Source organism: Falco punctatus, assembly GCF_963210335.1.
Source record: "Falco punctatus genome assembly, chromosome: 15".
NCBI lineage: Eukaryota > Metazoa > Chordata > Aves > Falconiformes > Falconidae > Falco > Falco punctatus.
This window is the reverse complement of record NC_137595.1, coordinates 200,476-343,143: the sequence shown is the minus strand read 5'-3', so window position 1 is coordinate 343,143 and position 142,668 is coordinate 200,476. Positions and strand designations below refer to the sequence as shown.

General features: G+C 44.6%; 5 protein-coding genes across 26 annotated transcripts; 2 read left to right on the top strand and 3 right to left on the bottom strand.

Annotated features, from left to right (window-relative positions):
* Positions 1–7,137: 7,137 nt before the first annotated feature.
* LOC308054064 (voltage-gated potassium channel KCNC1-like) lies at positions 7,138–17,904 on the bottom strand. Of its 7 annotated transcripts, none has more exons than XM_080366258.1 (5): positions 17,295–17,904; positions 14,838–14,884; positions 13,162–13,386; positions 12,511–13,048; positions 7,138–11,906 (listed from the first exon to the last, which is right to left on the bottom strand). In XM_080366258.1, exons 4-5 carry the CDS (start codon positions 13,000–13,002, stop codon positions 11,103–11,105), a joined length of 1,296 nt encoding a protein of 431 aa, XP_080222384.1. In that variant the 5' UTR covers positions 13,003–13,048; positions 13,162–13,386; positions 14,838–14,884; positions 17,295–17,904; the 3' UTR covers positions 7,138–11,102. The 7 variants fall into 7 exon arrangements, with proteins under 7 accessions (XP_080222384.1, XP_080222386.1, XP_080222387.1 ...); XM_080366260.1 differs by having other exon boundaries at positions 17,639–17,904; XM_080366261.1 differs by lacking the exon at positions 13,162–13,386.
* A 10-nt stretch (positions 17,905–17,914) lies between these two features.
* LAS1L (LAS1 like ribosome biogenesis factor) lies at positions 17,915–46,479 on the top strand. Its single transcript, XM_080366255.1, has 13 exons — positions 17,915–18,143; positions 18,752–18,877; positions 19,067–19,136; positions 20,269–20,350; positions 21,314–21,499; positions 23,410–23,456; positions 26,607–26,716; positions 35,304–35,389; positions 36,318–36,533; positions 37,751–37,889; positions 38,479–38,861; positions 41,367–41,508; positions 46,074–46,479. Exons 1-13 carry the CDS (start codon positions 17,947–17,949, stop codon positions 46,162–46,164), a joined length of 1,875 nt encoding a protein of 624 aa, XP_080222381.1. The 5' UTR covers positions 17,915–17,946; the 3' UTR covers positions 46,165–46,479.
* A 3,144-nt stretch (positions 46,480–49,623) lies between these two features.
* ZC3H12B (zinc finger CCCH-type containing 12B) lies at positions 49,624–84,820 on the bottom strand. Of its 8 annotated transcripts, none has more exons than XM_080366232.1 (7): positions 84,721–84,820; positions 81,846–82,915; positions 60,751–61,525; positions 57,374–57,513; positions 56,386–56,620; positions 56,187–56,293; positions 49,624–55,620 (listed from the first exon to the last, which is right to left on the bottom strand). In XM_080366232.1, the coding sequence occupies exons 3-7, from the start codon at positions 61,359–61,361 to the stop codon at positions 54,200–54,202; spliced, it is 2,514 nt and encodes an 837-aa protein (XP_080222358.1). In that variant the 5' UTR covers positions 61,362–61,525; positions 81,846–82,915; positions 84,721–84,820; the 3' UTR covers positions 49,624–54,199. The 8 variants fall into 8 exon arrangements, with proteins under 8 accessions (XP_080222358.1, XP_080222360.1, XP_080222362.1 ...); XM_080366238.1 differs by lacking the exon at positions 84,721–84,820 and having other exon boundaries at positions 54,659–54,894; positions 55,554–55,620; positions 81,846–82,804; XM_080366239.1 differs by lacking the exon at positions 84,721–84,820 and having other exon boundaries at positions 54,659–54,891; positions 55,554–55,620; positions 81,846–82,804.
* Positions 82,945–120,641, bottom strand: LOC308054072 (uncharacterized protein). 9 transcript variants are annotated; one of them, XR_013923936.1, is made up of 7 exons: positions 120,403–120,641; positions 112,140–112,187; positions 111,191–111,387; positions 106,887–106,959; positions 97,308–97,531; positions 96,288–96,399; positions 95,233–95,370 (listed from the first exon to the last, which is right to left on the bottom strand). XR_013923936.1 is itself a non-coding variant. In XM_080366283.1 (6 exons), exons 1-5 carry the CDS (start codon positions 120,613–120,615, stop codon positions 96,289–96,291), a joined length of 642 nt encoding a protein of 213 aa, XP_080222409.1. In that variant the 5' UTR covers positions 120,616–120,641; the 3' UTR covers positions 95,233–95,370; position 96,288. The 9 variants fall into 9 exon arrangements, 5 of the variants coding, with proteins under 5 accessions (XP_080222410.1, XP_080222409.1, XP_080222408.1 ...); XM_080366283.1 differs by lacking the exon at positions 97,308–97,531; XM_080366282.1 differs by lacking the exons at positions 95,233–95,370; positions 96,288–96,399; positions 97,308–97,531 and adding exons at positions 100,269–104,915; positions 105,560–105,639.
* Positions 88,289–102,237, top strand: ZC4H2 (zinc finger C4H2-type containing). Its single transcript, XM_080366281.1, has 5 exons — positions 88,289–88,454; positions 93,794–93,965; positions 95,230–95,402; positions 96,525–96,687; positions 97,837–102,237. The coding sequence occupies exons 1-5, from the start codon at positions 88,402–88,404 to the stop codon at positions 97,948–97,950; spliced, it is 675 nt and encodes a 224-aa protein (XP_080222407.1). The 5' UTR covers positions 88,289–88,401; the 3' UTR covers positions 97,951–102,237.
* Positions 120,642–142,668: the final 22,027 nt, after the last annotated feature.

Below are 142,668 nucleotides of genomic sequence, written 5' to 3'. Positions count from 1 at the left end.
TACCTTGCTAGACTGTATGCAAACTTATCCTGCTGCAAGGAAATGGTAGAGACCCACAGGAGCCCTGTCTCTGTTCCTTGAGCTCTCCTGACCCTTGGTTTTCCATGACACAGGAATTTCATGGCTTGCAACCATATAAAGATCCTGGTGTGTGTTTAGCCATCCTTGTGGAGAAAGGTCTTTTCTGACACCTTTGGCAACTGTGATAGATTTGCAAGGAGTGGGCTTTCTGCTCTAAAATCCTTATTTTCTGTGTATGTTTTTTCAGTGTGTTGGCCATGAGGTCCTCTGACTACAGCCGCAAAATAGTGGAAAGGGCATCTCCTGAAACCATACGAGCATCCTCTCCCTGCAACCCTCTGGTAGGGCGTAACTGAGTGCCTCCCAGAAACAGGCCCTGGTAAGCTCACTCAGTGGGGCATTTGCTTTCTCTTGCAGATAGGAAAGACATTGCATTCTGACTGAGGAACACATGACTCCAACACAGGAGACATCCACCTGCCTTCCCCTGTCCAGTGAGAGGGTTCACCATCTTGACCTGGGCCATGAACCATCCTCAGCCCAAATGATACTTCTTTGGAGCTGAAAAAATGCTGGATAACAAAGTGGTATATTTGTTTAGCCTTGTTGAAACTCTAAGTTGTCAACCAAGTCTCAGGCAGAAGTGACAGAAACCAAGGCAGAGAATGAGGTCACGCTTGTCCCAGCGGATGGAGGTAAATGGAGGCTTGTCTGATGCAACTGTGCACTTCCCTTTTCTGCTGCATCTCCCTGCTCCTTTCTTATCTTATCCTGCTAAGTCTAGACATGAATAGGGTAGGAAGGGAGACAGGAGCAAAAAAAATGATTTTATTTCTATTGCCTATTTCTCTCCATTCATGCAACACCAGCCACACTGACAGCTTTGAATCATGCCAAGAAATCTCCCAAATGGCAAGCAAAAAGCCCGAGACAGTCACTCTGCAAAACTCCTAGATGCAGGAAGCCTTTCTCAGAGCACAATGGCTCTGTTCAGCGCATGTAGAAACTGCGGATCTCCACTTCATAAAGTTCAAGAGCGGAAAGGCAGGAAAAAATTTTAGCAGAAAATACAGAGACACTTATACCTTGCATCTGTGCTGCAAGTGTAAAGTGCAAGCTGCAGCAGTTAGCGGAAGGAACAGGAACCACGAAGATGTGAGTTCACCTATTTAAGTTACTCAAATACTTCCCAGTAGTCAGTGACAAGCTGACACAAACTGCGTTAAAGCCGCTGGTACTATGTCCTCAATGTTATTACCAAAGATGTTATTACCTGAGGCAGCTAATCAGGGCTGTGAGGGAAAGACCATCCCAGCTATGCTCACACATTCGTTATCCTCCAGCATGGGTCTATCCTAGTCCAGAATCAATTGGAAGCTTTTCCCCCAAACAGGTAGCTGGGCTCTTAAGCCCACTTAAACAGGTACTTCACTCCCAGACATGCTTAAAATCAAGCACAATGTCAAATGTGTTGCTGAATGATGCGCATAGGCTTTCCACTCTTTAATAATCTCAAAGAAAAATTGTAGGGGTTTACCCACTGGTAAGTTGTGTGGACTAATTAGCTCATCTTTAGGAAGCCCTTTAAGGATGAAGAGTCCTGCGCACTCTAATTACTATTATTAAATATACCTCTGAGGCAGCAATGTGAAAGAGAGAACTGTGCACTCTGTCACAAGGGTTTTAACAGACAGAAAGCCATAGCCTAAAACCACAACCTGATCTACACCATGAAACCACGCTGGCTGCCAGGAACCATGTGAATAGATACGTATATGATTCTTAACACTGCTAACACAGAGGGCACAGAGGGTCAGCTTTCTGTGAGGCTGGAATGAAGGAAGGATATTTGCTTCATATTTCATTCCCTAATAAACGGTGGGATGGAGATTTGTTTCAGAGAAACCCTAGCAAGCAGTAGATTAAAGTCGACCTCACTAGATGATCCGTGCCTCCTTCTTAAATAGTCACAAATGTGGCCTCACTGGAGAATGACTTCTGCAGTTTGGCAGCCAGGAGACAGGGTGGCTGCAATTAATGCCTTTGGTGGGGAATTGTGAGAGAGAGTCCACTCCTCACCAGTTTTTCTCCAATGCTCCTCTGAAGGTAGGACTAGGCTGAAAGAAGGATACTCAAAGTGTTAGGTAGGAAGAATTTAGCTTTACCACCAGCAGTTGTTTTTCCAGGCACAACCTTTAGGCTGAAAACAGGTTCCTTCAACATGTGGTAGCATCAGAGTGGTTACAAGCTGCCTGGCCACAGTGAGTGGAGAGGCCCCCATACACACTCGCACACATACACACACACACACACACACACTCTCCCATCGTTCAGTCACCAAGGATTTTCCACCACTTCTTTGCAAACTTTGTGGATCTGAATTAAAAGCATTTCAGACAAGCACAACGACATCAAATCAAAATATGTCCAGGAGAACAGTGCTACAACTGCACAGAAACAAAGGCAGAAATACCTGGAAAGAGCACTACTTGCACTTCAGTGAGCAAAAGTTTAATAGTATGGCCATCTGAGAGTCAGGGTATCTCTTGAAGGTACTTTTCTTGCATCCTGAGAAACATCCAGATTTGGGCACTTTCATTCACTTCCCACACACGTCCAATGCATTTTGCTTTCTGTGAGTCAGAGCCTGGGGCTTCACCAGGCTCTGACTTCACCATCCGCAATTGAATTTCCCTCTGCTCCTGAGTCATTTTGCCCACAGACCAGCTGCACAGATGCCCTGTGCAGATGCAGGCTGAATGACTGTGGGAGTGTGCTGCACCAGACCCTAAAGTTTCCACATCCCAAGGGCCCAGGAAAGTCACTGCCCTCACTGGCAAACAAGCTCTCACCATGCTACCGGTGCTGGCAGCATTCAGGGTACCTGAGAACATGGCGTGTTCCTCTCTGTAAAGTGTCCTGAGCTGCATCAGTGGCCCCTCTCATCCATCTCATGGTGTCATGGTTTAACCCCAACTGGTAACCAAGTACCATGCAGCCACTCACTCACTCCTCCCTCACCCAGAGAAATGGGGAGGAGAGCTGGAAAGAAATGTAAAACTCATGGGTTGCGATAAAACAATTTAATAATTGAAATAAAATAAAACCAAAAGTACAATAACAATAATAATAATAATAACAATAACATTTTAGTGAAAAGGAGGGAGAGGAGAGAGGAATGAAATCCAAAGGGAAAGGAGGAAAGAAAACAAGTGATGGACAGTACAACAAGCCTCACCCCCTGCTCAGCAATGCCCAGCCAGTCCCCGAACAACAATTGGCAGCCCCCAGCAAACCACTCTGGTTTATATACTGAGCATGACACCCCATGGTATGGAATACCTCCCTCACCAGTTCAGATCAGCTGTCCTGGCTGGGTCCCCTCTCAATTTCTTGTACTCCCTGGCCTGCTCGCTGGCAGGGCCTTGAGAAACTGAAAAGACCTTGACTTAGTATAAACATTACCCAGCAACAACCAAAACGCCAGTGTGTTATTCAACACTGTTCTCACACCAGAGCTAAAACACAGCACTGCATCATCTACTGAGAAGAAAACTAACAATATCCCAGCTGAAACCAGGACACATGGGTGCAGTAAGCCTGACAGCCTGTCCCTTCTACAACCAGTATCCGCCTCTGTAGTAGGGGAAGAGAGAAGCAGTGGACAGGGTTTGGCCGTTCCCGTAATGAAACACTTAACAAAGAGATTTCTTGCATGGGGCTTACGGCTTGTTCATCCCAGCCTTGGGCAGGTTGGGTCCAATAACCACACAAGGTCCAAAGCACAGGGAGCACAGAGCTGTCACAAGCCCAAGGAGCACAGCAGCAAGCACATGCTTTGGAGTATTTGGAGACTCTATGGAGTTAGCATGGCTAAAATCACTGGAAATTCAGTGCATCGAGTGCAGACAATATTAATAGAACAGACTCAGAAGAGAAGGACTGGAGTACTGAATTTTTAACTGCTTCCAGGCTATCACCAGCTGGGAAGCAAGTAGGAGTTAGTATCATCTAGCAGTGACCAATGGCCACTGTGAGCAGTCCTCCACCTCAGTTTGAGTCCTGCTCACCTCACAAGCTCTGCAACTGTGTCAGAAGACACAAGATCAAACTGCACCTGTTAATTTGCTGCCATTCTGTGGCAAAAGGAGTAGGGAGATGGAGCACGAAGCCGGCTGCAAATCATCGCAAGAAAAGGGTGTGGGGGACAGCACACTTGGCTACTTTGGTCAGGCTCCCACTTGCAGTGGCAGCAAAGAACATCGCTTTGTGCAGTTATGCCTCAAAATCTCATTCAAGCAAGAAAACGGATAACCTGGATGGCTCGTTTTGTCTTGCTGCAGAAGGCTTTATTCTTCCTCTCTCTGCTGCTCCTGATGAGTGGACTACACTAGTCTGAAACTGCTTGGCTGGGATGGGGAGCAGCCACAAAACACATTTCTTCAGAAACCTAACTTGGAAACCAAGCTCATGTGGAAGTGGCAAAGGGTGTGGGGGTCTAGCAGAGCCCTCATGGCCATGAATTTATTTATCATGCAGGGCATCAGAAACAGCTTGGTCCTTAACCCATTGTGAGAAAATTTGTGTTAAACATTTAATTTTTATGTGAAAGAAGAAAGTTTTGGAATACTGTAAGAAAACAAGCATTGCAGGTGAATACGGCGACCTAGGGAGACAGTGGCTTCTAAGCACAAAGTGCACGGCATGGCTGGTTAAGAAAACCACCTACCTAAAAATCATGCCTGGGAGTCCAGTACAATCCATCTCCATGCCGTTGCTCTTATCGGCTCCTAGATCACCTGTGGCCTGAGACCTGACTCCCTGCTCGCATCCAAGCACTGCAAAAGAGATTGAAAGCTGATCAGGGCTGCAGTTTCCAACTCCTAGGCAGGGCCAAAGGAGCTGGCCACAGGCACGGATAAGCCTTTGTTGGTCTGTGCTGGAGCCATCAGGGAACTGTCCCACAAGCTGCTCTTATGGCGGGTAAAGCCAGCAGGCAGCTATGTTTCCCCCTTGCCACCCACTAAAGCACAACTCCCTGCGGTGCTCCTTTTGCTTGGGAAATCTGCAGGTAAGAGGCTCCACAAGAGGGAGAGAAGCATGGTCTAGCGAGGGGAAGGAACTCTCATATGCTTTGGCAAAGCCGCATTGCCAGGAACAGGCCCCTTTTCCCCATCACTTTTGTACTGTGTGAAGCAGTGCCGGCATTTCCCAGTGACAAGCAACTCCTCATCCTTCCACACTGGGGAGCACTGGGAACATGAAAGGAGGGGAAGCTGTACCTCTTCGGTCCTGATTCAGAGGTCTGCACAAGTCAGCAGCAATGGTCAGCATGTGCAAGGAAATTTTCTGCTGAGAAATCCTAAGCTGTTTTGCAGGACTGTGTTCTTTCTGCTGATATTTTCATGAAAGAAGTCAAAAGTGCTCTTTGTCATATGACTTAGTTTAAGGAAGTCCTCTGAGGAGCAGGGAGTTGGACTCAATGGTGCTTGTGGGTCCCTTCCAATTGGAGATATTCTATGGTTCTGTGAAAAGTGGGGTTTTTTTTCCTTTCTGATCAATAAAGGTAGAAGGATTTTGATGAGCTAGAAATGCCTCACGACACTTCCTTATTTTGGACATCTGTATTAATACCTTATTATTGTGTTTGCATGTTAAACACACAGACATTTTCTCTTGTTTTGCCTTTATTGCAATCAAGTGGTTTTACTGAATCAAAATGAGGCAGTTTGGTATTCTCAAAGAGTCTGTTTCACTCTGGATCTACCTGGTGATCACCGGACTGCGTGGTCCTGGTAACTGTCACTGGACATGGTCCTGATTTGCAGACTCACTTCTTATCACCACGGACTTGCAAGGTGCTGACCTCACTTGGTACTATGTAGCTGGGTCCTGGCTGACAAAGACCCTGCTCTGGCTGTTGTGGTTTTGTGCTTGGCTTCTGCCTCCCTGATAGCCATTTTTGACTTTTTATTCTGATTCAAAATAAAAGCACATTACCAACTGCTGAGACCCCTCTGGGGTGGGAATCCTCACAAATTCCACTTTCGCTGTACATGAAAGACTCTTACCTGAATCCCACAGAGTAGGTGATGCCATAGCAAAGAACGCCTTGCAACGCCCCGCACTCTGGTGACCAGGAAGCTGAAGGTTTTTGGGTCAGGGCAATGCACTGATGTAAAATGCCAGCCATTTCTCTGGCTTTCTGCCATGAATCCCAGCCTTCTCAGTGCTGAAATCTGCTGCAGGCTTTTTCATAGTCTGTTGCCAAAGCTCATATCCTCTCCCCTTTTTTCACAAAGAGCCTACCATGCCCTCTCCAAGGGCCGCGTGTCCATGGTCCAGCTATGAAAACAGCAATGGCACAGCAGTTGGGCTGACAGGAACAGCCTGTACTGGCAACACACCCCCACCCTGGTTTCTAGCTCCAGGACTCATCACCGGAGGCAAAGTTTGCTGAGGTGAGCTGGTGGCAGATGAGCTTGTGCATTAGGGATTGTTTCATCCCTGTGCTTACCTTCACCTGGGAGCGTGACCTTTTCCCCCTGTCTCACCGGGCTGCCACAGCACAGCGGGGCTCCGGTGCCACACTGCAGCCCGGTGCTCTTGGGACAGGATGCACGTCGTGCCAGCAGCTCTGGGTGCAGGTGGCTGCAGGGGACCAGGGCACCCTGGGCTAGGCACAGCTGGCCCGGGCAGGCCCCAGCAGGGCAGCTGGGCCGTCAGCTGGGTGGGTGGTGTGATAGGCAGAAGAGTCAGGAGTGAAGGGGTGGCGTTAAGCCCAGAAAAAATGGGGAGGGGAAAGCATAAGGGCTCTTTCTGAAATCTGTGCAGGCTTTTCCTGCTCGCTCCTGAGCCCCGGATGTGCAGATAAAGAAAGGGCTTTGTGCATTGTCTGGGTGCCAGGTTGCAGAGTGATTGTGTCTTAAAATGTAGTGAGGAAATCACTAACACTAAATCTGGCTCTCTGAGCTCATCTGCAAATCAGTTCTGTGCACACCTGCCTGCAATAAGGAACGTGCCCAAAGTCTCCCACAGTTTAAGTATGGGGGAACAAGAGATCTGTTAAGGGGGCAGTGTAGCGTAGCGTAGCGTAGCGTAGCGTAGCGTAAGCAGCTTGGTGGGGTGTGAACTGGCTGCAAAGGTGCTTTGCTGCACTTAGGCACATTCCAGGGTCAGAACTTGGGTTGATAAGTGACTGTATATAACCAGCACTTATGTATGTAATGAAGGATCTCACATGGAGTCTGTGCCTTCATATGCCACAGGAAAGTGCTGGTGATGCAATACTTGATTGCAATAAAGGGCAAAGCAAGAGAAAACACCTATATGTGTTTAACATGCAAACACAATAATAAGGTGTTAATACAGATGTAATGTCGAAAAAGTAAGAAAGATGTAATAAGGCATTATAAAGGCTCATCAAAATCCTTCCACCTTTATTGATTTATTGGCTTAATTTTGGGTTTTATTTCTCACTATCTGAATCTATTTTAATTGGCAGTAATTTCTTTCCCCAGGTTGAATCTGTTTTGCCAGTAACAGTAATAGGTAAGTGATCTCCCTGTCTTTATCTCTACCAATAAGCTTCTCCATCTTATTTTCTCTCCCCATCCCACTGAGGAGAGTAAGGAACCAGCTGTGTGGGCACTGGCTACTGGTCAGGGTTCAGTCACCGCAGTAATGTGCATCATGCACCAGTCTCACACGGGCTATGCAGCACGTGGTGAAATTGCCTGCAGTGTGCTTAGCTGTGTGCTGTTAGCAATTAGTAACATGGAAGAAATGTGTCCTGCCTGCCTGCTCTACACAAGCAGAAGAACTTGGCCAGGATCATGTGACTTCTCAGGCTGTCCCTGTTTATGCCACTCTAGGGCATGGGGTGAGGTGGCTTTTCATGCACAAACCATAAAATGGTCTTGAGAGTAAGCTGGATCCTTGATTCACTGACCACATAGATCTGGATACCCCCAGGGTCCCAGACTGAGGATGCCTGAAGGCCCAAAGGAGCCTCGATTCAAGAGCAGTTGCCCTAGTTTTGACTACCAGTTTCACACAGATGACAGCAAAACCAGGGTAGTGCAGCCACTCCTCACTGCTGGAATGGAATTAGTCCTGCATCTGTACATATGCTCATGAATGCCACAGCTTGGACATGTGTCTAGTTTGGGATGAAAGCAGACAATAGGAGGTGCTGAACTTTGAAAACAGTAATGTAAGAAACCACTTTCTGATCATGTTGAAGTGATCCAGCTGGCCTTGTGGCAGTGGGCTGGGCAAATGACAGGAGCATCTATCTTGGCAACACCTCTGTCTTGAGGCACCTTCTCTTTGCTTTTAGGCGTATGTGAAACACACCCTAAGGATTAGGGAAGTCGCAGGTACTTCAGAGTCTCGTGTAGGTCCTTCTGTCACCTACATCCTTCCATTTCAACAGTTACCTTCTGTTTTTTTTAACAAATGACAGCTAGAACTTAAATGGGGTTTTGAATACCACTGTTTTTATTTTCAGCCCCAAGACATCAGTTCTCCAAGCTTTCAAATCCCTAACCCTAGTGTGGAGATAGTTTTATGATTTTTATGTTATTACTATACAGAAAGCTATTTTTCCACAGTATCTTCTGGTGACTGGACAAACCTCAGAGGCAATTCCGGCATGTAGCCAGGATAATAGATTTCTGTCTTTGGCACTTTGAAACTCAGCTGGATGATTATTCTCTGGAGTGAATTATATCATTCATTGCACTGTTCTCTAAGTTAAGTGTATTTTTTAAGTCATTGTTTTCCTAATATATATATAGCAATTTGACTCTCAGAAAATGAGACTCCCCAAGGACACCGTAACATCTACATTACTATGTTTAAGGAATTGAAATTCAGCTAAAGCCTGGCAACACTTCACAGATGATGATTTTCCATATACTGCTCTTTCACTGAACAACAGCTATTGATCTAACCAATTCTGGTTGCCACAAACTCCATGCAGGTTTTTTGAGCTTGGAGTATGTATTCTTCCTCTGATAAATCCAGTGCTGAGTTCTCAGCAGGGTTAGATCCTTTGATCCAGAGGAACTACTGTTCCTCCATCATATCAATGTCAACTTAATGTTGCTGCTGTAACTGCTGGTTTTATGACAAACGGGAGTGGACACTAACGGATGTGACAGGAATGTACATTTGGATCTGAATGGAGCCATGTTACAGAGAGCAGTGCAACACCCTGTTCTGATGTTCACATCATACTTCCTGTGCAGAAACAGGGCTGCCACATGCCGTTAGAGAGCATCCTCTTCTGGGGGCAGCAGCGAAGGCTGTTCTCCTCAACTGCAGAAAATCTGTCTCCTGTGAAGCATCTGCTGAAAAAAAGGATGTACACCAGCAGAGCTGGCTGAACACAAAAATAACCATTGCAGCATTCTGAACCACCTCCTAACTTCACAGCCAGTAAGATGTAACTGTTCCAGTGGATTTGGCTTGGATTCTTAAATGGGGTCATGGCCTATGATTATACCATGGACCCTTTCCCAGACTGCCGAAAACTTGAGAACAGGCCTGATAAATCTCTGTTAAACTGCTGCAATTACTTTCCAAGAATTTCCAAGAATTTCCAAGAAGACTATACAGATCCACAGAAAACATATCACTACTTTGATCTAATTAAGACAAATCACTATGCACCAGCACGCATGGCTTTATCCTGCGCACTCCTCCACTCTGTGGATAGCAAAAGTGGGTGCAGGAGAACACCCACACCTTCCTTCCACTGCCAGGGTGTCTTCAACCTCTTGTGTGCTTTGTGCCTGAAATGTCTGCAGTGCTTTTCTCTCTCTCTCTTTACAAAAACTAATTCATTGTAATTGCACTAGAACAGAGTAAAATTACCTGTTGTTCCAATAAAACTAAAGCAGCCTCAAAATGCTATCCTGAACAGCAAAATTATAGTGACAGGCAAAACTTAATCAAAATCACAATTAAAATGCAGCCTTAATGAAATTTAAATACATAAATGTTATTGTATACAGAACTTTTTTACTTAGTAAACAAAATAATTTTAGCACATCGTCTTGCTATGTAAAAAATGGGATGTGGGGTTTTTTCATACCTCAACAATACTTGTTATTTCAAAATTCAACATAGGTAACAATTAAGACTACCCAGTTAAGAGATAAATACTCCTAGTTTATATCTCTGCCTTAAGGAAGTAAATGACATTAAAATTATATTGAGTACTGTAGATTATGTTCTTCCTTTTGAACAGCAAAACCCACACAGGTATTTTAGCTAACAGCTCAGTGACTTCATTACAGAAAAATCCAGAACTGTTGAAATATGTTGATCCACTGGAAGTGTCCAATGCAATGCTGATCTCCCTGAGGTCAAGGAAGAATTGCCATTAACTTCAGCAGAACCAAAAAGGGTTTGCCGTCAGAGGGCTTCCTTGCTGCTACCCGAATGCCAAAGCAATTCCTGTGAGCCTGCAAAGCAGGTTATCAAACAGTGCTGGCTCTCAGGACTGCAGATACCCAGTTCAGCCTGCTGCCTTCCTTACATCTGTGTGAGGGCAGGCAAATCAGATGCAGTGGCTTGTTAAGGTAAAATGAGGAAACAGAACACTGTTAAAAAAAAAAAAAACAAACCACCCACGCTTCCTCCCCACTGTCCGAGCAGGACCGTGCACAAATCTTCTTTCCCAGCATGCAAAGTGTTATTATGGTCTGTCAGGTGATGGAATGCATAGCTAGCATCATGGGTTGTATGCCAGCTGAGGGAATATGCTGCGGCCCCAGGTCATGGAACTGAGCTATGTGGTGCACGTTCAGGCTATAATGCAGCATCACAGCCTGTCTCCGAAGAGCTAGATGAGAGAAACTGTGGCATGTAAAAGAGCATGGAACGAAGTACAATATGAGAAAGACCCACGGGATTTGACAGGTCTGATCAAGTACTGCAACCTGAGGCCTCACCAATGGTTTGAAATGTGCTAAGGCAGCAAGTAAATGGAGTAAGAACTACTTGCACTCCCTTCCCACAAAAGGGAAGGTTTATTGCTAAAAGCAAAGGGGAACGCAGGTTCTGAAGTGTTAAAGTTTCTTGCTCCTTTTCAGCTTCTGTTTGAAGATAGCAATGTCATAATAGCTTTTAAATTTCACCAGGAAAATGGGTATTGGGATGATAATAGTTAACATGCCGAACACCGCAGCTAAGGCTGCTGTCACTTGGCCAGCTGTGGTGAGAGGGATAATATCTCCGTAGCCCACTGTAGTGAGCGTGATCAAAGCCCACCAGAAGCAAACAAGAATGTCAGTGAAGTGCAGCTCCCCTGTGTAGGAGGGGTGGCTACCCAGCAACTCCCCATAGAAAAAGAGAGAGCCAAAGAAGAGGGTCTCAAAGGTCAGAATCATCAGCAGGATAAATATCTCTCTGAGGATAGACTTGAGGGTGTAGCACAGAACCCTGAGGATCAATGGCGTTTCTATCAGCTTGGATATCTTCAGGAGCTTGAGGAGATAGACAACGCGAACAAAGCCCAACCAAAGTCCCAGGCTTGGCATTCTCTGAATCTGCCCAGCCACAAAGAGTTCAATATAAACCGGGAAGAGAGAGAGGAAGTCAACCATGTTCAGCGGATTTTGGAAGAACAATTTCTTGTCTGGGCAGAAACAAAATCGCACAGAGAGCTCAAAAGTAAACCAGAGGACACAGAAAAGCTCCAGATGAAGCAAGTAGGCAGGCTGGTGGTAATAGGGTTCACGGTCATTGTGGGAGACCTCAGAATAGCCAATAGAGGTGAAGTTAGCAGTAAAAAACTCAAATTGTGCCTTGGTCTCCTCACAGAATATGATGACAATTCCAACGATGAACAGCAGGGAAACTAAAGCCAAGCACTGCAGAGGGAGGAAAGGGCACAAATGCAATTAGTTCAACAAACATGTATCACATAACCTCATTGCCCCAAAACAAGCCCAGGATCACCTCCACAGGCACGGTACAGTCCCAGACTAATTTTCTCAAATCACCATCATTTTGTTTACATGGGGTGCATTTTCTCCTTCCAGGTTTGCAAAATAATAGAGAAGATTGGAATAAAATAAACAACGCCTGAACTCCCATATTGGAGTTTGTAAGGAAGGGGAAATGTCTGACAGCTGGAGTAACACAGACAGACTCACACTGAGAGCCACTTTGGCACCAAATGTTGGCTCCAGAAATACCAGCAGCACAGAAAACGTCCTCTGCTGTCTCTAACTTGTTTGTTGCTCTGCACACCTGACATTTTAAAGAGGCACAGAGCATGCATTTTGTACATAGAACAAGAGCAGGAGAGAAGGAGGAGATATTTGTTAATGAGAAGACAGCATTTAATTTTCTTTTTTAATCTGGGATTCAAAGTGTACTTATCAAAGCTATGAACCCATTATCATTTTTCATGGATTCATTCCAGTAATCCCAAAGGACACAGGCTGTGTCCATCTCCACACATAGTATTACCTTAGCACTGAAAGAGGAAAAGGGTTTTTCAAAAACAGACCAAATCTTTGGCTGCCACCTGGTTCGCCAGCTGAAATCCCTTCTTTCTGTCTGGACTATGAGGCACTGATCATCAGTCTGTTCATTTTCATCCCAAATGTTAAACTCCTCTGGCTGCACCTCTTTGTTATTCAGCTTCAACCAGCAGCAGGATGCTAGCTGTGTCTCATTTATTTCCCAGAAAGCCAGCTCTTCTTCTAAGACTGACCTACAGATATCAATGGGACAGTGGAAATGTTTGGTCCTATAATAGTTCAACACGTAGCTGAAGATTTCAGCACTCCTATCAAAAAAGAACTCTTTGGTGGCGGGATCATAGTCGTAGATGCTTGGGGCATGGGGCTCTGTTAGGCTGCACAGCTTGGTTCCTGGGAAGGTCTGGAGGGTGCTGCTGTATGTCTCATATCTCACTCCCCCAATATTCAGGATGATTTTTTCCTTGGAGCCTTCCATCTGTGAGGGAGAAGGGAGGTGCAAGTTCTCATAGGCTCTTGTTTATCTTCAGTAAAAAAGAGAAGAACACAAATTAAAGGAAGTAAAGCAAAGCAAGTTTCAGAGCAGGAAGGTTTTCCAGGGTACCTCATTCCAGTGCTTTTAAAGCACATTTTATACCTGAAACCTGCATTTCCTGTAAGCAGGAAGGCACTTCTGCCATTCCCCATCATGTCCAGCGCCTGTTCCTAGACTCTGCTCCACAGCCATATTGTCTCAGCACTTTTCAGGAGATGCATCAAACAAAATGACAAACATCTGGTTTGCACTGCGGTCCCTCTCAGCTTCTCCCCATGGAGACAGTGAACACAGTTCAGCATCTGTTCCACCACATTTGTTCATACACTGTAGATAATCATTGCAATAAACTCATTTGAGGTAAAGTTCTCATTCCCAAGACATTTCTTCCACTATCCCTCCCCTTGTCTATTTCTTTCATCTCCACCCCCAATTTCTTTCTCCACAGTTTCTTGCAGAGACCTTCAAGTGCCAAAGAGGTCATCAACAGCTTATCCTCCAAGCAAGTTTTTGAACATAATCTCCCATGTCTAGCCTAGCATAACAAGTTTCACGAGAGACCCTGCTGCCTGGTGGGAACATTTAGGCTGTCTGAATTATGCTTCTTCCTTGAGTCTTCCCTGTACAGAGTCCCACTGAGCCAAAGCACCTTTCCCTCTGCAGGAAGCTGCTCCTTACCTGGAATCCATAGGCAGGATTCCTGGGCTAGATAGAAACATAGAACATTCCTGCATTTCCTTTAGGGCTGGCTGACATCTCAGGATAGCACCAGAACCTGCTGCCAAGGTCTCTGGCATGCTCAGTTGCTTATTTCCTGTAATACATCCTCTGGTTTGCTCCTCAAAATCCAACATACCTGGGAGAAACTGGAGCCCTGCTTTATGAACCTCATTCTAAGGAGGGAAACCAATGATCTCTGTAGCCTCAGGAGCACGCAGGAGAGGTGCAGAATAGGGGTAGGATGTTCTTGAGACAGTGACTAGGGCTGTCTTTCACCCACATATCCACTTCTGTCTGTATCCTTCTGTTTCTCCTCCTCCTTTCCTACACATTTCCATCCAACTGTCTCTTATGCCCTGCATTTCTAGTTCTGGCTTTTCTCTTCTTGTAACAGAGCAAGACTGTCTACTTTTCCTGTTTGGACTCTCTTACCCAGGGATGGCTGCTCAGTGTGCCAGGACCATGCACACAGAAACTCCAGCTGTCCCTCCGCTCTTTTTTGCAGAAAGTTCTGAGCATGGGTCACAGGTCACACTTCTGCAACAAACCTTGCTATCCAGGACCAGCAGGGAAACAAGCCCTGCGCAAGAGGAGACTCCCAGAAGTAAAGAACTACATAGAACACCTCATTCAGCTTTATCAGGAGAGGCTGGAAGCTGCAGCTTGGTCACACAACCGTGGCACAAGAGAATTACTGCCCGTCTGCTGTTCTTGCCAATCCCAGCATAAGTGAGGCTTGATGCAGCTTCGCCCTAAAACTTCCACTGACCAAAGAGAACAGGATTGAGCATAAGGACTTAAAGTGTGCAGGCATTGCTCAGTACTTGCTGCACTGGAATCCACACAGCACAATTCTAAGCAGGTTAGATTAATTCAGCACTTAGTAAATCTGGAGTTACATTACTGGCCTCTTTTGCCAAGCTCTCTGGAGAGCACACTGATTTTTGAGATCCCAGCTAAACTTGCCTTTATCTGCTTAGAACGCCAGATACCTCTTACTCAAAGATAACAATCACCATGTGAGAAATGAGCCGAGAAGTGTCGTTTCATATTCTTACCTTGGTGCTATTGCAGCAACTCTGCAACCAGAAGAAAGGAGAAGAGACTGGGAAGAACAGGGGAAAATTCAGTGAAAACAGGATGTTCGATGGCTGGTCTCCAAAGCTTAAGCCTCAGAGATGCCAGAAAACAAAACCAGCAAACAGCACTGAAAAGACGCAGAGGCCCCTCTGCCTTGTTCTCTGCCCTGTCAGCAGTCCCTCTCCCTACTCCAGGGGATAACAGTCAAACAAGAAGGCAACAACGTTTTGGCTACTCCGCCACCCACTGCTCTGCTAACAACCTCAAAGGGACATGGTGTTTGGGAAATGAGTGGAGCTCAAATGTCTTGGGACCAATTACAGATTAAACTATCAAGCCACAGAAAGGCACACAAAGCATCGTTCTTTCTTGGCTGTGCCTTATTCAAGTTTGAGTTAGAAAATAATATATAAAAAACAGGAGCAAACAAACAAAAAAACCCACGTGACCTCCCATCTTCTTGTCATGCTCTCTCCCTTTTCAGTTTAAAGGGCTTTTTCTTAATTTCTGAATGACCCAAAACTTAACCCTTCGCACCCACTGATTTTAAATGCTTTTTTTGTCATTGATTACTCCAGGAAGAAGGTTGGCACATAGACGCTAATCCCAGTCAAGAAGGGAATGCTGCCTGTGAAATTCCCTTTCAGCTGACGTTCCGAGGCTGTTCCTAGGTATCACCTCTGCTTACTTCAAACTCTCTGGAAAGAAAGCAGGAAAAGGAATTTCCTTATTCCCAGCAAGAGCAAGACTGTTCAGGAAGGCTCTGGGGGCTCCCTTTTCAGTTATACAAATAAAAAGCAGATTCACATTTCTTTAGAGGAAGTATCATCACAGTTCACTTGCTGGATTTTCCATTTTAATCCACTACCTACATTACCCTGACACACTGAAATTTCTTTTCTTTCATATAATAGGTTTTCCATTTAGACCTTTTACCTAGCTAACAGTCTGTTTCTTTGCTCCTCATTGGCACTTAACCTGCAGGTGCAAGTAACCCCACTCACCCTAACCATCCAGATTCCCAAGTATTACAGGGACACCACAGACAATCCTGGCAAATCACTGCCAATCTTGTGCGGGACATTCTGGGCAACAGGCCATCTTTGCCTATCACCTCCTGATTCTGTACTGAGCAACCTCGTAGCCAGACATCACAAGCAGAGCAACAGCGCAAGCATAATTCCCCTTACACCCAGACTCGAAAAGGACAAGAAACATGTGAAATCTCTGCTGTTTCAGTCCTTGCGCCTTTCCATCTCCGTAACAGACATCAAATGGTTCACATCTTTCTCCCTCAGAGAGTACAAATGAAAAATACTTTTAATTTCTGATGTCTCTGAGGTTCTGGAAGCAGGTGATCTGATCAAGCTTGATGTATCCTATCTGTTCCATAGCACTGCAGTATTGGTCTTTTACAACCTTTGCACTGCAGTTGATTTCTGAAACCCAGAAATAATCTGGCAAGCAAAATGACACATGGTGTTCCTATGCTCTGAATGAGACCTTTTGATTGCAGTAAACAGCTTGTCCTTTCAGAACATTTTTTAAGCAGATGAAAAGTGCAACTCAATTTCCAGAGAACAGGGCTCTATTCCAAGTTTTCTCCCTGCCTCATATCTTCTGAGAATTCACTTTCACAGCTTGAGGCACTGCAGGAGTTTGGCAAGGAATGTCAAATCTGTTCCCTCAACCTCACACTTCTTTTGAGTAACGAAACTCTTGTTTCGATTTGGCCTACATTTATTCACACCAAAGAACAAAAGTGGACTTTTCGGGGGGGGGGGGGGGGGGGGGGGGGAGTGGGGAGGAGATTGGAGCTGTAATAAACTGAGGCATTTTTCGAAGATAGTATTTTAACAGACCTCATTCGGTGTTTCTTTCCCATAGTATTTGGTATTTCATAAATGTTCTGTACAGGGCAGAAGTTCTATAATTTTCTCCTGTTTGCGCATACTCAGGTACACATGCGTATGTACTCAGGCATACTCACGTTAGTCTACATTGGGGTGTGTGTGCGTGTGTGTGCTTCGTTAACTGCATTTGTGCTAGAATACACTAGTAGGAGTTTAAACTTCCCAGTGTAAGCATTTCTTTAGAGAACACTCATAAAAAAACTGGTGAGGATTATTAACAGTTTTGCAAACAAAATCTTGCTTCAGAACATTGGACATACTGAACAAAAAAGCATGAGCTATCCTTGGGGAAAGAAGCTACTCTTTCAGTGCTGGAGATAGCACCAGAACCGACAGGCTTGGCTACTAGCAAAACCGGTGCAAGCAGCTTCTGTGGACTTCCACCTCCAGTGCTTTTTTCCCATCCCATATTTCAGTTCTACCTCTGCTGATGTCTAACACAAGTGTATTCCTGGGATTATGCAAACAGATCAGTGAAAAAATGTCTAAAAAAAACACTTCAAAAGATAAGCAGTTTATCACCTGGATCAGTCCTTGATTCAGCCTGCTGCAAAAACCTGTAAAATGATGCAACTGTACAAAAGGGCAGGTAAAGTCTCCTGCAAGCACGGGTACGTGCAACCAGGCTGGAAGCTCGGGGACCCTGAAAGCTCCGCGCTGCTTTAGCCGGGCCAGCTGCCGCCTCCCTTCAGGCCGCGGCGGCCCCCACCCCAGTCAGCTCCGGCAGACACTGCGCGAAGCCCGGCGCTGTCCGCTACCACCGGGACCGTGTTCCACGTCCCACCGAGCGCAGCGCTGCCTGCCCCGAAATCCTCCGGCCGCCCCTCCTCACACCGCTCCCCTGAGGCCAGCCCGACACCCCTCACCGTCCCTCCGCTCCCCACAGCCACGCAGGGGAAGAACGCGCCCGTTCGGCGCCGGCCTCAGCAGCCCACGGGCCGCAGGCCCTGCAGGGAGCCGCTGCAGGAGGCCCCCCTACACTTGGGAGCGAGTCCTACATCGCTCGGACGAGCCTAGCGTCCCCGCGGGCCCCAAGCCCCCTGCGGACCCCATCGCCAAGTGCCGCCCTCCCCACCCCTCCCTCCGCCCCGGAAGCGATCGCGGCGCGGGGCGGGGGAGCGGAATCGGGGAGCGGAAGCGGAAGCTGGGTGCGAGCGGGCGCAGCCGCGGCGGCATGGCGGGCCGCGCAGGGCTGGCCTGCCGCCCCGGGCGGCCGGGCTCGTCCCCGGCCCGCAAGCGGCTCAAGCCGTTGCGCACGGTGGTGGCGTGGAGGGGCAGGGCGGAGTGGGACCAGGTGATGGTGGGGCTGTACTGCGGGGACAGCCGGCTGCAGCAGGAAGCGTTGGACCGGGTCTCGGCCTGGAAGAGTCGGTACGGGCCGCGCACCGCGGCGGGGGGGCCGCCGCCTCTCCGTCCCACGCTGCTCCCGGCGCTCCGTGGCTTGGGCCCGCTGGGCGCCCGGGACGCAGCCGCAGCCCCCTGGGTGCTGTGCGAGCAGACGGCCGGGGCCGGGCTCCCTCTGGCTGGCGCCTTGGCGCAGCAGCTTTGGGGCGCGCAGCTCAGGCCCGAAGCAGGCAGGACCGAGGGTAGTGGGGCAGGCAGAAGCCCTGTGTGGCCACAGCTTCGCAGGGTGGTTTTTGAAGGCAGGGTGCTGCAGTGAGCATATCCAGGGCCCCCAAATCACTTTACTCTGTGTTGCCACTGCTGCAGCAGCACACAAGACCAGTCTAGGTATGGCATCTTGTATTGCGTATGTGCTTGCCATGTCGGTAAGTATTCGTTTAACATGTGCTAAGGAGCTGCTGTGTAATCACTGTTCCAAATAAAACTCTGGTAAGAGGCTTTGACGCCGTCTTTCTACATACCATTTTTCAGGCTGTTATGTACCACAGAGCAGAAAAAGTAGCCAGAAAGTTACTCTTTTTGCGGGGGGAGTGTATTCTTGCGAGACTGCTCGCTTTTTTGTCCTTTATCTCTAGGTATGGTCCCAAAATGCCTCTTGCAGTGGATTGCACTGCTGAACTGATTCGTTGCAAGGTCCTGGATTCATCTGGCAGATTGAAGTCTCATGAGCTCATCCTCTCATACGGGCTGGCTCTTGTAAGGTAGGGCTCTGAAGGCCTGTGTGCTGTGAGACAGAGAGACCCAGACAGATGGCGTTATTCAGCTGTCTAATTTCACTTTGCATCTCTGGGACCACAGTCTTGTACAGTGTGTGGGGAATTTGTCTCTGGGGTCCCAAGTTGCTCAGCAGCTCTTGATAGTCATTTATCTTTTCTGTAACCTGCATGCAGGTTTGTCAACTTGATCACAGAAAGGAAACAGAAAATGGTCAGCATTCCTCTGAGACAATTAGCTAAAGAGGTAAATACTTAATAATAGTTACTTGATAACTTATTTCTATACAGAGAGCATGTGCGTTGTCTGTTAGCAACACTGGGCAGAGGGAGTTGGGATCGCTCTTTTGTAACCAAAACAATGGCTATAAATGCCAGTTCTTTCCAGCTGCAGAGTTTTAAAGAGGCTTGATGTAACTATGCCTAAAACTTTCTTCTTTGAAGTCAGATTAAGAGTAATAAAGGGTGATGATCATTAAAGTGTTCTGAATCGTGTGTGATCAGAAGTCTTGATTTACATGTAGATAGTCTTACTTGACATACACCACGCATTTTTGCTTCTAAGCTACTGAGGTATGGGGGGGGAAAAAGCTTAATCTGTGGTTTTTAAATTCTAGTCTCTGACAAGCAAGGTTATACATAAAAAGCACTTGATCACATTTGCAGGCATTTTCATCTTGTATCTCTTGCTTGAGGTACGTTTGCCCACTTCTGTGTGGAGGAGGGGAGGTTCAAGGTGTAGTTGTAGTAGCAGGATCAACTTGAGTCCTTTTATTGCGAGCTGCACTGAACATTGTATCTGGCTCTGAACAGCAAGTTTTGAAAGGGAAGAAGAGACAGTATTTGAGACTCACCTGTATATGCAGCCTTGTCTGGGGCCCCAGTGGGACACTGATGAATTGATTTTTTTTTTTCTGTGTTTCTAAGAAAGGTGGCGCTGCTTCTCACCTTTTAAAACTGATCAAGCTTAAAAATAGAGGTCTTGCATAGTTAAAGTTAACTGTCTGTAGGAAAGTGGCAGAAAACTGCATGCAACTTAGAGTGTGTGTGCTTTGAGTATTATTTATCATATGATTTGTCAGTTTAATCTAACTGCTTTTCAGTATCTTGTCTAAAAAGGCATCTGTTTTGCAAGTAACGTTGAAGAGCGTAAATTGTAAAATCCCAAGTTTGTACGGATACTAGGCCACCAGAGAAGTGAGATCAGAGAGGAGGAGATCTCAGCCCACCCTTGGAGGGTGGGGGACTGGGGTGCAGGAGTGGCCTGGAAGAGGCTGTTCCCACTCAGGTAGAGGTTCTCTGCAGCCTTGCAGGGCTGCATAGAGTTGTGGCATGATGCAGCAGGAGATGTGGTGTAACACCTGTACCTGTTCTTCCAGGTGGATATCCCCATCTGGGTTGTGGATCTCCGTCATGAGCTGACCCACGGAAAGTTGCCACAGCTGGCCCTGTGCCGCAAGGGTGAGTGCTGCTGGCGGGCGCCATTATGAGGGCCTAGCCTGAGGTGGGCTTGGGGTGGCAGTGCCAGTGCCGCAGGCCCTGAGCGAGCACCCCTCCCTCCATTTTGGGACACTACAGGGCAGGCAGTGGGCAGGAAGAGCTGTGGTGTGAGATATCGGGAGGGTTTGCCACTGCTCGCTGTGGATAGCTGAACTGTGTCCAGTGGCTCCAAATTGTGATGCATCACAGGGTAGGTGTTTACAGACTTTCTCCCTCCCCTGAAAAAAATAATGGAAACAATATTCGGCCCTCTTGCTTCTTTACGGCACAGGAAGGTCTTCTCAGGGAAAGAGGTAAGTGCTGTTCCTGGTGGCTCTGAGATACCTGAGACCTTTAAAAATCCCATTCAGGGAGAAATGCAGTAGGTACTGCAAGCCTGAGTGAATGACCAGCCCGTGGCATCTGAAGGGATTCCTGGGAATTTTGGGTTAAGCACTGAGGAACCAGTTAAATAACCTTCAGCAGGACCCTTAGGTTGAATTGGGTAGTGAAATAGTGATGGGAGAAAAGGGGTTTTCTTTTCATTCTATAGAATGTAGTCTCTGAACAAAAAAATATGTTATTGTTATAGACACTGTGTTGATCGTGGTGATATGAAAGAATTGACTCATTTTCTCATTAAGGGACCACTGCTGGGACTTAGTTTCTGCTTAAATTTGGTGTGGCTTGAGCAAGGTGCAGTGCTATAGCAGTGTCCAGTCCTTTCTGTGGCCAAAAAGACAGTGGGTGGGTATTACCAGTCCTGTGATACTGGGTTGTGGGTTTCTGTTGTTTTTTCGTTAACGGACTTGTATGTGATTTCAAGGTTCCTAACTTGTTAACAGCATTTCTTTTCAGAATGCAACTTAGCAATGTGCCACCTATATTACTTTTTTTCAATAACAAAATGTCACTGAGATGATAATGTTTTCTGCTCTCCCTTAGGTTGTGATGTTGTGCTGGACTGGCTGCGAAAGACATATTGGAGCCGTCAGCTAGGCAATAACTTGTGTGAAGAAAGTGAGGACGAGGAGCAGCAAGGGGTGGAAGCAAGTGCAGAGTTAGACAATGACGCATGGGAGATTCAAACCCCACAGCATGAGGCCTGTCAGAAACACAAGGAATTCCATGGTAGGTGTCCCTAGAATAATGGCACATACAGGGATTAGGTATGTCCCATGCTAGAGAGAACACTTTAAAAGTGTCATCTTCTAGCCCTGACAATGCGTAAAGATATATCTTCAGCTCAAGTTTTGGGATTCCTCTTTGGACCTGAGTGGATTCTTGGGGTGTCTGACTTTTTTGGTATTAGCTGACTGAATTTGTATCGTAAAATCTTTTACTTCTGTTGAATATGCAGTATACTAATCAGCAGCAACAGTTATACTGGGATGGTTTAGGACCAAGTGTTGTAAAAATTAGTTGTAGTGTCTTGACAGCCACAGTTTTGGTATTGAGGCCATTACTGGCAAAGAATGCTGTGGTCCTTTTATAGCCCTCAAAACTCTGCAGATTCATAACTTGAGCAAGAACAGGATAAGGGCAGTTCAGCCAGTTTCAAAATACTTCACATGTGGACAGAAAAATTACTAGCTGCCAGTAGTATATAAAATAAAAAGTAATCACAGGTAACTCAACATGGGCATAATCTAAGATACAAAGTGCAAAACAATGGGAAAACTTTGGTAAACTGTGTTGGTGGTTGCTTTTCCATCACCGGGAGTTTTTGAACCCAAAATAGAGAACTTTACTCAAAGTCAATTTGTAGTTTGAATGACTTACTGGAGGAAGCAGGAGTTCAGATTAGGTGGCTGGTCTGTGAGTTTGAGGTATCAAACAGTACCTCCAACAGTAAAATGAGTTAGTCATAACTTTTTCAGACAAAACATGGCATGCTTATGGGGAGTAACTCACCCAGCAGATTAGAGCAGCCCAATCCAAGGTCCAGAGAGTGTTTCAGCAGAAATGCTGAAGTGACCCTTACTGCTCCCTGGAAGGTTACACTGGGTGACTATGATGATCTTTCTGGCTTTACGATCTATGAATTTGTTGCAAGTCTTCTAGATTCCTTTGTAACAGACGCATACATAGATACAGTAGCTGCAGTCCAGAAGCGTTAGCTAATTTGTTGTGCACTTTGATTTTAATACATAATTTATCAGAACAATCCAAACCTAGAGGCAGTACTGAAGTTTGGAACACAGCAGCACTTATCACTTTTCTTGTCAGAGTGTATGTGAGGGCTCCTGTCTGACTTCATGTTGGATGAGATACAGGCATGTGCTATTCCTCCTTCTCCCTGGTTAGCCCCTCACACAAAAATAAAAAAAAAAAAGAAAAAAGAACACCACCCCGCCCCCAGCTACCAAAAGAGAGAACCACAGATCGATGCAATAGATTCTGTGATTTATACATCTAGAGTGATGGAATGGCAATGATGTATCAGTGCTACAGTTCAAATGCCTGTGAAGTTTAATCTAGCTGATACTGGGTGGTGGGCATTCTGATAGCAGGTGACAATCACACCTGAATGGTGAAGTATTTTGAAAGATGGTGCTATTTCAGGTACAGTAGAAGTGGTCCACAGATGAGAGAAAGGACATCTCATGTGGATGGTCAATTCAACTTTAATGAAGTCCAGTAAGGATGTGAGTAGCCTCAGTGCTGTTGAAATGGATTTGAAATGCAAGTATGAGGATTGCAAATATGCAGCAGAACATGAACTGTCTGTGGGAACAATTTCTTCCTAAACTGATCTATTTAGGGGTTTTTTTGGAGCTGTCTGGATTTATCCAGCTTGCCTGTGATAAAATACTGAACTCATGGTTCAACCCCACTTCATAAATTTTATGTTACTGGAAAAGTCTGGGAGCTGTAGGAGTCTTCCACAGTGTTGGCTGAGTTGGAATTTATGATTTCATTTGACTGCAGTCTTCCTTGAGTGTGTACTCAGCAGAACTAAGCAGCTTGCCCAGATGCAAAATTCCCTTACATAGTTGATCCATTCCCTGCTTAAACTATATATTTATGTTTATTTCTAGAAAAAGTCAGAGATGTGCTGATATCCTACAAGAATGAGCAATTTAGGGTAAGTACGGTCTGATCATCAGCACTTCTGGTTCTTCTCATTTCCTGCTTGGGGTGGTAAGTCTTCATTCTTGCCCAAACTGAAGAACTAATGCTCTTGGCCAGGCTTCATTTGAAATACCTGAATGCTAGCACAACTAAGTTGCTGTGCCAGGCGTTTGTTTCATGTAACAGCAGGGATCTAGGTTTTTTTCCCCTGTAGCACCCTCCCACAATTATAATCTGTCCAGAAGTGTCAGTGATACAGAAGTGGTATTTGTATCAGTGCTGTAGAGGTGACAGTACGCCAGTGGCCACAGGCTGCTAACGCTTGCTAGTTTATGTACTCTTGCCTAAAGTAGAGCTGCCATCTAGTGCATAGACCACAGTAGACCCATGACTGCTGCATGTGTGGAGAGAGGTTTTTTTAATTCCTTCTTCAGATACCTCTTCTGCTGTTGTCAATCATGGCTGCCAAAGAGAAGCTTCACTGCAGAGAACAAGCAGTTTGAGCTGTGATGGATGAGAACACTTTGTTCATGTTTATAAATGAGATACGTACTTGTTGGAGATCCCAAGTCTTCCTTGTGGATGTGGATAGTGCTTGGTTTGTTTTCATCCTAGCATGTCTGGAAATTGAGACCTGTCATTCAGAAGTCATTAGCTTGTGTGTTCTATCATCCATCATATACTTTTGCAGGGGACCAGCGGCTAAGGTGCTGCAGTTAAGATTTGTGAATAATTTGCCCCAGAAATCTCTCCCTGATCAGTTTCCCCTTCTTAATAATGGGATGGTTCTTAAAATGTGTTGAGAGCTGGGTTACAAACCTTGTAAAATATCTTTGGATATGACCTCACCAACATACTGTTGTTACTGGGGAGCTGTTCTCACTTTTGTTTCAATTAATATCACTAGGGCCTAAAGGAGAAAGTGTGCTAACGTTCCAGTGAAGTGCAGACTTAATCAGCAATGAGAACTAGGGTCAAGAATTTTATTGAAAATGAACATCCCACTTCCTTCATTGTCTTGGTTTTGGAGTATATAACATGATTCTCCTTTGTTTGTCCTTCCCTTTCTGTAGCTGGTACTGGCTTATTTTGTACTTTTTGTGTTGCATCATAAAGGAGACAAGTTGATTATGTGTGGTGAGTGAACTCTTAACATATTAACAGAACAGAGGGAAGTATTTCAAACCAAGTAGGAAAATGCAACTTCAAAATTTAAACTGGCCAGGGTTTAATGGGGAAGGAAGTAGGCAGGCAGTTGCTAAAGAGTAATTTCAAAGCCTTTGTTTCAAAGCACATGTGAAGCTGTTCTTATCCCATCAAAATGGTGTAAATACATGCTGAAGAGTACTCTATATTACATGCCTCAATTTAATTGAATTCTGCATACTGTGCTTTTGAAATTTCTCCGTTCACTCTGTAAAGCTGCCTTTCTTGACTGATTTCAAGTGGTGCACTTCCAAGTCTGTCAACTGACAAAGTACAGCTGAACTGTGAAAAATGAATGCTCTGTATATACCTGTGTTGTGGATATAGCTTCTTTTAATGTATCATTTTTGCCACTTTAAGGTACACTGCGTAAGAGTGAGCAGAGGCCTTGCCAAGATTGGTCAGCGCAAGGAATGTTCTTCCTTGTGGCTGATACCTGCAGATTCTTACTGAGTTTGTCTTTAATGAAAAACATAATACTAATTTTATGCATTAATTACTGTTGCCAGTAATTTGAAGGGGTGCAAGCGTATTGGCCCTTTGTTGGCCTCTGAAACTCTGTTCTGTAGAACAGTAGACCTGTAATCTAAAACTGATTATAGCTGATAAAATCTCTGAAACTTAGAAACGGATTGAAAAAAATGACGTGGGTTTGTTCTTGCGCCCTTTAAGGGCAGATGGTTTGGTGCATGCAAATAATTTCTTAACCATGACAGCAACTGAATGTTCCAAATATCAAATAAATACTACTTGAAGCTTTTTTTAGGCTGATATTCAAATGCTTTCCCTGGTTTGGCATAGAAAGAGTAGTACGTGTCTTTGCTAGTCTCCCTGCGTAAATGTATAGTCTGTCTCTAATCTTTTTCATGAAGTAGGAGAATCACCTATACCTAAGTCACCATTATAACAGTATAACTGTACAGTCTCTGATCCAGATACTTCTCTGGCTATTTTGTTAACTACTTATTATAGTTAGAAGTTTATATAAATCTCTGAAGTTGTAAACTAGGCCAGAATAAGCTCTGTCATAGGGGCTGTGTACTTTGTTGTCTAATTGTTCACGTGCATAGGGTAGAGGTACTTAGTCACTTTAAGTCACGTCTTTACACTTGATTTTTCATCTAAAGTATCTTTTGCAGTGGTAGCTTTGCATATATGGGTTAAGAGAGCTAATCAGAGTCCTGAAAATGACACCTTGGTGTTCCAGTCTCATTTTGCATTACATTCCTACCTGGCAGGAAAAATAATTCTTTCTTTTCTCTCAGTAGTTACTGTCTTCCAAAAAGAATCTGCTAGATACTTGTCAGTGATGTAACATGCTTCATACCAATGTTTTATAGGAAGTGGTGATGGTAAATTGCTACTTGGGTAGCTCAAGGAGCATATGTAGAAGGCAGGTCTTAGCTTGCTGCACAGGCTCAGATAAGGTGTATATCAAACCAAGAAAACTCTTAACTTTCAGTATTCTCTCTTCCATTCTTGGTACAGCCTAATAGTCTCGTGTATTGCTCCTACTCATCAGATGCTCTCAGCTGGTTACAGGTTGCCTAGATGACTGCGTTGATTCAACATTTTGATCTACTGTATGTATAATATGACTGGCAAAACCTTGTCCTGAGTAGGCAACCTCATTCCCACCCCAGATGTTGAGTTAATGATTCAAAATGAGTCTGTCCTGGTTTGTGCTGAAGTCAGGGAGAGCAAGGTTTAGAACCAGAATGAGGATGCCAGGACTGACTTCTTGGTGCTGCTGCCTTTTTAATTGAGGCCTTTTCCAAGGATGATGTGGCTTATGTTAATTTTTAATGTACCCCTAGGAAGGGAAACTTTTGTGAGTTTTTTGAAGCACTGATAATGAAGTGCATATGGCCATGTGCATCTTCTCTTAGTAGCAATGCCTTTCTGTTCACCATTGAGGAATATTTTCTGTTAATGTTTGGATTTTTCCTTCACTCAGGTTATGCAGACAGTGCAGTCTGTTTCAAAATCTCGAGAGCTGTGGTCTGATTCCTCTTCAGAAGTGGACTGGATTTTGGCTCAGATCAAAGACCTGATGCAAGAGAACAGGTATGTCTCTGATAAGGAACTGAGGTGAAAGGTACCGTGTGGAGCTATTGCACTGCCTTTTCACTGTGTCATTGAGAGAACACCTGGTTGATTTCCTCAACATCTTTGAGGACTGAGTTGTTGATCTGTGTTAATGAGTAATGTTTCCTGTGCCAGATGGTCTCCAGGGTGTTGTCCCTGACTTAGCTGTGCTGACCCCAAGGCATGTCAGGATCTTCAGTGTCTTCAAAAGCTCTCCTAGCAACCTTGTGTAGACTTTGGTTTCACAGTAGCCTTTAGAATTCTTCATAATTGCAGAGCAGTACTTGGCTTTTTCCATACTTTCTGTCCTTCTATTACTGCAGGGTCTCTAGAACCCAGTTGAGACTTTATCATTACTGTATAAATTTGCATTAAGATCTTGTCCCATTGAGAAATGTGATCAGTGTAACTCTGTAGAGGGGAGAGAGTAGCATGTTACAGGGATGAGCTATAACTCCTGATGTACATGGTAGGCTTGGCAGTGTTGGGTTAATGGTTGGACTCAATGATCTTAAAGATCTTCTCCAACTTAGATGATCCTATGTTTTGAATATAAATATATATGCCATACAAGCTGCTGATTAAGAGGTTATCAGATCCTGTGCCAAAGAAAACCCTGAGGAAGAGACTTGCACCTTATTGGTGTTGCCCATTGGTTACTGAGCATGGAGTAATGAGCAAGAAGGCATGAATATTCAGTGATGAGAAGCATAACTTACTAAACATGGGACTTCAATATCACTTAAACTGTCTATTGCTAGATGCTTGGAAGGTACCTGTGTACCAAAGGCAAGCCATTACACCTACCTGTGATTCTGATTCTCACTGAGCATCCTGTTAGCCACACCTTGTTCGCATGCTCTCCTATTAGCTTACGTTTGTGCAAAAGTTGCTTTTCATAACAGTACTGTCCTATAAGTACATGATCAAAACAAGTTGTTTTTGAAAATACTGTGCTTTTGGTTCACTTGCTGTGCAGTGATTCTGCAAAACATTTTTATGATGTTCCATGAAGGTGTGTTAAATCATGTTCTAGCAGTTGTCTGTCATCACCTTTATACGGACTGCCTGTTGTGTCAGCTCTTGCTATTTGTCCCATACATAAAGCTGCATAAAGTACATTCAACCCCACTTATGCACATTTCCAAAAGAACAAATAATCTACTTCATCAATCAAACTAGGTCTTCTGACAGAATACTCAGAATTTAGATGCTAGTGACTATATTTGTGGCCTTTGAGGCACCAGTGTTTCAAAGTTGTGGTCCTCATTAAGCTGTGAAATACCACGTGCTGGAGGGTGAAGAGAGGAGTTGGGGCAGCTTCATTTTTGAAAGCCTTGGAACTGATGGTGTATTTGAGGATACAACACTTGGAATACCCAGCCAGTTCCCAGGGCTCAGCAATGCTTGTTCTTTACTACTAGCACAACAAAACCATGCTAATGTTTTTCCCTTTAAACAGTCTCAAGTTCCTATCTTAAGTGCTTCACGCTATATATTTATGTCATGGGCAATTCTCAGAGGAGCTCTTTAGGCTGAATTCACAGTTTCGGCAGTGCCTAAACTGTTAGACAGCAAGTGAGTGGGATGGATTCTGAGGCAGGGCTGTCAATTAAACCTTTGCTACTGTGCTTGTTTGTGTTCTGGCTGGAGAGCAGGTGTGTGGGGAAGGGAAGTCTCTTTGGAGTTCTGTTCAGTGAAAAGACCACAGCATGTGATGAGTTTTCTAACATAGAATCCTAATATGGACCCATTGCTGTCCCAGGAGTGTGCAGTAAAATGGGGAATCTCTAGTCTCTCTCTGGAATTAGTAACCTTAAAACTAACAAACAAACCCCCAGACCCCCTAATGTCAATAGCCAGTTTTCTGCTTTGCAGAGGACTGATTGTCTCCAGAGCACTTCCCGACCCCAGGATACTGGTAGCAGTCTGGCTTGAAGTGGTGCTTGCTCACAGCATCAACGGTTATCAACAGTTATCACAGCTTGCCATAACTAGCTTTTCTGCTGACAAGCTTGGTTACGTTTTTTTCCCCTTGCTTCTGAAGGGTGCTCCTGAGCAAATAGCAGATATTCTGAGGACAACATAGTGGAAGGAGCCTGCGTAGGCCTGCTTTTAGTGTGTGATCAGTGGGCAAATAAGCAGGAGTTTGCTTTCCTGCAGTCAGCCTGACACCTCTGAAACAGTTTAACAGAATTGAATTTAAGTGCAGCTTTAAGCTGCTTGAATCCACTGCTTGGTTTGGTGGAAAGCTGTTTTGTACAGGGTGCTGTCGTCAGAATGTGACAGCTTTTTTTGCATTACTGTTTTTACGGGAAACTGGTCTGGCAGATGTAGAGAAGACTTGAAAAGTAACCATCCCGCCCCCAATACCACCTCCTGCTTGGAAGGAGTCTGTGTTGTTTTCATGTTCTGTTAAACAGTTTCTCTTAGTCCAAAAATGCCCATGTGTGAATCTTTTGTTCCGGAAAGCTGTTATTGTGGATGAGCAGTTAGGGTGCTTCACTGTTGTAACTGCAATGCGTAGGCTTGTGTGCTTGCTTATGTGTTGGTCAGTCAAATGGAAGGGTTAGGCTTTTCCTGTCTTTCAAAAAGACCCACTTGTGGAAATATTTTAGGATAGCTGTAGATTATAAATGAAACAATTCCTGCACAACATGTTGGGAATTTCACTGCTTTGCTTAGAAGGTAAACTGGCAGTAGAATAGAATTGGTTTTACATCCTGCCTTCTTCAAGTGTATGTGATAGCATGGATTACAGGGCACCAGCGTGCTTAGGAGATGCTGCTTCCAAAGTTAAAGCAGTTTAAAAAGATTGATGTCTATCTGGGAAAGTCCTAGAACTAGGTGGCACACCTCAGGAGCCTGATCTCATTTCCAGCTTTCTGAGAGCTTTGTTTGGAATTCCAGCCCAATAACATAGATAAGGGTATGAAACTCAGATGCTAGGTGTAACCTAAAGAAACTTCAAAGGTGAGACAAGAATCTGTGAGAAACAGCATCACTGGATCCTTTGTTCCAACAAAAAAGTCTGATGGTATAGTATCTCTAGAGTATCTGTCATTTCTTAAGTAGTCAAATCTGGCAGTAATGTTTTCATAAGAACTTGGTCTTCCCTGCATTGTGCTACACTGAATAAGGCTTTTTTGATGTTTCCCTTAAGCACCGGCTTCAAATAAGGCAAAGAAAACAGATGGGAGGAAGCAGGGGTTTGTGGCTATAAAGATGTATTCTTTTCGGTCTTGTGGGTTTTGTTTCTGTTAGCTGTTTTATGGTTTCCTGAGCGACTCCTAATGATGAGGCAACTTCATTAAAATAACTACTCTGATATGTGGGGAAATCTCCCACTTCCAGCAGCCAAGAACGGGGGGCTGTTTCACAGCTCACAGGTTGCAAAACTTGCAAAGAGCCAAACCCTTCGGTGGTGACGCTACTGCAGAGAGATTTTGCAGTTGCCTTTAACTGCCTGTGTTCAGGGAGAAGTTTTGGCAAGAATGTTTTTCTTGATATATATGTGTGGGTATTATTTCCAGTAAATACTGGTTCCACAATTCCAGACTTTGAGCCAAACTTGTGGAAAGGGAACATACATGTTACTGGATCAGAACAGCTTCGGCAGTGAGTTTCCAACCCTTATTCCTTTTACTTTACAAGCTCTCTCTGACTCCTTTTGCTTCTTTAAGCGGTATTAGCTCCAGAAAGCCCCAGGAACTGCATAACATACAGGTTACAAACGCCTAGTTTTGGTACTTTTGTGTATTTTTCTGCTCTTCTCAGCAGTAGATGTCAAATAGGCCAGCTGCTTTAATAAAGCATTTGTCTTGATTTTTGCATAGTGGATTGACTGTGTTCACACACGTGTTTATTCCTGGGAGCTGGCAAAGCCAAAGCAGGGAGGGGGCATTGTGTTGCAGGAGAATGTGGAAGTCTGGTCACTCAGCTTATTATTTCTCCTGGTGAGTTTCTCACTTCTGTATTAGGAGATAGAGAAGTGGGTCAAGGGACTTCACTGACACCTTTCTTCAAAGCTGAATAGATGACCCTTAACCTTTGCCGCCTTCATTCTTGCTAGGACAACTGGAAACCAAGTGCTGAGCGTGGCTCTGGTGCTGGGTGATGTTAGTTTCCAAGCCCCTGTGTAAGATGCAGTCATGCATCATGTGGTAGCTCTGCATGGGTTTTGTGGCACTTCTGCAGTGCTCTCTGTGAAGTACCTGAAATAATAGTGATGTAATGGAAATGTTTCACCACAGTGACAGTATAGGCTCAGTTCCACAGTCACTGGAGCAATCATTGGAACCAGGTTTTAGCAGGGTGTTGAGATGTACTCATTTTCCACTGACTGTTTTTATATCAAAGAGCTACTTTATTGATTCTCAAACTCCGTTTTTGGTTCAAGCAATGTAGGCCAGATGCTGCCGTGCTTCCCCTTATTTAAGCCTTCTTTATGCCTACTTTCCCTGTTTTAATCCTGCAGGGTGAAAATTATTTACTTGAAAAATCAATTTAAGACCTTATCAAAATTCACATCTTGAATCTTGCTGGAGTGTCCTTTCTGCAGACCAGCTATTTCAAGCAGACTAATCAACCTACAGGCCCACAGTTGGTTTTTTTCCCCTGCAGCCAGAACCATAGAATCACAGAATCATTTTGGTTGGAAAAGACCTTTGAGATCATCAAGCCCAACTGTTAACCCAGCACTGCAGAGTTCATCACTAAACCATGTCCCTAAGCATCACATCGACGTGTTCTTTAAAACACCTCCAGGGACAGTGATTCCACCACCTCCCTGGGCAGCTTGTTCCAGTGCTTGACCATTCTTTCTGTGAAGAATTTTTTCCTCATATCCAATCTAGCCCTCCCCTGGCACAGCTTGGGGCCGCTTCCTCTTGTCCTGTCACTTGTTATCTGGGAGAGGAGACCAACCACACCTGCCTACAGCCCCTTCAGGCAGCTGCAGAGAGCAGTCAGGTCCACCCTGAGCCCCTTTTCTCCAGGCTAAACCCCCGCAACTGCTCCCCATAGGACTTGTGCTCCAGCCCCTTCCCCAGCTCGGTGCCCATCCCTGGACACACTTCAGCCCTTCAATGTCTGTCCTGTAGCGAGGAGCCCAAAACTGAACCCAGCATTTGAGGTGTGTCCTCACCAGCACCAAGTATAGGGGGACAGTCAATGTCCTTGTCATGATGGCCACACTGTTTCTGATACAAGCCAGGATGCTGTTGGCCTCCTCGGCCAGCTGGGCACACCACTGGCTCATGTTCAGCTGGCCATCAACTAGCACCACCAGGTCCTTTTCTTCCAGAACAGCAAAGGCTGGAACTAGCACTGCAGTGAGATTGCTGCCTTCACTACACTTTTAAAAACACCTGACTGTGTCAAAGTTGAGCTGGGGGTGAAGGGAGAAGCAAGAAGATCCCACTAACCACTTGCCTCTTGCCATCTCCTTGGCAGCCTGCTGACAGAACCATGATGTCTTTCTTATTCAGGAAGTTTTGGAGTGTGCTTCATGCAGCCAGGTCCTTGTCTCAAAACCCAACTTGCCCTGTTCTCCTGTCTGGATCCTTAAGGGAGAATCTTAGTATCGTACAGTTATTTGTATTGCAGTATGGCAGGTGGCTTAATGAAGAATCCTATTAGAGTCTGTATGTTGCTTAACATTGGAAAGTTGCTTGAATAATACGGTTTTGCTTGAGAGAAAATGATTTCAATTAATCTGCATTTTCTACTGAAGCTCTCCTCTGTTGGAACACTTATACTGTGTTGCTCATTTCAGAGTAATAACAGGACAAAGGCCACACTGCATCTGAATAAACGCTACATGAGCTGACATCAAACAAGTGGCCTTATGGACAAATGCTAAATCCCACTAAGAACCAAGTTTAGCTGGCTGAGCGTGATGAACAGTCAGGCAAATCAAAAGCAAATTCTTCCTGTAGAGGGGAGACAGAGGTGGGTTGGAAGCCTCTGAATGGTAGAGCAAACTCTAGGATTAGGCACTTGGTCCCATATTTCATGCTTGAGCGCCTACTTCATCTCATGCTATTTTTTATTCCAGCATCCAGATGCATTTTTTAAATAACACAAGTTGTTGTATTCACAGTTAATGGAAGGCTGTGCTTTTATCCAGCTTTTTAGAACCACCTATGCACTTTATTTGAGAGCCCAAAATGATTAAAGACAGTTCCCAGAAAGGATTCATCCATGTATATTCTGCTTCTGTTTATCAATAATAGCATGTTAACGGTATTGAAAATGAGACCCTATCACACTCTGGTTTCCATTGGTTTTTAAATAGCAACATAAATACAGTGACATGGCATGGGGTTTCTTTTAAGTGCAGATTTATCTTTCTTTAGAGGGAATTCTCCATTAAGCGATCTTGTGTGAATGGTCATAGATTCTCTTCTTCAGAAACTCAATAAAAGCTCTACTTTCTCTAGCCCTTGCTATCAGTCTGTTCTCCACCATGACATTTGTTTGAGAAGATGAATAGTAGTATGCTACCAAGGCAGCAATGAGTGTGCAAGTGCTTATAATCAAGTAAGTTTTTTACTTAAAAAACAAACTCTGCAAGCTTTACACATAAGTTGTGCTTTTATGTTTATGTTAGTGAACACAGAGATTCCTAGAAGTTGTTTTTGAATGCCGTTGTGGTAATCGCTTCTGCTTTGCTTCATATCTCTCCTGAAATGGTGCAACTGTTTCCTCTCTCATTCACATGGAGTCTGTCATGTATCGCTAGTGCTTCCCCAGTGGCCTCTGTGAGACTGGAATTTTCTGAAGGACTGACTAATGGTACTGTCCTTCTCAGCTGAAGATAGGGTTGTTCCTGCAGTCTCCTGTGTATTTCTGAAGGTGCTTAATTTAAAAGAATTTTTTTTATTATTCACTCATGGAAAATAGAGCACATGAAGGGGAGGAAGGCGCAGAATGCATTGGCAAGGCTGTGACTTCATTAGGTTTGGCAGCTTGGATTGTGCACTCAGAGGTATGAGAGTTTGAGTTCCCTTGAATATGTCAAGTGACCTATGAAAGTACATTTGTAATTTAGAATGCCAATGTAATTCTGAGTAAAGCCTTTCATTTCCCCTGCCAACATACCCTGTAATTTGGGTTATGCAGAGGGCAGAAGATTCCTACAGACCTAAAGCAGAATGAGCTAACTGCAAAGGATCCTCTGTTGTCTGCTTCAGAGAATTGACCCAGTGGACCTTTTTTAGTCAGATGTTTTTCTGCTTAAAAAGTTCTCAACTGAAGCTGCCATCTGCATGGAGCTGTCCTTAATGGTTGGTGATGATCAGTCATTGCATGTAGGACTCATGGTAGTTATGCTGGAGCAGTTTCCAGAGAAGAGGGGGATTGAAAGTGGGCTTGTATTTTAGAAACAAATTACATTCTACCACTGCCCTTCTGATTTCCCACCACATCATCTGCTTATGACAAAGTGGTCTAGTGTTTGTGTGTGTTGTTTCTGCACTCAGAGATCTTCAGCTGCTGTTCGTATTTATAAAAATCCTGTATTGGATCTATGTCACGGTTGGATGTTTAGATTTGGAAGTCACCCCTACTGGAGAAGGTGAATTTTTTGATCCATTCTATACCAAACTATGCTGTGTTTGACATGGGTACTACCATTCCAAATCCAACAGGTCTGATAGCAAAAGCAGTTATTTCTTTGGAATTTATTCGGTGTTCAAAGATGGCCACCTTGGGTTTTATTCTGAGAAGTGTTTATTTTGCTGCTGTATCTTTGCACAGATAGACAAGCTTATGGATAGAAGCACAAACAGAAGAACTCAAGGAGTATCCCATGGCTGGATATTGGGGTAGTTATGGGAATTTTACTTCAGTCCCTTTTGCTGTATTTTACTTTCAAGTGTCAGTTGAGCCTATGTGGGTCCCCTCAGTCTTCCACTTGACTTAAGCCAGCCTAACAGGAGATGAAGTGGTACTTTAGCTTGACCGTTCAGTGCTGTCAGACTAACCGAAGTTCGCAGGATAGCTATAAGGGCAGAAGACATCCAAGCAAGAACTGTAGGTGCTGTAGGGAAGAGCATTTGTGACCCTGCCACAGCCTACCTGACGAACAGCTGTGTGAACTGCACCTTAAGTGTGCCTTGCCAGCAGGTCAGCAGGGTTGGCTTTTCCCCTGAACCTAGCTCTGTGAGCCAGAGATCCTCAATTCTTGGCTGGCCAACTGGCAGAAGACTTGGATCATACTGCAAACCATAGGTATTGCAGTATGATGAATGTTCTGTGCTTGTGAAATGTTTATGACAGATGTTCCTGTGCTTTTGAAATACCGAAATATTTGCCTCTGCAACTCAAGCAGAAATGTTTCCTTCAGGGTTCTGCTTCTGTTGCAATTTGCACATTCCCTCCAAGTCTAGTGGGATATATCCAGCCCCAAACTGGCACATGATTTTAGTGCTTTACAACAAGCTGGATCACCTCCTCGTAGTTCCAGGCGTTTGGTTCTCAAACTTGTTTCAGAACTGGTAGAAGTGGGGGTTTAATATGTAAAGGACTAAGTGGCATTAATCAGACTCTGTGATTGCTCTAGGGAGGCAGTGGCTGAAGCTCTTCTCAGTGATGGCTTTCTCATCCCAAAGATGGATTGTCTGAAGATGTTAAATATCAAGTATGAAGGTTAGTGTTTTGGGCACCACATAAGTAAAAAGTGCATAGCTAGTGTTATGTCCAGGTCTGTTCTTTTGTTCTCATTATATTGAAATCTGTAATTCTCTGCATATTTTTCATATGTCTGGGTCCTTAAACATCTTCTGACTTGTTCTCCAGACCCCTTTATGGCCATATATAGCTGTCGCTTTTGCATAAATCTCTTACCATGGAAAGATAGCTCTTCAGCACTGAATGCTGGCTGGCCAAAACATCTTTCAAAGCTTGCATCTCTGCTCATGTCTGCAATAGCTACTGATTTTGTGAACTCCCACTAGTTTCTTTTCTACGCTGAAGATTTGGAGCAAATCTAAATGGTTATTTTTGAGCACCAGTTGCATCTTAGTTCCATGCTGCTGCCTGTATGTCTGGAGTTGCACAGATTTTCTGCAAGAGAATTGGGTACCTAGAGGCACTGAAAATTAAGAATTTGTCAGTTTCCCTGGGACCTCTTGGAAACACCAGGCAAAGAACTTTCCAAGAAAGAACCTCAAATTTCTGTGACTATACTACAGTAGTAAAAATTGAGGAGTGCTTTGGTTCTGTGTTGCTTTGCTCAATGTGCCTTCACTTTGCAGTGTATTTTTAGACAGATAGCTCTCGATTATGTGCAAAATAAGCTGAAACTGTAAAGGGATTAGCAAAACAGCTTTCCTATGGTTCACCATGTGATTAGATCAGGCATTGTATTTTTTGCTTTCAGTGAGCTGTTAATTATCAATTTGCTGCTTGTTTTACTTCCCTAGCATAAGAAAATAATAGTTCCAGGTTCAGTGAGGATCCCAGGAAATACCTCAGAACAAACTACTTCGGTTTCAAACAAGTGTCACACCAGTGGTTCACAAAAAATTACAGACCAGTGAATTTTGGCTTCTCTGGTTTTTTCTTTTTACTGCAGCAAATAAAGAGTTATGGCAGTTCAAAATTCCTCAGACCTTTTACTGCTTTTGGCAGCCATTGCTGACAGGCCTCCTTTCCCGAAGTTTTACACAGATCCTAATAGAGAAAATGTTTGTGGAACTGAAGGAATGTTCTGACTCTTCAGAACTCCGGCCTCAGTTCTTGATCAACTGGATTTCTGAGATGCTGACTGGCATTGCCAAAGTAAACGCTGGTGAGTATGCATGGAATTTCTGTGTGTAAGTAGTGTAAGGGTCTGTTCTGTACTACTGTGAAAACTGGGGGAGTGGTGTGACCTTTAGATGGAAACTGCAATAACCTAATTGCTACATTTTGGCGTGTGTGTGTAGAGCTTTTATTGTTGCATTTCTTACACTTTTCAACCAGCAGCTTATGTATGTCATGCATTTCTTAGCAAAAAGTTGGAATTGTTATTAGCAGCTATGCTGCAGCCTCCTCAAGATAGGAATAGCCAATCTCCCCCATGAAAGTTTGGGCCCTAAGTGCTCTTTTTTCCAGATACTAGTACTTGTAGGAAATAACAGTAGCAGACAACAAATAGATGATGTTGTATGCAACCTGTTCTGTCCCTGTTCCCAGTTCTCTCCTCACTTAACAGAAGCCTGCCTTTACAAGATACTTACATAGTCTTGCTGTCTTTTTTTAATCCTATCACAGGATTTTCATGCCTTCTAGGCTTACACAAAAGTAATAAATAGTATTTTGTTTTCTGTTCTTAACTCCTTAGAACTGTTTAAACAGGCAGACAGAATGTCTCACTCCAGAGACAGGGCAGGGAAGAGCTTTAATTATTCAAAGAGTGTCACAGGAGTTCTGATAACAGGACTTTTATAGTGCGATATAGTGTAACCCTGGGGAGGTTTCTGGCTGGCTAATTGTGCCGCCTCTTCTGTCTTCTCCTGGTCTGGCTCAGTGTGCACCAAGATTTTGCCAGTATCTGTGGCAGTCGTGGGTTAATGTTTGACGCTTGCAGTCAGCACTGAGCATATCTATTATGTACCAAGATTCCTAAGTGGTGGTAGTTCCCAGCTGTTAAGTCTATTCATTGCAGTGCTATCTGGAATGATCTCAGGTCCCAGAAGCAGTATACTGGGACAATATTTGGGACAATACTGTACAAATACATTTTGTGGCTTTTCTGTCTGGCATGGCATGCAGAGAACCAGCTTGGGAACATCTACATCTTGCTGTGCTCACATCTGTGTTATATGCACACATAACCTAGCTGTCAGTGCATTGGCAAGTCCCTTGTAGCACCTTGATGTATTTGGTCAGTACATCTGGTCATGGACTGGGATTGGGATGTCAGCTTGTCTGAGAATGAGTGTTCTGGTAAAAAAAGCAAGGGGATAAAGGGCGTGTTTGTAACGAGTTTTGAGCACCTTGTTGTTTTCATTGTCTTCTTTGAAGGGAAGAAGAGACAACAACACTGTAACAAACAGGTGTCCGTGAAGGAGCTGTTCCTCCGTAAAGTTCCTTTGCAGTGGATAAGACTGACTGATAGTTGCTTGGAAGCTCCCTGCTGGGCCACCCCACACCTTCTTCAGCTGTAAGTTTGATCCGGTGACCTAGAAAAGGGACAGCAAATAGTGCTCTTGTAACAGCTTTGGCCGGCTCTCTTGTGATATGCTGAGTTATAGGTGTGTTCCCTTCCTTTGCATCTAGTAGAAATTGTGGCAGGTACATATGAAGCCCTGCTTGTTGCTGCTCGTCTCCCCACTGATTTTACCAAGAGAAGAAGGAGGAGAATTTAAGAGGATTGTGCCCTCAAAATGAAAGCGGAGATTATCGGGGGAGGTAAAAGCTTGAATAAAAGCAACCTGATCAGAAAAAAAGTGACTTGGTAGCAGAGATGTGACTGCTTATACAGGCTATACGGATTTAGCACAGGTGGTAACTTGTTCACATGAGAACAGCAAAGCAGGAATTCCATTAGAAGTATCCCAAGTCCTTAATCACAAAGAAGGAATATTTCAGCATCCACTCACCAGGGAAGAATCAGATTTTATCTGTTAGAGGAGATATATGAATGAGCTGTCCTGGAGGAAACTCACACTTAAAGGCTGCTCAGCTTGATAAACTTTCATCTGGAGTCTTTTTTGCTTCTAAGACTTTTACGCTGACCTTTTGCTTTCTAGGATTCTCACAATCATGAGACCTCGCTTGCCACGTTCTTCACGGAAGAACCTTCTCTATCTCGCTTCAGTTTACACAGAAGGAGGTGGCCCTTTGTCCAGTCCAGGCATCTCTTCAGACTGCAGTGAACAGCCAATTTATACTATAGAGAGCTTACAGTGGAGGGCCAGGCAAGAAAATCAGGTTAAAAATCAAGCACAGACTGTAGAGAAACAAGATGATGTGCTGGAGAGAGATGATGGTGTAGAGGAGGTGGAGGAGGAGGAGGAAGAAGAGATGGTAACTGAAACAAATCCTTTGGAAGGACTTGCTCACTCTGGTAACCTGGCGGCTATTGCTGAGAAAAGGGCAGCACTGCAAGGGTCGGCCTGGCAGATCACTGCAGGTAAAAAATGACTTTGCAAGACTTAGTCTTTGTCACTGGTAAGTGTTAATTGAAATGCAAAGGCATCTCAGCTCTCTGGGCCTGGCCAGAATTGAAGCATGCTTCAAAATCACCTGACTGCCAAATCACTGAAAACTCAGGGGTTTTCTCTCCAATCTTCTGTTTACGTGCAGGGGTCATTTCTCTTAAACTCTTTAAATACTATGAGTGCTTTTTCCAGGAGCATGTTGTTACTGCCTCATTAAATTTTTTGTCAGGCTTTTGCAAACTGTTTAGAATTTCAGTGTATCCCATTGATGGGGCAGCATATATCCCAGCTGTGAATGGCAAAGAAAACATGCATGTTTCTTGGACTTCTGTTTGTCACACATGGGGATATTTGAAAGCACAGTTTGGCTGTGCTGGAAAGCCCCACTCATAGGCTTGTAATTTCCATGCTCCAGGAAAACTGCTGTTACGACATGCTGGCAAGCAAAAGAAAGGAGCAAGGCAAGTGTTTAGAGGGAATAAACAGCATATCCAGTGGTTTTTTAGCTTTATTATGGTAGCCATACTTTCTCATTGGGGTGGAGGGTTCTGTAGCTAAGAAGATTTTTGGATAAGTGATGTAAGGAGGGACTGAAGACAGGAGGAGGAAGTTGGTGGAGAGGAGTTGGAGGCAAAATGGTATTTAAAGGATGACAAAGAAAAGCAGCGATTAGAAGACAATGAAGTCTTGTACCCTACTCAGGTCAAACAGCTGTCCCCCCAAAAAAAACCCCAAAAACAAACAAACACCAAAACCAAAAGAGATCTGCCTAAGCAGCTTGGCTTAGTTATGCAGATGTGGACAGCTTGTTAGAGCTGGATGTTTTGAGAACAGTTCAGTGACTTCGGTTCTGGTCAAGCAAAGCTTTCACCGAAGGAACACGCATTGTGTCCTGAAGCACCTGATTTCTGTGAAGATTCTGTTCTTGTAGTTGTTTGTGGGTAAACTTAATTTCTGTTTGAATAACATTTGTGTGGTTACCATCCTGAAACAATTTGAAACTATAGCCAGTAGGTATGTACAAACCCATGGTAACATGTGGTGTATCAACTACTTATTATGTTGTTCCCCAAAGAGTATTCTTAGCCTGTTAAATATTTATAATGGTAATTTGCCTTGTAGCTGTGTTGGATGTTACCAAATGCTATATTTGCCCCTTTCTTAATTGTAAAATTGTAACACTTAGAAAGCACTATCCTATGTTAAGATTTTTTGTTCTATTAAATGCCCGAGAACAGTAAACAAATAAATCTGCCAGTTCTTTAGGACAATGCTTGGGTTTTTGAGCAGATATCAAGTACGCAAAACAAATCGGTTTCAGGCAAAGAGAAGGAAATGGCCAAGTTGTAGGTGATTTTAGCAGGGATCTCAAATAGCTTTTGTAATTATTGCATGCTCTGTGGAGTGGGGTGCCTTATCTTCTGAAGGCTTCTGTCTGCTGGTCTTTGCTGAGCTGCTTGTAAGCATTCCAGAAATGTGTTCTGGTATCAAGGGAGCACATAGGTTTAAGAAATCTTATTGTCAAAACAAGGACACATAACAATTAGTATCTTTTTAGTTGGGAACTGTCTTTTAACTGTCGTTGAATTTTTAGCGCCACGCCATAAAGGAATGGGCTTACTGACGTTATCAGTTGTGATGATTTCCCATTGTGCCATTTCTGGCCCCCATTGGAAGCCAAATTTAATGGATATGAAGTCATGGAGTGGAAACAGCAATAGGTGCTCATAAAAACAAATAACAGAATTTCCAAGACTGTGATATTCTTTTTCTTTGCCATCTCATCCCAGCCCACTTGTGGGTCCAGAATTGCTTTATGGATTAATAAGGCTTTCTTAGCTTTATTAGAAGCTCTTTAGAAGAGAAGCACCCTTCTACTTTTGTAGCTTCAGTTCTTCTTTAGTCACTGTTGCACTGTTGCTGTGCAGCTGCTATTGTCAGCAAGTCGTTAAGAAGCTGATGCTTCTTCTCACTGCAGAAATGAGCTACTGGATGCAAAGGTGCTGTTTTTTATCTTCCTATGTGTACAAATACCTCTTTCCATTTACAGAAGTATGCAGAGTAATTGTTTTTTAAATTAATGTATGTAAGTCAATGTGTACGTTTTCAAACCAAAGTATGCTTGGAAGAGGAAGGTAAATATTGAAGGGCTGCTCCAGAATACTGTGAGGTTTCTTTTAATGGGCATTGTCTCACAGCAGCTTGGACGAGCTGTGCTGTGTAGGCTGTGTGATGTTACATGACTCCAGATGTGTCCCTGTTGTCTCACATACTACAGTGACTTTCTTTGGAAGAGATAGTAAAGTTAGAAATAAAATTAGTTAGAACTCAAGCTTATTTTTGCAGAATACTGAAATTGTTCGCTCTTGCTGAATGGCCGAGTTGTGTGAGACAGTGTTTGTGGACTCAAGGGGATCTTGTATTTTTGAAAATCTCTCTGGGGAGCTCAGACTTCTTTATGTACTGTTTTTACCCAGATGAAGTACAGTGGAAAGACTTTCCTCTTGGCAAACTCCCAGGTCAGACAGATGACCCTGATGGTCTCATGTTGGATAATTATTCCATGATGTCCCTGCTTGATCAGCCAGTGAGAGATGAGTGGAAGCCTCCCAGTACAAAGTGAGTAATGATGTGGGCAGGACTTTGCCCCTGAACCATGAAATGCATTTCTCTCTCTCTCTGTGCCTTGTACTATATGTTGTGAAAAATTAAGGATAATATTTCCTTTTTACTTCTGTTTGATCTATGTATCTACTACAATCTCTACTAACTGCACTTCTCATGGATTTTTCAAGTAATGTGTGTTCGGAAGGACCTTTGCAGTGGTGGTGTAACAGCATAACAGTCTGCTTTTCAGACTGGGCCAACAACTTTCGGTGTTGCCTGATGCTGTTTGGTAAGATGCAGTCTGCTGATGCTTTAGAGTTACTAGTCTGGAAGTGCCAAATTTTTAAAACAAGCTACTGAGAGCTGGTGCAGACTGCCTGGTGATATGCTGGGGTGAATAACTTCGATGGGAAGAACTGTGGCCTTGCAATTAAAACATTCAGGACTAGAAGCCTTGGAAGTCATTTAGCCTCCCCATTGTCAGTTTTCCCAGACTGGCTAATCTTGCATGGGAAGGAGTCGTTGTTCTAAAATGCACAGTGGTTTGCTGAGACACTTTGAGGTGCATTAGTGGGAAAGCCTGAAGATGAGGAGAGAAGGTAGCCCCAGGAGGTGGCTGGCTGTAGATTGCTTTTGTAACACCTGAGGAGGGAATTGGCTGTTTGTAACTGGGGCGGTGAATATGCTGCGAGTTTCACATCAGATGCGTCTCTGTTCTGTATGCTTGAAAGGGAGACTACAGTACACTTCCTGAGCAAGGTCTGTGTCACTGCAGTCCCAGTTTTCCATCCTGTGGGTAACCCAGCATGAGGCAAACTCTCTTCACCCTGCCCGGCTGCAACGGGAAGCTTCCTGCTTGTTTGTATTGCGTTAATCCGACCATGTGCTTGCATTGTTGATGGGCACAGAAGTTACTGCTACCTGTATTGCTGTGACAGCTCACCAGTATCATTGGAAGATACTTCATGAAGCCCTAACAGTCATCCTTTGAAGTTAAAAGAATATATTCAACACTTAGCTTTCTGCATTTGTCTCCATCTTTTCCTGTCATCCAGTCTGGGAGTTGCTGCTTGTAATTGCTGCTGTTCTTTCCTTCTGGGAAGGTGCTTCTGTTTTGCACTCCGTGGGTCTTTTGCACTACCTGAAAGTTAAACGCAGTGGCATAATTGGCAATAAAAAATGTGATTTCCATGGTGTCCTTTGGTGAAGCGAGTTTATAACCTTACCATCTTCACTCCTGCTCTTTCTAAAAGAAACCAGCACAAGGATTGTGAGATACTGCTGTTTAGCAGTTTCAAGTTATTAGCACAGCCTCAGCAGGTTTGAAAACTCAAGTTTCTGTTAACTGGGGCTTTGATCCTGAGCCACAGCATGTTGGCATTGCCCAGTGACCTTTTCAGAGCTGCAGCTAGTAATTTAAGCTGCAGGTCTGACCTCAGTAAAGAAACACAGGTTGTCATGGAACTAATGGTAGCATTCTATAAAGCTTTAGTCAGATCACCTCCATTACTAGATGAAGCTTACCCATTTAAACCATCCTACTGAAGGCATTTTAATGGGGTCATTATTTCACCCTTTGAAGGCAAAGGAACCTGAATGCTGTAAGCTATCAAATCAGTTTAATCACATACACAATGGGAGATGGGCTTATATGTATTTTAATCCAAGGAACACTTCAGAAATATGAATGAATGGCAGTTACTTGCTTAAACACTTGATAGGATAACTCTCTTAATCAGTGATTCTTTACCTGTAGTTGATGGGCCCAATCTAGTAGCTTCTAAAAAAAAATGTGAATAACAGTGACAGTCATGCAGCCTGAGGTGTTATGTTGGGAAGAGCTCTTGCACATACTCCTCTATTTTAATATACTCAGAGCTGTCTTCAGATTAGCTTCCAGTTCCAAACCTTCCAAAGACCAAGGTTCCCATTCTCCACCCTCTTTGTCATCTTCCCTAGGACTAGTCTGCTCTTGCCAGTTCAGGCCTGCTGAGAAGGTATTGTTTCTGCCTGATTCATCCAATTGAAATGTAAAATTAGCATCTCAGAGATAGCTAGGTAATCAAAAAGAAACTGTCCTTTCCTACTGCTCCTCTTTCTGACAGTCCAATTACTTAATAAAGTCCTTGGTTCCAGCACTTCTGCAAGAGGTTAAATCCTTTTGGAGTTCTCTTGAATGGTGTCAGTCACTGACAAGACCTGTGCTTTTGAGCACTGCATGAGTTTCCCCTCAAACTGTGAAGAGAGCAGGTAACTCTGTCTTCTGGTAGTTTTAGCATCCCCAAAAGAAGAGTAAATCTATACTGGAAGCAAAAAACCCCTTTTGATTCAGCAGAAGAGACCTTTGGTGTCAGCCAGCTATGAATCATGTTTCTTGCAACATGTTCCATGTTGGGAATAAGGCGAATTCCTGAAATTTGCATATCTACTTCTAGTCTGGAGAGCCCCAGCTCTCTCACTGTAGTCACAAGCGATAGAATGCTTGATCTCAGAGACTTTAAAGCCATTTGACTTGATGTTTGGGTAGGTGGGTTCATTGATGAGAATAAGGAGCTGCAGCAGAATTCTAATTGGCTGCAGTAATCAATACCAATTGGCACCTAGTCAGCAGGCTTTGGCAAGAGATGGGTGGGGCTTTCTTAATGTAATCCTTATTGGCTTGGTTGGTTTTTCTGTGCATGGTAGCTGATATCATCATCATGGAGGCTGTAATTAAGTACATACGGAGTAGTGTGATTCACTGTTCTGGCTTGTTCATAAGCTGCGACTTGAAATCAGCTGTAGCATGTGCCCATTTTGACTTGTGTGTTGTAGGCTTCAGGTGTTCTACAATCCCAGTATATTTCTTGGAGTGGTTTCTAATGATTCATACCTAATGATTCCGAGTTGTGCTCTACAAAGGAATTCCTCTAGAAACTAGAAAAACTGGTTAGTTTTTCAGTGTATAGTTTGAAGTTGTATAAATAAAATTTTCCAAACATTTCAGTCTTGTTTGGAGGAATTATTTTCTGTCTTCATATGTTTTTTTGGCCTTGTTTTAGTGTGAGACATAAATTTCTGTGATGCTTGGATACTTTGGAAAAGCTTGCCCTTCCTTCCTCCCTAGTCCCAAAAGATTGTTCTTTGGTGGGTTTTCTGATCTATGCTGTGTGTATTGACAAAGTTTCTGTTTAGCGTTGCTGGGGCAACCTCTGAAGCTTTGAATAGCTGCTGTCATCCTCAGGCAGGTGGTTTGGTTTTTGTGATAAGCATATGTGCTTTTTGTTTACTCCCAGTGTCAGTTTTACCTGACAACAGGAGCAGATTTGGCAAATAATGACCACTTGGAGAGTTTTCTGAGGGTGGAGTCACTGACATGAAATTGCTGTAGTGATTGCATCAAGTGCTTACACTGACATTTCAAAATGGGATTCAACACTAAATGGTCATGGATTATGACTGGATTTTGTTGTCCTAAGGATGAGATGCATAAGCAAGTAGATGAGAGGGGATGGTTAATACATGCTGAAGGGTAAAGACAGTGAGTAGGCATGAAATATATTCCAGTCTTGGAGGATGCTAGGTTGTGGCTAGGAGTACATGAGCTTTCCTTGGGCATAAGGAATAGAGAAGGTGAAAAAAGTGCACAAGACAACCAGATTTTCCCTTTTTCTTCTTCACGTCAGATACCAGGTTTCAAGTGGATCCTTTAAAGATTTGTTTTATTGATAAAATTTAGCTTTCACCTTCACCATTCTCATAAAACAAGTGAAAATGATCTACTTAACAACACGGTAGTGATTCAAGTTCCTTCAAGCAGTAAAACTTTGGGTAGGGACAGGTTTATGTATGTTCTCCAACTGTTCTTTGAGCCTTGTGTTTTGACAGTGCCTTATGTCTGGGAACAGTATATAAAATCCTACTTGTTCCATGGCTCCCTAACGCAGCATACCAAGTAAACGGGTTGTAGTTTGGGGGATCTCCTGGGGCTCAGCCCTAACTGGGCAACTTCCGCAATGAAAAGGGATTTTACGCCTGTTTGAGTGAGCTACCTTCTAAAATTAGAAAGTACTTGGCATGCTGGGGATGTCACCAAACAACAGCTTCCTTTGAAGTCTCTGTTAATGCACTAGTTCCTGTGCTGCCTTCCTAAAGCTGTAGGAGCCGCTGGTTTCCATGTGCAGAACGTATAGATGAAGTAACATTTGTAACTCCTGACAGAGTGTTTTCATGTCCACCACTGGCTGTGTTAGCATTTCACCTGACCAGCTTGTGTGTCTGGCTGCAAAGGACAGATGAAGCTTCAGCCGGAACTTGGTCCATGGTTATTTCTGAAGTCACATCTCCCTCACCATTGTTAGTTACTGGTAACCTTTGTGCTTTGGTACCTTCGGCACCTTGGGGGCTGTTGCCTTTCTTGAAGTAGCTAAGGACGTTCCTTCCAGCAGCTAAACATTCAGAGCCAAGAATGAGAAACGGCATTTTGTTTTGGAAACAAAACTTGCTAACAAGTTTAAAGTGCTATCAAAGTTACTTTGGTGATGTAAGCTTCTGAATCAGCTCTCTGCTTATGTGCTTTATTTCTCTTCCTCTTACAGCTCTGCAGAATTGAATATTACTGCAACAGGGGGATTGTTATGGACCCAGAATGACTTCCATAAAATAAAAAGTGGCCTTCAGCTTTTCTAAGACAGCAGAGTGCTCTGCAACGTTCAGTTTTGCACAAGAGAAGTGGCATGGAAGAACTGGTAATGGTAATGAGGAAATAGCTGCTCCAGGATATATTTTTTTTGGTGAAGATTTACTGATTTTTACCACATAAACCCAATACTTTATAGAGATGGTGTGTTTTAAGTTCCTTGTGTAGTAACTGTTGTCTTGCTTAACCATCATCTGAACGTTTAGCTCTAGCTGACGTTTACCAAATACAGTTGAGTACTTTGGAATCCCTCAGTGTTCTGTAATTTCTTCTGTTGTTAATAAATACAGACGACTGAAGGCAAACCTTTCTGGATCTGTTTTTCCTTTTCACTCAGGTATTCTGGAAACTGCCCTCTGGCCCCTGTTAGCCAAACCACTGAGCCCTTCCTATTTCAGTTGACGCCAATACTGTCCTGTATGAGTTTGCGTGATTTTGCCAGGATAATACTGTGCTACAGTTTTCATCTAACTAGGATTTCACACGAGTGCATAAATATATTTGAAAAAGAATTTTTTCACCATTTTTTTTCAAATTATAATCTTGAGACCACTGCTGCCTCTTTTTATTTAAAGTTTTCTGCTTGATGTTGTTTCTATTCATGATTTTGTTGAGGCTGTTAACTAATACGGTAGTCATTGCTGAGAGCTAGTGTGAATACTGCAGAAATGGACTTGAGTGCCTTGTTGGAAAGTTGTTGAGGAAAAGGACTGCCAGCTGGTTTTGCCTAAATTAATTTTTATTTACCTGTCTCAAAGGTTCTTGGAACTTGGAGGCTTCTGCAATTACCTGTCAAAAATCAGGGGTTTAAGCATACGTTTATTGCAGGACTCCGCAGTAAGAACTTGTTGGAGTGCGTCTGTGAGAGGGTAAGACAGAGCCTCCCTCTCAGTCAGTCTAATAATTTGCGACAGGAACATTGTCATGTGGCATGTAAAATGGGATGGTTTTGGTTCTTTAGAGTTACTGCTGACATTAGGTGCTAATGTTCTGTAGAAAGAGACACAAAATGGGACTTAGAGCTTTACCTGTACATTGGATAGGATTGAATTACAAGTTCAGAACAGCAACTTCATGGATACTTTGGGCTGGCTCTCAAGTAAAGGCTTAGCTAGAGGTCCATAATCTGAGTATTATTTCTTTGTTCTAATTTTTTGTCATCCTGTTCTACTGAAGTTACCCTTTACCAGATAGCCAAAAAGTGTTTAAAATGGAAGATACTTTGTATGTTTCCTTCTCTAAAAACAAGCAGTACTAATGCAAAAGAAAACGAACTTCTCTTTCTGTTAGGAGGGATTTTTTTCATGTAAGCCCTTCCCCTTTTCTTGTATCTTTAGAAATTTCTCCTTTTGCCCTAGAGTTCCTCAAGCTTATTTAGGAAACTTTGAGTGAAGAGGATTTGTTTTTTTATTACTGTATTTGGTAGAGTATGAAATGACTTAAATTACTGTTTGGTACTTCTGAGGTCTATCAATGCAAACAAGCCTAACTTCAAAAAGGAAAGTGTGACGCTAGCAAATGCCATGCTGTATGTAACCTTCTCCTTGGTCAAGGGTTACTTGGTAAAATAATATGCTACTATCGTTTCTTTGTCAGCTGTAGTTACTGCCCTGTGTATCTGCTGTCACCCCACCTAGTGAATTACAGGATAAAAATACTGGCCTTTGATCTAATTGCAGTTAAATAAAATAGTTAAATCCAGTGCTGTGGATGACTTGTAGAAAAGCACAAAACTGCTAGGTGCTTTAAAAAAAGAATACCAAGACTTAAGGAGAAGCCATAGTAATGGCATGAATTTTAAACAAAGTGTTACTGGTGGGGGCAGGGGGGAGCAGGCTTGAAACAAGGCAGGGCAGGGAGGGGGAAGTTGGGAATGGCTAGAGAAAAGAAACATAACTGGTTTGATTTTTAAAAAGTGAAGTCGGGGCTTCTACTACAACAGAAGTGTAAATCCCAGACAATTATGTATTGCCTTGTTGAAGATTATGAAACTTGGTGTTTGTTTGATCTGATTAACTCACAGGAGGAACAATTTTGTAGCTGCTTTCCCAAATATCTGGGAAATGGCAACATTACTATGAATAATACATAATAAATGCATAGATAACCGTAACATTTAAAGCCAGCCAGTTCAAATAACTTAAAAATCAAGTAAAGTTACCGTATTGGCCACTGCTGAGGTCTGTCAACACAAACACAGCAGTTCAAAAAGGAAAAGGTGATGCTGGCAAAACACTGCACTACATACAATTTTTTTCACTCTTTGGTAGTTTACTTTGTAAAATTTGGGTTCAGCATGCTAATTACTTTCTTTGCTAGAAGCATATTCAGGGTGGGGATAGGAAAGGCAATGTTGATGTGTGCCAAAATTACTTTTCCCTTTGCCTTGGGCAGAACTTTTTGAGAGTGTTTTCTCCCTGTAAATTAATCTCTGCAGACAGATTGCTGCTGATTGAAAAAGCATCTCCAAAGGGAAGCTATAGAAAGGTTTACAGACAGAAGCTGCAACTATATGGAATAAATCACACAAATGGGAATTGCTGAGGAAGTTAAGGCCCGCGTGCACTGCTTTTGTGGCCCAGGACCCCCTTTGACCTTTACAATTTTTTGAATTTCTTTTCAATGTGATTGGACAGAGTATTGGAACCTTATTAGGATAATTATTAGGATAATCCTGGCTAATCGAGTCTTTAAGTCTGTTTTCTCATTCCCAAAGGCACCCACTCAGACAAGGACTTCAGCTCTTCCCAGGCCTTAAAGTCTTGGGGAGACAACTGGAACAGTAAGAATACCCTATACAATCTAGTACTTGTTTTCAGTAATGGTAAACTTGAGGATGTAAATTAAGCACAAAAGGCCTGGGATTAGGAAAATGCAACTTTGTAATACAGGTGTTTTATTGGTTTTCTGCTGTCTTCCAAATCACCTGGTTCCTGGCCATTGTGAGAGCAAACACAGCGAGAAGTTAAATCCAGATAGAGAAGATCTTTGTGTATCATTTTCTTTCCTTTTGTTAGCTTTACACATACACACAACCCTGCCCCCCCCCCCCCAAGTTAAAGCAGTTTGAGTCAAAGCAATGGTAATAAATGACATTATATCGCCTCCCCCATCACAGGGGAAGTGATTGTTTAAATAGCAGAAGCAAATCTGTGTAATACAGAGAGTGACAAAGCATGTAATTCTGAGGAGACAGTGGGCCCTAAATAGTACTTTTCCCTCTGCTTTTTAAAGAAAAGCAAAACTCTTGTCCTGTTCCTTCACAGATTTAAGCACAGGTGGAAAATCTGGACATTATGTGTGATTTCAGAATCTAGGTATTTTTCAGTACAGCAGCTAAAAATACTGACAAATAATTTAGACAGACTACAACAGTTGTTTTGGACAAAGCAGTTTTTTGGGGCTTTCACCTAAAGAGGGTTACAAAATAAAAAGCTAGAAACAAATAATCCAATGGCTTTCAGTTTTATTAAATAAGCAAAAATTTGTATATATATATAAAGTATAACTTTTCATATTATTAAATAATTGTGCAAACCTTTCACACAGCAGGGTGGGGGGGTATATAGGTAATAGCCTATATTTCTTTTAGATTCTTCTCTCAGTTCTTTTAATAAGTTTACAAACTTTAAATACCACAGACCAAAATCACAAGATACTGTATAATGGCTCTTCCAAGGCTAATCAAACACTGGCATGAGAATAATTTAAGTTGAAATATTGCAAGAAATACAGGTAGTAAGGGCTCTGTCACACAGACAAGCTCTGCTCTGGGTACAAGAGGAGCAGTAAAGCTGAATGCTCTCCATAGACATAATAGTGACAGATGGTGAAGTAATATTTCAACTCTTTGGAGCACAGTCTCACAGAAATGGCGCATGTTCCTTCTCTTTAGCATAGCATTTTTATAAAAACCACTATAGTAAAAATATGTCCCTTGAAATGTTCCTGCCTGTGATTTGACATATGTCACAGTTATAGGCATGTCACCAAGTATTTTTTAACTGAATTATCTGGACAGATTCTTTGTGTGTTCTGACTTCATCATTAAGAATTTCAAAAAGCCAAAATTCACAATTTGAGGCAAACTGGCCATTAAAAGTACGTAGAGGGGAACTCACCTACACTAATATTTTGGTTTTGTTATAAGGATCCTTCTCCTTGTTCTAAGCAACATACCCACACCTTCTATTTTCAAGTTTACAGTTACAGCATTTTTACAAAAGCTAAACAGACTCATGCTAGTGAATGAATTACATGCAGCCGCAACTACAACAGTGCACACATTACTACAGAGATTTACGAATACCACATACTGGTTTAACATCCATTTTCACTCATTTTGTCATTAAGACTTACATTATATTTGGGTCAACCAAAAAAACCCAAAGAGATTTATAAAATATTACAACAATTAAACAGTAATGTTTAATTCTACAAATGAATAAAGCCAACTACTGCAGCTCAATACGACAACAACAGGACTAACAGTAGTGAAGCTATCTATTCGTACAATTTAATATATTACTGACATGTAATTCTTACCAAAAAAAATTAAATAACTTAGACTGACATCCCATAAAGCATTTGATTTTTGATTCATGAATTTAAAGGTTATACACTCAAGTGACAAATTACGTGAAAGTAATATAGCTAAAGATGAAAGATCAGTAAATCGGAACTCCTGGAGAACACTCCGGCCACAGTAAAGCACTAAAGTCTACTGCCTAACTCTTGCTGATTGCAGTAAGCCAGGATTTTACCTCCCCGCTTTTTTTTTTTCTTTTCTCATCTAGAATTGCAATTTCATGGATTTTATTAAAATATAGTTTCTAGAACTGTTCTCTTACAGTTTTAAAAACATTTAAATACCATGCTCTCAAAAAGAGCATTTATACAAAGTCTTATATTTACAATATAGACAGTTATGATCAGGTGTTAATAAGATCAACTCTTCCATGTAAGAAGAAATCTAAGCTTATGCGCTGAAGATTAGTGAACGTGTCAGTGTTTTGAATTGGCTTGTAAACATATCTGAAAACAGATGTAGATGACTGAATTATCACTTGAAGTAGCTGATTAGGAAAGACTACATCACATACAAAAGTTTCATTACCTCTAAGGAGGACTAAACGAGCACAAAATTTGCAGATTATTTCCACAAGGCTACGCTGCCCATTCTGTCACTCTGTGCATGGTGGATGCTAATAGCTTCTGCAAAAAAAGACAATTTGCCTTCAAAGTGCCTTAGGGAAATAAGTATGTTGGGTTTGTATTGGCACAGCATTCCCATTGTTTAAAAAGGAATTATCAGGAAGACAAAAGTTAGTGAAAATTAAAATGACTAGACAAATCCTACAAAAATGAGTATCTCCATAATCCAGCCAATACTCCACACAGAAATTTCTGCTCAGTTCTCCACTTTAGAAAACATCAAAACCACCTACTAAACCTCTCTTAAAATAGCTTATCATAATTGGGGGGAAAAGGGAACAAACACTTTTCTACATACAAATATTTAATTCCATGCAAGATGGAAAACATGAGTGCACAATAAACTTCATTTTATACCTAAATAATTTATAAATTAATCCATTAAGAATAAAGCAGGGACTATAGCAATTATATTGGTACATTTTAAACACATGCAGATGAGTTAACAGCAACATTTTCACATAATGTTTAGTGCAAGAATGTATCTGCTTAATAAATAGACTAAAGGTAACTATGTAATGCTTTGAGGCGTACACACAGTATCTGTGCACATAATAAACTGGTTCTGAAAAGTTGTTCTTGTTTGTCTATAAACTACAAGTGCCCATTTTAAATAAAAAAGATCCATAATTACTCATGGGCTACTTCCCTGTGACACATGGTGTCACAAATATTGTGGTGAAAATGTAATACTGAAGTTAATCTAGAGATTTTTTTTTTTATACACAGTTTTTATACAATCAAGAAAAAGAGATACAATTTGTATCAACAAACAAAAGGTCATTTCTGGTTATTTGAGGCATTGCTCTCAGCTGCTTATACCATGCAAGAGAAGAGAATAAGAATTAATTGCAAATTAAAAATATAAAATGCTGGTTAGTAAGAAACATTTCTGAAAACTGTCAAGAGTCAAATCTGTTTTCCCCAACTATTATAAATGTTTGAAGACTTTATTTTTTCCTATTAACAGAGGCAATAACCAACTAATTAAAACTTGGTTTCTTTCAATGCCAAGTATAAATGCAGAATCACCTTCAAGTTAACTCATTTTAAATACATAATGACATGGTCATTATATATGTTACCTGTACCAACACAAGAGTATTTATCCTGTGTGAAATTATACAGTTACCAAATATCAGTAAATTAACGGCAGTTGCACCTGTAATTGTAATTTGTTGTTGGTTTGGGGGTTTGGCAGGGGGTGGGGGGTGGGGGGGATGGTATGACAGGAACATACTTTGCGTGTGATAAAGAGCCCACAAGATATTTTGAATCAAATCAACCATTACAGTAACACAAGTGGAAGAAATGGTATAACTTTGTTCCTCAGACAAACAGATAGTCTAGAAAGCAGCATGCAAGCCATTATCAAAACACCAGAAACAACCCTGACTGCAGCCTCACGTTCCGTGTGTTTCACAGTAAGAAACATTTAGGCAGTGTCACACCTTCTCATGAAGAAACAAAAGGCCATAAACCAGGCCTTCTCAACTTTCATGAAAAAAACTACAGTAGAAGTCAACAAGTCCTAGCTCGAGATGTATCGAGTTAGTAATGGTTCGAAATGTCGAAATATACAATGGATTCAAAAAAGGGCGTCCAGTCAGTGCAGCTTAAAAAACAATAAATGTCTCTTTTGGAGACATTTAGCTACAAAGGTTCCCCACCCTGAGCAAGATACCAGTTGCACAAACAATGCCACATAAAATTGTCTCACCTGTTGAAACAGGAACTCTAAAGCCTTCATGAGGCAAATGCACACCTTTGCGTGGAGCTGAAGAGCAAAAAACCAGGCCAGCTTTGCCACAAACCCGAACTAGAGCATCTCTTTTCAAGAAGCAGCCTTGCCCCTCCACCCCCTTCTTAAGCTGATCTTGTACAGCCACCATGAATGTTAGGCTCACTCCAGCACCATCCTTGCCCCCAGAGGAAGGGCTGTAGTTACTGATGAACTTCCATGTTAACATCCAGTTTCTGCTGCTTCAGGTTGAGTAATCCAATTTACATAAAGCTGACAATTTACTCTCAGCTTGTCTAGTCATCTGGGTCAGCAGCTGCTTACTGCACAGTTGAGAGGCGATTCTGAAGAGAGAAGCTACAGTTAAACTTCTTTTAGTTTATTGAATGGCGCTCATGCCTTCGCACTCCTTAATGTTTTGGTCCTAATTTAATAAAGTATTTGGCTTCTGTTGGATTGAGCCAACATACTGGACAAGGTAATAAGATACTCAAGCTCTTGGGGAACAGTTTTGAGTTCCAATAACAATATCGACATTCAAAAGCTGGAATCAGTTTTTCCTTTTACAAATTGAGTATTTTAATTTTTGTCAAGTTTACTTTTTCTTCAATATTTAGTATGCCAGTAGGCAGTGTCAAATAACAAAGCTGAAACCCTGAAAGTCATCTGGGTGTGTGTAGAGCATACTTTTAAAGGCCGATTAGGTATTTATAAGCAAATTGAAAGTGTACACTAATACATGCAATATAATTGCTAACAATAATTTTGTAGTAACAGCTTTGAGACACCGAACGTGACATTGTAGTTCTTAATGAGCTATCCATGCAGCAAGGTATGCATTTCCTATAAAATACTATTAAAAATCCCTATATTTAAAATCTTAAAATTTACAATACAATCAACTCTTATATAGTGCTTCAGCATATATATGATTGCTACTGTGTACAGAATTTGATACTATCTTAGTAGAAAATATTTAGAATAGATTGGCCCCTTCCTTCTTCATTTAAGTTTTCCTCCAGGTCCTATATGCTGTATAATTTCATTTATCCAAAAGAGGCTGTAATGAGTTAACGCCCTGTTCTTAATTTGGCAACAATCATAGCTGCCAGCTGTTGTGCATCTGTCATGTGGGGATTCTTTTCCATCACAGAAAGGACAATGCTTGGAGGGAAAATATTGCAGAGGTTCTTGTACGTTTGATACTGGTGTTCTGGGATGATATGAGGTTCCCGTGGCTCACCACATATCCCAATCCAGGGATTCCTCCAGAGTTGCTCCATCTTCTCAGGCATGCTTCTTACCATTACAGGTTCGTAACACGGCTGCATGAGGTTGTTACTCAGTGGATATGAGTGGTAAGTGTAAGAGTCTGATGCACATGGTAACGGATCCCAACTAGCATGCTGCTCTCGACAGAGAGGTGGTCTTCGCTGCCTTGTAGGGTTACTTTCATAAAGCCGTGAGTCAGAAATGCTGTCCATTCTTGTCATGACCAAGGCACGGCTTGGTTGTGCAGTTGATGGATGAACATTTTGAGGCACAGGGTATTCTCCTGGACAACTGGACCGTGCTCCAACAACCGGATGCTGGGCATGTAGGCCTAAGTGGGAAACTGACTGTTTGCGAAGGGATTGCTTAGGCTCTTCAGTTCCGTAATTCTGAACTCTATTTAAGGCTTCATGGTAACCATGGGAAAAAGGCTGAAGACGATTTTGCGATGGCAGTCTGTGGAGCTTCACATTGTCTTCTGGACTGGCATCTGCTACACCCAGATACAAGTCATTGTAAGAGGAATAAGAATCATTACTTGTATGGCTTAAGCAACTGTCAGGACAGGGGCTTGAGTTTCTAGAATACATCCCCTGGTCCATATCAGCCCCATAATAATCTGTGTTACGGATACTACTTATGCTCAAGTTGGAGAAATCACTGAGTAAGGAATAATAGCCATGGTCCCCCAATGATTCATATTTGGGATACTGGTCAGTATAGCTAACTGAGGTGCCATGGCTATTGGTGACTAGTATAGGAGGATATTGCACACTGGACATATGTTCCAGTGAGGATTTCTGATGCATGAACTGTGAGGAACCTGGCACCGGACTGCTTGCAGAACGAGTATTTAATGCACCAGCTGCATGGCTTTTTGGTGGAGGGAGCGTTGGTACACTTAATGCAGAAACCAGAGACGGGACAGAGCTGGCCTCGGACTTCCGGGCTACTGATAACTTTTCCTCAGGCTCCACAGCTACTGATCTAATGCTTGGATCTGACTGACGTTTTGGGGCAATGCGTTTCACTTCAGAACTGATTTCTCCTTTGGAGCTGGATGGCCCTGTGCCACATTTGGCCAAGGCTCCCTCACTCATAGTTTTCACAGCAGATAATTTGGCACTTATTCGAAGCTCATCCGCTACTGACCTTTGAGGCTGGTTTGCCCGTTCTGGGTGGTAATATTTACATTTGTGCCCATAGGTGCACTTTTTACCTGGAAGAAAAGTGTTTTCAGGTTAAATAAACGAAAAACTAATCAATAGCACCAGTTGCTATCTTTTTTCTTTATATCATTTACCACTTCTTAATAGTAATATTTATATACTAACCCCCTAAAGAATAATGATATATATACAGGCAGTCGCGGACTCTGCTACCTGTATCCACATATATCACTGCATCAGGGGCCAGACATATCACTTTTCTTCCTACTGGCTCATGATTTCAATACTGACAACATACTTAATGCTATAAAAACAAAACAGCTCTAACACTGTTTGGATAGTTATGAATCTCCTTCCTTGAATACAAACCAGAAGAAAATAGCAAAAAGCTGTTATTATCCACAAGATAATCTGGTAACCCTTAATTTTCTGCTACATTGTTTTTATTAATATTTTATTAATACGAAGAGTATAGAAATGGGTATAGTGCTTGGATGGCAACACAAAAAATGGCCTTTCCCCTCCCCCCTCCCCCCCAAGTAATGACAAGACGTTAATTAATTGCTTGCTTCACCTACCTTTGAATACAACAAATCAATCTGACTTAGGCACTTACCATAAGGACACGGTTGTTTCTTATGTTCAGGAATAACTGGCCTTTTCCTTAAGAAATTTTCAAGGCTTGGCCCATGGCGTCCTAAAGGATCATCAGGAGGCATAAATCTAAGGGGAAGAGAATGAAATGTGAATTTCAGTTTTTACTGAGGATTCTGAATTAGCAAATTCCCTTACTTTTTTTTAAGAAAACATCATACTTGTCATTCACAAAAGAATACATTAGCAGCCGCTCCTCAATGAACTTCTTCCATTCTGGTTTTTCATTTTGAAGGTCCCGGTAGTTGTCATTTGATACAATGATGCCATCTGAGTCAAAAGCAAGTTTTACTATGAATCGATCATCATAGCAAACTACTCTTCTTCCCTGAACTCTTCGAGATGGAGTGAAAACAAGAATTTTTTCTTTCTCCAATTTACGTAAGATTTCTTGATCTGTAAAATAATTTTATTTGAGCATTTTTTTAAAAAAGTTTTAAAAGAAAGAAATGCAGCCTTTGAAATATGAAACTTCTTGCCCTCTTTTTTGACACAGTATTTTGTAGTTATGTTCATATACAGCCCCCATTATCATTAAAAAATACATAGTTGCAGAGTGCCATTTTATTTCCGAGCTTTCAAAGCAGTGGGTAAATATCCAATATTTAAGCTCCATAACCACTCTACTCCATGAACCTTTACTGGTCTTCTTGAAAACATCAAGAACTCAGTTGTTACTATATTACAATAACTTTCTTATTAGCCCAGAGTAAAACGTATAGTACTTTCTATGGGTAAAAACACATGCTGCCTCTTCAGTGTTCAAGATAATCCTACTAAATGAGTCCCTGGCCTGATTCTACCTATTTCATACTCACCCAGCAACTAAGAATCAGTTCTTATATGCTTAGCAATGTTTGCTAATGGGAAAATTATGACTATTTCTCAAAAGCATTGAAATGATCCAATGATGTTACAAAAAACCAGCATCATTTATAGGTGCAGACACTTAAATGCTGATTTCCTCACCAGTGAAATTGCTCTGTTTTCAAATGAACAGAGTGTAACATCATCACGCAACATCACATGCACAGCCCAGTATGTGGCACCCATCAGAATGATTACATGCTTGTGTCTTAATGCAATACTTTTGTTTTCTCTTCCCCCCTCTTTTTGACCAAGGAGTCAAAGGAAATCTTGATCTGTTACCTGTAATTGGTGCATCAGGTCGAGACTGTTCTTTTCTCCATGCAGGTACAAACACAGTGATATCTTTATGTCCTTTTTCCAGAAACCAATCAACAGCTAGTTGAATTCCTCGACAGGAAAATCCTTCTTTATTCCCATGGCTGAACATGAAAACAAAAGTTTTAGAAACAGCAAGGAGAAAAATTACATTTGGTTTTGGGTTTTATTGCTGCGGTGGTTTGGGATGGGTTTTTTTTTTTTATTTCTTCTAAAGCTGCCATGGTCTAAGGATATAAGGGAAACAAAGTCTGTAAAGACAGTAAACCTTTTTATTAGACCAGCCTCATAACTGGACAACAACAATTGTCCAGAGCTATTCAGCTGTCAGATTACAGCAACACTGCTACTTGAATCTCTAGAAAACAATGAAATGCCACTATTCCAAAAGCAAAAACAAATACATCTGAAATTTTTCCACTTTTTCATTTTATTAGCTCAGCTAATGAAAAATACCACTTTCCCCAACAAATTGAGCTTACCTGAAATAGTACTATAATAAGTTATCAGTAACAAAAAAGGAATGAATTAACAATGCTGGCTGTCATGGGTGATAGGTGCTTTTAAACATCTAGATTAAGAAATTATGTTTCCCTAATATTAAATGTTCTGCATTTTTAATTAGGGCTTTTGAAGGGAAAGAAGTAACTCAGAGTTGTTTAAGCCCTGCCTCCAGCAAAAATTTCTTTTCTGAAACACAGGAGTCTCTGAAACAGCACACAATTCATATAAAGGGGTTTAATTTTTCAAATGGCCCAAGAAGTTTCTGCAAAGGAAAAAAGGTAAACCTTAATTATGAAACTTATTCAGTCTCTATTTGCATCATCAATAATTGCAGTATTTTTAAGCATGAGAAGTCTGTAACGCTTGTACTTTCCAGATATTCTCAGTTTGTAGAGCAGACACTGCATAATTAAGATATTTGCATCTTATTAGAATTGTCTTTAGCATTATTCTATGGATGATTGTTCAAAATTTTACTTCAATGTTGTTATTATTATTATTATAAAACATCTTCACAGATTACTGGACCACAGCAAAATGCATGCTCTTCCTGTGCTCAAAATGTTACATAAAGTAAAACTGAAACAGACAAAAGGCACACAGATCTAATACCATCCGCACATGCGCATAACTAAGGATCACCAGCATAGTCCAAATCCTTGCAACTTACATAATTAATACAGAAGCCACATATTGCTAAAGCACTTTTCTTTAGATTTTTATACATTTTAAATTTTAGAGAATTTAATATCCTTTTAAATTTTCAGATGCATATGCCTTTTGTTAAGAGTTGGACTTGATGACCCTTATGGGCCCCTTCCAACCTGAGATACTCTATGATTCTATATTTCAAAATTCTGAACACAGCACCAGTTCTAAGCTACACAATAGTAAGAGTACACACACTCTTTTCTCCAGTTCCTGCCACATTATGCTCAGGAGGAACTCAAGCAGTACAGAGACTGCAAATTCAACAAGCAGGGAAAAAAAGGAAAGAAAAAAGTTAAATCAAATATTGGTGTTGTTGCTTTACAGAAACATCTGTAAATGGATTGGTGTAATGTGGTTATGTTGCGATACGGCAGTGAAAATTCCTATATATGAAATATTCTTATAGAATTTGGAAGGGTCTGTGCATTTGAAAACTCAAGAGTGCTCCACACACCTATAAAAATCTGAATTTTCTTAATACATTGAAAAAAAAATTCATAGAATCACAGAATGGTTTGGGTTGTAATGGACCTTAAAGATCATCTAGTTCCAACCCCCTGCCACTAGAGCAAGTTGCTCAAAGCTCCATCCAACCTAGCCTCGAACACTTCCAGGGATGGGGGCATAAATCTTATGACAGATTCTCTTAGAGCAGAAAGCTGGTACTAAAAGGAAATCTATTGTGCAAACAATACCTGAAGAAATCTCGTTATCACCAATCACTAAACAGGCTGATTAAAGAACTCCCTCATAGAAAAATCATACTTTCTTGATGATAAATCACTGGCTAGCTGAATTGTGTGCTCTACAAACATGCTTGAAAGCAGCATGGGGAGATACCTTGAGTTAGCGTTGATGCAAGCAACCAAGCACATGTGTACATACATCTGAAATTACAAGCACCATAGCGGTGTGAGTCAGCAAGTTTAGCTCGTTCGTATCCCTCTACTGACACAGCTAAATTCTGAGCAGGCTTGATCCGCAGGAGATCAAACACCCTGAAGTCCACTGCATGTCATTTTGGAAAGAACCAAGTTTTCCTCGCCTATCTGGCTGCCTCTGGACATTAAAGAAAAATAATTTTCAACATTGTTCCAAGACTTCAACAAATTAAACCAAACCCATCCACACAAAAGCACACTACAGCTAGATTGCTAAAACAAAAGGTTTGAGGGAAGAACTTGGTTTCAAAAGGTGGGGAGGGGAATTGGAATATGGATGACATATAAAGGGCTATAGGCATAAATAAAAGCCTGGACTAAAGAGTCCATTAAAAAAGATGTATTATCAGCGTAAATATACTACATGACTAAAATTACTTTGCCATTGTAGTGAAAATTTATTAAACTGATTAATGTTTATTACAAAGTTTTTGTCTTAAATTAGGAATTGTTTAACTTAGACAGGGAGCTCAGGGAGCTCAAGGACAACTGTAACGAGCGGGTGATGTTTGTCCTGAGCCCCCTGAACAAGCAAGGTAGGGCAGGACCATCCAGACAATAAATACTGTGTGCAGTTGTGTCATGATGTAGTGGCAGCTCCACCACACCCAGGCAGTCTGGCCAACGTCCCTGGCGTGTGTGAACCTTACAGATCATGAGATAGTGCACACCTGCACTTAGCCTAAACTTAAATTTTACATACACTGGGTGTGTAACCTATTTTTGTTCTTCACTGAGTATAAAGGTGGGCAAGCTCCAGGACTGAGCCAGAAGCCTCACCTACAGGTGGATGCACCGCATAGGAATTTCCCCAGTTATCAAGGGACTCCTGGCACCAGCTGCAACAGGGCTCCCAGCTAAAGGGTGGGCCTGGGTGATGTTAAGGTGTGAACTGGTGATGTCTCCTTTTCTTAGTCTCTGTAACGCTTTGCAGCAATGATCTAATCCTTTGCTCCTATTGTTCTTTTATCACATTGTGCACAATAGCTAGTACTGTTTCCTTTTATCACATTGCATGCTACTTTCCTTTATTATATTGTAATACAATAAACTGCATTTATATTTTACGTAGAATTCATTTTTGCTTTGTATCCAGTCAATCAGCAACACAGCTATCAATATTGATTTTTCTCATAAATATTTTAGTGATTTATTCTTTGCAAAAATAGTGACAGGGAGATTTACCTCATAGCCACATTGCTTCCATCAATGACAATTGGTCTCAAGTTATCACTGTTATCCACAACTTCATCTTCAAGTGACAATTCAGGGCTTGCTATTTCCTTTGTACAAGGACCTCTCGGCACGAGAGTACTAGTGGTACTGCTGGCACTGCTTTGTCCCTCTGATTCACTTTTGTTGCCAAGTCTCACAAGCTCTGCGAGAACGTCGTTGATAAGCGCATCTGCTCCCAGTTTATTCAGTACCGCCTGGATCTGATCTCCTGCATACCCAAGCTTTAAAGCAAAATCCATTTTAGCTTGGTATTCCTTGTCCAAATTTGTTTTGCATTCATCTAGCTTCAAGTCTTGTGTGATACTGCTCTGTGAAAAACTTGGGCGATCCAAACAAGGAGACCGACAGAGCGGCCGATGTGGTTTAGTGGAAACCTCCTTTTGTCTCCACTGAGTATTGCTGCAGCTGCTTCTGAAGTATGGTTGCTCAGGTTCGCTTTCTGAGCTCGTCCATTCCTCTGATTCAGCACTGCATTCCCCAGCATCTTGTTCCAGATTTCTGTCTTCTCTGGAGTGCCTCTTCTCCATTTTCAGCTTCCCTATCATAGACCAGGCCGTCATCACGTTCAGCTTCCAGCCAGAGAGCTTAGTTCTTCTTCATTTCCAAAGCCACCTGGAACTCATACTCAATTGCATTGTGTTGGCCAATTAAAAGTTTACACAAGGCTGGAGTTAATTTGCCTTGCTTACTATGTTCTGGCATAAACGCCACCAACATGAAGTCCCTAAAAGAAAAAAAAAAAAAGAAGAAGAAATAATTTTAAAAAATTAGCTTTTGACAAATTCTGCTAAATACTCAACTAAAATGATTTTGTTTACAAATCAGTAGAGGTCTCTAGTCATTCACATTTCTGTGTAAAAGTTGATCACAATGAAGCATATAATTATGTTGTCTCTTTAATCACAAATTACCCTCTCTCTTTCCCTCCCTCAGTTACTCTACATTAAAAAAAAAAAAAAGTATACTTCCCACACAATAAACTTATAGCTGGAATTTATGGAGTGTCTCAGGAATATTTAAAGATAATAAAACAGAAAAGGGTGACCCAACGCTTTCACTAGAAACCTCTCTGTACAGCCTTCTACTGCAGGAACAGCCTGTCTACATCAGGAACAACTGTGTGGAGTTCCAGTCTGCATAAAATTTAACACAAACCATTTCAGCCTCTTTTAGTAAGGGTTTACTATCAGAACTGACATGGTAAGTTTACTGCAAGCTGGCTGCTAGACATGTAAAGGTCAGTAACAAAACACACAAAGGTTCTACACAACAATCATCTTGTGCCCTGTTTACTGTACCTACTACACTGAAAATTCCAAAATCAAGGATGGATTTTACTACGTTTTATCAGAAAGTCAGGATAGACTTTCTAGTCTTATACCAGAAGCAAAATTGTTCAAGGAATTCCAATGAGAGGTGTGACAAATGAAAAGATTCAAGTGACTTGTAAAGGGCTGAACACACATCACAGAGCCTTTGAAAAACAGTTTTTAAAAGGAACTGCACCTACAGCAGTGCACGTTTTAGATAAAATGGTAAACTAAGACCTAGATATAAATACAGGTAACTGGAGAAAATTGATTAGCAAAGTAATTAGCTAGAGGCCTACTTTCAGAAAGCTGCAAGTCCCACTTCCCTCTCCTCTGCAAAACAGCAGACTTGAGAATGCAAGATGCAGTGTGAGTAGTGAAAAACAATGATGTAATAGTCTTGATGAAACCATTTATTTTAACTCCACTTTCTCATTTCAATAGACATCGTTTTTCTTAGGGTCACCTCTTTTAGATGTAGCTACAGACAAAGAGAAGAAAGACCAAAACAGAAAAATGAAAAGGTACCAAACTTCTGAAAGAGCACAGTTTTAAAGCTACATCTACTGCAGAGACTTCTGTCAGCAAAGATGTAGTCCAAAGAGGCGTGAGAAGCATGATCATGGATTTAAACAGCAGTCACAGAAGAAAGACTAGTAGTGACATCAGTTTCCCAATATATCTTTGCTTTTAACAGTATAGCCAGTTACCTTTGTGTGCTGTCAAATGCTGTAACACAAGCTGTGCATGCATGAAAAGCTCTTTCCCAGGATTCCTATTAGGATTTTTGTGACACAAAATAGGCATGACTTTGGCATTGAAACAGACTGATCAAAGACGTCCATTCTTATTAAGCTCCTCATGCACCCAAAACGAAGTAAAAAAAAATAAATTTGAAGTATAACTTATGGGGTTTTGGGGGGTTGTTAGTCACTAGTATAACTAATAAATTTATATCTCTTTCATGCACTTTTTTTGTCTCATTTCACATTTCTTACATTCCTTAAGGCTATGAGCAAGCATTAGAAGAACACAAAACTTTCCTCAAAAGAGTATAAGCACTCAACTAAGTACATGCATTATTTATATACAGGACGTTATCAAATACATTTATATTCAAAAGCTTTTTAAAAATCTCTTTCCTATTTCCCCAAGAGACCACAGTGGCTCTTATTTAATTACTGTGGTCTACCAAAACAGCAAATAATAGGAGAAATACTCCCTTAATGCACAGCAGTGTAACTTCCTTGATGTACATTAATGCCAGACCTAGGGACTAAACGTAAGTATTGGAATCTGGCGGGGGGGGGGAGGCGAGTTTTGTCTAGGGTAGCAAGAAGAGCATCTCTGACATTGTTCTTTTTATTATTTATTTGATTTTCTTCCTAAAACTACAGCTTTAATTTTCTCCATAGAATGAAGTTCAGTAGATACTGAAATAAAGAGAACAACAGAAATGCAGACATGCATGAATATATTATATTGATTTAGTGATGTAAAACAAATATAATAAACATAAAACCAAAATCTTAAATACTAAAAGCATCTTTAAAATGAAAAATTGTTTGGGTTTTTTTTTCCTGAAAAACAGCACGGACATTTTACAAAGCATTGTAAGCCACAAAGAAAAATTAAAAGAACCAGCAGTGTGCATACAAGTCAAAGCTTATTCATTCTGAGTTTTCATATCCTTTCATTTTTAGGTAATAAGATGCTGAAGATCATAGCCCCTGATATACCACTCATCTCAGAAAGCTTTCTTCCTTGATTATTTCCCTACATTAAATGGTGGGTGTCTGTTGCCTATGGGAGTATTTCAGAGAACAGGTGTAGAAGAGTGATAAAATCTGATAAATCAAAATCATAAAAATGTCAAAGGATCTCTAAGACAGGTCCCTACCGACCTAAGAACAAACCCCCCTGAAATTGTCTCAAAGTGAAACAAAGATTATTGATCTGCAAAACATTTACACAGTAATATATAATCACCTTAAACAGGCCAAAGAGAAACATTTTACAAGACTGCACTCAAATTTATGCTCTTTAGTTATACATCTCACTTGGTTGTGGTAACTTTGCATACTGTTGGAGATGGTAGATATATATCCAGAATACAACGAACATCAACCCATGTTTCCAGTGACACTGGAAAGTGCCTACTTCCTAAAGGCAGGAATTATAAAAATATGTATGTTTACAAATGAGAAATTTCAGGTAAATATTTTACACTGAAATTTTATTTCTTTGTGTGCTCTGGGGATAAAGATCTTTCCTATTCTGTTCAATTCACTTGTAACCTCTTAAAGGGGCTAAGAGGGATTTACTCCCATCATTAACTGTACAGCGGGGAAAAAAAAGGTTTAGAGAAAAAACCTGAATATTCTAAAACATAGTCCTAGTTCTCATATCATGTGAAGAACAATGAGTGAGGATTTCTTTTGATTAATATGAACAGCAAGATTTTCAGCTACAACTGGGTGATTCTTAAGTAAGCAAGAAAAGCATGTAGCAAAGGTGGCTAGCTTGACTGATAACCATTAATGGTCTCAAAATTAGTCCAAATAGTGGCAAATGTAATAATTCTCACTTGTTCATGCTCTTTTTGTGATGTACATACATGCATACACAAACACACACACACAAGCAGAGAGGGCTGCTCAAAAGACTAGTTTCCTTAGGAAATCAAGCTAATTAAAGAAAACACTAATCACTTATATCTAAAAAAAACCCTAAAAGGTCAAGTTTTGACAAAAGCAACACTATTTTTTAATAAAGAACAACTATATTTTAAGTCCTTTAGACAACAGGGAATAAAAACAGATTCATTGCACTTGCATGGAAATTCCAAATTTGAGTAGTTAGGTTTACTTTCAACTTGGATCAGGTTAGGTTTAGACACTTGCTGTTCTTTAGTATTAGGCATTCAAAGAATACCCCTCTAAATACTTAGACATCATTACATAACTGGTACATTACAGTACTCTCTAATTCCATTTGAGGTTATTTTCTCTCGCATAGCACTAATAGCAGTATATTTACAACTGAAGCACTTGCCAACATAGATGTATTAATCAGCTTAATCTGGAATGGATTTCATTAGGTCTCACGTATAACCCTGTACCTTGCCAAAACTAAAACAAAGTATATAAAAAATTATTATAACAGAAGATTCAAAAAATAGGTTATCAACACACTGCACCCTCAGATTTCAAAATACTGCAACTACGGAACACTTTACAATGCCTGTGGTAAGGCTCATTTGTTCAAATTTATGACACTGCACTGCTTCGGCAGTGGACAAAGAACAGCATGATTCTGTTAGTCCAAGTTTATAGATCTCCATTCTTTCTCCCAAGTTGTCATCATTTCTTTAAGTGTAATGTTAAACTTACCATGCCTTTTTTTCTACCTCTATTAAATAATCCTAATCCCTTTTCCATTGGAAATATCATCAAAATTATGAGCCAAAGGTCATAAAACTGGAAATATCCCTGAAAATATGATGAAGAGAAAGGAGGCTGTTTACTGTTAACTTCTCCTCGACAAATGATTTTCCAGAAGTAATTCATTTAAAACCATTTTTAGAGGACCAAATTTATATTCTCTTATAAACACTTAATTATCAATTTAAACTACAAGCAAAATATGTCCCTTCCCAAGTGGAAATTAAATCAACTGGACTCAGTCAAAGAGGCCATTTTTTTTACAGTAATAAAATAATCTGGGTAACACCGCCACTATTACTTCCACATTTAGATTTTTTATCCTTTTTTGGGTTTTTTTTGAGTTTGTTTTCAGGGGTTTGTTGTTGTTATTGGTTTTGGGTTTTATAAATTACAACTATGCAAGTTTTGCTCTTAATTTTCTCCCCCTCTTTCTTAGCTGGAAAAGAATATATCTTACCTGTATATAAACTGATTTCACCATTTTGTTGCATTGTCCCAATTCCACATAAATATCTCTAGTTTTCTGTTATTTAACATCACATAAGTAATTTTTCATACATTTCATGTGTCGTTCCCTGAAAGATCTTATTTAGCAATAAGATGGTTTGATCATAGTCAGATCTAAATAATCCTGAATTCAAAATTTAAAATATAAAAAAATTTCATTCTCAGAATAATTTATATCACTGCTGGTGGCGTACTCACTTCTGTTGTGCTTAGGAAGAAAGTGGCTCAGACACAATCAGTGTTAGAAAGCAGTACTGCCTATCTAGGATCACTCCCTGCTAGTCCTGTGCTGTGGTTTACTATTCTTTGGTGGCGAGTGATAGATTGGTGGATCTATTATGAAAGCTTACTCTATGGAAACACCCACTTCTATGACTCATCGGAGTTTCTTGCCTTTTTTTTTTCATTCATGTCAGCCTTTGGTTGAAAGCCACTAACTAGGGAAATTTTAGCTGTCTCACCCCTCGCCGGCATAGCAGGGGAAAATACCTGGTCTGTGACGTAACGATCACCGTTATCTTTGAAATATTTGAGATGAGAATTAAAATTCTACTGAAAAAGAAATAAATCTCTAGTTTCAAACTATTTAACAACTAAATCACAGTGTTTTATAAAAATCTCTTCATATCCATCTAGGATCTTGTGAGGGAAGCACCGGAAGTCAAAAGGTCTGTCTGTACCATCTGTAGTCATTTCTACCAAGACGTATCACAGATCTTCCACAAGAAATGATACAACATGTAGACATTGGAACTTCTGGAAGAACAAGGAGTTTCCCCCCCATTTTCTTTAAATAGCCAGCACACAAAACCGATTTCTGAATAGGTAACTTTTGCCAAATAGTTTAGATAAACTATTTCAGCATCAACTGCCATGTTGACAGAAAACGAAGCAGGCAGTCTCCAGAGCCCATGTCTACAACCCCGTACACTTTTGTACAAAGTGCTTGGAGGAAACAAGCCAGCTTGCACCAAGGCCTCTCCACCCTTAGCCAGTTGCTCCACCTGTGCAACTTAACTGGAACATTGTACTTGAAACATTGTAGGATTTGTTCCCAAAACCACAAGGTTAGGATTCTCAAACAATGAAGGTCACCTCATTGTTGGGTTGAGCATCAAAAAACAAAAACAAAAACAAAACAAAAAACAACAACAAAAAAAAAAACAAAACCAAACAGAAAAAAAACCCCAGAAAAATAACAACAAAAATACTACACACAGTACCAAGTTTTCCCACTGACCATTGAGAGAGGGCACCTAGGAAAGAAGAAGGGTTGTGTTGCTCCTAAGCTGGCAACCGTAGCGGAATGAAAAACTGAGTGAGAAAACAGCAGCAGAAACTACCACTACTTTAACACGGCACCCTTCTTGATACCTTCCAGATTAGAAATCAGACTTGTAATACCATCCTTCAGCTAAGGCCCCTCCCCCATTTCTTCACAGCCCTGAACAGTTCAATCCATACCCTACTGCAACCCCTGGAACTACCTATAGCCCCAAGGTTATCACTACGGATTTATTATGTGTGTTCACAGACCCTTCTCCCTGAGCAAGCCAGCTCTCAACAGTGAGAAAAGGCATAGCTACAGAAACTGATTACTACTTGTCCTCAAATGGCAGCTGTGTTTTTTTCAAATAAATTCACAATCCTGTTCTGGAGCCCAGGATCACTACAGTATAGACAGTATCTCTTTTCCGTCAGTCAGTATTTTGATCTAACAAGCCACCTTTGTCAAGGCCAGCAATCCAGACGTAATCAGTATCACCATTCGGAAAAAGACTCTGATGCCCTGTCCTTGGAAAGCTGAGTTCTCTGCTCTGTACCATTCTATGTCTGAAACCATACTTGGTCTCAGTTTATTTCTGACTTCCAGTTAAGTACCTCTTACTTAACTCTACTTGCTATGATTACCTCTCCACCTACAGTGTGGCACGCATTCAGTATGATACCCCTTCTCAGTGGACCACGTGGTTCTCCTTCAAATACAGTCTATGATGTAGGCATATAAAGGAGGTGAGTTTTCTGTACATTCAAGGCATTTAAGCTCAGTGACTTGAATTCACCATCTATCTCAACTGTACAACTGTTTCCTTTGAACAGTAAAACTAAAGAAGTTGCTGAATTAATAACTGTAAGTAGGAACTTAGGAAGTTCTTTTAAAAGAAGATTGATGCTGCCAGGAAGTAAACAATGAGTGAGATACTGACCAGATTCTGTCTTGCTGCTTCACAAACAGGAAGGACCCAGGGAAGAGTTGTGGACACTGCTCTTTACACCTTCTCACAGGAAAGGTGAAATGGTGTTAAGCAGAGACAAGATTAAGATTTTATCTTGATCGGAAGTAAAGTCTAAGTCCTCTGTTTTATACTGCTCTTAAAGTTCCCAATATATTTTTGAGCAAGTTCTGCATTTTTCTATTATGCTTTTTCTAAGTAGCTTGTTCTGCTTTCCCCTCACTACCTCTTCAACTAAAATGAGATCCTTGCTTCACTGTTTTAATCTTTGCAACTGAAGCCTAACCTAATAAAGATTTTCAAAACATAAAGTGAGAGCCTGTGTAAATGTTTTGGTGGATTCACAGAAACAAAAGGCTCAGTCTCAGCCATCTCTCTGGTCATAAAACAGTGAGAAATCTCAGAACCAGTCTGGCTGCATGTGTCTAAGAAGGTAGCCAAGTCTAAAAGGACTCCTAGATTTCGGGCCCACATATCCAGGAGAAATAAAAGCAGCATTTCAGCCATTTTCAGTTTAAATTAGAAGCTGAACATTTAGGGGGAATGTAAAATTCTATTCAATCCAGAAGTTTCAGTAAGAGGAGAGAAGATCTATAGATGTAGAACTGTGTGAAACAAATAAACAGTTCAAGCCATTTGAATTAACTCCCCAATAACATGGTATAGAATAAAGACTGAAAGGAAACGGTGATGAGACTCTGGGACCCTCTACAGAAGGAAGAAGGATGGAAGGAGAAGGATAAAGTGAAGAGACAAAGTGATGATCTCAACTCTGCTTATAAAGTTAGCCTGCGAACACATATCTTCATCAAGGTAGTTTTTGACTGATTAGCGCAAGAGTGAAGTATGGATGACATTTAATCTAGCACAAGCAATTCATGCATCATGTAGAATAAAATGACAGCTTTCAAGCAAAGTCTTTGGACAGGGTTATCTTAGTTGATTGCTCTATTTCTGGAGGCAATAGGTGATCCATTGAGAATTCTGTTACTTCATTGCCTTTATGTTCACTTTGCCCTTACATGCACAGAAAACAGCTACTGGAAAAAAGCATTAATAATCAGTTTATAGAACTACCCTTACAGAACTTTTCCACTTTTTTTGTGTGTGTTATTGCTTATACTATGTGCTTTAGTTAGTATAGAAGCTTAAGGCATTATCACACAGGAGTAATTTTTTTTAAAAAATGCAACATTTAGAAGCAAAATCAGAACAAACATGAAAACAATAATTTGAGTAATGGCTGATTCTGCTGATATCTACAAAATTGAGAAATGAGTCAGTGTGCCTCCAAATTTTCTCAGACAGAATAAAAGCTCATCTCACAGATCTCAAACAGTAACACTGTATCACTGAAATGTTAGTGTCTGTTTAGTATGAGTTACATTCTAAGACAGATTAATACGAATACATGCCTAAAGAAAGAAAAGAAAGCTATTACGAATTTCTGATTTGAAGATATAACTACTCAGGAATATGTACACTGCAGCTTTAAATTTTTAATTCTCATTATGTTCACTGCTAAGCAACCAAGTTTTCTTACTAAACACCTCTTACAGGACAGTCACGACTGACTAGTAGAATTGATGATGTGATTCAGAGGAAAGAGTGAGGCAAGATTATATGTATTTTGTTCATAAAGGATCAAACTGAAAGTCTCTTATTTAATTTTGCTGGTATTAAGCAGAAGGACATTGTCTGCTCAGTAATAAAGTGCTGTAGTATTTGTGAAAAACACTTGGGAATTACTTATCAATTACTATACAAATGACAATGGCTATCAAAGAGCTGGTGCTAGAAATACTCTGTTCAAAGCCTGTTCATTTCATCAGGACCAAAGAATCAGAAGACAGGGTGAATGAACAGATTGAACAACTTCTTTTGGTCTGTTATGACACTATCTTTCCACCATCTCAGTGTGCTCTGAGCCATGCTCTTTCAAAGGGGCAATTATAAGATGCACACGTCTATTATGAGGAACAACCTTTAAATGAAAAAGATTTTATTAACTCCTTTCATCAACTTTGCATCACCTTTAAAAGCAGTTTTACTTGTTTTCTGTAATTGCAGATACTAACACAAAACAAAACCCAACCCAAGTATTTTTTCAAATGTCTCTCTCACCTGGATAACAAATACATATAACAATGACCCTATAGTATTTATTTTAAGCAGCAGGAGAATTGTTTGTACAATCTCTCTTTACTCTTCATTTACCAAACTATAATTAGCATGCTCCTCTGTATAGAATCTTCTCAGTAAGACAGGCATATCCGAAGAGGCATCTTTCTGGAAGAAGGCTATCCTAAACAATAGCCAAGTCCTTGATTGCTATGGCTATTTCTACATCATCAGAAGCTGACTGAAATACACGAAGACATACACCCAAACTAATTTTCACGTAGCTAGCTCAGGCACAAAGAGCAACAAAATCATAACAACATGGACTTGAAACACAAACTGCGTAAACCTAGCACGATCCCAGGTTACTCGTTCTACAACGCATGAATGAATGAAACCCATTCTACCATCTTCACAAATAAACAAACAGGTAGGGCTCGTGTACTATACACCTCCTACAATTAGGCCTCATGTTTACAGTGCAGTGTAAAAGCCTATTAACACAAAAGCTGACAACTTCCTGGTCACACACACACCGATTATGGTAAATTAAAGAGCCTAAATCCATGGAAACAATATGAGTAGAGACAAAGAAAAATCTTTTTAAAAACAATTCGGTGTTCAGAGACACTGCATCCAAGAGGTTCCCAACGCCGCCGTGTGCTGCAGCACAGACTAGTGGTTACTCTAAAGACACGTTCTCGGAGCATGTTTTTGTGATCTTTAAAAACTTCCCCAAGACATGACTAATTGTCATTTTAAGGACATTAAAATTTGGGCCTGTGGAACAAAAAAAAACCCAAAACAAACAACCCGAAATGCATTGCACAAGTCTTCAAGAATGTGACAGAACAGTATTTATTAGGCAGTAATTATTGTCAGGAAACATAGACAAAGAGCAGCTCAAGATGTACAGATGGCACTGAACTCTGGATTAGCCCTTAATTTTGAAAAACACGTTTCTACAGTGCTCATGAAAAAAGTGAGACAACTCAACATTGGTGGTGTCACGGCACTGAGGACACAACCTTCTTGTTGGATTCTGATTTCAGGAGCAGGAGAGATATTACACATTACTGCCTGTTGCTGTGAATATTTTCTGAGATACTGAACTATTTTATCTACTGAGAAAGAAGCTGACCAAGTATATGAGTCACAAATAAAAACGGTAGCTTTTTCTCATCCTAATTATACACTTAGGTGGTACATATCTGCTGGGACACATTCACAGCTGAAGAAAAGCAGAAAATACATACTCTAAAATTAATGTTTGGGTATTTCAGAATGGATTAAAAAAATGGGAAGAGTTGCGCTGCATGACATTACATGCAATTATGCTTTGTCCTTAATAAAAATAAAAAGGGTTGGTGATTTGTAGTGTTTTGCCTGTGTATTTTTGTACCTTGAACCAGTAGATTTCCATATTTATCATTATTTTAAACAGAGATAACAGGAATACATTACCATTTACACATGCATACCATAATACTACATATGTTGTAATTCAACAGGAATTAATCACTTTCACCATTTAATTGTTTGAAACTTAGAATGAATTATTTTCAACATGTAACATATATGGTAGCTTAGCATATTTAATTTTCAATTACTGTGTCAAGTGTTGCAAGACTGTAGGAAAACAGGATAAAATAGGCTTTGTAGAAATTTTTGCTATTTAAGTCGACCATTTTGAAATTAAAGTGACCCCAAAATGTGATACTTTTGCAAAAATACAATATTCATAATTTGTAGTCAGTTTCAAATGCATCTCTCAGCAATGTAAACAAGATCATGTGAACAAGCACTCTGAATTTACCTAGCAGGATCTGGAACAAAGAATCCTGTCCTTTTATTCCTTTTAAAATTGTATTTTACATAGTTTTATTAAGACTGTTCTAAGAGCTCTTATATTTAGCAAACAACACTCATACAAACATCATTAACAGATGTATAGCATATATAGTGTGACGTAGCTTCCATAAAAAATCCAAGATACATACTAGTCGCTCAGTGAAGGAAAACAAGTATGTCAGGCTTCAACCAAGACAAAAGCAGCTGGCTTTTGATGCAGATACCTGGCATTAACATCACTTACAGTACTTCGCTCACTGAGGAGTGAGGAGTCTTCCTTATTTAAAAGGAATACTCTTATTTAAGGCATTTAAAATGAACATATGTTCAAATATTTTTTGTACTTTTTATTCTAATAAATTAAACCAACTCGTTTCTCCATACTAGAAGAGATGGTCTACAACAAAGGCCTGAGCACAGATCTGCAGCTAATTTATCCATTTAGAGACATGTATAACCAGTATTCCCAGAGTATGCACTAAGTCAAATAGCATTTTTAACAGAAGCATTAGAATGGCAGATCAGAGTTTTTAGTCCCTTGATAATTAGAGCCATATAAATGACAGCATTTTGATTCAGCTTAATGGATTTTTTCTACTTACCATGCAACGTCAGTCTCAACACATTAATGAGAAGTTTCAACGCTGTCATTTTGATGAACAGAGAAACTTTACATTTACACAAATCAAAGGCCTAATTGTATATCAAGCCAAACTTAGAACAAAATCAAGAAAAACATTTAATTTTTTTCTACTCATGACCTCTCTGAAATAAAACACTGATATACATTAAGTCTAAAGTAAAGTACTAGCAGGTAACACCAGCAGGGAAAACCTTGTCCTTAAAATGAATATTGAAAGTGTAATTGAAAAGTAGCCTGGTGGCTATGGTTAATAATGATTTTTATTTAAAAGCTGCCTCCTTTCCGAGTCAATTCAGATGTTGTATTTTAAAAGAAAAGCAAATCTGCTATTTCTGTTTCTGCATGTGTCTCTCCTTCCCGTAACGGCAAGGAATGTAACTTAGCACACTTCTGTTACAAAGGCAAAGAGCAGAGGAAGATGCAATCATCATCACCACCCAGCCCTGAAGGGGATATTCTTTCTAAACAAATGTTGAGTTCTAACAGCAGAAGGGGTTCAGCTGTGCAGAGAGGACTGAATTTGAGGAATCCACACGCAGATTATATAGAACTAGCAATGACTTTAGAAATACCACTAAGCTTTACCTTTCTGACCTTCTGTATCTTTTTGTGCCTACACGTCCTCTCTACACGGAACAGTGATGGAAAAAACCCCACCATACACACACAAACATAGACAGATATGCATATATATATATATATATATACACACACACACACAAAAGTTCTGAATCTGTCAATGTATCACTTGATACATTTCACAGACCAATTTTGAGAAGTGGAATAGAGATCTTCCTTCCCAAATGCTGCAAAAACTTACATTACACAGCTGTTCTTCCTTACCAACTTCCAGCCCACTGTCCCTGCTTTTACTACAGTTGGCTCAGTTTAAAACAAATAATTAATGCTATACGAGAACCACGGAAATTCAGGGTCACCGCCAATGATGTAAGGTAAGCCACTGTGCAAGCAGATCAGTTAATTTTCAAATCTGATGACAGTATCCATGGGTATGAAAACCTAGATTCATGCAATCCTGCAACAGGCTCTTAACCAAAATGTCTAAGCTAGGGACGTACTTGTCCACGACTCTCCCTACAGTATGAAGAGGTTGACTGGGGTCATGCATGCCACCTGGAAAAGTGCTTTGGTGGGTTGGGTTTTTTTTTGAGGGGGTAGTTAGGGGAGAAATGTTTGGGTTTAAACACAGATCAAGTTTATAGGGCATCTAAAAAAAAAAAAATTGCACCTGTGCAAAGGAGAACAACACCCTGCAACAGGAAGTCAAGAAAGAACCATCATAGTAGACAAAAACATCCTATACAAGCATCTTACACATGCAACTACCTCCCTAAGGACCTCAGTTTCTCACTTTCCATTTCAATGTTGCTGAATACAACCAACTGGTGTTTGGCTGGACTACTGAACAAGGTATCACAGAGCGACAACAACGTCATTCAGCAATGACAAGACATTCAGCTGAAATACATCCAAATGCCACCACTTACTTCCCAGACTGTGAAGCTTCATGAGCACAACTCCGCCTTCTTATGGTCTTTCTATATGAGCAAAATTATCCTAAATACTCCAACAATTCTAGTGATCAAGACTTTAAAAATCCCAAGACAATAAACTCCCCATATCTGCCATGAGTTCAGCAGGCTACAAAGTTACAGATCTTTTTTTGGCTGACCCTGATGAAAACTTCCTTGCTTAGCAGAAATGGTACCAAGTTACTGTGCTACTATGCTCAACCTCTCCGTAACAAGCAAGACACTAAACAGAAAAGTGTAGCACTTTGCTGTGTCAGAAACAAGACCTCAGAGAAGGTGCCCACAACTTCATTTTTCTAACTCTGTTCAAACTGTAGCACCGTACAAACACTAGTGATCTGCCCTGCAGGACTGTCTGAGAAGTTTAAAGAGTATGACTGTGGCACTTTTCCACGGCTAACCTTTCACAAAGGATTCAGAAATTAACCTGGAGACTATTTCAGACAATGCCAGGAAAAGAAACACATGAAAACAAGAAAAAACATTTCCATTAGCTAGAAGTTTGAGAAACCACAGCCACTTCTGAAAATCCAAAATAAAACCTACTGAACACTAAGGTCACGGTAGATTTGCAACATTAAACATTTAACAACACATTTTGCTGAGCAACTATGCAGTGAACCCCTAGGCCCAAATCTACAGCCTTTACCAAGTCTGAATTTGCAAGGAAGTCATTTGCTTTGGTGATGTCTACAGGATTTAACTCAAATATACAACAGAAACAATACAATAGAATAGAAAACCTGGTAAGAAGGTATCCATTTTTGCCTCCTTCTTAGCATACTGTGGAGCTTTGTTAAACTGATAAATTGTACTAAGAAAACACAGTACCGCCTCAGTGTTTGACGTACTTCAAATTTATTTCAGTAATTACTTCAAATGACCACTGATACCAGTATTAGACTATACATAAAAGCAAGCTGTCTAGCACGTTGCAGGCATGTCACATAAATAGAGGACTTGTATTTGCTTGTGAGAGTCAACAAATCAAGTGTGAACTGAAGAGAAACACAAAGGTAGTGTAGAATTTAAACATCTGAGCTCAAACTTCATTTATTTTATCACACTCGTAAGTATGAATTCAAAGGGACAGGATGGACATAATTCGAATTATAAATAGAGGAACCGGCATTTTAGCGGTTTCCTAAGATACCCGATTTGCGTATGGAGTTAACAGATTTCTTGACCTAGAAAGAGCAGGTAGTACCAAGCACAGACAAGTATAAAGTACAGGCCAGACTTCTGAAGGGAAGGAAATGGAATATTTCTATTGCCTTAGGTACTCGACTATACTTCCTAAGACAGAGAAAAAAAAAAAAAAGTAGACAGTAAACACACATTGGAAAAAAGCTGTTCTAACAATAATATAGTATCTCTTTCCACCAGCTTTCTCTTTCTAATAACTTAAGCAGCTACAGGTAGCATTAATGCTACTCAAAAAAGTCTGCTGTCCCTGCAAGGCAACATTTACACTTCAGCTAACAGCATTACATAAAACTGGAGCAGGAGTGTAATCCCTTAAAAGATGACTTATTAGCACTTCCTTATAAAGTGAGATTATGTATTCAGATCTAAACCCAAAGCAATACACTCATTCTCCTAATCCACATTCTGATAGAAGGCTGTTTGGTACTACCTACTCTGCAGATCTACATGACTCATTAATGCTCTGGGAAGGAAAAAAAATGTGATTGCAGCTAAGTTAAAGACACATCAAGGATGTGATGCATCTTATCATCTTAACTTACACTAATTCTAATTTTGTAATTGAGTATTTAGAACACTGCTTTGACAGACTAAACCAAACGTTCCTTTAACCAAAAATCTCATGCAGAAGCAATTTTCAGAAACCTGAAAAACAAAGGGTATTCTGTTTCTAAATGTCTCAATGCACCAGGTGGACCCTTACATGCTATGCCATCCAACAAGAGGCAGGATGTACTCAGCTCTTAGCACATATGCCTTCTGATTAACCAGAACCACCACATTAGAAGCTACTAAAAAAATGCCAGAAGCAGAGAGAGACACCTCACTCAGTAGGCATGAAACAGTACCTTTATGGAAAGCTGCAAAAAAAGCTTTAAAGGCATCTTGTGACCTTGGTATTTCACACCTGTTACCTTGCTTTTGCAAAAACAAAGCCAATCCATCACTAATTAGGTCTGATTTAAGCAAGGTGTTGGACTAGATGACCTCCTGAAGTCTGATCCAAACTAATTTTTCTTTTATTCTAAGATTCCCTCATTCTTACCATGACAACACTGCTCATCTCCAAGATGAAGAAGCTGGAAAGTCATCTTCAACAAGATGAGAAAAAAGACCTACTGCTTTGCTTTCAAAAATGAAAATAGCAAATATCTACGCTCCAGCAACTTCACCTCTCCCTTTCTAAAGGGAGATCTATATATAGGACTAGGTCTGAGAGAGGGAGATTTTTTTTGGTGTGTTGGGTTATTTTGTTTTAGGGGTGGGGGTTTATTAATTTTTTAAATCAGGACAACCTAGAAATCGGAAAAGGGAAAACACTTGGCGGAGTCTGAAAGTAGTGTCTGATCTTAAAAAAAAAAAAAAAAAGAAGGCAGGGTGGGTCAGAGGGGTCAGCTGCACATGGGTTTTAGTTCTAAATCCTCAGACTTAGTTTTGACTTTATGCGATTCAGCTGAGGTGTCTGTGGGCTCATTAAAGGAGCATGTATGTTAAATTTCTTTCCTACTAAAAATAATTAGTCTAAACTTTTGGCTTTATCCTACAGTTGATACTCTGTCCCTGTTGCAGCATTCCTCTCCAGTCAACTGAAATAGAAGTTAAATCAGATAATCAGAACAGATTATTTGATGAGGGGACTCTTTCCAGATGGACTGGATGTGGAAAAGGAACTCTTCTATTTCAGCTACGTAACCAACAAGTGCTTTGGCCTACGCTAGGATTTGTTATACTGTACCCTGAGATTCTAAGGAAGTTCTGAAAGAGGTCCATAACAGGCCATGTAAAGCCTAGGTTTTATTTTGACAGAGTGATTTAACCCGCTTTGCTAGCAAGCAAAGTCAAAAACAATTCATGTAAGAAAATTCAATACAATAGCTACCTTTAAATTCAAAGACACTTAGCTTAAGTACTTTTTGTATATATGTAGAAAGAATGTATATATTTGAAGCAAAACTGCCAGCTAATGAAGAGTTTTTCTCATTATGGCCAGTCTCATTAACAAATCGTTCACCTCAGAACAATAAAAGTACACCTTAGGAAATGCTGTACTGCTTAGCTCTGCACTTCCCAAAACATTTCCTAAATCTGAAATATTTCAAATGCAATACTACATATCATGGCATCAGAAAGCCTAGATCTGTAACGGTGGTCACGGTATTCTTACTTCCAGATGAATTATCTGTGTTACCACAAATATATCATATCAAATATAGCTTGTCAACAAAAAGGGACAATTCACAGGAAATAAAAAACCCACACATTAACAGATGTAAAGAATTTTTTAAATACCAGAATTATTACAGGCTTTTAATTTACAATGCCAAGAAAAAAACCCAGCCTTTTTACAGCAGACTTACAAAAAATGTAAGTTTATAGATATAAAAATATGTATTTGTCCAGCCATATACACATTCTTCAAGGACCTTTATGTCTGGCAGATTCCATGATCAAAAGAAGATAGTGTTCTCATGGATGTGTGTAAGGTCTAGGCAGCATTACATCCATTTATATTATTTTTACATTATGAGATGGGCCAATCAATACATCAAATTAATTTACAGTGTGACAACACTTGGAAACTTAGTTCTGAGCTTATAAATTACATTTCTTCAACTTTCCATGCCCTGCTTCCAAAACTGAACTTACATGCTGCCTTCCTTATTCCCAAAAGCTCCAGTGCTTCCTACTCTTGATATAAATAGTAGCACAGGGCAAGTGACAGAAGTAATTTGTTTTATTTCTATTATTCACAGATCTATAGTAGAATTATAAGTATTTATCAAAATTACATTTCCATTGCAAATTGTAAAGTGGCTAGGAAAGTCACAACCAGTAAATGTCTACAATAGAATAATTCACATTGGAAAAGGCATCCAGAAAGATTAAAGAACAGAAAGCCAGAACTCACCTCATTCACAGCAGCTGAGAGTAAGAATTAACTTTCTGACTAGTTCATCTGCATATAAAGTGTCATTGGTATCCATTCACCCTCTTTAACACCTTTTGTTTCCATTCTTTCCGACCAGTGAGTTTAGGTGCAGTTACATTTTCTTTTTTTTTTTTTTTTTTTTTTTGTTTAACACATCCTTAAGAGGTCATTCAAAGAAATTGACTCATCAAGCTTTATAGATTGCTTCTATTACAAGGTGCCAAGCATTAGATCATTTTAGGAGACAAAGAGGTCACAGGTCCAGAAAATGTCAACGACCATAGGATCAATATATACGGAAAACATGACAGTGAAGAAGAGAAGACATATTCCAACAGCAGATAAATTGCTCTAAATTTGAGGATGACCTTGACATTCCCAGTAACCCAATTTTTCCAGCAAGAAGGAAAGATAATTTTACAAGTGACATCAGCTACACTTGTGAAATACACCTTCCAGTTCTACATACCACATAGCTCATTTATAACGCCTGGCAAGCAAAAGATACATATCATCAACAAAGGATACCCTCTCTCTATACAAAGATGACTGCTTGACAGACACGTCCATTCCAATAAACAAACATACCAAGCATAAGAAATCAGATGGATCGGGAATGCTGCACGATCCCAGGCACTCAGAACTACTGGCATGCATAACAGAAGCTCACAAACGATCAATATTGTAATTTTCTTTCTGTTCCGCCTTCCCATTTATGACAATACACGATAATCACTGAAACACATGGCAGGATTTTTAAAAAAGTAATCATCACATATATCTTAATAAACGCAAATTAATGTTGATCCACATTTATCAACTCCATAAGACACAACATAGCTTCTGATTCAATTTTTCTGCTTGCTAACTTGCAAAGGAAATACACAGCCCTTGCCAAATGTAATTTGTAAATGACTAAATGACAATTAGAAAAGCAGGCTGCTACGAAAAATAACGCATTAAAATGAACTGATTAGAAAAAGAATCTTAAACCTCACGCATACTGGGGTAAGCATCCAGCTGCTGATTCGCATTTGCACTACAAAGCACAATGGAAGGATGCGAGCGACGATCGCCAGGCACCCCCTACAAAGTGATCTCTTTCCCTCAGCACCCTGCTGTCCCCAGCGCAAGTTTCCTGCCACCCTCGGGCTCAGGCGCCGGCGGCGCTCTCAGGCAGCCCGGCAGCGGAGCCTTCGCAGCCCCTCCCGGCACTCCAGTCACTAAAGGCAACCAGGCCAGCTCCCCGCTGCCGCGCCCCCCGCCCAAGCCCATTCCGCCGCCCGCCACAGCGGCCCCGGGGCCCCAAGTGCTGCTGCCCAAAGCCGCCAGGGCCGCGCCGCAACCCCCCGCGCAGGCCCCTCGCCACCGCCGGCCAGCACCTGCGGCGGGCCGGGCCGCGGCGCGCCAGGGGCAGCGGCCGCGCTGGCGGGAGGAGGCGCCGGGCCCGGTGGCCGCCCCTCCCCATGCACACAGGGCGGCGGGGGCCGCGGCGGGGACAGGAGAGGCGACGGGGGCCGCGGCGGGGACGGGAGAGGCGGCGGCAGCGGCGGATCACGGCAGAGGCCGGGCCCGGGGAGCGGCAGGAGGCCGCGCCTCCACCGCTGCCAGGCCTGGAGGCCGCCCGGCAGGCCGGCAGGGGGCGCCCTGCCGGCCTCCCCCCCGCGCACAGCCCCCCTCCCCCGACTCCCCCCTCCGGGGAGGAGGGGGCTCCGTCACCGCCCGGGCGCTGCGCTGGCGCCCCCCGACCCCTCCACCCACCCCACCCCCTGGGCCCTTTCCCCCTGCCGGAGCCTCACCCGCTGTCGTCGCTGCAGAAACCGCGCGCGGCTGCCTGCGGGGCCTGGCGGCGGAGAGGCGCGGGGCGGCGGGGCTCGGCGCGGCCGCGGCACGGGCCCCACGCCGGCCGCTCCCGCCGCATGGAGGGGGAAGGGCAGGCCTGGCCGAGGGGAGGGGGCGGGCGTGGAGGAGCGCAGCCAGGGCGGGACGGGGTAGGGGAGAGCGCGGGAGTGGGGCTCAGCGCCGGCGGGAGCCCGGGGGCCGCTGCCGCCGCCTCATCCCTGCCTGCGCCTCAGCCGGGCCAACACCGCTGCCCGGGCGCCGTCGCCTAGCAACTGCGCCCGGCCCCCGCTGCTGCAGGCGCCCGGCTCCTCGCGGCGCCCCGCGCGCTCCCGGAGGCAGCGCACGCGCGGCCTGCGCCCGGCGGCGGCGCGGCCGCGCCTGCTCGTGCCCGCCGTGGGGCCGGCCAGGCGGCGGGGGGGGAGGCGGTGCCGGTGCAGGAGCGGATAGGGGGGTGGAGCGGGACCGAGCCCGGGCGCGGTTGAGCCCCTGGCTGGAACGGGACGGGATGAGCGGCCGGGGCCTGGGGCGCCGCCTTCCGGGGCGCCGCTGGGGTAACAAACTCGCGTTGCAAGTGCTTTGAGCTCTGCCTAAACTTGACCGCTAAAGACTGGGCGCGCCCGGAACTTGGGGCTGCCGTGCGGCTGTCGCCGGCCCGCCGCAGCCCCCAGCTCCCCCCACAGCCCCCACCGGCGCTGGGACCGCGCAGGTGAGGGGCCGGCACAGCCCGGGGAAGAGCCGTGCAAGCGCGGCCCGAGCCCGTTCCGAAGGCCCAGAAGCCCCGCGGAGCGCAGAACGAGCCCGTTCCCATTCCAGCTCCCGGGGGTGTACAGCCCGTCCCACGGCTTGGGGCGCCCCGGCGGGGCTGCCCGGGCACCGCCGCGCGGGGCCACGGCGCGACCCGCTCGCACGTTTTGTTGGGAGCTCTCCTCCGTTGGTCTTTAGTGTTTCTTTTAATGTCATTTGTTTCATAAAGCATGTTGCACGCATATTTTTTATAAGTGAATGTTTCAGTTGAAAGGGACCTAAAATGACCATCCTGTCCAGCTGCCTGACCCCCTCAGGCTGACCAAAAGTCAAAGTGTAGTATTAAGGGCATTGTCCAAATGCCTCCTAAACACTGCCAGGCTTGCGGCATTGACCAGCTCTCTGGGAAGCCTGTTCCAATGTCTGACCACCCTCTCTCTAAGGAAATGCTTCCTCATGTCCAGACTAAGCCTCCCCCTGTGCAGCTTTGAACCATTCCCAGGTGTCCAAACCCTGGATCCCAGGGAGAAGAGCTCAGCACCTCCCACTCCATGTGTCCTCCTCGGGAAGCTGCGGAGAGCAACAAGGTCATCCCTCAGCCACCTCTTCTCCAAACGAGACAAACCCAGCATGCTCAGCTGATTCCCATGGGACATACCTTCCAGCCCTTGGCCAGCTCGGCCACTCTCCTCCAGATGTGCTCCAGCACCTCCACACCCTTGGGTGCAGGGCCCAGCACTGCATGGTGCAGAGGTACCCCAGTGTCAGTCCTCACCGACTTCCACCTGCTCTCGTGTCTCCAGGTTTCCCCTGCCAGCTGGACAACTTTATGAAATACTGAATGAGTTTTATCACCTGCAAGAAAGAGATGATGCAGGTTGACTGCTTTAACCCATTGATGGATGTTTTGGGTACTGTGATGACAAAAATGCGAAAGTTGACAAAATACACAATATTACTACATATGTAATTTTTTTTATATAAACTAATGTGTCAGATGGCACTCTTTATAACACGTGTCGAGTTTTCTGTAAAAACCAGTGAAGAAATGTCTGAATTAAACATCAGTATTCTTTTGAGTCATTTTTCTGTATCTACAATAATTTTATTTTTAAAGAAAATAGTAAAGAAATTAAAAAAGAAAAGAATATTCATGAATGTGTTGTATCTAGAATATACTGAGAAAAGAAAGAAAAATTTCCATCATTACATCCAGTCTTGTAGAATTGATTGTTCTAGCCAGAGTGGTTACGTAGGATCGGGGCGGGGTGGGAAAAGATAAATCATTCTTGCAGTTGGAATTGTTCTGTACCAGATTTGTGGTAAGAAACAAGGCTGTGTGACTGACGTTAGGCTGTTAAATGGAAGTGGCTTTTTTTTTTCATGCAACAAAATTCAGTCCTGTGCTCAATGGAGTAGGGCAGTGTTTTAGCATAATTTTCATTCTTCATAATACTGCAACTTGTTTTGAAATGTATCTGTGTATTAATTTTTGGTTTAGAAAAGATCAATTAGAAACAAGGTTGAAATTTTCAGGGTCAGCTGAGGGAGTTTTTTCAGTGGCAGTTTTGTCCTTAAGTTCCTTAGCTCTCTGAAGAATCTAATCTGTGTGCTTAGAAAAACTGATTGTTGTTTGGACCCCACGTATCAAATTGTATAAATAGTAGCAGAATTAGACATCAGTGATCTGAATTTTAGCAATGCAGGAGTGGACTGGAGGATTACATCCTGCAGGTAAGGAAGAAAGGTAATAAGGATTGTTCCTCAGCTATTGTTTATTTTAGTGTTTAACATTAAAAGCATCTCTATATCTATGTTACATCATTAAAAGTATTCCTAAATCCATATATAACACAGTGTAACTATCAAACTTTGTGACCACTTTTGAAGTGCTTTGAAACATGCGGATGTAGTATTTTCTGTCCTTTTTTTAAACAGGGAGAGAAAAATAGTTAATGCTTGTGGGTAGGCTCACTTCCTGTCTAAGAACTTCCAAAGCTTTTGTAACACGTTGTGAAGTCTGGTTTTCCTTATGTCGTTCAAAGTAGAGGAAAGTAAAAATCTGAACTTCTGCATTTTCGTTTTCTGTTCTCGATCTTTTAGTCTAGTGCGTAAAACCGGAAATGAAAAACAGGATAACCCTTGCTAATGTTGGCTGAGTCTTATCACTCCTCTTAGAGGGGACTTTCCTTCTTCTCTCATATCCTCACCCCACCTGCTCTCACTCCCTCAGTGTCTTAGCAAAAAGATTCACTGGCCCACTGTAGCCAACTTGTCTCCTACCCTCTCAAATCAATTAGTTCATCTAGTTAAATCATCCATCAAAGAAGCCTGCCCCCTTTGAGCACACAGCTTACTTAGGGCTCAGTCCTACAGTCTGTGATTTTTTTTAAGGCAGCAAGAGTTCGCAATTGACTCAAATTGTATCAGGATCAGATCCTATACGTTCTGATTTCTTTACAAAAGCTGTGGGGTGATGAAGACGATGCTGATGCTGATCACTGATTTCCTTCATCTTGTTTTTCTCTTTAATTAAAGAACATAACAACATAGGAAAAAGTCCTTAATGCAGAAAATGACTAAAACATCTCCCCATTCACAGCTGCTGCTTATTCATTATCTGTTCCAGGAATATGTCTTCTGCAATGCCAGCAAGAGTGCATTTGCAAAACTTGGATTTGTATGATACAGATAAAGCCTTAAAATCGTTACTTGGAAGATTTGTAAGAGACTCTGAAGTAATTTTTATAATGCTTAAAACCTTCAGCTTATTTCCTAATTTATTGTCTAGTGGAATTGATAGAAAAAGAAAGTAGATGCTTTGTGCAAGTCATCTGAGTTTTTAACTTTCTTTATTGATATTAATTATAATTTGTGACAAATAGATTATCAACACTAATAATCTTTTATCGGAGGGGGAATGTTTGATCATTGCTGCCACTTGCTCAGGTATTAGATGAACCTCAGCCACTGCTCCTCATGATGTCCAGTGCTCTCATCTATTTTTTTCTTCATTCTCTCTTCTTATTTCTTGCCTTATATTTAAGTAAATTATTTGGAACAGGAACCACCAGTTTTGTCCTTGGATTTCTATAGTGCTAATTATGAAGGGATCCTGCTCCATAGCTCAAGACTGTAGACACTAATGTGATTAAATTCATGACAGGGAAGATCTCACTGTTCAGAGATACCAACTACTTAAAACTCGCATGGTCTCAGGACTGACACCTCTACTCTCATGAAAACCATTTCTCGAAAAGCAAATACCAATTTACTCATGAAGTGTCAAGAAGTAATCAAACTATCAGCTATTAATCCTTGAGAGAATGTGGCTTGCTTCACATCCTGAGTTAGCCCAGGTGCTTCAGTGGCTGATCAGAAGCAATCCATCAAGGGATTTATCTTTATTATGGTTAAGGTAATAAGAGAGTAAAAGGCAGGACATACAAAAATCAGTGCAGATAGTACTTTCCCTAAGTATGGCCACTTACTCCAGCTGTTAGGAGCTTCCCTGTCTCAGACTCAGAACAAACCTCAGTCACAGCAGCTCAGCTCTGAAGCTTGTTTTCTGGCTTTTTATTTCTTCCAACTCCAGCACTCTCATCCAAGCCCCTCCACAGCTTCAGTTCACAACTTCTCTGGAAAAAGAAACGACAAACAAACAACCATGGGCCGAGAAATGCTAAGGGTGATTCTCCGCATCTTGAGTTCATTATCCTGCACAAATCTTCCCTGTGAAATGCTAGGAACTGTGGCATGTGAGGAGCTTGCAAGATCAATTTTTAGCTCAGAACCAGCTATTTTACCCAGACTATGTGAGTTCAGTTACCAAGTATTTCAGTAATTCATGGCATTTTATGTTGGTTGGCTTCATAACATCATGTAAATTTGTATTACTTTGCATATAAAAAATGGGGTCCCTGCTCCAAAGCAGCACAAGGAACAACAGCAGTGAATAGAAGCACCAGTAAAGGCACTTAGAGAAAACAGACTGCCACAGAGAACAAAAGAATAGCAAAGAGCAGGCTGGAGAACACAGCTAAACTAAAGGGGGGAGAAAACCCCACCTGCTTACCTGTGCTTGATGAAAACTAGTAATTTTTGCTACTAAAACACCCAATTTTTTAAATAAATGGGGGTCTGATACTGTAGTCTGCATCCATTCCAAACTCCCATTTACTTCACTAGGAGTTAAAAGCATTTAAAAAGATGACTAAAGCTATTATTATCAGGGAAAAAAATGAGCAGAAAGCTGTAGTGCACCGGTTCTGATGTCATCCTTGAGAACTGAAGAGTTTTTATGATTGACCTGCTTTCCTGGATCATTCATTTCCATTGATCAGTGAAAGCAGAAAAAAAGGGCCAAACCATATCTCTGGGGAGTTTCAGCTTCTCACACAGCCTGGGACAGGCATGATCTGCATTACATTACACTGATCACTAAATGTAATCTGTGCAGCAAGAAGAAAAAATCCACTGATCAACATTTGCTGTCTCAGCTACAAAAGGTTTGCTTAAACACCATTACACAGGCAGGGCAGGGCAGGGCAGAGAAGGCACATGCTAGCAGAAGTTCTTTGGAGACTGGCCTTGTATCAGAATTCAGGAATTTAAACCTTTTCCTTCCTTCTTGACAAGAACTCAAGAGGAGGCAGAGGCAATGTTAGCCTGTCTCATTCCCTTCTACTGGCATAAATCTCTTTCATTACACAGAACATGTTGCATTTTTCTTTACTGCTTGCATTTTTGTGTCTGGCTTCTCAGTAGGTTTTCTGCATTTGTTTCAGATGTTTCTGCATGCCATTTCCAAAGGTAGTAAGTGATATTTTTATTTTTCTTTTAGTTTACCTCAGCTGAGTGCACATGAGAAGGTTGTGTGATTCTTCATCATGACACTGAATAAAGGGGAAAGTTCCAGACAATATTTGATATAAATTCATCATGAACAGAGTGAGAACATGCTTCAGTTTCTTTAAAATAAATGAGCAGGAGTAGAAGCATTTACAGATAAGTAGGTGTTACCCCCCTGAAGCCTCAGATAGACAAAAATTCCAAATTAGCTATATTTTCAGATGTGCCTGCCTGCCTTCCTCCCAGCTGCCACTCGTCTCAGGCCCCATCCCTTCTGCAGACAAGCCCTCCTGGCTGCCTACCCTTTTCCACTCTCAGTGACTCCTGCCGAGCGGTCCTCCTATGCCAGGACACAGCCTTTCATTTTTCAAGGCTCTCTGCCTTGAGAAGCTAATGCAGACACTTAAATCCATGCTCATGTGTGACAGCTCCTCTAGTCCCCTGGCCATCTTGAGAGGTCACAAAAGAAGCAGGAGCAGGTCAGTGTAGGGGCAGGCTATGTGCCACATTGGTAAGGGTAACTCAACTCTGATCAGGTCAAAACCCCTACCTCAAGGCAAGGATCTGCAGCACTTGCGTTGGTATGGAGACACCTTTGTCTGAGTAGTTTTTAAAAGCAACATGGAGGTTCCTCACCTCCCAGACGGCCTTTCCTGGTGAAGTGCTCTGTAGCCAGACATTCTACTGGAATCTGTCCTAAACTCTCTGTATTGCTCATTCGATAGATTACTTTTTAGAGTCCTCTCACAGCTGACCTAGTGGATTATTTGCTATGATGGTGGCTCTTCCCAACACCTTTTCCACACAGAAAGACTACTACTATTATTATGTGCTGCTGCTATACTGTCCTGTTTGCTTAGGTGCTGGAGACAGAGCACAACACCCCAGTGGCTCACCCTATCTGCTTATTACCTCATACTCTAGTTTGCTAGTTTTCTAGGCACAGGTATTCATACATGAGGGAGACCACTTGCCCTTTAGTCCGCAACTGTAAATGCAACTGGCTCAAGATATTCAGTTCTGTGACTATAAGCCGTAACTCGAGCAGATCTACCACACACCATGTAAATACTATCTTGCATTCAGCCATCTTTCATGTTCCCCAAAACTCTTACCTTTTTCATTGCTCTCCTCTAAATTCTGTCCATCTCTATTTTTCACCTCCTTTCCAGAGTCCCAGACCAGACACCAGCAAGTCTGATCAGTGCAGAGTAGAGGTTAAGTACTTCCAGTGCTTTCCATATAACACTCCTCTAATATCTTCCAGAATAACTGCCCTGTTGTCATCAGCCTCACACTACTGACTGATGAGGGGTCTGCTATACCCACTAAGACTAAAGTACCACTGATTGTACATTTGCAACAGACAGAGGCGTGTGTTTGCAGAATTTGGTTTTCCTACTGACTGTCTAGACCTTCAGGTTAACGTTCACTCTGATGCACTGAACTTTCAGCCCAGCACAACCATCAGAGCTGGTAACCTTCAGGGTAAATGCTTGGGCATATAGGTCATGAATTTACCCTGTGGATCCCTTTAGGACAGATCCTGAAAAAGACCTTTTAAAGTGTTGAGATATAACTGTTACCTTCCTAACTTAAAACACAGTGTTTAGTACATTACAGTAGCTGAAGGAAAATAATGACCTGGCTGAGGAAAGGTTGAGAGCCTATTCATCAGGCTCTGTAAAGTGCTCTGATATCCTTGGCTAGAATATCCATAGAACGACAAATGGTTGCTTTCCTCAATCCAGCAGTTTTATTTGCATTTTGTCTTTCTTTTCTATACTTACCAGTGCTACATATAGTAGCAGAAATAAAAAAAGAAAACCCTAAAGAACAAAATGTGTCTTTTCTGGACTCCAGACACAGTCACATCACTATCATCTAGTATCATCTAGTAGAAACCAGCATTGTAGCAATGATGACTACAGCAGGCCTGTGTCAAAAAAGTTTTTAATCAAAATCGTGAACTCACTCAGTGGTCTCTTACTGCATATTCTATAATTTTAAGGAAATGCTAAACATTGCACAGGTCTCAGGAGGCCTTCCGATCTTTGTGCACTCCCAACAACCTTTGACATAATGAGCTGTGACAACTTGATTTAAAATACAGTTGCAGGAAGAAGGGCAGCAACGCTCTGCTCTGCCTTGTGGGTGTTGTAGTCTTTGGGCTGCTCGCTGCCTGGGCAGCCATCGGCAGCTGGACTCCAAGTCCCACAGCTCCCACTGGAGCCTACCGCACAGGCTCCGAGGCCGTGCGCTGGGAGGGGGTGACTACATTGTGTCTATTGTATGTTTTTTTCTTTTTCCCCCCCCCGGCCTTTTGTACATTTCACGAGAGGTTTAAATCGGGAGCGAAAAGCATGGCAGATGAGCAAGAAATCATGTGCAAACTCGAGAGCATCAAGGAGATCAGGTACGTTTGCTTTGTGCCGCATCAGTTCCATGAAGCAGCTTTTTCCTCGGGGAAGCGGAGGAGTTGCATCCGTCTGAAAGTAGCTATTGTGCTACTGCGGGGAAGGAAACCACCGCTGGGCCGCACGGTAAGCGCTGAAAATGCGTTTTCCTGAGCAAAGAAGGAGCATCTGCGGCGGGGAGTCGCCGCGGGAATGCGCAGCCAAGGGCGGCACTGGCCGCGCATTGCCCGGGCGTGAGCCCCGAGCCGTAACCCGGGGGGAGTGCGCGGCTGGGAAGGACGCCGCCCCCCCACGCATCCGGGGGAGTGGAGTCGAGCCGTGGGTGGATTTTTCCTTAAGCCCTTTGAATTAGTAGTTCTTCTTCCCGATGTTCCCTGTCACAGATCCGTTATCGTGGCCCACTCGCGGCCGCGACGGGCTGGGGAGGAGAAAGGGCTGGCGAGGCGGGTGGCGCGGGGGCGGCCCTGCGCCTGGACGGCACGGAGAGGGGCCGGGCCGGGCCGGGCCGGGCCGGGGTATCCGGGCAGGGCCGGCAGAGCAGGGAGCGTAGGTCCGGCCCCCGGAAGGGTGCAGGGCTGCTCAGTTGCCGGGGGGACCGGACCCCGGCGGTCAATGCCGGGGGGCTCAGGCTCAGCTCAGTGCTGGGGGGCGTGGCCCACCCCCCGGCCGGCTGTGCCCGCCTTCCCGCTCGCGGCGGGCGAGGGGACCCCGCGGCGGGGAGCGGGGCCATTGGCGGCGAGTTACGGGGAACGATGGGGCGGGCGGGGGGTGTGTGGGGGTGGTGGCGAGCGGCCACCACGCCGGCACGAGGCGTTTCTGCCGCCCTCCGGACCCGCCGCAAGGGATGTCCGCATGCCCATACCAGGACTGGCGGGGGAAGGGGGCCCTTCCATCGGCCTCGGGTTGGGGCACGCCCGGCCTGGCTCCGGGCACGGACGTGCAGGGCTCAGCCCGCGCTGCCCCTGTCTGTCGGGGGTCCCGCCTCCCGCAGCGACACGCGTTAGCGACAGCAAACCCCGCCAGGCCCGCGAGGAGGCGGCGCCGCGCTGCTCGGCTGCCGGGCCAGCGCTGCGTTAGCATCTAGATCCAAACACGGCCCACGACACTGTGTGCTTCAATTATTACACCACTTAATTCAAATATCTCATTATCTTATCTTTTCAGAGAGAGAGGTACCCTGTATTTCAAAATGTATGGTACATTCGGTTTTCTGATAATACATTCAAGGGTGATGTATAAACTGTGATTAAGACATTCTGCTATTAGTTTGTCGCATAAGGGACTGTAAGGGCGATGTTACTAGCTTTAGTGTACAATGAAGTATCAAGACTGTTGCTTGAATATATTTTAAACCAAGTCAAAAAGTCAGTTCTGCTTGCAACACTGATGTTAATTTTGAGTTTCCTTTAACAAAATCTGGTCAAACAAACCTATTTTTTCATCCCCAAATCTTTTAAAAGGAGCTTGCATGAATTCTTCTTGAAGAATTTCCTTCAAAATAAATGTGAGAAATTCTAATGTTTACAGACCCACCATTGATAAATTTGGCGAGGCTTTATTTTAACCTGCATTCCATGTGTTATTCTACAGGCAGAGAGGCAAAAAGCCCTCACAATCGAAATCCAAGAACTTGCCTCTTCCTGTAGTTGATCTCTATCATTTATTAAAGGCCGCTGGGCCGCGTTTTCGAAGGAATTCTGGAATCTGATTCTGAAAACCTGTATCTGTATCCATATGTATTGATACATACCGGTAGTTTGTAGTCAACGGAATACTGCTGTCAGTACATGTGTGCATATATGCCCACAATCCAAACGGATCTGCACATGCTTATTTAGATGCATTAAGTAGTTCCACAGAAGTAACCCCAGGCATAAAACTAAGCAAATACCTAAAGACTGGACCTCAGTGTTCTGACTGGGATGAGACGGAAGAGAATGAGTGTGAACTTATTGATGGCAGATACTAGTTTCACTGCTTAATACCCTATTGGCACACACTTGGTGACTACTGTCATCAATGAAGTGTGAGAACTTAAATACAAGGGAAAAGGTGAGGGCAGAATTCATTAGGCAGCCTAAAAATCACACTTACGGTTTCTGTTTTAAAATGTTACTGCAAGTTGCCTGATGCTGACAGGAAGAGTCCTGATTTGCGTGCACTTCCTCTTTCCTAATACCGAAATCCTATCATTTGGACTGAAACGATGCCCTGCAACTCATTTGTTGTAGCAATTTGGCAGAGCATGCCAGCCAGTGACTAGTAACAGTGAGGAACCCCATCTAATTCCATTGTCTAGGTGAAGGCATGCCATAAATACAAGAGAGCAAACAGGGAGGAAACTGGGGACAAATACTTCCACTTTCAGTAATCAGAGCTATCATTACTAAATATATATTTTAAGCAAATAGGAACAATGAGATGATGAAAACAGGAGTAGATGGTTAGATGGGTATTTTTCAGTGGGATATTGCTACGTTTAAACAGGAAGGCAGAGAGGATCTCTTTTACTGATATAAGTCCAATACTTACATTCAGACTAATATATGCCATTGTACAGTAATCAACAGAACACCTCCAATGACATCAAAGATTACCATGTTGTCGCTATGTACCTGAATTCCATCTACATACAGGCTGCTTCTGCACTTCATTCATAAAACTGTTACTAGTTGACTTATCATTTCATCAGCTGTTCTTTAATTGTGAGACACAGACTTTTCAGAACTGGAATTAACTGCATAATTTTTTAAATAAATGTGTCCTTACAGGTATACAATTCGTATTTTCTATAATAAACATACTGTATGAAACAATGTGAACTTTATGGTGAGCTACAGTACAGACATAATAATCATAGCTACCAAATGAATTTTTATCAGATTTGGTTTTAAAAGTGTCTTCCACAATACCTGTAAATGTCTCTCAGTGACCTCTGACGTAACCTTACTTGTCATTGGCTTTTTCTGTATCTGTCTTTGGTCTGGTATTTCTGTTCTTAACAGTATGGGTTGCCATCACCAATAGTAATCTGTATCTCCTACGACTTATTTATATAGGGGAAAGAGCTTTTACTGTTAAGATTATTTCTGAAGTACTAACGCAAGGCAGAATTTTGTCTTATTTTGTTTTAAGGAAACAAGCAGCAGTCCCTCTGACCTTCAATTTTTCAGTTGTTCTGTTTTAAACTTCCTTCATTCATATTATCCCTACCAGGCAGCCCATTTTTGAATACATATTGAAGAAGTCATTTATGATACCAATTTTATCTCTTCCAGCTTTACAAACTCTTGAAGTGAGAGAGGGAGGAACCCTGGTCACATTACTAGCTAGAATACTTAGAGCAGATAACTGTAATTAGTTGTGCCAGGGACTGCCTGCTTTCTGCTATGCTCTTTGGCAAATGGTGGAAGTCCATTGTGCCCGTGATGTCTCACACTCTGAGGCAAGGGTTACCAAAGCTAGGTGCATAAGCAGATACTGAACTCACAAAGATCAATTTGGAAACAGGAATGAGGGGACTGAGAGGAGGTACAACATCAGAGCCTCCCCAAGAGGGGCAGTGACAGAGGGTGGGTCTCAGCCAAATGAAACCAAGAATAAAATCTATACAGACACCTGCTATATCTGTTAAAGAAGAGTCCTCAGTCTAGCTTTAAAACTTCTTTGGGAATTTTGGTTGGAGTGAGAGAAAACAGTAACTCTGTTAAAGCTCAGGATATATATATTCTCCTATTCTTACAAGTATGATACAGAGTAACACTGAGATAAACTATCCATCCCTCAGTGCTGTGGGAGCCATTTCAGAAGGAGCCCTTGGGGACTGGGTACGGAAGCAGTTTGCACAGGGAACAAAAGCCACATGGAGGTTTAGGAACCCCCTTTCCTAGAAGCAGGTGACAGACCAGCCCCTTCCAGGGGGCTCAGTGCCTTCTGCTTCCATTAGAAATGTCAGACGTGTCAGTGGGAACTAGTCAGCCTAGAGGGAAGGGAAGGCACACACCCAGGTCTAGGATCAGGTGAGAGTCCTCTTCTGGGATCTCATTGCTGATCTGATAGGCAGCTTCCTATAATCTACAGACTGCATTCTGCAGTCAGCGTTGCTGTCTGACAGTGAATTTGAATCCCACTCAGCCCCCTTTGCACTGGGATAGGAATAGGGTATTTATACATGAACGCAAACCTCTTCTGCCGCAGCCCCCTCTGACATCATGCCTGTAGGCAGTCCCCTGCATTATTCAGCAGCGCACTTGGAAACCAATGTGGATGTATGTGCGCTAGCTGTTAGGTGACTAAAAAGCAATGCTACCTGCTTGTTTGCTTCACATGAGGTAAAGTGAGGAGTCCTGAGACTCTTTGGTTACACGTCTGAAACGTGACATTGTAGCCTCTTGTTAGAAACGTGTAAGTGTTGCTGCCACATTGGTTACCTAGGACCATATTTTAACTTCCAGTACAGGAAAAATAACTTAAGACCTCATCATTAACTAAATCTTAGGAACAAGAACAGTTTGTTTGTTCTGCTCTACATCTTGGACAAGTGTTGAATCACAACAGCAGTAGTTTGTTCTGCTGCTTAAAACTGATGATGAAAACACACACTCCTTGATTTTTGGCTTTGAAGAGAGAGATAAGGACTGAGTATCTAAACATCTTTGCTACGGAGATTGGCACAAATAGGAAAAAAAAATCAGAATGCAGGATATGGGCAGAAACATCTACAGATACATGACAGGTACTAGATCTTAGCAAAGAACCAAGAGAATGCAGAGGTACTTGCAAGCGGCACGTTGATGGCTAGTGTCATTTGAGTTTTTACTATTCTGGTGTGTCATTGCTCTGGAATTTTCTTTAACCTGACATTGAAGTTAGTATTTTAACAGTTCAGATTACTGTCCACGTAGTTGTGGTCAGTGTATATGACGCTATCATCACTTCCAATTAATTTTACATTTCTCAGGATCCTGTGCTAAACTTCCCAGATTTTCTGGATTTCTCTACTTTGTAACTAGGGTTTAATCTGAATTAACTGATGAAGTACAATTCTTATCAGTACAAATTCTCTGAATCTACAGTAACTGCTGAAGTCTGACAATGGACTCTTAATTTCGTAATTCAGTATAGGAATTCTCATAGCACTGAAAAGCTCAGCGGAAGAGCTGGGATTGGAATTCAGTTCTCCCATTGCACCTCATCCTTTCTCAGATACATGATTAGTCTCCCTGTCTACAGTTATTACCTTCTTCCATCTTTTCCTATATAAAGTGACACCATGCAAATATATGTTACAGTGACTTACTGTTGTCTCTCTACATTTTTAATTATTACTGGGATCCAGGAATAAGACTTTGCAGATGGAAAAAATCAAGGCACGACTGAAAGCAGAATTTGAAGCCCTGGAGTCAGAGGAGAGGCACCTGAAAGAATACAAACAGGAAATGGACCTGCTGCTGCAAGAGAAGATGGCCCACGTGGAGGAGCTGCGACTGATCCATGCTGACATTAATGTGGTACGCAACAGTCCAGCTGCAGACAGCCTGACTAGGATGCAGCCCTCTATGAATCATTCCACAGGTTTTGGAATTGTGTGTATCAGTGAACTATCACTAGTTCAATGGTCTGGACTTTACACCACCATCCTAGGATCCTACAAAGAGTGAAAAGTAAATTTACCTCAGGATAATTGTTTTTTTCCTGTCTGTGTCGGGCAGGGTCTTTTGTAATGTTGGCATGGTAATCATTTGCACTAAGGGGATAGGTAACCAAGCTCCCCTGTGGCTGCAGCTTCAGCAGTAGGCACAGTAACATGGCTCTGGCAGTCCGACAGAAAACTGTCCTTCCCGTTAAGTCTTTTCTCATTTAGCACCTGGAAACAGAGAAACTTTGGCAGCTAGGCGGGACTTTTGATTGGAGGTTTTTGGAAGGAAAGAGATTTTGGGAAAATACATGGTATTTGTTAAGTTCTTAGTAAGAGCTGACCTTCATCACTACATGGAACCACCAAACATTAAGAAGCACCAGCCTGAAGGGAATTAATACAAGTAAGAGAAAACCAGTTTATAGACAAGGAAGACTAGCAAATTAGAAGGGCTAAATGGGGAATATATTTTTGAACCTGCAATTTTTATGTAATGTTAGGGCACTTCCAGTGCTGACTGTACTGTGCTTTCTGGCTCTGAAGGTATCTGTGCTTTGTGCCAGAAGAAAAATATCTCCCACACTGTAAGCAAGTACAAGCTACATACTGGATGTGCAGACTGCATTTCTTGATCACTTGAAATATCTCTTTCCCTACCCAGCTGCATAACCTCAGTCTCTGTTTTATCCCCTCCTTTTTCTTGTAAGAGCCGCAGGAACCTTTCCTTAGCTTGTTTGTTAAAACTTCCAACCATCAGTGTTCAGGTATCTTAGAAATACAGCAAATTATTCTACCTTTGATTTCTTTTTTAATCTCCCTTGAAAGTTTTCCATAGCTCCTCACTTGCTGACTTACCTGTAGCCTGTCTGCCTGCTTTTTCTGTTGTTCAGAAGATCATATAGGTTGAATGCACCTCTTTAAAATGAAAATGCATCTTGTATGTCACTTTGAGGTGTTTCTTCTTTGCCCTGTTTTCATCCTCCCAGTATCTTAACTGTTGTTTTACTATTGCATTATCTCCAATCTCTTCCAACTTGAGCAAGAAAAATCTCTTCTTTCTGATGTGGATCTCTTGCTCAATCAGAGAGCTATTCAAGGAACAGTTCTTTAGAAGCATGCCCATTCTCCTGTTTCAGATGGAGAATACTATCAAGCAGTCTGAGAACGACCTCAATAAGCTCTTGGAATCTACTCGTCGCCTGCACGAGGAGTACAAACCCCTGAAGGAACACGTAGATGCTTTGCGGATGACTCTGGGATTGCAGAGGCTGCCAGATCTATGCGAGGAGGAAGAGAAACTGTCCCTTGAGTAAGTCTCCAAAGCAAACATTATCTGGCTTTATACTTTCTTTTGAAGCTATGAGTTATTTTGTCATTTTACTTTTGCTGGTAGGTGGAAAAAAGAACTTAGGAGGTAAGCATGAAAACTGAAGTTGACAAAAAAGGGATGTGGGACCACATTATTTGATAACATTCAGTCTGAATTTGCTGGAAGTTAAATTTAGGTTATCCCGAGCTGCAAACTCTATGTATGACATGCAAAAAGTCAAGGATTGTTGGTTCTCTAGATTTTTATACTGTATGCTGCTTTTTCTAGCAACATTTTTTTTTCCTGAAAATAATGGGGTTTTTTGCTTGTTAGCAAGCAGAGTTAGGAAGCAGTACAAAACAAGTATCCTTCAGTTGGTTTGTGCTGCTGCTAGTCAGAATTTTACTTTTTGCTACATGCACGTGGCAGCATTTATCCATACACCTGTGACTGTCATCAAGGAAGTCTACCCTAGCTGTGGACTAGATTTGGATAATAAATCAGTTTCATTTTTACGTATAACCTAGGTGGGGGAGGGTGACAGAATTAGCTACTCTTCAAAGAACAGTGTCCTTTGTTTAACAGATCGGTTTAAAATGCAAGTGATGTTTTAAGAAACTTACAAATGCCCAGCACATTTGGCATTATTTTCACAGACACACAATTTTCAAGACAGCTTTTGCATTTCTTCAGAAATACTGTTTTCTATTCCAGGCACCTTGACACTACAAAGAATGTATTAATCTACTGCATACAAAAGTTACTCATTTTAACAGAATAAAACAAAAAAAATTTGTTTGACAGAGGTGCATCTAAAGCTGTTAAACACATATGTTGTCTATTTTATGTCCTATTAGATGTATATCTAATTGTACACCAAGATACCTCAGAAGCTGACAATCTGGAATCTGGCTGAAGTGTACAAATGCAGAGGAAGATAGCACCGATTCCACTTATGAACCAGTCCAAGTGGTGTCCAAGTGTAGGCAATTTGATGCTAGTGGAGGAACACAATAGAAAAATGTATCCATCATTATACTTTAACACAAAATAGCCTTTACAAACTAATGGAATATTGCAGAAGATGGTTATATTTTTTTGCTTTGTTCTTATTTTGTCTAGCTACTTTGAAAAGCAGAAAGCAGAATGGCAGACAGAACCACAGGAGCCTCCCATCCCAGAGTCTCTGGCTGCAGCTGCAGCGGCTGCCCAACAGCTGCAAGTGGCTAGGAAACAAGATACCAGACAGACGGCCACGTTCAGACAACAGCCACCTCCAATGAAGGTCAGGAGATAGAATGTGCTGGGTCTTCTCTGTTGTCATTGGAATGTATTATGTTTATAAAGTTGATCAATACTTACAAAATAGGAAAAATTATGTGTCCCGATTCTGATTTTTCCTGTGGTAGTTCAAATCAAAAGCAGCCCCAGCAGACTTAAAGTAGTAGCGCCAGTCATCAAGGGTTAAGGACAAGGCTTGCTATTATCTGACTCCTTTATGAGTCGCCATCAGCAGAGAGGGAGGCAGTTCCCACTCCTCTGGTGTTTTATGTGGGAGAAAGCACATGAGAAACAAAAAATGCCGGCCAAAAGAAAAACTAATAGCTGGGAGTTAATCCCAAATGGATTCGTAGTAGAAGCAATGCACATATTTTATGAGGGAACTGATGGTACAAATTACCAGGAAAGGTGATTGTTTCTGCACTGCTTGGGCTCTTCAAGTCAAGACTAACATAGGGGTTAATTTAACCTAACCACAGGCATTTAAGTGACAGTTTTACTCAGCTCCTTCTGTAGTCAGTAAAAAGAGCTAGGTAATTCCATAGGGGGTATTCATCCCACCCAAGGTCGAAAGATTCACTAAGGAGGCAAACTGACAGGTACGCTCCATAGTCAGGCACTTACCATCTGGAGTTAGGCCATTGAAAAGCCTTTCTGAAAATAATACGCTTCAGTCAAATGGAACTTAGAGGGTTTAGTATGGAGCAAAAAGGGCAGAGTTCTGTGTCTTGCATTAAATACATGGAATCCATCTAATCATCTGCTCCTGGCTTGAATTCTGTGATACCGCGGCGGCTGGCCTTCACTGTAATTTCTCTGACTCAGTGAGCTATTATGCACGTAAACATCTTTAAAGCAAGCAGAACATTAATCACAAAACAGAATTTAATGCTAAAGTTATCAATATGCGCCTTAACCGCGTGTCTACTGAACTGTAGTTTCAATTCAGAGAGATACTCTAGTTTTCCGGTTGGCCCAAAGTTACTGTACATTCCAGAGACCTGGATGGATTACAATGTGGCATTGGTTTGCCTCTGAAGGCAGGCAGCCTTAGTTATTTTTTTCTGTACTATGACTTAGAACATGATACTTGATAGGCCCTATAACACCACCACTTAAGTGTTTGTAACGAGGCTGCAATGTTGTGTTTCAGGCATGTTTATCCTGTCACCAACAAATTCATCGGAATGCGCCTATATGTCCACTCTGCAAAGCAAAGAGCCGATCTCGGAATCCCAAAAAGCCCAAGAGGAAACAGGATGAATGAAACCCAGATGACTGACAAGCAAACACGTGACCTATTCCAGTACTCTTCCAGCAGAACTGCAAACGTGGCCAGACTTTACCAAAGTGCAGGCTCAAGTATGACCAACACATTTTTTTCTATTTAATGCAGTGTAAGCACAATGTTCCTGTTCTGTCTTAATTTCCTTCCAGTCCTTAGGATTTGGTTTTAGGAAAGTAAGTATTACTGGTGCTACAGTTTAACATTTCAATCATTCCATCTTTTGGACTCCTAAACAAAGTACAATTCTTATGCAAGTATCCTAAATGCCAGGCTATTCCTATTGGCCAAATGTGACTACCACAAATGCTTTTATGTTCTTTTGAGAAACAGATGTTACTAAAAGGTTATTCTGTTTTCTTCTGATAACAGGAGACTATTTGAAGTGCTGAAATAGCAGACTGTCTGATTGTTTCACTAAAGGACAATTTTGTTTTCCAAGCTAGCAAGACCGCTTAGGTTTGGGTATCCAGTAGAGCTCTTTTTATACAGAAAATATTCAGAGCGAAAAAGAAATTGGTTATACAGGACATCAGTGCATTAAAGGACGCATGCAAGTTTTGATTTACTGGAGTTTGATTGTATCACTCCCTCAAACTTGACTTAAAATTTGGAAGGGGAATCAAGTTGGTGGCTGTGTATGAATTTCTCAAAATGATGTAATTTGTGATGCTTTAATATCTTAACGTGGTAGTATTTTCAGCAGTCAGATGACTAATTGACTTAAGTACAAGGCTCAAATGAACTGTATTAGCGGCCCTCCTAGGCCCTACGGCCAACCAGCTCACTGTGCTTCTTTACGAAACATGCATGAAATATCCCAAGTCTCTATGCACACAGACTGCAACATCAGCCATTCTGCAAAGCTTCTGTTCCTGGTTTCTACAGCCAAAATCTCCCTTGGCGGACATATCCTCCACTGAAGCACAGGGAAGGTCAGTAACACGCGCCAGGAACAGCGTCAACTTAAAATTACATATTTCACCAGAACCACCTGGCTTTGGAGTCATTGCTCCTCAACCAAAATATCCTGTTTTTCTATCTTTTAATAGGTCATTTTCAAGCAAGCTCTATTTCAACGCAGGTTTTTTTCTTGCTTTGTATGTGTGGCAATAGAGCCCTGACTAAAGGCTATTTTAGACCACTCCCTGTATCAGCGTCTCCCCTTTGCTTCACCTCACGTAACAACAGTTCCTCCAATGGGGAGGGCAGCAACCCAACTGCAGAGCTGGGGCTTAGAATTTACTCATGTCTAATCCCAGTTTTGTCACTGCCTTGGTTGTCTAAATTGATGTCAAGCATTAAATATTCTTTTTGCTAACTCCAGGAGGCACGGACTGCCTGCTTACATTCTTCTCTCTTTAGCCTAGGTTTTCCTCTACTACTATGCTGGAGTGGTTATACTGAGAACTTTGCTCGTTCAACAGGAAGAGCAGGGAAGCCCCAAGTCTCCAGCCAGAACTTTGCCAAATGCTTGGGACTATAAAAAGCCACATTAACCAGTTTTGCTGCCTAAATCACGTATGTCGCTATTAATTTCCCAACTATGCCAAAAAGTATAAGAGTATTTTATTGAATATAGTCCTATAATGTATACCAAGTTCAGTTGGTAATTCTCCCATCTTAAAGTCTCATAGCCAAATAAATATCTGTCAGCAGCAGAGACAGAACATGGATCACATGCCCCTGAAAATAGGTGAAGAGCAGATCTTGCTAGCTGAATGGCTGGGGTTCATATTCTGTGAGACAGCAGTAACAAAGGATAGCCTGACCCCACGCTCCAAATGGCAGCAGTGCGCAAAGTCTATCGTTATGTATGTTTCCCAGCACAGATACTGGATTCTACTTTTAAATGTCAGAGCTGGCACATGCTGCGGGCCCTGTTCAGAACAACTCCTATTGAGTCTAAAGAAAAATGCACACAGAGTTTAAGGACAGTATATGGACTCCCCCAAAGTGCATGCATGAGAGCAGCATACTTCAATGACAACTGTACGTAGATTTCAGAAGTAGTGACAATGGAGAACAGTCTGCAATGAAGTAGCGCAAATAGGAGGATAGATGTGTAGAAACTTCGATTTACAGTTCTGAAATAGATGGGGTTAGTCATAGCTGCTCTCACTTCACTGTTACTTTGCCAGATCCTTTCTTGGGAGATGTCTAGAGCTCTAAACTGAAGTGTTTTTAAGGATGCACCATTTACTACTTTAGTGTGGCAGTTTTTGTATTTTTACTTTTTTAAACTAGTCTCTTGTGCCCTTGTGTTTAACAAGGTTTTTTTTTTTAAAAAAAAAAAAAAGAAAAAATGTGAATATGACATACTGTGTTTGTATCAATCATACACTAGCATTTACAAATCTGTTTTCACATCCTTTTCAGAGTTCTGCCATATGAATAGCATGTGCTGCTGAGAATGAGTCTAACTGAATACGAGTCAGCAGTGTGCCCTGGCAGCCAAAAGGGCCAGCCACGTCCTGGGACGGTGCATCACGCACACATCACTAGCTAGCTAAGGGAGGTCACTGTCCCATGCTACACAGTGCTGGCGCAGCCCCAAGCACTGAGCGCAGTTTTGGATGCCTCAACATAACAAGGACATCAAACTATTACAGTGTCCAGAGGAGGGTGACCAAGATGGTGAATAATCTCAAGGGCCAGACTTATGAGGAGCAGCTGAGGTCACTTGGCTTGTTCAGCCTGGAGAAGGCTGAGGAGTGCCCTTATCGCAGCCTGTACCTTCCTGGGGGCAGGGGACATCGGAGGGGGAGGTGCTGGTCTCCTCTCTCTGGTGACCAGCAACAGGGCACAAGGGAATGGAATGAAGCTGTGTCAGGGGAAGTTCAGCCTGAACACGAGGAAAAGGTTTTTCACTTGAGAGGGTGGTCAGTTACAAGAACAGGCTCCCCAGGGAAGCAGTCACAGCACCAAGCCTGTCAGAGTTCAAAGAGCATCAGGACTATGCTCTTAGTCATATGGCTTAGTGTTAGGTAGTCCTGTGAGGAGCAGCGAGTTGGACTTGATGGCCCTTATGGGTCCCTTCCAACTTGAGATATTCTATGATTCCAATTATTTCAAGGAGACAAAATCTGTGTTACATATTAAAGGGATCCTGGGGGGGGGGGGGGGGGGGGGGGGGGCGTGGAGGGTGGGTGGTGAGCAAGCAAAGCACCTTCTTTCATAGGGAACCAGTATTCTCCCCTTTTCCCTCACAGGCTAATTAAGGAAGTGTAATTGAAGAGCTCTTCTTGTAGCAGCCCCACGCCCTTTTCCCCCAGGCATCTTTCCCAAGAGACTAGAGGGATAATTGTGAAATACTTACTTATTGGGTTTTAGTCAGAGGAGGAAGCTGTTTGAAGTACAGCTCTTATCACAACTCTACCGCATTTTTGCTCCATGGAACAAGAATGGCCTCTTCCTTTGTACGAAGGATTCTTTGAGGATACTTCTTCACTTGTCTTAAATTAATTCTTATTTGGGTTAAATTATCTTAATAGCCACAGAGACCCTTCTCAAAGTTTACAAGACTTATATTACTAAAATCTGGTTTAACCCTGGCTTTGTCATTCCCTTTTCAACGGGTATTCAAGCAACAACATCATCGCCAGATTCTTTTGTTACAGAAGGTTTCCAGCCTCTTTTTCTTGTCTCAAAGGATAACACCACTGTTCTGCAACCAAACAAACAAAACAAACAAACAAACAAAAAATCACTCGCCCCACACCCCACCTTAAGCTCATACTAGAAGGATGCGAACCCCCTACTGTGTCTAAAGGCTTTGCTGTAGTAATTTTTGTACCCAACCTGGGGTAGATCAGTTGTTCAAACTTTAGTGCCAAGGACCCCATTAACTATAGAGAAAGTGTAAGACAGAATTTAATACTTGCACCTCCTGAATTCGACTTTAGCTTTCTAAACAGCACACTGACCAAGTGAACCTGCCAGTGGCTTCAAGTTACAGAATCTAATTTAGAAACAATAGCCATTTGTGTGTTACTCTAAATGGGAGACTGTTCAAGAAATTAAGACTTAGATTAGCACTTCAAATAAAAGTGCTTTCATTTATTTTACAGTTTTCTAATTCCTCCAACATAGGTTTTCATTTTAGCATTTAGGTATTCTAGCAATATCTGGCGTTTTCACTGGCTTCTGTGTTTTAAATACTTTACTCCTGTGCCCAGTAGGAGTAACAGTGTGCTACCCATTTCATTTGTCTGTACAGTCCTTTTTAATAAATGTTTGTTTCATGTCGTGCTTTCTTCCTGCAGAGTATTTTCACATCTGTTATTTGCTTATGCTACTAAGCAGCAGCCAAATCCTGAGAGGTAACACCCAGCTCTCTTAATTTTACAGGATGTTATTAGCCACAACTCCATTATATCTCCACAAAGTTTCTATAAGGGTATATATGGGGAAATAACTATCCACTCTAATGAGCTTTACAAAACAGAAAAGAAAAGGAGATAGCAAGGCATGTTTTAACCTAGCCAAACTTCTCAGTCACATTTCTGGAACGCAGACTACTGTGTGCCTAAGCTCTGCGATTTCTGTGTAGGAGTCAAAGAAACCACGTCTAACTCTCCAAACCAGGTACTTCTGAAACAAACCTATCCTCTGCTAACACTGGAACCGGATAGTTTGCATGCATAAAATTGCCTGATTTGCACTTGCAGGTGTCCAATTATGAAACTCAGACCCAGAAGAGTAACAAGAAAATCATGTCCCTGTGCTGCAGTTCAACCATTGAAAGCTCTGACTGGGGCATTTATTTCAGTTTTTGACCAATTCACAGAGCTTCAGCTTGAACTAGTTCCCAGTCAAGTTAAACCAATTCAAACCAAAAGACTCTTAGGTGAGAACAAGTGTTACTCAGACAAGTTTCAGTTTAAAGAGTTATATCCAACCCCTTCTGTCAGGTGCTAGATTGCAAAGAGGCCAAAACTCAGATATATTCTTCACAGTTCCTGACCCCTGAGGAACCCCATTTTGTTTCGATCCCTAAAGTTAAATTGAAAACAGTGAGACACACTGTTCTCTCTCTGATTTAAGGTAGGGGATAGCTGTCTTCCAGAGTCCCGCTTTGCCATTAGGACATTATATCTTCCACTAGCGGTTGCTGGAAGTTACTTCTCTCAACAAACTGGTGACTGAGGAGTTTACGGAAGCACTCCCTAACCCAGTGCTGTCAAGAAAGTCACATATCACGTACAGTGCCAGCAAAGGAGGTAACCTATTGCAGGTAACTACATTGGCATGCCTAGATTCAGACAATAATGTCTGTCGCAGACCTCACAACTTGTGCTTGGTTAAGTACAAACAGCATGATTTTTCCATAGACACTGTCTTCAAACCACAAAACGTAATGACAGCCATTGCAAGATAAAAGAAATAATTTTGAATTCTGTGCAGTTACTCCTATCTGAATTGTTCAAACTTTGAAACACCTCGCACTAATCTGTTCATCCAGAGCTGCTCTTCCCAGTTCCTTAATCCTAACCCACACTGTAACATTACTTATAACATTAGTCACAAAGCTAATGCACTGACTCATACCTTCCCAAGAACCCTGAAATATTCCTGTAACTGACATCAGCTTCTATCTATCATATTTTCCTGAGCTTAGCAAGATTCTGCAGTAAAATGATCTTCCAGAGCCCCAAGCTTCCTAACTCAATTATTTAAGTGTAGCATTAAAAATCACCTAATATACTGGGGGGGGGGGGAAGCCCCCCACCTTAAATCCACTCCTTAAAAATATCTACTGTTGTGCTCTTCAGCCTTTAGTCTCACTAACCTTACTCTAACTTGCCTTTCTTCCCAGAAACCAGTAAAGACCCAATAGATCAGTGATATCTACTTATCTGTGACCCACTAAAGATCTTCAGTGCCTTGCAGCACTTGAGTTTTTCTACTTACTCTGTCCCACTGCCTACTTCTTTGTTCTTTGTCCTCCTCTAATTAGCACAATTTTATATGTCCATCACAGAAACAAAACTGTCCTGACTCTGTAACAGTAACTGAATCCAGTAGACCACAGTAGCTCTCACTATAAGTAGGGAAGTAGAATACTTGAAATACAGCCTTTTTTCAGCTACAGTCAAACTAGTACAATAGTACAGACAACTATTTAAAAGACTCATTTTCTGACTGAATGGAAACAGAATTTTAGAAGGGCTTTTTTTCTGTTCCCAATGCACACAAACTTCTATCACAGTACAGATATTACATGCATGTAGTTAGAACAGATGATTTGCTACATAGGTTTTCTCTAAGAGGTCTGCAGCATCTCAATTCTCTTAGTTTGCTGTTCTGATCAAGCAGTCAGACTGAAGTTCCAGCGGTTTAAGCTTCAAAATAAAATCCACTTGACATAAACATCATTAAATACAAAGTCTCATTAGTGATATAGACCTCATTTAATACAGCCAAACACAAGTACAGTCATCTGTGTTGAAGCTCTGAGCAGCGGATAAAAACTGCACACTTCTGTACCCATTTTCCTGGAAAACTACTGCCTCCTGCATCCTCATTTTCATCTTCCCCCACTAATTTATATAAAGAGATCCCCAAATAGTCTGGGGTTTTCAGACAAATGTCACAATTTTTGTTTTGCTTTCATTCATATTTGTAAGAGAATAGTAAAAACTAAAAGGTTTGAACCAGTGAGCAAACCTGGTTCTGCCACAGCTCCAAGCAGCTTCTGGTGTTCTTTTGCTCAGTACTCCCTTTTAAAGTTTCATATAGAAACACTTAACTCACATTTCTTTCAATGCTTAACTACCTAGAAGAGTGAAAGCACTTAACTAGTTCCTGCTGGTTTAAACCTATTGCCTTTTTCATACGTCTCCTATACTTGGATGCTTGCTTCAAAGAAAATGAGTGACATGTATTACTACTGTATTACTATGTCCAGCTGCTCCTCTTCAAGTGCCCTCCTTCGGAGGATTACCCTGCAGAACAAAGAACATTGAGACCAAACAGGCTATCGTATTTCTGAGCATTTTTCCAAAGCTTTAACTGTGATTGATGGAATAACCTCTCATTACACAAAGCTACACAGTTCTGTTACTGAAGCCTAAACAGTTTGCTTTAGGTTAACTAACATGTTCTGTCGTTTTTGGGGTTTTTTTTGTTTGCCTTGTTTTTAAAGGTTTACATTTACTCCATAATCCGCCGGGCCACAGTGCCAGACATCTATAGTTTCTTCTGCTTTTACAACACTTCTGGTATTGTAACAAAGTTGGTAATTAATAGTGCCTATTATCCCATCAGCTGGAGGGATTTCTCCTTTGCAGAGGACGTGCCTAAAACCCATGCTGTGTTTTGCAGAATGGCTGAGATTTTCCATAGTCCTTCAGTGTCCTTTTCAGCTCTTCCTGACCCTTTGATTTTCTTAGGCTTTTCCTTAGCTTAAAATTTTACCTTCATGTTCCCCTTAAGGATTCTGCAGCGTGATGCTATACCAGAATGGGCACATTTAGAGAGTTATATAGACAGAGCATTCTGAAAGATGGCTCTGAAGAAAAGAAGAGAGAAAAACCAAACAAAGAAACAAGCAAACATTATCTATGCATCCACCGAGCATCTCGCTCACCAAAAGATGCTGAAAATTCCTTTTTCTCCAATAGTGAAAAGCCAAGGAGTTTTTGTGGGGATGGGGGCGGGACAGAGGTCCTGTGTAAATATCCATTAGAAAACCTTTCAGAAATCGATGTTAAAAATAAAACCAGGCTGTTATAATTAACAGCAGGTAACCACATCGCAGGTTGGAGCAGGGGCCGGTGGGGGTACTGAAGTTCGCAGTGGGTAGGGGGCAGGGCTGGCAGGGGTGTGGGGCGGTGCCCCCTGCCCTCCCCAGCTGCACCCCCCAGCCCGAGTGCCCTCAGTTTGTGGGTCCTGAGCTGCCCCCCAGCCTTCCCAGCATGGCTTGCCACCTCCCACAGCTCCGGGGAAGCACACAGCAAGGGGTCTGACCTGCTGCTGCTCTGCAGGGGAACACAGCACTGCCTTCACACCTGTCTGCGGAGGCCACGGGCTTCCTCACACTGTCACAAAGGTATGTAGTTACTCTTACTAGTGCCAAAGGAAATAGGGAATTTAATTACCCGTGGGGCTACAAGCTTATGCCATTTTAACACAAGAGAAATGGACAGACAGTCCAAAAGAGAGTAACTGAAGGACACCCAATAACCTTGGTAAAAGAATGGGAAAACGAACATGTGACAGCTGAACACCTGGCCTTTAACCTCAGCAGAGAAACTCCAGAGCAGAGGGACCTCCCCAAAGGCACACTTGTGCTGTGCTCAGAGTTGCCTGTACATGAGTTGGCTGCCTCTCCCCGCTACAATGGCATCCCATACTGGCGAGAATATGGTGAAAAACTTGGGAAACTACAGTATTTACCAGAAACACTTCCAACACATTGAGAAAACCATTCAGGGAGTGGACCATAGAGCACGCAACTAGAATGAATACTCTGCACAGAGGCTTATCCCAGAGTTACGCCAGAAATATTACCAACCACAGCAGGATGCTTGTTTCTCCTCCAAAGTGTTACCACCACATAAGGAGATACTGAGTTTATTTGTAATCACTGCTTTATTCAGCTAGTTCTTACAATTAGAGCTTGTTAAAGTAAAACAAATTACTAGAGGGAAAGATGAGAAAAGCAAAGGGAGGGAAGGATAAGAGTGAACAAGCAAGCAACTAAATATTTCTGCAATGACATAATAACATAAAATACATAGACATGAGAAGCAGCTGTAAGTCCTTACACAAAACATGCTGATCAAAGAGAACAGGCCACTATTACAATAACAGAGAGATGCAAGAAGCTGCAATATCTTCTGATGAATTGGAAAGTATGCACCATTCCAGTAATAAGGCACAGTAGTATCTCACAGTAACGCAAAGACACATACCTGTTCGGATGATTCTGATGTGAAATTTGGACTAGTGAAGACAGAATCCTTATCCCCTGGCTTGACTCTGTGCCTAGAAAAATAAGCAAAGAAAATAACTCAGGGCAAACCCTGCTGCTGCTTTAACAAGACCAGTTAAAGCTAAACTTTCTGTCCAAACTTTAGTACTTGTCACTAACAGACATTATACTGCCACTGGCAGACAATCACCTCGCCTGTTTTATAAATGTGTTTTTCTAGTAGAAAACACTCAGTGACTAGGCAAGAAAGCTGTGGAAGAATTGATCTTTAAGAGAACACTGCTCTTCCACCACAGATGACTTGGCACCACCCTCCATCTCAGAAAGTACCTGAGAACTTCCTGCTGTACTCTGTAGCAATGAACACCGTAAAGGTAAAACAAAGAGAACAATTTCTACTCTGCAATATACTCTTTGGGGTGGGGGAGGGGAAGCAACGAAGCTTGTGGAAGCTTTGTCACCAAACCAACCAGCCCACTTAATTCTAGAACAGACAGCAGGGATTTGACAAACTGTTTCTCCAGAACAACACACATTAAAAGTCATAACAGTGATTTCCAAGTCATAAGCATACCAGTACGTTCTACATTTTATTAGCTCCACATAAACATGCAAATGCCACAGAACACCAATCTTGTCTGAAACTGCCACAAACTGTAGCAATACAGTCTTGGGTCCAGTTTCTTTAACTCTACCAGTACAATTTCCTATAGAAAGAGGGAAGAAAATTATTCAGTATGGCAGCCACTCATTTGCCCTCACTGCCTCAAGTCCTCAATCAAATCTTCCTAACATATGCTTTCAGCATTTCTTCCCTCGGGATTCTTTTCTCAGAAAACTTCAAAATATCAGCTAGAAGCTGGTTTAAGTGCTGCATCTTAAAGGTGTAGTCAACTAAATGAATATAAAAGTAACAATACAATTTGTATTCCTGTTAGGTGACAATTAAAGCTCCCCTTTCTCAGCACAAAGAGCTTAGAAAACATTTCACAATCATAAAACAACGGCAAAACTCTCAGTTGCAAGTTTGGCTGGTCTCAAAAGATGATGGCTTTGTTGTATACTTTTCCCTTTAACTAAAAAAGGTGCTATGAGCCTTACTATTACCATATACCCTATCTTTTATTTACATGGTCCTTCAAAAATACAGAAGGTATTTGACAAAACTCAGCCCGTGAGCAATCGGCAGGAAGAGGTCCATCACCCAGGGCCACAGGTGACCTGTAAAGCTGAAAGCCAAATGGAAGCTCAAAAGCCAAACACGGCTCCTCAAACATCTACACAGACAGCTGTAGAGGACATGGACTGCCACGGCTCTTGCTCAACCGCTGAGGTAAAGATGTCAGACTAAATCACGGTGCATGGCCTGCCCAAACAGCTGACATGTGTCATGTCGCTGGCCCCACCACCACGGACAGGCATCACTGGCTACAGCATGGTGGCCTGGAAGCACCATGCAGGCCCTGACAGCCTGATCCAGCCAGCCTAAGCCCTGTATGCCAGGGTTCTGGATACGAGACAAGAAATCACACTTCTTTCAGGTGCGTGTAGTGGCACTGGGGACAAGAAGCAAAGCATACTGCACTGAAACTGTTCTTACAGTTCAGCACTTTCTAGTGGCTGTGAAACAAGATCTGAACACAATGCCAGGACCAGACCCACGGGCATGGGCAAGACATGGACTAACAAGATGCAGGAAACCTGGATGGATCACCTGCATTATGCTGTATTTATTTCCACAATAAGTTTTCCTTTAAATGCTCATAGACATGCAAAGGTGAAGGCGCATATATGATACAGGGCTCAGAGGTGAGCAGCAAGAAGACAATCATTGGGTAATGTTTCTCACTCAATAGTAGGCAGTCTGCTGATTCACAGATTCCATGATTTTATGATTCGTGCAGTAACACCAGACTTAGCCTCACACAAAACCAAGTCAGATATACCAGGATTTAGTAGTTTTCATCTGCAGTTTCTTACAAATACACCTATAGTTTTTCCAAGACCAGCACAGTGGAATAACCACTTGGCAAGCATCATTCACACTAGCAAGTACCGAGGGAGCGACACACATGCTGAATAACATCGAGTTTAGATATTGCAAAGGCCTTATCTTACATGCAGCACATGAGAAACACCTTGGGACACCTTTGTAGCATTTTGGTAAAAGTGCAGGCCGTTTCAGAAATGGATCAAAGAATACAATGCCACCTTGCTAAAAAAATCCTCCATAAGCCAACTGAGAAGTCATTCAGAAATCCCTTCAAGGTGGGGATTAAGACTGTTGAATTCTGAATCCAGCGACACAGAAGTTGTGTTGCTGAAAAAAAAACATAGAGCACACAAAAACTCTAAGACCTAACTTGGCCTCTGCAACCTCAAATAACATCCTGCTGTCTACAGGATTTCTTAGAAGAGCTAAACACAGGCACCAAAGAAAACTTATTTCAGCTCTGTTTGCTGACAGTGGGTCAGCTTGTGCTCATAATTCCTTAAGAGTTACAAGAAGGAGAAATAAAAAAAAAAGGAAAAAAGAAAATCATCATGTTAACAGAGGACCAAAATTTGGACAGTTGTTTCCTGTACTACAAAGATGATCCAAACAAAACCCATCATCTAACTAGCCACGTACTTTTTCCAGACGGCAGAAGAACTTCTTTGTTGCATGCAATGCAACTTGATCGCTTTCAAAATGCCTCTTCTAGATAAGACTGTTTGCTCCCTACAAGTTTCCTTTCCATTGATAATATAAGGAGCAAGAACAACCAGTTCAGACCGAGTAATCCCGGTGGAGGCTGGCAACACAAGTAAGGCAGGAGGCCTACATGCGTTAACAGAAAATTAGATCCAGAAAAGTGGGGTTTGTGCCCAGAGATTACATTCGTAACACCACAGCCTCTGAATACAGAAAGGCTGCTAAATGACACAACAGTAAGTATGCTATCACCACACCGTGACAACAGCAGAAGCTCTTGTACCTACCCACTGTTCAGCTCTTGGCTTAGTTTAGCCTTTCAGCTTCAAGAATAGAAAAGTTAAATCTGAGTGACAACAAATCAACAAATTTAGTTCATGACAATACACAGAACTACACTATCTCCCAGAACAACTAATAAGGAGCTCACGTTTTGGAAACGAAAAGTCAGGACACTTAGATTGCAACGCTACCAGAATTGTTCCTGGTTTGTATTGAAATACAACAGTAAGTCATAAGGCATAACACGTAAAAATGCAGAGGAGAGGTTTATGTATAGCAAAGGATCCCTTACTCCAACTTGTAACTAACGGATAAATCAACTGAAATATATTTATGAGGTATGCATTAAAACACACAACATAAATGTAGTAAGATGCAAGTTCAGGCTTAAGGGTCAAGACAGTGGAGCCTTCCCTGGAGAGAGGCTCATTCCTCTAACCAGCTTGTCCCGTTTGTCAGCCTACCAGGATTTAAAGATGCAACCAAAGTCAAGTTTGGCCAGAACAGCTCCTTGATTTCTAGTAGGAAAAGCCTATTCACTCAGAAGCTTTACTCCTGAAATGCAGCCATAAGTCCTTGTTGCAATTTCAGAGGGACTAGGCAAAGACTTGCCTCACAAAAGTACCGACTATAACAAACAGGAGCTGGTCGCATCTGTGAGTGTAATAGACTGGTCTCCTATGAACTCTTCAAGAATTTGTGGTGTTTAAAATGCTCTGAATTCAGCCATCCCCTGTTCCCATGAACCTCATAGCAGGCATACAGTGTTGGAAAGACTACGAGAGCATCCATCCAAGAAAGGCAGAATAGCATCTTACCATATCTCTCGGCTTCTGGAGTCACATGATTGGCAGCTTTATCCAAGCGTTGTTTAAACGGCTTGTGCTCTACGTCCTGCTGCTGCTCTCCTGCTACATCCATGGCATCCTCACTCAAATTTGAAAGCAGCAAGCAAGGAAAGCTGTCTATGAACACACAGTTGTTATGGCCTGTGGCAAGCCGAGGAAGTGAAAAGACAGAATATTTCAGCCAGCAGGGTAAGAACGTGCCAAACCAGGAGAGCGTGCATGGCTAGGGTCAAGTGACCAACAGGGAATAAAACACATGGTGCAGCATATTAAATGGCCCTCCCAGGTACGGGGTTTGGTTTGGTGTCCAAGAAGAACTGTTTCCAACTTCCAAGAAAGCGTTACCCTGAAAGGTAGACACGCTTAAGGCAAAAAGCCAAAAGCAAACCTCTCAAAGCCCAGAACCATTTTCAGGAACACAGGAGTTAAGCCTAAAATTGGTTGAAAGCTGCCTCCTACCTCTTCCCCTGCCACCTTTCCCCCTTCAACATCAGCACATTTCCTTGTGATCTGTTTTCACAAAAATATTGAGGTCTGGATCCTGCTTGGTATCGAAGCACCACGATGCACTTGCTGGCTACATGCTCTCTTAGTAGGCTGACAGCTTCTCCGCACACAACAGCCGAGGCTTCCAGTCTCTCTGGCCTTCCGACGCCCTGTGAAACATGAGGAAGGCAAAGACCGATAACATCTCAGGGGTCGGGAGGAAGTCAAGATGCACTACATTCGGAGCCCAACGCGTTACCCAAAGGAATTACCCCAGCAGAACAAGAGGCAGGAACGATCGGTAGACAGGCAGACAACATGCACGGCAGCGATACCCCCGTCAGACTTGCAGGACTTCCAGTTACTTCATCCCACAACTTTGTTTTGAATTTAGTTAAAAGGTAATCAGATTCTTAAAGCTCTTCTGCTTTTATAACTTCTGGAGAAAGGGTAACACGTGGCCTTGGCATTACAGTCAGAATTCAAGTACAAAATTAACGGCAAAGCTGTGCCTCGTCAAGTGACTTCCAAAGCAGGCTCCGGAGCCTCTCAACAAGACAGTCAAATCTGGAGTCCCAAGGGAACTCTGTGCCAGCTCCGTCAGTGCGACTGAGCTCTCTGACAAAGTACGCCGCCATACAGAAACGTTAAGTGGGTTTATGCCTCAGGCTCATTTACAATCTAGAAAAATAACACTGCCCGACCGGACGCCCTGGTTTAAGCGCCTAGCAGGCCTGGCTGTGTAAGCATGAGGGACCAGCAATTCGTCCCCGGCTGTTGCCCAAGCAGCAGCGCAGCACTCGGAAGCAGCGGGCACACGGAGCCTTGCGGGCCCCGGGCAAGTGCAAAAGTTATCCCTCCACACTCAGCAGTCCGACTCACAAGCGCAAGGCACACGTGGAAAAGTAACATCTAGACTGACCTTCAGTTGAGCTCCCCTTGATCTGTCAACGTACGATTCCAGATGAACCTACTAGGTACAAAGGAAAAACGAAAGACCCCCGTTTCAATGGGAAGCAAATCAAAAGGCCTCTTCCCCTCGGCTGCTCTGGCCCAGGAGCTGACTGTCACGACACAGGATCTGCCAGACACCTGAGCTGCTGCCTCCCGACCCTCCCCGGCAGCTAAGCGCTTGCCGTTTGTAATACTTTTTAGAGAAAACAACAACGGGGAGGGGGGGGCGGAGTCCGCTCCCGGCTTTCTTTTCTTTCCCTTGCCCGCTCGCAGGGGCGGGCAGAGGCTCCCGAGCCACCCCCCTGCGACAGCCTGACCGCAGGCCCCAAGGGCAGCCTCTGCGGCCCGCGGGGTCCGGCAGCCCCAGCCCGCTGCCGCGGCTCAGGCCGGCGGCTGGGGGAAAGACAAAGCCCCGCGCAGAGCTGCGGCGGCTGCCCGGGCAGCCCAGAGGCGGCGGGGGGGGGCGGCAGGTCGCCGCGGGCCGACCCCTCCCTCTCCCGGGCCCCGCCAGGCCGCCACAAGCGGCGAGCACCGGGGCCGCCCCGCCGCCGCTCCTCGCCTCCTCGCTGAGGTAGCGGCGCAGCCCCGAGAGACGAAAAAAAAAAAAAACAAACCCAGCCCAAAATAGGCAGCACCGTGAGGAGCCCGCTGACCACCGTCGCTGCCGGGGAGACGAGAACGGCCGGCAGCCCCGCCGGTCCCGGGCCGGGCCGGGCCAGGCCGCCCGCCTCAGCCCGCCCGCCGCCGGCACCAGGCGCTCCCCGCCGCGGCCGAGCGCCGGCCCGCCGCATCCCCCCCCCCTCTCGGCCGCTGCCCGCCGGTCCCCGCCCGCCCGCCCTCAGCCCGAGCGCTCACCCAGCGCGCCGCCGCACGTCCCGGCCCGAAAGTCTTCCAGGCTGCCGGGTAAGCCCCGCGCCGCGCGGACCGGAAATGAGCCCACTTTCCGGGGCGGGGCCGGGACCGGCGGGCGTGGGCGGGGCCGGCGGGCGTGGGCGGAGCCGGCCGAGGAGGGGCTGGCGCTCCCCTTCTGCGTCGGGCCGGGAAGGGGCTCGGTGCCGCCGCGGGCTCCTCTGAGCTCGCCCCCGTGTCTCTGTGGGGTTGGTGGAGCGCTTCTGCCATCTGGCGAGAAAAAATTGCGTAATGCAGCCGCCGGGTTGCTGGAGCGCTGCTGCCATCTAGCGAAATATATTTGGGTACTGCAGCCGGCCCTGTTGGTGGAGCGCTGCTGCCATCTAGCGAAATGTAATTGGGTATTGCAGCCGGCCCTGTTGGTGGAGCGCTGCTGCCATCTAGCGAAAGGTAGTTGGGTACTGCAGCCGGCCCTGTTGGTGGAGCGCTGCTGCCATCTAGCGAAAGGTTATTGGGTACTGCAGCCGGCCCTGTTGGTGGAGCGCTGCTGCCATCTAGCGAAAGGTTATTGGGTATTGCAGCCGACCCTGTTGGTGGAGCGCGGCTGCCATCTAGCGAAAGGTAATTGGGTATTGCAGCCGCCCGGTTGGTGGAGCGCTGCTGTCATCTAGCGAAAGGTTATTGGGTACTGCAGCCGCCCGGTTGGTGGAGCGCTGCTGCCATCTAGCGAAATGTAGTTGGATATTGCAGCCGGCCCTGTTGGTGGAGCGCTGCTGCCATCTAGCGAAAGGTAATTGGGTATTGCAGCCGGCCCTGTTGGTGGAGCGCTGCTGCCATCTAGCGAAAGGTAATTGGGTATTGCAGCCGGCCCTGTTGGTGGAGCGCTGCTGCCATCTAGCGAAATGTAATTGGGTATTGCAGCCGGCCCTGTTGGTGGAGCGCTGCTGCCATCTAGCGAAATATACTTGGGTACTGCAGCCGGCCCTGTTGGTGGAGCGCTGCTGCCATCTAGCGAAATATATTTGGGTACTGCAGCCGGCCCTGTTGGTGGAGCGCTGCTGCCATCTAGCGAAAGGTAATTGGGTATTGCAGCCGGCCCTGTTGGTGGAGCGCTGCTGCCATCTAGCGAAATGTAGTTGGGTACTGCAGCCGGCCCTGTTGGTGGAGCGCTGCTGCCATCTAGCGAAATATAATTGGGTACTGCAGCCGCCCGGTTGGTGGAGCTCTTTCCTGCTATTTTGTGACTTGTGTTGGAAGTGCCTGGCACCAGGTTCTAATATTAAGGCAGAAAGCCCCAGGGCCTCGTACCTCTAGGTGGCACATGCTGTGTCACACCAGCTGTGGTGCCTTCCCGCTTTACAAATGCAATCAGTTTTGACAAGTTTACAAAACTAGTGCTTTATCAGGAAGGTGTCTTTGGGTTTCAGCTTACCCCTTTCTACTTTTCATATGCCTACATCGCAAGAAAAAGAAAGGGTTTTGCTTCTCAGGTTTGCTCCAGTTACTTGGCAATTCAGGCATGACCACAGCAGAGCTGTTTTCCTACAGTTTTTTTTGTTTCCAGAACCCTCCCTCCCCTCCCTAGAGAGGGCTATGTGCAGGGCAAAGCGGACACTATGAGTAGGGACGACTGAGTAAAGTTACCAAAGGGCACGTGGTGCCTTCCTTGAAGCAAGGGACCGATTTCTGTTTTTCTATGCTTGGATGACTTTTGCAGCTCAGAGTTTGGTTAAATCTACTCGTGGGGCAGCACCCGAACATCTGTCCAGTGATTTCATACTGGACAACAGCAGCCACACCAAGACAAAAGTCTCCTCAGGGACAGACATGATAGCAAACTTCATGTGGGCTGAACTCACCTTTTGCTTGCAACTGGCACCTTATTTTGCAAAGGAATCTTTGAAACCCTCTTTCTTTGAGACAAGGGACTGTAAGGGCCAAGGGCCAAAGCAGCCACGCTGCAGCCTGGAGCCTGATGGTGGCTTCTCAGGTTCCAGCAATGGCTGTGGAGCACAGCTCTTGTGTCACCAAGCAGAGCGCCTGACACCCTGAAGTGCCTTGGTGCCCTGGGGGTGTGAAGCCTCTGTCTGGGGATCAGGCAGCCTCCCACCACAGGTCTTGCTGAGCTAAAATGACTCTGCAGAGGCTGTAAAATTGTCTTGGAGTGCTGTGCTGCTTAAGATGAAAGTGCTTCCGATAGCTCAAGCTAGCCCACCCTCTCAGCTCTTACAAGCTGTACCTCCATATGCAATGGGAAGAAGTATTTAACGCAGTAACTCCAACTCTCGGCTTGGCACCCAAACCTGTAGATCAAACAGTCCATTTATTCTTATTATTGGAAGTCTCCTTCCTCCCCTCCAAAGCCGGTCATGCTTCCCTCCCTGGGCGAGGGCCCTACTTGTCTCGCATATCCAGCAAGCAGCCTCTCCAGTGCAGTTTCCACAGGCACATCTTCCTGGTCTGGCAGGCCAATGTAGGTATCTAGCGTCTGATCGTCGATACTGGGATCAATCGCACAGAAAGCAGTCTTCAGATCATCTGCCTTCCCCTCTCTGTTCCAAAACAACACAGTTGTTACCGAAATCTCGGAATAAAGAACTTATCGACACCAATGTGATGTAGATAAGCAGACACTTCTTTATTGACGGCCGGGTGCGTGAGCGAGTCCTCTCACGATCAACGCACGCCAGGTCTCAAAATCAGACACCATATATAAAACTTATTCATACAAATTCATTAAGTATTCATACATAACCATGATATTTCCCGTAAATCATTAACATATTCTCCTCCTATATCCGATTCTGCGCAGTAGAGCTTAGAAAGATCCAGAAATGGGTCTGGGGTACGATTTGGGTAGGTGGTATATGAGTTGGTGGTCGCGATCTCCCCCTGCCGGAATTACCTTTTACTAAAGTTCATGGTTTCTTGGCAGGTAACTACAAGCTGTTCCAGTCGACTCTCCCCAGTTCCCATTAATCCTACATTCTGACATCTCAATATACTTTCTATATACAGAAGACTAGTTAGATACAAAAAAACCTTTCAAACCCTAAATTATTACTTAAGCTTCAACAATGATTCCAACCCATTCTTCTGGCCTTAGTACAAAATGTACAAAGGGTCTCACAACTACTTTTACTAAATAATCATAACTTTCTTCAACATATATTTTTATCCTCCTATATTTCTATTCTATAAAATAACTCTATAAAATCAGATAATCAAACCAATAAAATCAATTGATCTCAGCTCTTTAACAAATTGACAACACAGTCACCATTACGTTGTGGTATGTGAAAAGAACATTTACTTACTTGTGTCACAGTGAGAATCCATGTTGCCCGAAATGCAGAACAGAGATGTCTTTTGATACAGTCATCTCTGCCTCTACTAGTATCCCGTTGTTAAATACATGTGCAATAAAGACTGGTGAATGCTAAACTTCAAACTGAACGGAAGTTAAGAAATCTTAGATTCATGATAACCTGGGAAGACCTTAATTTCACTCTATTGTGCATTGATATCCCTTATTACAGAACTGTACCTCTTGCTAATTCAGTGTCCATGTTGGACAGGATTTCACTTCACAGGCACTTGCCCACCTCTGGCGTTCTCCTTGGTGCTCGGTGTGGCACCAGACTTTTTTTCAATGCAGTAATTGCCTCTTGTTTTGAGGTGGAATTATTTCTCAGATTTGCTCTTCCCACTCCTCAGAACCAGTCTCTGAAGATGTACAGGATTTTACTGCTATTTTTGGAGAGCTGAGGAGTGTGGATAACTGGCTAGCTGAAAAAGTTCACATAAACATAGTCTAGCTGGCTGGACAAAAATGCACATCGCTCTCAGCTTATCTGAAGTAAAGCAAAAATACACTGTCTTTGGCTGTTCTTGTTACACAGTAACAGGAAGATTTCAGTGGGAAAAGAATGTTGCAGGTGGGAACAGATAACTACAGAAGAGAAACTAGGGGTGGGCTTGATATTTAGGCAACTAACCAATAATGAGCTTAACTTCTGTAATATGTATGAGCTAATTATAACAAGGCATAAAAGGTGACTGTAAGGTACAATAAACGAAGTCTGCTGATCACTCATATTGAGTGACTGTGTCTTCCCTCCGTCACGACAGAGGAGCACTGTACCGAAGGGGATTATTGGTACAACTGATCTCTGCTCGCTGTCTGCCATACCAAAGTTCTTTGGGTTGGGGACTGCTGCTTGCAGTGTTCCGCCAGGTCTTGGCATTCACTGCAACGGGCACAGCTCTGTAGCGCAGGGAGCCCTGCGCTGGCCACTCACACTGCGTCCACTGCGGGGTTCCCTCTGCACGTGCGGTCCTGAGATACTGTCCCCATCAGCCCCTTCCCTCCATACTTACAGTAGATCTCCCAGCTTGTTCTTCAGCTGGCTCAGATACTCCTGCTTCTCCCTGACATCCTGGCTCCGGGGCTTGGCCACGAAAGCTTCAGCGCTCCCCTCCTCCTCCTGAAAGAAATTACAGCTGTGTTAGCACTGAACATGTGTTCCGGTCTGCATAGGAGCTGCCTCTCAATGTGCATGAAAATAACTCGGCTCTCCTAGAAATGGAATTTCCATGTGAAAAGTGGAAATAAAGAGAAAGAATATGGGAAAAACTCCCATCACAGAAAAGGCACAAGCTTGCACTGCCGTTGTCTGCAGAGGGCCTTCAGGTGTTAGAGCTTGCGGTGGGCACTCCAGCTTTGTTAGTCTGATAAACCTAGCTAGTCTAATAAAACTAATTTAATCCCATTCTCCTGAAAGGGAAAGAGCCAATCCAAGAACTAGTTTATGCAAGCAGGTACAGTACTGAAGACCTCATTGACTACATATCCTTATTCAAAGAATTAAACTGACGTTACTTAAGTTTTAGGGATTAAAGTAGAGATTTAATTAAGGATTACATTTGTTTTAGGGATTTAGGGATTAAATTAGGGATAGGTCATTTGTGTGGGTCTCGCAGTACTACAAAACACATCTGTCAGCACCTTTGCAACTTGTCTCGAGTGCTCCAGGGTGGAAAAAACCAGGACTCTCTGAGAGGTTCTGCCCAACAAAACCAGAAAAGGAAAGATCTTCCTTGGAAATACCTTTCAGGAATGGCAGGGAAAACAGTTCAAGCTTCTGGAAAGGCTGAGGAAAAGATGTCGAAGGATCAAAGAAATGCTACTCTATTCCCAGAGAGAACCTCTGGATACAGTCGTGCTTAGTATGATGTGAAGAATCCTTGCAACGCGTCCTTGTGCCTGTATCATTGCCTGCTTCCCCCATGTGCTGGGGTGCGGTGCAATGGGACATTGTGAGTGGAATGAACTTCCTCATGCCACAAGAAGCAGTCATTCCTTGCTATGTAGTCTTGCTACTTAGTCATTCTAGTGCTTGTCTGAATTAATCTCATCAGCAGAGAAGTAACCTGGGAAAACCCAAATACTGCTCTGCTGGACACTTCCCGGTCACGGCCACCAGTACCGGGGCAGGGAGAGGGGAGGAGGATGAGGCTTTTCAGCAGCAGGAAGCTGTTCCTTTGGCTTGGCCATACAGTGCAGCATTAGCAGGGGCTTGAGCCCACTAGAAATACCTGCATGTCTGGTGGTTCACGTGGCATCATTGTAAAGTGTGGCTACTTCAGCTATATCTTCAGTATGCTCACTGTTTCAGCTTTTCTAGTGCACCTGAGTTTTCCTGGCTTTATAGTTTTCAGTGTTTACACTAAGAAGGTGGTGAATATTGAAGACACCTGCCATGAAAGTAATTCTCCCACCTTCCTAATGGGTATTTATTACCAATTAATCTCAGTGGAAACAAGCAGTGAAGAAAGCTTCCACATACCCATGCAGGGAAGCCATTTCTCTCTTAGAGCTCCCGTTCCTATTTCTTCCAGAAGCACATCCACCAGCTGACTGCTGGTCTTCCCCTCAGCCAGAGAACCCCACTGGTCAACTCCGCCTGGAATCACCTCTGCAACAGCAAAAAGACACTGAGCTGCTAGGAGAATGTGCCCACACATACTGGTTTTGTGTGAATCTCACTAGGAGCCTAACGATAGATACAGATCTCCAGGCATTTGGTTGGTCTCCTAAGCTGTCTAAGGCAAAACGGAACACCCTGCAAGCACCTCTCAGGCCACTCCTAAAAGCCTAAGAGAAAACGGGGTGTTGCAGGTGGGGTTAGGGGCTGGGGTTAGGGGTGTGGGAAAATCACCCTGAGGTGGGGGGGGAACTCGAGAAAATTGCGTCCTAACGGAAGCAGGGTATTACGGAAAGCTTTTTTTAGGGTAGGATACAGCTACAGCCTCGAGGACGGTCGGCACGCACACAGCCTGTACCGCCGCCGTTCCCTAAGCAGCGGCTCGGCGCACGCCGACAGCGGTGACGGAGGACGAGCTTAAGGCAAAAAGCCAAAAGCAAACCCCTCAAAGCCCAGAACCGTTCTCAGGAACGCAGGAGTTAAGCCTAAAAGCGGTTGAAAGCTGCCTCCTACCTCTTCCCCCTCCGAGACCGGCACGTTTCCTCGCGATCCCTTTTCGCAAACAAAAGACGGACGCCTGCGGTATCAGCTTGGTCCCGAAGCACCACGACGCGCTTGCTGGCTACACGCTCTCTTCTGACAAGGCTGACAGCTTCTCCGCACACGACAGCCGAGGCCCTGTGAAACACGAGGAAGGCAAACACCGGTAACGTCTCGCAGGGGTCAGGAGGAAGTCAGGATGCACTCCATTCGGAGCCCGACGCGTTACCCAAAGGAATTACCCCAGCAGAACAAGAGGCAGGAACGATCGGTAGACAGGCAGACAACATGCACGGCAGCGATACCCCCGTCAGACTTGCAGGGCGCTTCCAGTCCCAGCCGGCTGCCGCGGCTCAGGCCGGCGGCTGGGGGAAAGACAAAGCCCCGCGCAGAGCTGCGGCGGCTGCCCGGGCAGCCCAGAGGCGGCGGGGGGGGGGGGGGGGGGCGGCAGGTCGCCGCGGGCCGACCCCTCCCTCTCCCGGGCCCCGCCAGGCCGCCACAAGCGGCGAGCACCGGGGCCGCCCCGCCGCCGCTCCTCGCCTCCTCGCTGAGGTAGCGGCGCAGCCCCGAGAGACAAAAAAAAAAAAAAAAAAAAAAAAACCCAGCCCAAAATAGGCAGCACCGTGAGGAGCCCGCTGACCACCGTCGCTGCCGGGGAGACGAGAACGGCCGGCAGCCCCGCCGGTCCCGGGCCGGGCCGGGCCGCCCGCCTCAGCCCGCCCGCCGCCGGCACCAGGCGCTCCCCGCCGCGGCCGAGCGCCGGCCCGCCGCATCCCCCGCCCCGCCCCCCCCGCTTCGGCCGCTGCCCGCCGGCCCCCGCCCGCCCGCCCGCCCGCCCTCAGGCCGAGCGCTCACCCAGCGCGCCGCCGCACGTCCCGGCCCGAAAGTCTTCCAGGCTGCCGGCGAAGGCTCCGCACCGCCACGGGCGCGGCGGCGCGCCGCGCGGGCTTGAAATGAACCCCACTTCCGGGGCCGTCTGCGTAACCCGTACGTGCGAGGCCGAAGCCCCGCCCCTAGGGGGCAAGCCGTTTCCGCGCACGCGCAAAAGCGGAATTGCGTCATACGCATGCGACGTCGCCGGAGACCACGCCCCCTTTGGCTTCAGTCCGGCACTGCGCATGCGCTGCCCTTAGTTTTGCCAGTACCTCTTCTGCGCATGCGCGAAAGCGGAATTGCGTCATACGCATGCGACGCCGCCGGAGACCACGCCCCCTTTGGCTTCAAGCCGGCACTGCGCATGCGCTGCCCTTAGTTTTGCCAGTACCTCTTCTGCGCATGCGCAGAAGCGGAATTGCGTCATCACCACGCGACTACTCCCCCAGACCACGCCCCCTTTGGCTTCAAGCCCCGTCTGCGCATGCGCTGCCCTTACTCTGCAGGGCGGCCACGCTGCTGCCGCCTGGCGAAAAAATTTGGGTACTGCAGCCAGTCTACCTAACAGACTGCACCCTTTATTAGACGAATGGAAGCGAGAAGGGAACTCTGCCCACGGCCCCTTAGCAAGTCGCCCGGCTTCACATCTCGCTGGATCAACTTCTTCCAGTGAACATATTCAATTCCACCAGTCTAGAGAAAAAGAGAAAAAAAAAAAAAAAAAAAAAAAAAAGAAAAAACAAAAGAATCACTCGAGAGACCAGGCATACACTTTTTTTTTTTTTTTTTCCTTATAAAAACACCAGCAACATTGTCTTCACGATAAAAGAGGCAATGAAACCTTTTCTTGTCAAATGTAAGGGCACTAAAGAGAAGGTAATTCGACAGACAAGACAGAAACCTCTCCAGCTCTTTCCCCACGTCTATTTGGCATTCGTTTCCAAAAACTTTCTCGGGTGAACGTCTTTTGTCTTTGAGCAGTGCGACAGGCGGTTTGCAAACGGCACAAGTCTCTGCTTTTGAAAAATCAACTCAGACTCTGTAATCACTTTAGATGGGGCACTTTGTGTTTCAGAGAAACAAAACCAACGCTGAGTCTTTCCTTGAACGACACAGGCCTGTTCACCTTTAAATCAGAGAAACAACGGACGTGGTTCTGATCTCTCAAGGAATCTTTACTTTCCAACAGACTGCACCGTCAGGATCAACAAAGCAGTTTCCTACCGTTTCGCCAGCGAGCCAGAGGACTGTCTCGAGACTAAGTTTCCTTGAACAAACACCGAAGAGATCTTCAAGACTCGGTCCAAATGGCTCCGTCAACCTTGAAATCGTAGTCCCCTTCAGCTCCACACCGCTTCATTCTGGGAACGCCCGCTAGAAAAAAAAGAAACAGTTTATTCAGTGTAACGATTCGATTGGTATACAAGCCTTCAAGGCTCCCAAGACCAAGCCTAAGAGGGTCAGGACCGTGCATGTTTGTACTCGCAGTGAAGCTCAACACCTTAGGCAACCCTCAGCCGAGACAACGGTGAAAAACTCACCGGCGCCGAACGTTTCCTCGTCTGTAAGCTGCCCATCCTTAGCATGCAGGACTCCACATTCAAAATTCACAGGTCCCGGAGAAAGAAAACCAAAAACTACAGGACAAACAGACAATCAAACAAAAGACCTCAAATAAGGTTTCCTCTAAGGACTGTTAGATACATCTTTTGTACACGACCTACGCACGGCAACATACGCTTCGTACCAGCTCCGTTACATGCTCAAGTAGCAGACGCCTCAGACTCTGCTTTCCATCACAGATTACGATTTTTTGATGACGTTACTAAAGCTGGTCATCTATTAGTACGATAGGTTATGCCAGTGCCTGAAATGATTTTCGATCTCAGACGCTGCACAGAAACGCCGCAGTTTTTCACTGCAATAAGCAATTGATACCTCAGTCGGTACACGTCACCGAGTGAGTGCTAGGAGTGAAAAGTTTACATTTACCTCTCGCTCTTCGACAGCCAATGAATCCTGTAAACAAAACAACATCTTTAGCACACCGGTACCGAAGACACAGCGCAAAACCCCCCGTTAATGTGCTCCTGTATTTGTTTTAATTTCAAAGTAGCCACTTCAACTGATAAAGACAGCCGATTCTCTACCTGTAACTCTACTCCTCCTTATTATCCTGCTACAGAAAGAAACAAACCGCTAGCATTTCTACGTAACGACTTATTTTTCCAGAGAAGAATAAAAAGCCACAACCGACCAACCAAAAAAAAAAAACCAAACAGAAACAAAACAAACAAAAAAAAAAAACCCCCAAAACAACTCACCTCCTACCTTCTGTGTCCCAGGATGAAAAGTTTCCTTCGGGTTCTTCCCAAATTTGTCATGACCCACAGGACTGAAATGCAAACGAAATACTGCTTTAGAGGAGAGCGAGCACACACCTCGACATTAAACCATGAACTGGCTGTAGTCGGAATCGATTGCGAGAAGAATCGTTCAAAGAGCCTCGCTGACGTGGAATTTTTTGCGGAAGAGCCATTTATTTCCCACACGACTAACCGCTGAGACTTCTTAAACTTCTTTCTGATTTTAAAAACAGAAACAACTAGGACCCTGCACGGAGATCACTTTTAAGCGTACCGTATTTACTTAGGAAGCACAGAACTTTATTCCCTCGTCCTTCGCTTCGGCTTTCTACGTAACTGTCGTGAGCGTTTTAGGAAGACTCGGTAACCTATCCTATTTCATAAGCTTCTCTTCCATCCCTTTGAAAACAACTCCAGGCACGTCAAATGAAAAACGAGCTGCTCGGCGTCAGGCTCGTACCCCAAAGATCCACAAGCAAGACCAGCTGCCTCGCTCAACGGAAAGACCTCACGTACAGCATTTCTTCCCAACTCGTGTTTCTACGTGACTGTCATTTTCGCCCCTTTTTTTTCCCCTACCGTGAATTTCTGGAGCTGCGCAGCACGCCACGGAGTGCCAAATGCAGTCTGTCTGAGGCACACCGAGCTGACACGGAGGTCACATCCGATGCGCCTCTCCATCATCGCTTACGCTAGGCCACCACGCCGACAGGATCTCCCGTAGTTCCCTTCGAAAGCAATTAAAAGGCTGAGTTTAATTTAATTGACAAAAAAGCAGGTTTGTCGTGCAGCTGAAATTCGTTGACATAGTCGGTACCGAAACTCACGCTGGCTGTGAACGGGGTGAAATGGCAAAGGACCATCAGCCAGGCCCGAGGGAAGGCTCAAAGGCTGTACAAGCTAAAGAACAGCCAGGGAAGGGATTTTAGTCCGAGCCCAGGCGGGCAAAAGGAGATGACGTTAGTCCTGCTGCCTGCAGGCGTGTGGGAAAATCACCCCGGGGTGGGGGGGGGAACTCGAGAAAATTGCGTCCTAACGGAAGCAGGGTATTACGGAGAGCTTTTTTTAGGGTAGGATACAGCTACAGCCTCGAGGACGGTCGGCACGCACACAGCCTGTACCGCCACCGCTCCCTAAGCAGCGGCTCGGCGCACGCCGACAGCGGTGACGGAGGACGAGCTTAAGGCAAAAAGCCAAAAGCAAACCCCTCAAAGCCCAGAACCGTTCTCAGGAACGCAGGAGTCAAGCCTAAAAGCGGTTGAAAGCTGCCTCCTACCTCTTCCCCCTCCGACACCGGCACGTTTCCTCGCGATCCCTTTTCGCAAACAAAAGACGGACGCCTGCGGTATCAGCTTGGTCCCGAAGCACCACGACGCGCTTGCTGGCTACACGCTCTCTTCTGACAAGGCTGACAGCTTCTCCGCACGCGACAGCCGAGGCCCTGTGAAACACGAGGAAGGCAAACACCGGTAACGTCTCGCAGGGGTCAGGAGGAAGTCAGGATGCACTCCATTCGGAGCCCGACGCGTTACCCAAAGGAATTACCCCAGCAGAACAAGAGGCAGGAACGATCGGTAGACAGGCAGACCACATGCACGGCAGCGATACCCCCGTCAGACTTGCAGGGCGCTTCCAGTCCCAGCCGGCTGCCGCGGCTCAGGCCGGCGGCTGGGGGAAAGACAAAGCCCCGCGCAGAGCTGCGGCGGCTGCCCGGGCAGCCCAGAGGCGGCGGGGGGGGGGGGGGCGGCAGGTCGCCGCGGGCCGACCCCTCCCTCTCCCGGGCCCCGCCAGGCCGCCACAAGCGGCGAGCACCGGGGCCGCCCCGCCGCCGCTCCTCGCCTCCTCGCTGAGGTAGCGGCGCAGCCCCGAGAGACAAAAAAAAAAAAAAAACAAAAAAAAAAAATCCAGCCCAAAATAGGCAGCACCGTGAGGAGCCCGCTGACCACCGTCGCTGCCGGGGAGACGAGAACGGCCGGCAGCCCCGCCGGTCCCGGGCCGGGCCGGGCCGCCCGCCTCAGCCCGCCCGCCGCCGGCACCAGGCGCTCCCCGCCGCGGCCGAGCGCCGGCCCGCCGCATCCCCCGCCCCGCCCCCCCCGCTTCGGCCGCTGCCCGCCGGCCCCCGCCCGCCCGCCCGCCCGCCCTCAGGCCGAGCGCTCACCCAGCGCGCCGCCGCACGTCCCGGCCCGAAAGTCTTCCAGGCTGCCGGCGAAGGCTCCGCACCGCCACGGGCGCGGCGGCGCGCCGCGCGGGCTTGAAATGAACCCCACTTCCGGGGCCGTCTGCGTAACCCGTACGTGCGAGGCCGAAGCCCCGCCCCTAGGGGGCAAGCCGTTTCCGCGCACGCGCAAAAGCGGAATTGCGTCATACGCATGCGACGTCGCCGGAGACCACGCCCCCTTTGGCTTCAGTCCGGCACTGCGCATGCGCTGCCCTTAGTTTTGCCAGTACCTCTTCTGCGCATGCGCGAAAGCGGAATTGCGTCATACGCATGCGACGCCGCCGGAGACCACGCCCCCTTTGGCTTCAAGCCGGCACTGCGCATGCGCTGCCCTTAGTTTTGCCAGTACCTCTTCTGCGCATGCGCAGAAGCGGAATTGCGTCATCACCACGCGACTACTCCCCCAGACCACGCCCCCTTTGGCTTCAAGCCCCGTCTGCGCATGCGCTGCCCTTACTCTGCAGGGCGGCCACGCTGCTGCCGCCTGGCGAAAAAATTTGGGTACTGCAGCCAGTCTACCTAACAGACTGCACCCTTTATTAGACGAATGGAAGCGAGAAGGGAACTCTGCCCACGGCCCCTTAGCAAGTCGCCCGGCTTCACATCTCGCTGGATCAACTTCTTCCAGTGAACATATTCAATTCCACCAGTCTAGAGAAAAAGAGAAAAAAAAAAAAAAAAAAAAAAAAAAGAAAAAACAAAAGAATCACTCGAGAGACCAGGCATACACTTTTTTTTTTTTTTTTTCCTTATAAAAACACCAGCAACATTGTCTTCACGATAAAAGAGGCAATGAAACCTTTTCTTGTCAAATGTAAGGGCACTAAAGAGAAGGTAATTCGACAGACAAGACAGAAACCTCTCCAGCTCTTTCCCCACGTCTATTTGGCATTCGTTTCCAAAAACTTTCTCGGGTGAACGTCTTTTGTCTTTGAGCAGTGCGACAGGCGGTTTGCAAACGGCACAAGTCTCTGCTTTTGAAAAATCAACTCAGACTCTGTAATCACTTTAGATGGGGCACTTTGTGTTTCAGAGAAACAAAACCAACGCTGAGTCTTTCCTTGAACGACACAGGCCTGTTCACCTTTAAATCAGAGAAACAACGGACGTGGTTCTGATCTCTCAAGGAATCTTTACTTTCCAACAGACTGCACCGTCAGGATCAACAAAGCAGTTTCCTACCGTTTCGCCAGCGAGCCAGAGGACTGTCTCGAGACTAAGTTTCCTTGAACAAACACCGAAGAGATCTTCAAGACTCGGTCCAAATGGCTCCGTCAACCTTGAAATCGTAGTCCCCTTCAGCTCCACACCGCTTCATTCTGGGAACGCCCGCTAGAAAAAAAAGAAACAGTTTATTCAGTGTAACGATTCGATTGGTATACAAGCCTTCAAGGCTCCCAAGACCAAGCCTAAGAGGGTCAGGACCGTGCATGTTTGTACTCGCAGTGAAGCTCAACACCTTAGGCAACCCTCAGCCGAGACAACGGTGAAAAACTCACCGGCGCCGAACGTTTCCTCGTCTGTAAGCTGCCCATCCTTAGCATGCAGGACTCCACATTCAAAATTCACAGGTCCCGGAGAAAGAAAACCAAAAACTACAGGACAAACAGACAATCAAACAAAAGACCTCAAATAAGGTTTCCTCTAAGGACTGTTAGATACATCTTTTGTACACGACCTACGCACGGCAACATACGCTTCGTACCAGCTCCGTTACATGCTCAAGTAGCAGACGCCTCAGACTCTGCTTTCCATCACAGATTACGATTTTTTGATGACGTTACTAAAGCTGGTCATCTATTAGTACGATAGGTTATGCCAGTGCCTGAAATGATTTTCGATCTCAGACGCTGCACAGAAACGCCGCAGTTTTTCACTGCAATAAGCAATTGATACCTCAGTCGGTACACGTCACCGAGTGAGTGCTAGGAGTGAAAAGTTTACATTTACCTCTCGCTCTTCGACAGCCAATGAATCCTGTAAACAAAACAACATCTTTAGCACACCGGTACCGAAGACACAGCGCAAAACCCCCCGTTAATGTGCTCCTGTATTTGTTTTAATTTCAAAGTAGCCACTTCAACTGATAAAGACAGCCGATTCTCTACCTGTAACTCTACTCCTCCTTATTATCCTGCTACAGAAAGAAACAAACCGCTAGCATTTCTACGTAACGACTTATTTTTCCAGAGAAGAATAAAAAGCCACAACCGACCAACCAAAAAAAAAAAACCAAACAGAAACAAAACAAACAAAAAAAAAAAACCCCCAAAACAACTCACCTCCTACCTTCTGTGTCCCAGGATGAAAAGTTTCCTTCGGGTTCTTCCCAAATTTGTCATGACCCACAGGACTGAAATGCAAACGAAATACTGCTTTAGAGGAGAGCGAGCACACACCTCGACATTAAACCATGAACTGGCTGTAGTCGGAATCGATTGCGAGAAGAATCGTTCAAAGAGCCTCGCTGACGTGGAATTTTTTGCGGAAGAGCCATTTATTTCCCACACGACTAACCGCTGAGACTTCTTAAACTTCTTTCTGATTTTAAAAACAGAAACAACTAGGACCCTGCACGGAGATCACTTTTAAGCGTACCGTATTTACTTAGGAAGCACAGAACTTTATTCCCTCGTCCTTCGCTTCGGCTTTCTACGTAACTGTCGTGAGCGTTTTAGGAAGACTCGGTAACCTATCCTATTTCATAAGCTTCTCTTCCATCCCTTTGAAAACAACTCCAGGCACGTCAAATGAAAAACGAGCTGCTCGGCGTCAGGCTCGTACCCCAAAGATCCACAAGCAAGACCAGCTGCCTCGCTCAACGGAAAGACCTCACGTACAGCATTTCTTCCCAACTCGTGTTTCTACGTGACTGTCATTTTCGCCCCTTTTTTTTCCCCTACCGTGAATTTCTGGAGCTGCGCAGCACGCCACGGAGTGCCAAATGCAGTCTGTCTGAGGCACACCGAGCTGACACGGAGGTCACATCCGATGCGCCTCTCCATCATCGCTTACGCTAGGCCACCACGCCGACAGGATCTCCCGTAGTTCCCTTCGAAAGCAATTAAAAGGCTGAGTTTAATTTAATTGACAAAAAAGCAGGTTTGTCGTGCAGCTGAAATTCGTTGACATAGTCGGTACCGAAACTCACGCTGGCTGTGAACGGGGTGAAATGGCAAAGGACCATCAGCCAGGCCCGAGGGAAGGCTCAAAGGCTGTACAAGCTAAAGAACAGCCAGGGAAGGGATTTTAGTCCGAGCCCAGGCGGGCAAAAGGAGATGACGTTAGTCCTGCTGCCTGCAGGCGTGTGGGAAAATCACCCCGGGGTGGGGGGGGGAACTCGAGAAAATTGCGTCCTAACGGAAGCAGGGTATTACGGAGAGCTTTTTTTAGGGTAGGATACAGCTACAGCCTCGAGGACGGTCGGCACGCACACAGCCTGTACCGCCACCGCTCCCTAAGCAGCGGCTCGGCGCACGCCGACAGCGGTGACGGAGGACGAGCTTAAGGCAAAAAGCCAAAAGCAAACCCCTCAAAGCCCAGAACCGTTCTCAGGAACGCAGGAGTCAAGCCTAAAAGCGGTTGAAAGCTGCCTCCTACCTCTTCCCCCTCCGACACCGGCACGTTTCCTCGCGATCCCTTTTCGCAAACAAAAGACGGACGCCTGCGGTATCAGCTTGGTCCCGAAGCACCACGACGCGCTTGCTGGCTACACGCTCTCTTCTGACAAGGCTGACAGCTTCTCCGCACGCGACAGCCGAGGCCCTGTGAAACACGAGGAAGGCAAACACCGGTAACGTCTCGCAGGGGTCAGGAGGAAGTCAGGATGCACTCCATTCGGAGCCCGACGCGTTACCCAAAGGAATTACCCCAGCAGAACAAGAGGCAGGAACGATCGGTAGACAGGCAGACCACATGCACGGCAGCGATACCCCCGTCAGACTTGCAGGGCGCTTCCAGTCCCAGCCGGCTGCCGCGGCTCAGGCCGGCGGCTGGGGGAAAGACAAAGCCCCGCGCAGAGCTGCGGCGGCTGCCCGGGCAGCCCAGAGGCGGCGGGGGGGGGGGGGGCGGCAGGTCGCCGCGGGCCGACCCCTCCCTCTCCCGGGCCCCGCCAGGCCGCCACAAGCGGCGAGCACCGGGGCCGCCCCGCCGCCGCTCCTCGCCTCCTCGCTGAGGTAGCGGCGCAGCCCCGAGAGACAAAAAAAAAAAAAAAACAAAAAAAAAAAATCCAGCCCAAAATAGGCAGCACCGTGAGGAGCCCGCTGACCACCGTCGCTGCCGGGGAGACGAGAACGGCCGGCAGCCCCGCCGGTCCCGGGCCGGGCCGGGCCGCCCGCCTCAGCCCGCCCGCCGCCGGCACCAGGCGCTCCCCGCCGCGGCCGAGCGCCGGCCCGCCGCATCCCCCGCCCCGCCCCCCCCGCTTCGGCCGCTGCCCGCCGGCCCCCGCCCGCCCGCCCGCCCGCCCTCAGGCCGAGCGCTCACCCAGCGCGCCGCCGCACGTCCCGGCCCGAAAGTCTTCCAGGCTGCCGGCGAAGGCTCCGCACCGCCACGGGCGCGGCGGCGCGCCGCGCGGGCTTGAAATGAACCCCACTTCCGGGGCCGTCTGCGTAACCCGTACGTGCGAGGCCGAAGCCCCGCCCCTAGGGGGCAAGCCGTTTCCGCGCACGCGCAAAAGCGGAATTGCGTCATACGCATGCGACGTCGCCGGAGACCACGCCCCCTTTGGCTTCAGTCCGGCACTGCGCATGCGCTGCCCTTAGTTTTGCCAGTACCTCTTCTGCGCATGCGCGAAAGCGGAATTGCGTCATACGCATGCGACGCCGCCGGAGACCACGCCCCCTTTGGCTTCAAGCCGGCACTGCGCATGCGCTGCCCTTAGTTTTGCCAGTACCTCTTCTGCGCATGCGCAGAAGCGGAATTGCGTCATCACCACGCGACTACTCCCCCAGACCACGCCCCCTTTGGCTTCAAGCCCCGTCTGCGCATGCGCTGCCCTTACTCTGCAGGGCGGCCACGCTGCTGCCGCCTGGCGAAAAAATTTGGGTACTGCAGCCAGTCTACCTAACAGACTGCACCCTTTATTAGACGAATGGAAGCGAGAAGGGAACTCTGCCCACGGCCCCTTAGCAAGTCGCCCGGCTTCACATCTCGCTGGATCAACTTCTTCCAGTGAACATATTCAATTCCACCAGTCTAGAGAAAAAGAGAAAAAAAAAAAAAAAAAAAAAAAAAAGAAAAAACAAAAGAATCACTCGAGAGACCAGGCATACACTTTTTTTTTTTTTTTTTCCTTATAAAAACACCAGCAACATTGTCTTCACGATAAAAGAGGCAATGAAACCTTTTCTTGTCAAATGTAAGGGCACTAAAGAGAAGGTAATTCGACAGACAAGACAGAAACCTCTCCAGCTCTTTCCCCACGTCTATTTGGCATTCGTTTCCAAAAACTTTCTCGGGTGAACGTCTTTTGTCTTTGAGCAGTGCGACAGGCGGTTTGCAAACGGCACAAGTCTCTGCTTTTGAAAAATCAACTCAGACTCTGTAATCACTTTAGATGGGGCACTTTGTGTTTCAGAGAAACAAAACCAACGCTGAGTCTTTCCTTGAACGACACAGGCCTGTTCACCTTTAAATCAGAGAAACAACGGACGTGGTTCTGATCTCTCAAGGAATCTTTACTTTCCAACAGACTGCACCGTCAGGATCAACAAAGCAGTTTCCTACCGTTTCGCCAGCGAGCCAGAGGACTGTCTCGAGACTAAGTTTCCTTGAACAAACACCGAAGAGATCTTCAAGACTCGGTCCAAATGGCTCCGTCAACCTTGAAATCGTAGTCCCCTTCAGCTCCACACCGCTTCATTCTGGGAACGCCCGCTAGAAAAAAAAGAAACAGTTTATTCAGTGTAACGATTCGATTGGTATACAAGCCTTCAAGGCTCCCAAGACCAAGCCTAAGAGGGTCAGGACCGTGCATGTTTGTACTCGCAGTGAAGCTCAACACCTTAGGCAACCCTCAGCCGAGACAACGGTGAAAAACTCACCGGCGCCGAACGTTTCCTCGTCTGTAAGCTGCCCATCCTTAGCATGCAGGACTCCACATTCAAAATTCACAGGTCCCGGAGAAAGAAAACCAAAAACTACAGGACAAACAGACAATCAAACAAAAGACCTCAAATAAGGTTTCCTCTAAGGACTGTTAGATACATCTTTTGTACACGACCTACGCACGGCAACATACGCTTCGTACCAGCTCCGTTACATGCTCAAGTAGCAGACGCCTCAGACTCTGCTTTCCATCACAGATTACGATTTTTTGATGACGTTACTAAAGCTGGTCATCTATTAGTACGATAGGTTATGCCAGTGCCTGAAATGATTTTCGATCTCAGACGCTGCACAGAAACGCCGCAGTTTTTCACTGCAATAAGCAATTGATACCTCAGTCGGTACACGTCACCGAGTGAGTGCTAGGAGTGAAAAGTTTACATTTACCTCTCGCTCTTCGACAGCCAATGAATCCTGTAAACAAAACAACATCTTTAGCACACCGGTACCGAAGACACAGCGCAAAACCCCCCGTTAATGTGCTCCTGTATTTGTTTTAATTTCAAAGTAGCCACTTCAACTGATAAAGACAGCCGATTCTCTACCTGTAACTCTACTCCTCCTTATTATCCTGCTACAGAAAGAAACAAACCGCTAGCATTTCTACGTAACGACTTATTTTTCCAGAGAAGAATAAAAAGCCACAACCGACCAACCAAAAAAAAAAAACCAAACAGAAACAAAACAAACAAAAAAAAAAAACCCCCAAAACAACTCACCTCCTACCTTCTGTGTCCCAGGATGAAAAGTTTCCTTCGGGTTCTTCCCAAATTTGTCATGACCCACAGGACTGAAATGCAAACGAAATACTGCTTTAGAGGAGAGCGAGCACACACCTCGACATTAAACCATGAACTGGCTGTAGTCGGAATCGATTGCGAGAAGAATCGTTCAAAGAGCCTCGCTGACGTGGAATTTTTTGCGGAAGAGCCATTTATTTCCCACACGACTAACCGCTGAGACTTCTTAAACTTCTTTCTGATTTTAAAAACAGAAACAACTAGGACCCTGCACGGAGATCACTTTTAAGCGTACCGTATTTACTTAGGAAGCACAGAACTTTATTCCCTCGTCCTTCGCTTCGGCTTTCTACGTAACTGTCGTGAGCGTTTTAGGAAGACTCGGTAACCTATCCTATTTCATAAGCTTCTCTTCCATCCCTTTGAAAACAACTCCAGGCACGTCAAATGAAAAACGAGCTGCTCGGCGTCAGGCTCGTACCCCAAAGATCCACAAGCAAGACCAGCTGCCTCGCTCAACGGAAAGACCTCACGTACAGCATTTCTTCCCAACTCGTGTTTCTACGTGACTGTCATTTTCGCCCCTTTTTTTTCCCCTACCGTGAATTTCTGGAGCTGCGCAGCACGCCACGGAGTGCCAAATGCAGTCTGTCTGAGGCACACCGAGCTGACACGGAGGTCACATCCGATGCGCCTCTCCATCATCGCTTACGCTAGGCCACCACGCCGACAGGATCTCCCGTAGTTCCCTTCGAAAGCAATTAAAAGGCTGAGTTTAATTTAATTGACAAAAAAGCAGGTTTGTCGTGCAGCTGAAATTCGTTGACATAGTCGGTACCGAAACTCACGCTGGCTGTGAACGGGGTGAAATGGCAAAGGACCATCAGCCAGGCCCGAGGGAAGGCTCAAAGGCTGTACAAGCTAAAGAACAGCCAGGGAAGGGATTTTAGTCCGAGCCCAGGCGGGCAAAAGGAGATGACGTTAGTCCTGCTGCCTGCAGGCGTGTGGGAAAATCACCCCGGGGTGGGGGGGGGAACTCGAGAAAATTGCGTCCTAACGGAAGCAGGGTATTACGGAGAGCTTTTTTTAGGGTAGGATACAGCTACAGCCTCGAGGACGGTCGGCACGCACACAGCCTGTACCGCCACCGCTCCCTAAGCAGCGGCTCGGCGCACGCCGACAGCGGTGACGGAGGACGAGCTTAAGGCAAAAAGCCAAAAGCAAACCCCTCAAAGCCCAGAACCGTTCTCAGGAACGCAGGAGTCAAGCCTAAAAGCGGTTGAAAGCTGCCTCCTACCTCTTCCCCCTCCGACACCGGCACGTTTCCTCGCGATCCCTTTTCGCAAACAAAAGACGGACGCCTGCGGTATCAGCTTGGTCCCGAAGCACCACGACGCGCTTGCTGGCTACACGCTCTCTTCTGACAAGGCTGACAGCTTCTCCGCACGCGACAGCCGAGGCCCTGTGAAACACGAGGAAGGCAAACACCGGTAACGTCTCGCAGGGGTCAGGAGGAAGTCAGGATGCACTCCATTCGGAGCCCGACGCGTTACCCAAAGGAATTACCCCAGCAGAACAAGAGGCAGGAACGATCGGTAGACAGGCAGACCACATGCACGGCAGCGATACCCCCGTCAGACTTGCAGGGCGCTTCCAGTCCCAGCCGGCTGCCGCGGCTCAGGCCGGCGGCTGGGGGAAAGACAAAGCCCCGCGCAGAGCTGCGGCGGCTGCCCGGGCAGCCCAGAGGCGGCGGGGGGGGGGGGGGCGGCAGGTCGCCGCGGGCCGACCCCTCCCTCTCCCGGGCCCCGCCAGGCCGCCACAAGCGGCGAGCACCGGGGCCGCCCCGCCGCCGCTCCTCGCCTCCTCGCTGAGGTAGCGGCGCAGCCCCGAGAGACAAAAAAAAAAAAAAAACAAAAAAAAAAAATCCAGCCCAAAATAGGCAGCACCGTGAGGAGCCCGCTGACCACCGTCGCTGCCGGGGAGACGAGAACGGCCGGCAGCCCCGCCGGTCCCGGGCCGGGCCGGGCCGCCCGCCTCAGCCCGCCCGCCGCCGGCACCAGGCGCTCCCCGCCGCGGCCGAGCGCCGGCCCGCCGCATCCCCCGCCCCGCCCCCCCCGCTTCGGCCGCTGCCCGCCGGCCCCCGCCCGCCCGCCCGCCCGCCCTCAGGCCGAGCGCTCACCCAGCGCGCCGCCGCACGTCCCGGCCCGAAAGTCTTCCAGGCTGCCGGCGAAGGCTCCGCACCGCCACGGGCGCGGCGGCGCGCCGCGCGGGCTTGAAATGAACCCCACTTCCGGGGCCGTCTGCGTAACCCGTACGTGCGAGGCCGAAGCCCCGCCCCTAGGGGGCAAGCCGTTTCCGCGCACGCGCAAAAGCGGAATTGCGTCATACGCATGCGACGTCGCCGGAGACCACGCCCCCTTTGGCTTCAGTCCGGCACTGCGCATGCGCTGCCCTTAGTTTTGCCAGTACCTCTTCTGCGCATGCGCGAAAGCGGAATTGCGTCATACGCATGCGACGCCGCCGGAGACCACGCCCCCTTTGGCTTCAAGCCGGCACTGCGCATGCGCTGCCCTTAGTTTTGCCAGTACCTCTTCTGCGCATGCGCAGAAGCGGAATTGCGTCATCACCACGCGACTACTCCCCCAGACCACGCCCCCTTTGGCTTCAAGCCCCGTCTGCGCATGCGCTGCCCTTACTCTGCAGGGCGGCCACGCTGCTGCCGCCTGGCGAAAAAATTTGGGTACTGCAGCCAGTCTACCTAACAGACTGCACCCTTTATTAGACGAATGGAAGCGAGAAGGGAACTCTGCCCACGGCCCCTTAGCAAGTCGCCCGGCTTCACATCTCGCTGGATCAACTTCTTCCAGTGAACATATTCAATTCCACCAGTCTAGAGAAAAAGAGAAAAAAAAAAAAAAAAAAAAAAAAAAGAAAAAACAAAAGAATCACTCGAGAGACCAGGCATACACTTTTTTTTTTTTTTTTTCCTTATAAAAACACCAGCAACATTGTCTTCACGATAAAAGAGGCAATGAAACCTTTTCTTGTCAAATGTAAGGGCACTAAAGAGAAGGTAATTCGACAGACAAGACAGAAACCTCTCCAGCTCTTTCCCCACGTCTATTTGGCATTCGTTTCCAAAAACTTTCTCGGGTGAACGTCTTTTGTCTTTGAGCAGTGCGACAGGCGGTTTGCAAACGGCACAAGTCTCTGCTTTTGAAAAATCAACTCAGACTCTGTAATCACTTTAGATGGGGCACTTTGTGTTTCAGAGAAACAAAACCAACGCTGAGTCTTTCCTTGAACGACACAGGCCTGTTCACCTTTAAATCAGAGAAACAACGGACGTGGTTCTGATCTCTCAAGGAATCTTTACTTTCCAACAGACTGCACCGTCAGGATCAACAAAGCAGTTTCCTACCGTTTCGCCAGCGAGCCAGAGGACTGTCTCGAGACTAAGTTTCCTTGAACAAACACCGAAGAGATCTTCAAGACTCGGTCCAAATGGCTCCGTCAACCTTGAAATCGTAGTCCCCTTCAGCTCCACACCGCTTCATTCTGGGAACGCCCGCTAGAAAAAAAAGAAACAGTTTATTCAGTGTAACGATTCGATTGGTATACAAGCCTTCAAGGCTCCCAAGACCAAGCCTAAGAGGGTCAGGACCGTGCATGTTTGTACTCGCAGTGAAGCTCAACACCTTAGGCAACCCTCAGCCGAGACAAAGGTGAAAAACTCACCGGCGCCGAACGTTTCCTCGTCTGTAAGCTGCCCATCCTTAGCATGCAGGACTCCACATTCAAAATTCACAGGTCCCGGAGAAAGAAAACCAAAAACTACAGGACAAACAGACAATCAAACAAAAGACCTCAAATAAGGTTTCCTCTAAGGACTGTTAGATACATCTTTTGTACACGACCTACGCACGGCAACATACGCTTCGTACCAGCTCCGTTACATGCTCAAGTAGCAGACGCCTCAGACTCTGCTTTCCATCACAGATTACGATTTTTTGATGACGTTACTAAAGCTGGTCATCTATTAGTACGATAGGTTATGCCAGTGCCTGAAATGATTTTCGATCTCAGACGCTGCACAGAAACGCCGCAGTTTTTCACTGCAATAAGCAATTGATACCTCAGTCGGTACACGTCACCGAGTGAGTGCTAGGAGTGAAAAGTTTACATTTACCTCTCGCTCTTCGACAGCCAATGAATCCGGTAAACAAAACAACATCTTTAGCACACCGGTACCGAAGACACAGCGCAAAACCCCCCGTTAATGTGCTCCTGTATTTGTTTTAATTTCAAAGTAGCCACTTCAACTGATAAAGACAGCCGATTCTCTACCTGTAACTCTACTCCTCCTTATTATCCTGCTACAGAAAGAAACAAACCGCTAGCATTTCTACGTAACGACTTATTTTTCCAGAGAAGAATAAAAAGCCACAACCGACCAACCAAAAAAAAAAAACCAAACAGAAACAAAACAAACAAAAAAAAAAAACCCCCAAAACAACTCACCTCCTACCTTCTGTGTCCCAGGATGAAAAGTTTCCTTCGGGTTCTTCCCAAATTTGTCATGACCCACAGGACTGAAATGCAAACGAAATACTGCTTTAGAGGAGAGCGAGCACACACCTCGACATTAAACCATGAACTGGCTGTAGTCGGAATCGATTGCGAGAAGAATCGTTCAAAGAGCCTCGCTGACGTGGAATTTTTTGCGGAAGAGCCATTTATTTCCCACACGACTAACCGCTGAGACTTCTTAAACTTCTTTCTGATTTTAAAAACAGAAACAACTAGGACCCTGCACGGAGATCACTTTTAAGCGTACCGTATTTACTTAGGAAGCACAGAACTTTATTCCCTCGTCCTTCGCTTCGGCTTTCTACGTAACTGTCGTGAGCGTTTTAGGAAGACTCGGTAACCTATCCTATTTCATAAGCTTCTCTTCCATCCCTTTGAAAACAACTCCAGGCACGTCAAATGAAAAACGAGCTGCTCGGCGTCAGGCTCGTACCCCAAAGATCCACAAGCAAGACCAGCTGCCTCGCTCAACGGAAAGACCTCACGTACAGCATTTCTTCCCAACTCGTGTTTCTACGTGACTGTCATTTTCGCCCCTTTTTTTTCCCCTACCGTGAATTTCTGGAGCTGCGCAGCACGCCACGGAGTGCCAAATGCAGTCTGTCTGAGGCACACCGAGCTGACACGGAGGTCACATCCGATGCGCCTCTCCATCATCGCTTACGCTAGGCCACCACGCCGACAGGATCTCCCGTAGTTCCCTTCGAAAGCAATTAAAAGGCTGAGTTTAATTTAATTGACAAAAAAGCAGGTTTGTCGTGCAGCTGAAATTCGTTGACATAGTCGGTACCGAAACTCACGCTGGCTGTGAACGGGGTGAAATGGCAAAGGACCATCAGCCAGGCCCGAGGGAAGGCTCAAAGGCTGTACAAGCTAAAGAACAGCCAGGGAAGGGATTTTAGTCCGAGCCCAGGCGGGCAAAAGGAGATGACGTTAGTCCTGCTGCCTGCAGGCGTGTGGGAAAATCACCCCGGGGTGGGGGGGGGAACTCGAGAAAATTGCGTCCTAACGGAAGCAGGGTATTACGGAGAGCTTTTTTTAGGGTAGGATACAGCTACAGCCTCGAGGACGGTCGGCACGCACACAGCCTGTACCGCCACCGCTCCCTAAGCAGCGGCTCGGCGCACGCCGACAGCGGTGACGGAGGACGAGCTTAAGGCAAAAAGCCAAAAGCAAACCCCTCAAAGCCCAGAACCGTTCTCAGGAACGCAGGAGTCAAGCCTAAAAGCGGTTGAAAGCTGCCTCCTACCTCTTCCCCCTCCGACACCGGCACGTTTCCTCGCGATCCCTTTTCGCAAACAAAAGACGGACGCCTGCGGTATCAGCTTGGTCCCGAAGCACCACGACGCGCTTGCTGGCTACACGCTCTCTTCTGACAAGGCTGACAGCTTCTCCGCACGCGACAGCCGAGGCCCTGTGAAACACGAGGAAGGCAAACACCGGTAACGTCTCGCAGGGGTCAGGAGGAAGTCAGGATGCACTCCATTCGGAGCCCGACGCGTTACCCAAAGGAATTACCCCAGCAGAACAAGAGGCAGGAACGATCGGTAGACAGGCAGACCACATGCACGGCAGCGATACCCCCGTCAGACTTGCAGGGCGCTTCCAGTCCCAGCCGGCTGCCGCGGCTCAGGCCGGCGGCTGGGGGAAAGACAAAGCCCCGCGCAGAGCTGCGGCGGCTGCCCGGGCAGCCCAGAGGCGGCGGGGGGGGGGGGGGCGGCAGGTCGCCGCGGGCCGACCCCTCCCTCTCCCGGGCCCCGCCAGGCCGCCACAAGCGGCGAGCACCGGGGCCGCCCCGCCGCCGCTCCTCGCCTCCTCGCTGAGGTAGCGGCGCAGCCCCGAGAGACAAAAAAAAAAAAAAAACAAAAAAAAAAAATCCAGCCCAAAATAGGCAGCACCGTGAGGAGCCCGCTGACCACCGTCGCTGCCGGGGAGACGAGAACGGCCGGCAGCCCCGCCGGTCCCGGGCCGGGCCGGGCCGCCCGCCTCAGCCCGCCCGCCGCCGGCACCAGGCGCTCCCCGCCGCGGCCGAGCGCCGGCCCGCCGCATCCCCCGCCCCGCCCCCCCCGCTTCGGCCGCTGCCCGCCGGCCCCCGCCCGCCCGCCCGCCCGCCCTCAGGCCGAGCGCTCACCCAGCGCGCCGCCGCACGTCCCGGCCCGAAAGTCTTCCAGGCTGCCGGCGAAGGCTCCGCACCGCCACGGGCGCGGCGGCGCGCCGCGCGGGCTTGAAATGAACCCCACTTCCGGGGCCGTCTGCGTAACCCGTACGTGCGAGGCCGAAGCCCCGCCCCTAGGGGGCAAGCCGTTTCCGCGCACGCGCAAAAGCGGAATTGCGTCATACGCATGCGACGTCGCCGGAGACCACGCCCCCTTTGGCTTCAGTCCGGCACTGCGCATGCGCTGCCCTTAGTTTTGCCAGTACCTCTTCTGCGCATGCGCGAAAGCGGAATTGCGTCATACGCATGCCACGTCGCCGGAGACCACGCCCCCTTTGGCTTCAAGCCGGCACTGCGCATGCGCTGCCCTTAGTTTTGCCAGTACCTCTTCTGCGCATGCGCAGAAGCGGAATTGCGTCATCACCACGCGACTACTCCCCCAGACCACGCCCCCTTTGGCTTCAAGCCCCGTCTGCGCATGCGCTGCCCTTACTCTGCAGGGCGGCCACGCTGCTGCCGCCTGGCGAAAAAATTTGGGTACTGCAGCCAGTCTACCTAACAGACTGCACCCTTTATTAGACGAATGGAAGCGAGAAGGGAACTCTGCCCACGGCCCCTTAGCAAGTCGCCCGGCTTCACATCTCGCTGGATCAACTTCTTCCAGTGAACATATTCAATTCCACCAGTCTAGAGAAAAAGAGAAAAAAAAAAAAAAAAAAAAAAAAAAAAAGAAAAAACAAAAGAATCACTCGAGAGACCAGGCATACACTTTTTTTTTTTTTTTTTCCTTATAAAAACACCAGCAACATTGTCTTCACGATAAAAGAGGCAATGAAACCTTTTCTTGTCAAATGTAAGGGCACTAAAGAGAAGGTAATTCGACAGACAAGACAGAAACCTCTCCAGCTCTTTCCCCACGTCTATTTGGCATTCGTTTCCAAAAACTTTCTCGGGTGAACGTCTTTTGTCTTTGAGCAGTGCGACAGGCGGTTTGCAAACGGCACAAGTCTCTGCTTTTGAAAAATCAACTCAGACTCTGTAATCACTTTAGATGGGGCACTTTGTGTTTCAGAGAAACAAAACCAACGCTGAGTCTTTCCTTGAACGACACAGGCCTGTTCACCTTTAAATCAGAGAAACAACGGACGTGGTTCTGATCTCTCAAGGAATCTTTACTTTCCAACAGACTGCACCGTCAGGATCAACAAAGCAGTTTCCTACCGTTTCGCCAGCGAGCCAGAGGACTGTCTCGAGACTAAGTTTCCTTGAACAAACACCGAAGAGATCTTCAAGACTCGGTCCAAATGGCTCCGTCAACCTTGAAATCGTAGTCCCCTTCAGCTCCACACCGCTTCATTCTGGGAACGCCCGCTAGAAAAAAAAGGAACAGTTTATTCAGTGTAACGATTCGATTGGTATACAAGCCTTCAAGGCTCCCAAGACCAAGCCTAAGAGGGTCAGGACCGTGCATGTTTGTACTCGCAGTGAAGCTCAACACCTTAGGCAACCCTCAGCCGAGACAAAGGTGAAAAACTCACCGGCGCCGAACGTTTCCTCGTCTGTAAGCTGCCCATCCTTAGCATGCAGGACTCCACATTCAAAATTCACAGGTCCCGGAGAAAGAAAACCAAAAACTACAGGACAAACAGACAATCAAACAAAAGACCTCAAATAAGGTTTCCTCTAAGGACTGTTAGATACATCTTTTGTACACGACCTACGCACGGCAACATACGCTTCGTACCAGCTCCGTTACATGCTCAAGTAGCAGACGCCTCAGACTCTGCTTTCCATCACAGATTACGATTTTTTGATGACGTTACTAAAGCTGGTCATCTATTAGTACGATAGGTTATGCCAGTGCCTGAAATGATTTTCGATCTCAGACGCTGCACAGAAACGCCGCAGTTTTTCACTGCAATAAGCAATTGATACCTCAGTCGGTACACGTCACCGAGTGAGTGCTAGGAGTGAAAAGTTTACATTTACCTCTCGCTCTTCGACAGCCAATGAATCCGGTAAACAAAACAACATCTTTAGCACACCGGTACCGAAGACACAGCGCAAAACCCCCCGTTAATGTGCTCCTGTATTTGTTTTAATTTCAAAGTAGCCACTTCAACTGATAAAGACAGCCGATTCTCTACCTGTAACTCTACTCCTCCTTATTATCCTGCTACAGAAAGAAACAAACCGCTAGCATTTCTACGTAACGACTTATTTTTCCAGAGAAGAATAAAAAGCCACAACCGACCAACCAAAAAAAAAAAACCAAACAGAAACAAAACAAACAAAAAAAAAAAACCCCCAAAACAACTCACCTCCTACCTTCTGTGTCCCAGGATGAAAAGTTTCCTTCGGGTTCTTCCCAAATTTGTCATGACCCACAGGACTGAAATGCAAACGAAATACTGCTTTAGAGGAGAGCGAGCACACACCTCGACATTAAACCATGAACTGGCTGTAGTCGGAATCGATTGCGAGAAGAATCGTTCAAAGAGCCTCGCTGACGTGGAATTTTTTGCGGAAGAGCCATTTATTTCCCACACGACTAACCGCTGAGACTTCTTAAACTTCTTTCTGATTTTAAAAACAGAAACAACTAGGACCCTGCACGGAGATCACTTTTAAGCGTACCGTATTTACTTAGGAAGCACAGAACTTTATTCCCTCGTCCTTCGCTTCGGCTTTCTACGTAACTGTCGTGAGCGTTTTAGGAAGACTCGGTAACCTATCCTATTTCATAAGCTTCTCTTCCATCCCTTTGAAAACAACTCCAGGCACGTCAAATGAAAAACGAGCTGCTCGGCGTCAGGCTCGTACCCCAAAGATCCACAAGCAAGACCAGCTGCCTCGCTCAACGGAAAGACCTCACGTACAGCATTTCTTCCCAACTCGTGTTTCTACGTGACTGTCATTTTCGCCCCTTTTTTTTCCCCTACCGTGAATTTCTGGAGCTGCGCAGCACGCCACGGAGTGCCAAATGCAGTCTGTCTGAGGCACACCGAGCTGACACGGAGGTCACATCCGATGCGCCTCTCCATCATCGCTTACGCTAGGCCACCACGCCGACAGGATCTCCCGTAGTTCCCTTCGAAAGCAATTAAAAGGCTGAGATTAATTTAATTGACAAAAAAGCAGGTTTGTCGTGCAGCTGAAATTCGTTGACATAGTCGGTACCGAAACTCACGCTGGCTGTGAACGGGGTGAAATGGCAAAGGACCATCAGCCAGGCCCGAGGGAAGGCTCAAAGGCTGTACAAGCTAAAGAACAGCCAGGGAAGGGATTTTAGTCCGAGCCCAGGCGGGCAAAAGGAGATGACGTTAGTCCTGCTGCCTGCAGGCGTGTGGGAAAATCACCCCGGGGTGGGGGGGGGAACTCGAGAAAATTGCGTCCTAACGGAAGCAGGGTATTACGGAGAGCTTTTTTTAGGGTAGGATACAGCTACAGCCTCGAGGACGGTCGGCACGCACACAGCCTGTACCGCCACCGCTCCCTAAGCAGCGGCTCGGCGCACGCCAACAGCGGTGACGGAGGACGAGCTTAAGGCAAAAAGCCAAAAGCAAACCCCTCAAAGCCCAGAACCGTTCTCAGGAACGCAGGAGTCAAGCCTAAAAGCGGTTGAAAGCTGCCTCCTACCTCTTCCCCCTCCGACACCGGCACGTTTCCTCGCGATCCCTTTTCGCAAACAAAAGACGGACGCCTGCGGTATCAGCTTGGTCCCGAAGCACCACGACGCGCTTGCTGGCTACACGCTCTCTTCTGACAAGGCTGACAGCTTCTCCGCACGCGACAGCCGAGGCCCTGTGAAACACGAGGAAGGCAAACACCGGTAACGTCTCGCAGGGGTCAGGAGGAAGTCAGGATGCACTCCATTCGGAGCCCGACGCGTTACCCAAAGGAATTACCCCAGCAGAACAAGAGGCAGGAACGATCGGTAGACAGGCAGACCACATGCACGGCAGCGATACCCCCGTCAGACTTGCAGGGCGCTTCCAGTCCCAGCCGGCTGCCGCGGCTCAGGCCGGCGGCTGGGGGAAAGACAAAGCCCCGCGCAGAGCTGCGGCGGCTGCC

Excerpts from the sequence above, each read along its gene's own strand:
- LAS1L (XM_080366255.1), top strand. The coding sequence starts at position 17,947 with ATGGCGGGCCGCGCAGGGCTGGCCTGCCGCCCCGGGCGGCCGGGCTCG. Across the intron at positions 18,144-18,751 it reads GTCTCGGCCTGGAAGAGTCG|GTATGGTCCCAAAATGCCTC; the intron begins GTACGGGCCGCG and ends CTTTATCTCTAG. Across the intron at positions 21,500-23,409 it reads GAAACACAAGGAATTCCATG|AAAAAGTCAGAGATGTGCTG; the intron begins GTAGGTGTCCCT and ends GTTTATTTCTAG.
- LOC308054072 (XM_080366282.1), bottom strand. The coding sequence starts at position 120,615 with ATGCGTATGACGCAATTCCGCTTTTGCGCGTGCGCGGAAACGGCTTGC. Across the intron at positions 105,640-106,886 it reads CATCAGAATCATCCGAACAG|GACCTCTGTCCCGCCCCCAT; the intron begins GTATGTGTCTTT and ends ATATTTACACAG. Across the intron at positions 104,916-105,559 it reads GGAATTTTCAGCATCTTTTG|GGTAATCCTCCGAAGGAGGG; the intron begins GTGAGCGAGATG and ends TTTGTTCTGCAG.
- LOC308054064 (XM_080366258.1), bottom strand. The coding sequence starts at position 13,002 with ATGGAAGGCTCCAAGGAAAAAATCATCCTGAATATTGGGGGAGTGAGA. Across the intron at positions 11,907-12,510 it reads TTTCCTCTTTCAGTGCTAAG|TGCTTGGCTTTAGTTTCCCT; the intron begins GTAATACTATGT and ends CTCCCTCTGCAG.
- ZC4H2 (XM_080366281.1), top strand. The coding sequence starts at position 88,402 with ATGGCAGATGAGCAAGAAATCATGTGCAAACTCGAGAGCATCAAGGAG. Across the intron at positions 88,455-93,793 it reads GAGAGCATCAAGGAGATCAG|GAATAAGACTTTGCAGATGG; the intron begins GTACGTTTGCTT and ends ACTGGGATCCAG. Across the intron at positions 95,403-96,524 it reads GAAGAGAAACTGTCCCTTGA|CTACTTTGAAAAGCAGAAAG; the intron begins GTAAGTCTCCAA and ends TATTTTGTCTAG.
- ZC3H12B (XM_080366232.1), bottom strand. The coding sequence starts at position 61,361 with ATGACGGCCTGGTCTATGATAGGGAAGCTGAAAATGGAGAAGAGGCAC. Across the intron at positions 57,514-60,750 it reads GGAAGCAATGTGGCTATGAG|CCATGGGAATAAAGAAGGAT; the intron begins GTAAATCTCCCT and ends TTTCATGTTCAG. Across the intron at positions 56,621-57,373 it reads ACCTGATGCACCAATTACAG|ATCAAGAAATCTTACGTAAA; the intron begins GTAACAGATCAA and ends ATTATTTTACAG.